At 43.5% G+C, this 144179-nt stretch overlaps 1 protein-coding gene across 1 annotated transcript; it reads left to right on the plus strand.

The window, feature by feature from the left end:
- Nucleotides 1-5842: 5842 nt before the first annotated feature.
- Pax3 (paired box 3) lies at nt 5843-101226 on the plus strand. The gene is made up of 9 exons (XM_006972127.4): nt 5843-6679; nt 7890-8125; nt 9326-9455; nt 10564-10698; nt 70407-70612; nt 80046-80211; nt 81414-81628; nt 98793-99039; nt 99530-101226. Exons 1-9 carry the CDS (start codon nt 6595-6597, stop codon nt 99562-99564), a joined length of 1455 nt encoding a protein of 484 aa, XP_006972189.1. The 5' UTR covers nt 5843-6594; the 3' UTR covers nt 99565-101226.
- Nucleotides 101227-144179: the final 42953 nt, after the last annotated feature.

Consider the following 144179-nt stretch of genomic DNA (forward strand, 5'->3'; position numbering starts at 1 on the left):
CAGCTCCGCTGAAGGTGGGGGGAAGGTGGGGGTGACAGAGTGGCCCCTAGAAGGGCGGCAGAGCCAGGAAGCAGCTTCAAAGGTTTCGGTAACGACTCTTCGGCCTTTATTTATGTCCCTATTAATACAATATCCATCATATGCAGATATCGATCTTTATCCTTTAAACTGATACGCTGAGAATCAATTAGCCATGCAGATTACATTTCCTACGTATCCGAATGTTAATCTTTCAGACTCAGGGCCGGTGATATATATTTTTGCAGCCAGATAGTATTAGATTTCGTTTGGAAAAGAAAAGAAGAAAGAAGAAAGGCTCTCTGGCGCGCATTCCTCTTGGGGCTACTTGTCTTGACTCTTGGCTCTATGCTGGGAATTGGAATACTCCTCGTGAAGGGTTTTTTTTTTTTTTCTTTTTCTTCCCTCTTCTCAAGAAGGGGCAAACCTTCCACAGTGACTTTAGTGAGTTGCCACCACGCGGACCCAGCTATCTGCAAGATGACTTTGAGAAGGCCTTGCCCAAGGTGGCGTCTGCACAACAGAATTTAGCACGCGCTAAATTCTGGCGTCTCTCTGGCTGCTTCTTCGTTTCATTGTCCGAGATGGTCAGTTTTCATCTGTTCAGAGTTACCCTCGTGATTCTCCTGTTCCCAAGCAGCTTGGGATTCAAAATAATTCTGCTCTCACTCTCGCCTAGAGAAAAAGAAATTGTATTTTTAAAGGGGATGAGCATTTTCCTTTGACGGGGGCGGGGGGGGGGGAGGGGGGCTGGGGTGAGGGTATGGAGAAAAAGAGAAGGAGAAACTGGTTTAGAGTCTAGGAAGGAACTTAGCACTTAAGTCATGTCCGGCGGTTCCACCACGACAGGGTGATTCTCGGTCAGAGCAGGTTTTTTTGTTTTGTTTTTTCGTTTGTTTTTCTCGATGCGTCTTGCCTTTCCTCCACTTTTTCTTCCTTCTTTCTCGTTATCTCCCCATCCCACTTTTCTTCTCTCCCCCTCCCTTATCCTCTTCTATCCACCCTCTTCACCATAAGAAAGTCTTAGGATCCTGAAAACAGCAGTCTCTCCCTGACTCGCTAAGTTGCCTAGTCCACCTCCTCCGAGCGCACTCTCCAGCTGTGAGTCTGTTCCAGGCAGGTGCACGTGGCAGCTTCCGGTTGTCCCCCCTCCTAGCTCCAGGCCTGCTCCCCTCAGGGCTTTAGCCAGATCGAATCCAGCTTAGAGGCTGGAAACCCTGCTTCTTCCACCTGTTGAGATTCCTCGGCTCAGGTGGCTGCAGCGGCGAGACCCGTCTTTAAAACCCAGAGTCTCCCGGAGCTGGGCAAGATCGCGGCCAGCGGCCTCCAGCCGCTGTGACTCCCTTGTGACTGGCGTCCGGGCTCGGCAGGGACACCCTGCACGTGAAAGTTGGTTTTTGAGTTTTCTCCCTTCTTGCTCCTCTTAATTAACTGAACTTCATCCCTCCGACTGAAATCATCAGGCACAAAAATGTCCTTGAAGGGATCGGATCCAGAGGAGCTGTGTGTCACCCCTCTGCCCTGATGCCAGCACCGAGATGACTCAGAAACAAGTCTGCACTCATTCCAGCGCAAAGGCCTGTTACCTCGCCCGCCACATCACCACCGCTTTCCTACTCCACCGCCCTGTCCGCCCCTAGAGCAGGAGTCACAGTGCCGGCACTTATGTCCAGTCTCCCTGGGACAGCAGTTCCCGGGAGGGTTATTTGTCTGCCTTACCGTTCCAGTCAGCAGTCCTTAGAAAGTTTGCAGACCTCGCTTGCTTCTCCGACTCACTCCTCCGAACTACTCCCGCCAGAACTCAACCTCTCTGCCTGCCTCCACACAAAGGCGACCCGGGCTGCTCCCGGTACTCGTCAGGCAGTCCTCAGGCTAAGGGAAGCCCTTTCTCCTTACCCCCTTACCACAGACACACCAGAGCCAGACCTCCGCTCACAGGCAGTCACGGAATTGGCTCTTTTAGAGATCAAGTCCTCCTCCTCAGTTGACTCCCATCAACGCGTGCAGCGAGGATTAATGTATTATTATTACTATAATTATCACTGTTATCATTATTATTACTTTGCAAGACTCCTCCGGCTGCGGCAGATGACCATCGTGTTTATATAAAGATGAATCTTGCAAATGAACTTCTGTAAGACTAGAGAGTCGCAGGTTCTGCTGTTCAGTTGGCTTTCAATTTTGTTTAAAAAGTTTTCTCTTCCTCTCCTCTTTTCCTTTTTCCTTTACTCCTTCTTTCCAACAAACCATATGTTCTTCATTGCGAACCCGCTCTAAGTTCCCCCAAGGACCCCTCTGCTGCAGGGGCATGGCAGGGACAAACCCGCGGTGGCTCACCCAGACATTTCAATGCGGCGCCCAGATCCGCATCTTGTTTCTAAATCCAAGCTCACCCTGCCTGATTTTTTCTTTTTCTTTTTGATGGAGAGAAGAGCGGCACCAACGCTTTTGACAAGCGACCGTGGAATTGGGGCGCAAAATGACCGACCTTGATGCTGTGGTGGCCGCGCTGCTGCGCGGATTTAAACCCACGCATTCGCCAGTAGGTCACACTGTTGGTCAGGAAGCCCGTGACCCAGAATCTAGAGTTTTATTTTACTCCTTGTTGTAGGACTGTGAGTTGTCCCACTGTATCCTGCCGCCCAGCGGTGCAGTAAAGCAACCTCTACCTCCCCACCCTCGTGGGCCGGTCCCCGCCTCGGCGACTCTCCCACCAGACCCAGCAGAGAGATCCCTGGAGACCTTCACCACCACATTACTCCTCTCTCTGTCTCTCTGTCTCTCTCTCTCAACATTGTTTTACATAGATTATAATTCTGGCTTAAGACTTTCTTCCTCCTAGAATCCTAGATCATCTCTGGGAGGCCCGGGGAAGCTCCTGCATGGACAAACACTCCCTCCAGGCCATGGCCCCCAAGTGAGGAGGCTGTGTAGAGAAAAGTGTTGCCAAGCCGGGGCAGAAGCCACTCCAGACCTTTGGGATGAAATTCCCAGATCCATACCCGCTGGCCAACTAAGAACTACGCATAATCCACGGAAACACCTCTAAAGTGTGTGTGTGTGTGTGTGTGTGTGTGTGTGTGTGTGTGTGTGTGTGTGTGTAGAGGGAGGGGATACAGGAGTCAACCACAACGTTCCGTTCCCTTCTTCATCCCCACATGTTGCAAGGGTTAAATTATACTATGTTTGTCCTCAAGACTCAAATGTCATTTTACAAAGATGTGAATGGCAGGACTGGATGCCAGGATCATTCCCAGGATTGTTGCAGGCACTTCCCTGGACACATTGGAGGTTGGCCATGCCCCCGAGGAATAGCACTGCTGTCCAAACCTGGCTTCTCCCTCCTAGAGCTACCGCTGGCATTCATTTGTCTAATTAGTGGCTGTACTGTGGCCATATTGAGCACCTGGACTTGGTAGCCCAGCGGCTTCTAGCTGAGGCGAGTGCTGTGGGTGGAGACTCGGAGACTCCTGACACAGGCTGTTAGGGTCAGGGTGGTTTCAGCTTCCAGCCACACTGGGGAAAAAGGGAGAGAGAGAGAGAGAGAGAGAGAGAGAGAGAGAGAGAGAGAGAGAGAGAGAGAGAGAGAGAGAGACTGCCAAGTCAAGCCTCCTAAACGTCTGGGGGCCAGGAATTGTCAGACCCGGAGGTGATAACTTGTGTGCTTCTTCCAAGTCTGGCTTGCCTGGTTTGGTTTGGCGGGGTAGGTGCCATGGTCAGAAGATCCTCAGCCAATGTCACCCACCACCTTGGCCTTCACCATGGAGTTTTAGAAATGGTCCAGCTGCTGCATCCACTCAGTGCCCCCAGGACTTCTGGGGCCTTCTGGGCAGAGATGAGTTGGCCTTATCCTTTAGTTAGCATGTGAAATGGAGAGTGCTGGGCACGGGAGGAAAGGAACTCAGTCATTGCCTCTACCCTTACCTCATCTCTGCCTCTGAGTATACATTTTCCTAGCAGGTGGTAAGTACTATTGAAGTACTATGAAGGTACTGTTGAACTGGCACCCATGAGCTGTTCAACTGGTGATACTTCGGTGGAAGTGTCCCAGAGGACTCTCGGAACCCAGAAAGGAATCTGCAGCGACTTATTATGAACAAGTTACCATTCCTGGCTCCCCAGCGGGATCAGCCCCTCTGGAGAACTGAGGCATAGCACTAAAGCCTTGAACTAAAACCCAGAGGAGACTCGGCCCCAGAGGGCTCTAACCCTCAAGGAGGGATCCCTTTTCACAGAGTGTGCAGCCTGAATTTATACCCTCTTGAAGTTCACCTTGGGTCCCTCACCCTCCCGCGGATTAAAGCCGACCTTACAAAGAGCAAAACCCGGCCTCTGCTCAGCTATGGAGATGGGGGGAAAAAAAACTTGGGAAAGTCTGGCTCCTCAGTTGCTATGGGTGTGCTGAGCTTTAGAAAACGCGTACTCAGAACCTGAAGGACCCCAGTCCTGAAAAGCGGAGTGAGAAAGTTGTGTGCCCTGACAAACAGAATCATTTAATATAAAACTTGGTTAAGCAGGACTCCGGGCAAACAGCTTCTGGGCTTTCCACTGTGAACTCAAATGCTCCTCCCCCCCAAGTGTGGGTGGGTGGGGGTGGGGTGTCCAGACATTTTTCCTGGAGTCCCCAGAGGCCTGTCTCGCCTGCTCCCAGGGTCAAGGAAGCCTTTTGACTTGAAGGGGAGCACAGAGCTACCCAGCTTTTCCCACTGGGAGTGAACTCTTAAAGGGCCAGCTCATAGACTTTGAACAGTTACCCGTACCCCCCACCCCACCCCCCACCCCTGCAACCACCAATCTTGCCTCTTGAGTTTGCCTTAATTAGGGGGTGGGCAAGTAGGGATTGGGGGCCTGAGTTCACGTCAAAACTGTCAAAGGAGATGGGCGTAGAGGGCCATAGAGAGAGGGGTGGAGGACTCAGGGGCAGGAAAAATTCAAATATCATAAAAGGAAAAAGGGGGAACTTGAAGCCCAGAAGTCATTGTTTCCTTTATTTCAAAGGGAAAAAAAACCTGCCTGATTCTCATCCTTTTGATTGATTAAGGCCCTGAATACCTCTCGGCCCCAGAGTGACAGTCCCTGAATAGACTCGAGGGAATAAAGAGCGGTGCAGAACGCGGGCCTGGCACTCGGGGGTGTAAAGGAGCCGAGTTCGCTGGCACTTACCAAGTTATAAATAAAAGGCCATGCACAATGGTACCTTCTCTAAGGACAGACAGTCTTTACAACACTCCTGGCGTCATATCCTGCTGGGGACACTTCAGCTCCTAGCCAAGACTTTGCCCCTTTTATTTTTTTTTTCCAGCAGTTTAGTCTGAATGCCATAATAAATTCCTGAGAACAAACGCCGCAGCAGCCGGGCAAGAAAACCTCAACATATAGATGCATGTGCATCGGGGATCGATCTGTATGTGAGATTTAGAGTCCCGGCTTCCCAGAAGGGCTTTTAACCCAAGGAAAGGAGCCGAATCCCCCATCCCAGCTTGCAACTTCTAGTCCAGGGGGGCCTTGCCACGTCTGTCTATGTCTAAGGCTACCCCACCTATCCTTCAGTCCCTTTCTTTCAGACTAAGAAAGACAAAAGGACCTTCTGGGAGCATCCTGGACTCTCCCCTAGAGGAGCCGCTCGGAGAGGCTCCCACTGCGAGCCCAGGCCCAGCGCAGACCAGGGAAAGGAAAACTAAACACATCCGGGACTCCTTATGCCTTTTTTCCCCCGAGTTTCCCCGCCCCCATCCCCGGGTTAGCAGCCTTGAAGAGAGGTCCGCTGGTGAAAAGCAGAGACAGACAGAGAGAATAAAGAGACAGATAGAGCGAGCCTCTCAGGGAGAGACACAGATTGGGACAGCCAGACAGGAGTGGAAAACCAGAGATCAGAGGGACGCACACGTAGAGTGACAGACACAGCGAGCCCCTTCTCCATCCTCAGCCGCTCCCATCGCCCAGGCTGCCTCTTCCAGTTTCAACCTGTCTACGCTTCTCTCTTTTGAGGGGAAGGGGCACAGAGCTGGTCCCCCTCCGGGTCGGTGGAGGCCTGGGCACCGTCAGGGATGGGAAGAGAAAGTAGCCTCTGTCGCCCAATCAGCGCGTGTCTTCGCCACCCGGGACGGTCTCCTCGTCGGCCAATCGCAGCTCAGGGCTCCTGACCAAGCTTTGGGTGAAAGAACTAATAAATGCTCCCTAGTCCGGATCCCTGCACTCGGTGTCACTACGGGAGGAGACTCGGGCCGTGCTCCCGCCTCGGCGTTACCACCCGCCCGCCCCCATCTTCCTGGCGCCTTGAGCACCCTCGCCCGTGGCCCCAGCTGAGGGGCCTGTCTGCCAGACTCGCACCAAAACTTGTCCGCCTTGGGCTTAGGATCCTTCATTCTAGGAACTTCTCTGGAGCGGGTGGACCAGGAGCTAGCAGCCCCCCTCCCTCCCCCGCGCCCCGCCTCCCTCTCCTGCCTTCTTTTTTTTTGGGGGGGAGGAGCTCTCCGCGATCTGGAGAGTTCCCGAGGGTCACCCGCCGCCGCATTGCGCTCGCTTTTCCGTCTCGCCTTCACCTGGATATAATTTGCGAGCGAAGCTGCCCCCAGGATGACCACGCTGGCCGGCGCTGTGCCCAGGATGATGCGGCCCGGCCCGGGGCAGAATTACCCACGCAGCGGCTTCCCGCTGGAAGGTATGTTAGGGCCTCAGCCCATCCGGATCCCGGGGCTCGGGATTGGCTGCCGCACCCCATTCCAGGTCTCCAGGGCCTGGAGTCGCGCCTTCCCCGGAGCCTCTTCCTCCATACTTCCCATCCCAAGAAGCAATGGTGGGGAGGGGGTCTCGTGGAGGGGAGAGAAGCCCCATTTCGCTTTCAGACTGCAAACGCCGCACCGTGCTCTCTACAAACCCTCAGAGCTGGCCCGGCCTGCTCGGGCCGGTTCCACTTTGCCCTGTTTTGGAGTTGCTGTCGTGAGGAGGAAGGTGGATAAGCTTCGCAGCCACGGAAGCAAAATTATGTTCACCCCAAGTTGCTACGAAACTGTCCCGGCTGCGCCCACTTTTGAAAAAAAAAAAAAAAATCCCCAAACTCCTGTTAGTTCGGCAAGAATTTTCCGGCTGCGGAAAACTGAGGTGGTCCGTCCTAACTGGAAGTTTTAGTATGGATTAATTAAATTCCAATCGACTCAAGAGGCATCTCGAAGTTTCTAATGTGTTTGGGGATGCCTTTTGGTTTGCTTGAAGGTTCTGGGAAATTTCGGGGAGGTAGCAGCTACTACTGCAAACCCGAACCCTACCAAACAATTTGGGAAGTAAGGGTGTCACAGTCCTTCGACCTTGGTCCAGAGGAGAACGAACTGCGGCTGTGGTAATCGTAGCCAGGCTCGCCGCCGCCGCCGCCGTTTTTATTTCTGAGATGTAACAGGTGATACACGCTGTCACCTGTGTCTCCTTTCCGGATGCTCCCCGACCCTTGCCTACTACGCTCTGATCCGGAAACAGTAAAGGCAGTCGGCTTGCTCCAGACTCAGCCGGGATTTTGTGGCAGTTACCGCAAGACATTTCAGGCACCAGGCTAGTTCCCCCTCCAACTTGCAGCACCCCCTTTCCCTCCCCCCAAAAGAGAAAATACAGCTTTCTCTACAGCAAGTTATCTTTTTGCAATTACTCAATTTCCAAAAGATTATATGCCCCTGCAGTGGGTAATTATTTAAACAATCATAACAGTCAGGGTCGGGGCTCGGAGTCGAAAGCCTGGTAGTTGGTATTGGACTGTCACGGGCCGGGAGGGGGGGGAGCGGGGGTGTTGGCCGGAAGGATGCAGAATTAGGTTCTTTCTGATGCTTTTTATTCTTCCTAAATGACTTTTTCCCTGGGCTCTGTCCTTTGCATTCTCTTCCCAGTGTCTACCCCCCTCGGCCAGGGCCGGGTCAACCAGCTTGGAGGAGTATTTATCAACGGCAGGCCTCTGCCCAACCATATTCGCCACAAGATCGTGGAGATGGCCCACCATGGTATTCGGCCTTGCGTCATCTCTCGCCAGCTGCGCGTGTCCCACGGTTGCGTCTCTAAGATCCTGTGCAGGTACCAGGAGACAGGCTCCATCCGCCCTGGTGCCATTGGAGGCAGCAAGCCCAAGGTGAGCCTGGGGCCTGGTTTCATGGACTTGGGGCCTGTGCTCAGCTGGTGGGGAGTGGGCACCGTCTAGCCAGGAGCTAGGGACTTTCCAAGGGAAGTATTTTCCATATCTAGGAAGGAGTGTTTTTGTGTGTGTAGAACTCAGTTGTTATGGTTGCTAGTGGTCCTTGAACACTGGAAAAAGTCTGGGCATTTTTTTTTAAATGCCTGGGAACCTTGGAACCCTCATCAAATTCTTTTGATAAACACCTAAAGCAATCCCACCCGTGGCCGATTTTCCCTGAGAGTCTTCCCACTGCCCCATCCTAGAATGAAGCTAAGGTCCTTGAAGAGATTCTTTCCCAGCTTTGACACCGCCCCCCCCCCTTTCCAGTGCAAATTGTTTTTGAGAAGTCAAAAGTCAGGGCTATTAGTTTTCTTTATAATAAGCCTCTTGACTCCATTTTATAAAGCAGGTAGGTGAGATCCTTAAATGATGTTAGTTTTCTTTAATAAGCAAGAAAGCCCTGCTGGTTAGGGAGTGGGAGGAGATTATACAGGGGCCTGCCTTCTCTTTGGGCTATGCAGAGAAGTCAGTATGATTTTCTAGTTGCCAGGTTGGGGTGGGGGGGCAAAACCAGACACTGAAGACTCCCAAACACAGTCCCTCTCCTTCCCCATTTTCTCTCTTAACCTGAGAATCTTAGGAGACAGTTTTATTCCAGTGGGTGAAAGAGTCATTCTTATGTTTGTCTAATTAAACAACAAAAATAACAACAACAGTAACAGCACAACCTAGATACAAGGCCTTTGAAATCTCAACCTAATCCTTCTGTAGCTCAGATCTGACCTCTTTGGAACTGACCTAATTTGATTTTTTCTGTGGTTCTTTCAAGCATTCTCTTTTTAGTTTCGTTTTTGTGTGGATTCGGTGGGGTTTCTAGTGATCAGAAAGCACAGCCCTCGTCTCCAAACTTATAATTTTTTTCTTAATTTCATCTGGTCCCCCGAGCATCTTCAGGCAGGTGGAGGGTCTCCAGGCTGCCCCGAATGGGATAATTTCCTGTCTGCTCCTTTCTAAACTCAATTAAAGTCATTTGGCTACGCAGAGGGACATTCCCAGAGAATACAGGAAGGAGCATCCAACAGACCATGAGGTGGGGGCACCCTATCTGGCTCACAATACCGGGTACCAACGCACCACCCGCCTATTCTCTTAAAGCAGGTGACGACGCCTGACGTGGAGAAGAAAATTGAGGAATACAAAAGAGAGAATCCGGGCATGTTCAGCTGGGAAATTCGAGACAAATTACTCAAGGACGCTGTCTGTGATCGGAACACCGTGCCCTCAGGTACTGGGTCCATTAACTTTTCCCGGAGGCACGACCGTCAGTCTCGTACTCCAGTGGTCCAGCCCAGTCATAAAATCGCCCCAATGATCCATCGTGACTATTGGGAGGCTGCCCTGAAATATTTACAAGCCAGACATTCTTCATGTTTTATGGAGCACTGGGTGAACTGCTGGTCCCCAGGGTGGCGGCTTGGAGGACGACCGAAGTTTCCCCCGCAAACGCATTTCTACTAAGGAGGCTGGGACTGGGGCGGAAACGCAGGGCACAGGCCAAATGAGTATTAGTATTGATGTTTCCTTCTAAAAGAGAAACAAATGTCTTGGTAACTTCCACTGAAGGGGAGATCCAAGCAGCACCGGTGGAGAGTTGACTCGGGCAGTGAAGGGGTGAAAATTCGGCAGGACGCGATTTTCCCGGGAGTTTCAGGATCCATCCAGTATCCTGGCAGCTTGGGAAAGGTCCAGGGGAAAAAGGGCCAGTGCTGGGCCTCCGCGCGGGAAGAGTTTGTTTTTAATTAAAAGGAAACTCCTTTTTTCCCTCTGTAAGAACGATATATTTCAGAGCATGGATTTGTTTACCAGACTGGAATCTGGAAAAAATAAATCGGAGAGAGCGCGTTTTCTTTTGATTTTTTACAATAGGGAATGATTCTGCAGTTGAAATTTAAACCCTTTCTATCCTCAAAACAAGTTGATTTGCAGGCGACAGGCCCTCTGTGGTTCTTCTCCCCAGGATTTTGGGGTCCAATGTCTTCGGGTGGGGAGGGAACACTGTGAAGGGTGAGCTGGTGGCAGACGTCTCTTAGGGTGTTCAGAGACTACTAGCCAACAGCTTCTCGGAGAGGGACAGAGGTAACATTTCTCGTTTATGAATTGGAGGTGCTGCGAGATTTCTAGTTTCCAGTTCCAGTCTAAGTAATTAAAACTCCATGAAAGTGTGAGGGATTTTTTAAGACCCGAGAGAATGCACAAGGACCCGGATAGAGAAATGAGCCTCTCCCAGGAGCAGGAAGGGGGTTGAGTGTCTCGGCTGGGCCCTTGAGGTCTCCTTTGGGATCACCCCCGACGCCTCTCAGTCATGTGCGCTCCCTTCCTCCTCTTATCCCCAGTGAGTTCCATCAGCCGAATCCTGAGGAGTAAATTTGGAAAAGGAGAAGAGGAGGAGGCGGATCTAGAGAGGAAGGAAGCCGAGGAAAGCGAGAAAAAGGCAAAACACAGCATTGACGGCATCCTGAGCGAGCGAGGTAAGCGGCCCCATGGAACCGTGCGCTCCACGGAGAGGGCGCTGGTTCTAAGACTTGTGGGTCTGCGCAACCGCAGACCGGCTCTGGCTTGTCTCAAAGCTTACCTCTGGCCGGAGGACATTCAAGTGAAAGACCAGAGAGGTACTTGATATTAAAAAAAAAAAAAAAAACAAAACCTTCTCTATTCTAATTTTTATTTATTTTTTTCCTGGCTTTCCAATCCGGGACCTCATACACGCCCAGCAAGGGCTGGACCCTTGAGCCACACTCTAATAATACTAACTCTTAAGTTATCGTGAGTTTTATTCTCCATCCTGTCTAGTTTCTTGGAGTAGAGAAATCTGAAACGCGTTGCAGGTGGACACTTTCCAGATGGAAACTAAACTTCTCTGAAAAAAAAATTATATGGTCTGAGAATAGGGAAGTAGTTAATGAAGTCTGAGGATCTTGAAGTAGTTTTTACACTCTGGGAACTACTGTGCGTGTGGGCGAGAATTAATGAGACTGATTCTTCTGGACACTGGGAGCCTAAAACTGTCCCACCTCTGCTGCCTTATACATGCGTGTGTTCGCGCACGTGTGTACATAAGCTGGCTACTTTTCATTTGTTTTCAAGTGGGATGAAGTATATAACCTGTATGTGTCTGGCAACCGATGGTGCCCAAGTGGTGGGTTCTAGGGATCTGGGTCAAAGGGATCAGTGTTCTTGAGTCCCCCCCCCCCAGTGCTCGCCATCACCCGCTGTCCCCCCAGGGGTACAGACCACCCACTCCTTGTTGGCTGCGACCTGTCAGCACCAAAAAGAAAAATCTCCCTCCAGGGGATGGAGAATTACAGGCTGCTTCCCTATTACCTGCTTGGAGTTATCTTCAAAAATAAAGGTTTACAGAAAGAAAGAAACCCTTTCTACCAGGGCTTTCTGAGATGATCTAGAAGAAAGATGGCTTTAGCATACAGATTGGTGTATCTCTCTCTCTCTCTTTTTAAACCTTCATTGTGTATCCTTGAGACAACTGCCTTCCTTCCAGGAAAGCTGCTTTGCAAACCAATACAAAAGCCGTACCCTCGATATTTAGAGTTGGGTGTTAGCAACCAAGTGCCTGACTTCTAATGAACCGGAAGGAAGCCCAGATGCTTTAGGGCACACATATAATCAAGAGAAGGCACCCCGAATAGAAGTGATCAGGGAGATGGCACATGCTATTACTTCTGTGTTTACAGCAGGGGCTCTTGTGAAGTCTGTGTAAGCCTGGACAAATGCTTTTCTGGTCACCTCTGGTTTATATTCCAGCCCTAGCTGCAGGCTAGAGGTGCTAGGGTGAAAGAAGGCAGAGAGAGGACTGAGGACCCAGACTTCTCCCAGGCCCAATGGGATCCTAAAGCGGAGGCTAGTAGGTCCTCTGGTTATGGGAGAGGCCTTACTGGGGATCCACGGTGTTGCTACTTGTTGCTAGAAGTGGCAGCCAGGCAGACCAGCCGCTCCCTCGCTCCCTCGCAGCCCAGCCGCAACAACCAAGGCCCTGGAGACAAAACGTCCCAAATGAGCTGGTCAAACATTTGTACAACTTTTCCAGCGTTTACAAAGAAGGCCTTCTCTACACAATCTACACTTGGAGATGAACTTGGGAGACAAAGCCTGGAGAGTCCATTGAAACTCACACTTTAGCTTGGCCCAGACAAAGCTCCAGCTCCGAGCAGCTTGATGTGAACAAAGGAAGGCAGCCTTTTTATAATTCAAGGAGAAAAGAAGAGAAAACAGCCCCACAAAGGGGCCCAGAATAGACATTATGGGCTTGCAATGAGGGATGAATTATTCAATGAGCCGCAGTAGCTGCTCAGCCAGGAAGTTTTATGGACTCTCCAGCGTGGAAAAAGTGGCCATTTCACCTACAAAATGTTTCTAGTCTTTTGGGTCGCCTCGCTGGGCCGGCTGCCATTCAAGGGCAATTGCTACCATTTTTAAAAATCAGAGTGTTTCCCCCAGTGGGGGCTGTGTCCTTGAAACACACACACACACACACACACACACACACACACACACACACACACACACACACGCCCCTCCCTCAGAGGCTGAAGTCTAATTTAATTTGGGGTTGTCAAGGAAGATGCAGCCTGGGTCCCTTCAGTGCCTCCAGCTTCCTTTCCGGATGAACCCTGGAGGGCAAGAGGGGCCCAGAGAAAGGATAGAGTGAGAGATGCAGTTTGAAGTCTAGAAACCTCAAATATTCCCCTCTGTTGTTTGGGCATCAAAAGTCTCCGGCGGTCCCACTTGTAAAATAGAATGGATCTTGAGAAAGGGCTCCCTGAGTCCTGGCAAAGGGGAGGGAAAAACTGGCGGAGGAGTGTCCCCACCACTGCTGTGTGTGCCCTTGCCAGATGGGCCTGGTACCTGCTGCTGAGACTGGCTTTCCTGGACACAAATTTGGCCTGGGATCTGCTTGGCAGACGCTTGGATGCGGGGAGAAAGGCATCCAGACAGAGGTCAGAGCCACGCTCTTTTGTTCAAGCTCTTGTCCCTTTTTCCTAAACGGTTCCTTTGCCCTTCCCCAAGTTTCCTTCTCTCTCGTCCAATCCAAGAGCTGCTCAGCCCGTGCAGCAGTGCATCCAGCCCTGCGCTCCCAGGGAACCCTAGGTTTTTTGTACCCCTGCTGAGTCCATCCTTCCTGCTCCAGGATATTGGTGAAAGAAGAGGGGTGAGCGGCCGGGGACCTTCACCCTCGGTCCCTGGCCAGAAGTGCGGACACGGAGCAGGCGCAGCCGGACTTGCGGAGTCCGAGCTCAGGCACCCCGGGCTGCGGCAGCTCAATGGGCGCCTCTGTTCCTCCCCCGGCTCAGCAGAGCGGGCCCGCGGGCGCCGCCACAATAGCCCGGGCCCCCGCTGCTGCGCCCTGCGCCAAAGCGCCGCGCCGCCCCTCCCCGCTCCGGCCGGCCCGCAGCTTAGCTCGCCGGGCTGCAGCCGACTCAATTGCCTCCTTTATGTCCTCTCACTTTCATCTAGACACAGCCCGCCTCCCCCTTCTTCTCCTCTTTTTTTTCCCTCCCTCCCTAGCCTGAGGCTCACATTAGTGAAATTTCTGCAACCTCCCCCCATTTTTTTTTCTTATTTTAAAGAAAGCCCTTAACACAAAAGCGGTGACTAATCGATGAAACTGCTCCTTCATCATCCTCCCCTTCTCCTCCTCCCCTCTTTCTCCCCCCCCCCACCCTCTGCCTCTTCCTCCTCTTCCTCCTCCTCCCAACCCCCCTCCCTTTCTCTCAGCAGGGTGACGCTTTTCCTGTTTGTGAGTTTTGGGCAACATTTTTGCTTTGTGCCGTAATGGAATTACCGGACAGACGGGGACTGTAGATGGGACACGCGACGGCAAGACTTTCCGCTTAAATATTTAGATGTAACGTTACAATTACCGACTTGTTGCTGTGGCTTTGAAGTGGCCGTGGGGGAGCGAGCGCAGGGGGAAAGAGGCCAGATTGCCAAACTGATGTTTTGATTGGGACTGGAGACACACTTTCACCGGACTTCTCCCCCCATTTAAAAATAAAATCTTAAATAAGCACGGGAGGTTTGCAACAATCACAGAGAAGAAACAGAGAAATCCGGCACAGGATGGCTGGAAGCCTATATTCCCTTCACATGTCTTCAGTGTGTGAAAAAAAAAATCAGCTTTTTTTTTTTTTTAATTTTCAGAAAATGCAAGTATCAGAAGTTTTTCTTGAGCCCGTTTTGTGGATAAGCTCATGCTCTTTTCTAAAATTAATGACAAATGACGTCAGATTAAAAATGTATGTCTATAAAGACCAAAGCGCGGGGATGGGGTGGGGTGGTGGGGGTTGGGGGGGCGGGGGCAGGTAAAGTTCTTGGAATATTTCGTTCCCAGTAGATTGTTTGGGAGGCACTTTCGAATGAAGGGAGTCATGCTGTGAAAAGCATAGCCATTTGCTTCTTCCGTGTTGGTGGAGAAGGGAATTGTTGGTGTCCGGTTAGTTGGTGTTGGTTGGTGTGCAGGCACAGGCTGAGCCTTCCCACAGATTTAAATAACGGGAGCGCAGGATCACAGATTTTTGGACCCAGATCATCTATTACTGGTCACTTCCCGACTATTCTCAAGTCCATTTGGCAGGACAGGAGTCTACTCTCAACATCGTATTTAAAGTTTTGAAGGCTTTGCAATTCTGCTCAAGGGAAGTGTCTCTCTCATTAAAAAAAAAAATTGTCGACGACAGTGGGCCACCACACTGCAGTAGCATTCCCTAGCCAGAGTAAGGGAGACTCTGTGCCTTAGCGCTTTCTTTTCCCCCTTGCTTGACTGGGGTAACTAACTGCTGTATGCTTGCTTCCTAGCTTTATTGAAAACATGCAGATTTTCTAATTAATGCTTGAAATCATATGTTTATTTTGGGGTTTGATGTGATTGTTGATAGCACCGGAACAGGAGGTAGGGGCTTCCAGTGTGTAATAATTACTGAAGGGTCATTTAAGAGTCCCCAGGGCTGAGTCATAAAACCCACCCGGGGCGGTGATGCGGAACCAGAAAGTGTGCCTCGGTGCAGGCAAGTGGTACACAGAAATCAATCAAGTGAACAGGAGCGTTGCCCTAGCGGTTTCAACATCCATGGATAGTCTCAGGACAGGACAAAAATCCTTCCTAATCACGAGATTAAACGTTCAAGTTATACAGAAATAAATGGCCAGCAGAATGAAAAGCTCAGTGACGAGTTGCCTGGCCCGGGACCCAGAAAGTTTCAGTTCAGTGGAACCCTATGACAGGTAACTTATTTATTCACTCCAGTAAATGAAGATTAAGGAACTATTAAGACCAAGAACCCACCATGTAACTTACCAGCCACTAAATGGCAATTAAGCAGTCAGCTTCTAGTCTTATCTCACTGGCTGCTCTGGGGTTGTTTTACAACTAGGAATTAAAATCTGAAAGGGGAGTTTTCTGCAGCTCTGGCCAAATATTGATTAAGTAGCTGTTTGTTGGTGCCATTACCATCCATTGAGAGGCCGGGAGCTCAGTCCCTCAGTGGCCACCTTCTTTTGTGAGGGCTTCTTAACCACACAGATCAAAGCAGGATCGTTTCAATTTATCTGTCTTGGAAAATCCTCCCTTTCCTCTGAAATCTCTAAGGAGGAACTGACCAAATTCCCTTCCAAGAAATAGGAACTGAAATCGGTTTCGTATTGTTGTCTCACAGAGGAGGCTCATGGGGTGTTTTTTCAATTATCCTGTGGCGATTTCATGTTCAGAACTGAGGCTGGGATAGTGATTTTATCAAGTTGGTTCTCCTTTGGGATAAGGGTGGGTGGGTGGGGGAAGGGGTGCAACTATCTGTTCGGGCAAATTTTCTAAATATGAATTTGTCACTATAATTGCCTCCCAGGCTGGAATGTTATGCAGAAAAGATATCAGATTTTTTTTTATGTCAAATTAGATGGAGAATAAATAACACAGAAGACTGTGAGATGTAGTGGCCACATCTATGTGCTGCATTTCCATAATTTTGCATTTATTTTTTAAATCCCTGTCATATAGGAGTAGATATGTGTTTGTGTGTACAATGTATGTCAACAGGGTTTATTTGCAAACTGGTCACTGAGAATTAAGCTGGTCCTGGACTTTATAAAGGTGAACTTGTCCTGCAAAGTGTCCTTTAGAGGCATCAGAGCGGGAAGTAACAGCACAGATCTCAGTAACATTCCCAGATGTTGACTGCTAGGGAAAACACCTGAATCCCATCATGACCTCTGTAGTTGCTGATTTTTAGATCAACTATTAGGTTTTTGTTTGTTTAAGAATTTAGTATATTTGTATTGGTTTTTCCTTTCTTTTAAGACGGCAAAACGTTCTTTCCAGGGCTCTTTTGGAAATATACCAGTTCTGTGCTTAATTTGCAAATTCCAACAAATTACTCTGAGGTTCTCTTATTTATGCCGGAGTCAGGCTTGGGATATTTCCCTGTATATCATGTATGCGCCACTGTATGAGGCTTTGTGAACTCCCTTGCCGTGTGCATTTTGATTCTAAATTATGATTTTATAAGGGTTTACTTTTTTATTATTTACCTTTTCTTGTTCATTCTTAAGGTGTACCTTGACATGCAGGCACTACGTTAATGCTGGTTATATTTATCTTTTAAATATTTTTAAAATTTTTGTGTCAGAATTCCCTATGTTAACTCATAATTAATGAATTCATTAATAATCTACCTACGTTCCAATACCCACTAGTATAACAGAGCAGTAATCTATCGTTATAATATATAGTATGACTGTCTGAAATAAATTAGGTGGCAAACTAGAGTCAGTTAAGTATGTGATGATGATTTGCCTTTCCTGGGTCAGGTACTTAATTATTCAATTCATAGTTCACATGTACATACATTTATTTTTTATGCACATACAGAGTTAAGTGAACTTTTCCCTCTTGATTGTTAGGCTGTGTGCTCAAACATTACCAGGGAGACAGTAGATCCCAGATCCCAGTTGGGCCAGATCTTATTACCAAGGCAAGCTTGCTGATCTAAGAATGATTGCCTCTGTCTGGGGAGCTATGGCCTCAGTACTCTCTTATATTCTGTTTTATTTAAAATTCTGCAGCAACATTTACAATGTCGTAAACTTTGCAACATGTCCTATGCAGAGAGAGAAAGCGAAAGGGAGCTTGCACTTTGCCGTTCTCTCTGCAGATGAACACCAGGTGGAAGCAGTATTGCCCTGTAGTTCTCCTATGTCCTACAGAAGTGGTTCTCAGCCTTCCTAATGCTGCGCCCCTTTATATCGCCATGACCCCCAACCATCAAATTATTTTCATCACTACTTCATAACTACAATTTTTGCTGCTGTTATGAATCATAATGTAAATATCTGATATGCAGGATCTCTGATATGGGACCCCTGTGAAAAGGTTGGTTCCACCCCGAAAGGTTCACAACCCACAGACTGAGAACCACTGCATTAGAAAATTGCCCTTGTTGAAGCGAGACGAGAAAACGGAGCTGAAGACAATCATACAGGTTTTATGAATTCTTACCTTTGGTTTCCTGCTTTCCTTTGTTCCTGGTAAAAAGGAACAGATCATTTCTGCTGTGTAAATGGCCACTTCTCTCTCTTTTTTTTTTTTAAAGAAGAAATTACACTGCAATAAGGAGCATCTGTGTAACATTTAGAATTTGATTTGATACACTTTTCTCCTAAAAGGGAAAATATTGAGAAGGCAAATTAGTTTACATGGCAAATAGCAAAAAAAGTTGACAGCATTTAAAATTCTGCTGCAGGATTTTAAGTAAAGCAAAAGAACGGAATACACATCCCCTTTGGGCCAAAGCAACTTGATCTAAGTCATCTGAGTTTTTATGTCCTCCATCTACTGCAGTGGCAAATAAATGCTCTTCTCGGAAGAGGCTAGAATTCACGACAGGCAAAAGCCATCTACTGTGTGGCTATGTCCTTAGACCCATTTAATAGTTTACTGGCTAACCTTTCTTATTGACTTTTAGCTGTTTAGTTTTATTGTGTCTATAATAGCATATTAATAGCAATTCTCAATTCTAGGGGCCAACTCTCCTTGTTCTGGATCCAACCCAACACATTCCATTCAGAAATAGCCGATTAAAATGCTTCTCAATGAGCAAGGGAACCTCTCCCGCACTGACCAACAAGGTTGAGGGAGGAGGGTTGCCACCGTATCTTCAGCGTGCACCATTCGTAAGATCACAGTAAAAATTCAAAAAGTATAGCTTTGTGGAAACTCCAGTGTAGACCCTTAAAAAATAAACTCAGTAAGTATGGCTATAGGAAGAGCTGCAGCATTAAATCTGCTTGGTCTTATACCATTGACTAGACACCACAAGTCAATTAGGGTAGACTAGCTAAGAACAGAAAGTTAATTACTTTGCAGTTTGTATCACGACATGGAAATGGTTCCATTTATTCTTGTTTTTATAGTGAACTTTGATACAGTCACACATTTGCACTTCAGCAGAAAGTCAGCATTTTTATTTTGTGATTTTTTTTATGAGTGACATAGATATATTAAAATACAGCAGTCACATATCTCTCTTATTTCTTAGCCTAAAGTTCTAGAATAAACATGGAGTTTGTTTGTTTATTTAATTGTTCTGATGCTAGGAACTAAACCTGGGGACCTACAATGGCAGGCATGCGTTCTATTACTCAGCCTATCTCCCTCGAGTCTCAAACAGATATCCTAAAATTGAGTATTCAAATGTGTCATTATCATTAAGAAAATTGTATCCAAAGAGTAAGTGTGTTGGTCTCTCTCAATTTTCACAGCTGAGCTTAATTTGAACTAAAGAAAATTAATTGGTGTGATTTATTTTATTGCAAAGAAAGTGGAAGCCTGGACTGGACAGCTTCCTGGATGAAGGTCGTTGGAGCATTGAGTGTTTTTGTCCTGCCTGGTTCAGTATTTTCTTGTTCGTTTTTGTGCTACAAAAGAATAGAATACCCAAGTAAAAGTGGCCAGTGCTTGCCTTACCGATGAGTCTCTGAGATTGAGACCAACCACTATTCATTCAGGTGTGACCTCTTGGGCTTCATTTTTGATACTTTTAAAATGAAGTGGGTCATACCAGTTTCCAAGAGTTCTGTGTAGCTAAGATGAGAAAATACTTGTATGCAAATTATATCCATCCTAGCAAAACCCAAAGTCCTGGTGGAGTAGGGGGCCCAAACTCTGAACACTCTGAGAAAGTGACCAGCCCACAGACTAGCAGATGGGCTCTGCCCAAGGGCAGATAAAAGCTTAATTCAAGGCTTAGCAGCAACAATGAAGACCAAACACACACCCTTCACACACAGCATACACATACGTACTCCACACTCTCCACTTTCCGCATGTCAGAAACTCGACTCCATAAGCAGCTACTTAATATAACAACTTCACTGATTTCATCGGTACGGAAACATGATAAAATTCTAAAACTTTCACCAAATGTCAAAGGACATTTCTTAACTCCCCTTTCTTCCCAGGCTATTGATTTTTCTCCGTTAGATGAACTGGTTGTTTGCAAACTTTTATTTGTTTGTTTATTTTGCTGGGTTAAAGATGGGCAAACTGCTCCATGAAAATTGATCTCAGCGTGTGTTCGCTCCTGCAACTCTGAAAACTTGTTCATTTGGTGGAGTTCCCCACCATTTCTCCCATTCTTAAATGTCCTTGCAGTTTTGCATGTGGGATTGCACGCATTCTCAGTTCTTTGTGAATGATTCTTCTTAAAACTGGAGCTTGGAAGTGTTGAGGAAACTTCCTAAAGTGGCCATCTTAAGCTGGAGGATAAATTACAATGACCTTTTAATTTAATTTCCTTCCACTCAGCCCCACCCCCACCCCCAAAATGGTGGTGAGTCTGTGTGTGTGTGCACGCACACGCGTGTGTGCAAGTCCTTGTGTGTCCTGCATTACTGGCATGCCCTGTGAGGGAAGCGAAAGTAGCTTGCTCATGAGGCTCTGGGGACCCAGAACTCCTGCTCCTCTCGCTGGCTTGAGCTGGTGGACAGTGCAGGCCCTGGCTGCGTGGAAGGTTGTTTTTTTATCCCTGCATGCACTGCTCTGACCTGTCTCAGAGATAGGTCAAGCCGGGGCGCGGCCGGTTTATGCAGCTGTTGTGGCTTAGGCGTCACAGCAGGCAGTCTCTGCTCCTTGGCTGGCCAGGCCCCAGTAAACTGACAAAAACTTACTGGAGAGCAGGCCACCTTCCTTCTGGACGCCTCCTAGCGTCCCCCCCCCCCCGAGTGTGCCCCTCCAAAGGCTTTCAGATGCGAGGGGACTTCTGGGTTCTGCGGGCCAACTCTCAGGGCCTTGGATAGGCTGAGGATCACAACCTCGACAAGTCAACACTTCAAATGACAGAGCGTCCCAGCCAATTTTAGTTTTCGAGCCCCCATATCTATTTTTGGGTGTAGAAAACACTTGGTACAAAACTCAAAAGCTGTGAATGGAAGCCGGGTAACATGTTTCCTTTCCCTGTAGACTAGATATCCATCAGTACCTTGTTTTTTTTTGGGAAACTGCACAAACATTCAATTAACTCCCAACCCCTGGTCTCTAGCTCTCATGTGTGTATCCATGTATACAGTCTTTCCACCTCTTGTGGACATGGCACTATTGTGTCTGCTATTCTGTACTTCATTTTTTTTTTTTAATTTTACACTGTATGTTACATCTCAGCAATCACTCTTCACCAGGGCTTCCTCAGTCCTGTTTGTATAACTGTGTAGTATTCCGTTATATTGACAGAGGGTGATTTATTTTACATTTAAAGTGTTTCTCATCTAACAGCACCATTTGGCACAGATGTGAGTTTATTTATAAAATAAAGGGGATGGCATTTGCAATTTTGAAAGCTTTGCTGGAATTTGGGTTCTACATGGTGAGCAAATGGTGGAGGAGCTGGACAGTTGTAAGGCAGGAGAGTGTTTGCCTTGTGGAGGGACCCTGAGGTAGGCAGACAAGACACTTGCCTCTATCCCAGTCTGTGAGTGGGAGCTTTGAAATGACTGCTAAGAGTTGTTCCACTAACAATGAATGCCTTCTAGAATCTTCTCCGATATTCTATTGTTTTTCCAAATGGAACATCTTCTAACTCTAAGCCAATTTTTTCCCTTCTACTTACTGATTCCTTTTAAAATTCCTTTTTTTTTTGTTTAACATTTATTTAATTTCACTCCTATCTAAAACAGTCTTCTAGTATTAAGCTTTTTTTGCTTACTTTTATTTTGTACTGGAGATATTATGAGAAGTTTATATAATTTAGAAGCAACTTATTCTCACCATTAAGCTATAAGAGAGAAATTGTCTTCCAAAGACCCCCAAGCTGGGTTCGAACTTGTAAGTCATAGAACATACTGTTGTGTTCTGACCTTAAGATGTGCTGACTTGGGGTTTCTGCACTTGGTAATGGCTGACTTGTAATGTTGCACATTTTAAGGGAGTATGTATCCATTCCCTTCTACCGCACAAAAGACTTGTTATATTTTTCCACATACCTTACCTCTCTCAACTCATTTTGGCCTATTTCCCCTTAAATCTGATGCTTGGGAACGCAGTTCCCGAGACCCAGCTTACCAAAATTGAGAGACAGAGTCTGAACCAAGCCAGAAAGAACCGTGTTCCAACTATCCAAGGAAGCCAAGTCACCCCTAACCCCAGGGACTGGGAGAGATGATAGCAGTACATATTACCCCTCCTAGGAGCAGCCCATTCAGTGGCGGGGAGAAAGAAAGGGCTAGGGATTGACTTCTTAACCTGAAAGCCTTAACCCGTGAAAACAAACACCGAAAAAGAAAAACAAGACCTCTCTTGACTCTTCTTGTTGCTATCCCAAGATACTCAGCACAGGGTCTGTCAGCACGGGGCTGGTGCACGTTCTGTAAGCCTAGAGAGAGACGCTGCTTGCTTCCTGGATCGCCTTTCTGCTTTCCCTTTGCCTGGCCTGTGAGATCTGAAGTGGCCAGTGAGGCAATGTAAACAGGCACGGTGTTAAGAACAGCTGTGGAGAGCTGGGAAGAATCAATCAAAAGCAGCCTTTCCCCCCGTCCCAGCCCCGTGCATAATTTGGATTGACTCAGGCCGGCAAAGTGTGGCTTCTCATTCCTACCTGTAAGAGTATCCGGGTCCTTACACAGGAGGGAAGGTCTAGGAGTGCTTAATCCTGAAAGGAAGATGCCGATGTGTTTTCAGGTTGCTGCGATGCTGTTCTCAGTAGAAATTTATACCATGTATCGTGAATTGTTTCAGGGCCACCATGTGCAGAGGGACAGAACTCTGGATATATATGACACAGCCTCACAATGCTTTTATTTGTAGGTAAAGAGATGGCAAATAGAGTCAGTCTCTAGGGGACTAGCTTCATAGCCTCGAGCAGATGTCTTTTGCAAGAGTTACTTTTTTTTTAAAGTTTCTATTATTATTTTATGAATATGAGTGTTTTGCCTGCGTGCATGTATGTGCACTGCATATGTGCCTGGTACCTATAGAGGCCAGTAAAGGGCTCCTAGTGGTCTGGGACTGGAGTTGAGGATAGTGGTGAACCAACATGTGGACGCTGGGAAGCCATGTCCTATCAAGAACAAGTGCTATTAAGCACTGAGCCATCTCTCCAGCTTTGGGAGAGATACTCTTTCACTGATGTGTGTGTGTGTGTGTGTGTGTGTGTGTGTGTGTGTGTGTGTGTTGTACATGTCGCATGTATGCGAGTATTCAGGTGCCTGCTCCCATGTATGTACACATGGAAGCCAGAGCAGGACATAGGTGTCTTCTATTACACTCTACCCATTTCCTTGGGACAGATTCTCTCATCCAACCAGAAGCTTACCATTTAGACTGGCCAACAAACTCTTAGGGTTCACCTGTTGTCTCTGTCCCTCAGTGTTGGGGCTATAGGCATACATAGCCATGTCTGACTTTTTAAAAATATATAGGTACTGGGGATTCGAACTCAGGTCCTCATGCTCACAAAGCAAGAGCTAAGCCATTACTAAGCCATCTCTGTACCCCTATTCTTCAAGTTCTTGAAAATAGGAAGTGACTCCTAAATCCATTTGGGAGGGGGTATTTTCCATTTTTCATTTCCCAATTCCTAAGTAGGTGCGATCTCAGTGCCTGGAGCTGTCGACTCTTTTGGAATGTTTAGGGCCTTCTGATATCCTCTCAGACCGTTTCTAAAAGGCCTGGCGATCCATTCCGGGAAGGAGAGCAGATGAAACAGTGGGATCCTCACAATGCCTGGGGTAGACTAGTCATTTGCCAAGGCACGTAGGGCTTGGGAGCTGATCCAGCACAGATGCCTTCCAGGTAGTGGATTGCTTGTTTTGGTGCAGACAGGACACATCCATGGCATTTGTGCACAACACACATTTATTACAAAGCAGTAGAAAGGCAACTTCTATAGTTTCTTACTTGAAGCCAATGTCTGCTTGTGGACACTGGTCCTGCCAAGCTCTGAAGACTTGCTGAGTGTTTGTCCGGGAGAAGAGGGCAAATGGACAACTTGGGGTAGAGTGTCAGGTCGGAAATCCCAAAGAACCGGACTTCAGTGTGCCCAGATGAACTAGAGGGATACCCCAGTGTTGGGAAATTTGCTGGTAGTTGGCGGATGTTGCTCCAGTAGAAGATCAGCATGGCTGATCGAACTCTTCCGCTGATGGGGATGAGTTCTGAGGCTTTTCTCAGCTTACTCAGTGAAGGTTGCTTCTCTGTGTCTTCCTCTTGCCTGTGCTGATCTTTTTTGGGCATCCTCGAAGACAAAATCAGTAGATACTTGGGAGGTAGGAGTTACCAGGAGCAGTCAGGAGAGTAGGGGGATATAGTTCTTGCACGTGTCAGAGAAGGTTCTTATTCCTTAACCAGCATATCTCCTGTTTTCTATCCCTCTCCAAACTAGACCAGGCTTAGTTTGGAATGGAGAGTCAGCCTATACCTTGGTCAGACAGGAGAGAAATTATTTCGTTGTTAACAAATAGTACACAGAACTGAACTTTTTCTGTATCTTCCTTGGATCACTTTCATTATTTTAGTCAATGACTATCATTTAATGTCATCTAGTTTAATGATTTTTTCCCCCTGAAATGAATCCTTTCTATTTTCTAAAAGGGAAAACCCACATGAAAACCATGAGGAAAGATAATGCCTATCTTTCACACTGACATTTCTGTACATGGAACATCCTTTTGGAAAAAACCTTAGGAAAAAGAAAACAAACTGTCACTCAGACCGTCCTTGATAGGAAATTACGTCCCCACAACAAGCTTAGCTTTTTCACTGGCATGTTTGAGAATCCCCCGGCCCTCCCATCTTCTTACCTAAGACATTTGAAAATTCTTTCCTTTCCTCCACTTGCTTGTGGGTTGGGTAGGGGGAATGGTCAGTTTCTGGTCTGGTCCCTTCTCCCTTCTCTCCCTTCCTTTACTCCCATGTGCCTTTTCCTGGGAAGCCCTACCACACACATACACCACCACTTAGCTTGCCCTTGTTCATACAGAAACTCAAGAACTTCATCTCTCAGAGCTGCTGTTCCTTTGCAAAAGATCTTGGGACTGGCCAATTTATTATGGAGGAAAGGTGAGATGAAGGGTGTCCATGGAGGCAAGCCCCTGGGAGGAGGCAAGGAACAGGTTTCTGATGCCCCTCCCAGCAGATCCCGTCTTGAATATGTGCAGACCAGATCAGTTCAGCCAGGAGAGCACTCCTTGATGATGAAGAGGACCAGAAGGCAGGGTGTCCCACTGAGCTATCCAAGAGGAGGTGAAACCAAGTTGGCCTCCAAGAATTCTCCACTCCAGGTGCTCTATCTCCCACTTCTGTTGCAAGGAAGGGCCTTGGTTTTGGTGTTTGGGGCTCCTTGGCAAATAATGAACCAGAGAAGAGCAAGCAGGTTCTTTTTGGCTCAGAGCCGTAGATCAGGAATGCATGTGTGGGGCTCATCTTATCTCCGAGCTGAAAGCTTTTTCTAGGCAACCAAAGGGATCTGAGCTCTCATACTTTCAATGGCTTCAGGACACTTGTCAGGAGTCTGAGGAAATGCATCTGCCCTCCTCCAGAGGACTCTAAGATGTAAGGGATATTCTTCTTGACTGCACCAGCCAAGAGGGCTCAAATCCCTAAAACCTCTAGAATCTAGAGCCTAGATGTTGGGTCGCGCAGTGCTGGGGGCTTTATGCCTCCTAGGCAGACATCCTACCGACTGAACCACACCCCCAGGTTCCGGAGAGCCTTGAGAACCTCAGGAGCTCATCGCTTTGAAGGGCACAAGCGCAAAGGCTCTGAATTGAACAGCTGGGCTTTATTTTGTCTATTTTTAGTTTATGTAGTATTAAATTTAATGTAGGCTCCTATTGGATCTTAGAGTTGGTGCTCAGATTTTATTGGTATTACATGAATATTGGGTTTTGTCAGTGGATATAAGACTCTTAAGAGCAGTCTACCTCCGTTAGGAGAGACTTGCATTAGAAGTGGGTTCTTTCTATGTTTTTCAGTGTTGTTGTTGTTGTTGTTGGTTTGAGACATGGCTTTATGTAGCCTTGCTGTGTAGCTGAGAATGACCATGAAAAATGGATTCTCCTGCCTGGACCTCCAGAGTGCTAGGATTATAGGTGTGGGTGACTTGGTTTATGTGATGCTGTGGCTTCATGCATGCCAGGCAAGCATCCTACCAACCGAGCCACCTCCTCAGCCCCCAGAGAAAGATTCTCCAGAGAGCTAAAGAACTTGTGTAGTTGCACCTGTGCAAGCCCCTTTGTGTCTCTGAAAGGGACCCCAGCAATGTCCTAATTTCCTTAGATTTTTTGCAAATGATGCAAAAACTAAGACATGATGGGTCTCCATCTCAAGATGGGCCTCTGAGCCTCACATGCTGCATCTGCTGCCATCTGTCTTCAGCAGGGGTGGGGTGAGATGGCAAGCATCTGTGTGTGACATGGGAACATGGCCCAGTGACACAGGAGAACAGATTAATCTCAGTGCTGATGCTCTGGTCCCCTCCATGTGTGCTCGGGACCTCTGAGCTTTCATTATGGCTCTATCGCGTGCCTTGTGTTGTTAACTCAGGGGGCTGAAGTGTGAATCAGACAACTTATCCATATGCCTTCCCACTACGTAGCATCTTTGGCACTCACAGAGAACCCCTCAAAAATGTCTGGGGCTGACGCCTTAACAAGTAGATGAAGCGTCTTCCCTCACTGGAGAAGACCAGGCAGGCAGAACTCTGCTTTGGCAGGGCCTTAGTTCCCTCGGTTGTCAAGGTGGCATGAAGCACTATGTAGATGCTTCTGGTAAGTTCCAGGAAATAGTTCTGCGGCCAGCTTGCTGCTGTGACTCTCTGGCCCCTAGTCTCTTGTCCTTTTGGAGCATGCAAATACAAAGCAAAGTGAAAAGCAAAGGCTTCGACTCTGGTAGGGAGTGGTGGCTGCGGCCATGTCCCTCCAGCAGCAATTCTAGTAGCTCCAGGCATCTGCTCGAGGAAACAGTGGGGCCACAAGCGGTCTGTCCCAGCCTTCAGGACAAGGGTGGATAGACCATGACTCACTGTCTTAGGCAAGTGACTGTCCTGCCTTGTTTTGTCTTTGGGATGGGGTCAGGATGGCTTTAGGTACCAGAGGGTGGTGGGTAGGATCAAAGCCTAGAAAGCACATCTGTGTATGCTCCTACAGGTAGTCAGACAACCCTGCCCTTTCCCTACAAGGGATGTATGTTTTCTTGTTCTTACTGACAAAGCTTTGGCGTATAGAAGAGGCTGGGAAAGTATGGGGTGTTCTTTTGAGGCTGTATACAGTTCTGTATTTATATAAAAAGGTTACTGCCTTCTGCAGAATGCTGGTAATTTCTTCCTGTTTCCAGAGAGGGACACAGAGATCATAGACCAAATCAGTATTTGAAATGATCTTGAAATAGAGAAAGGGAGGAGGGAGGGAGGGAGAGAGGGAGGGAGGGAGGGAGGGAGGGAGAGAGAATATATTAGACAAGGGAGCACTTCACTTTCTCTGACTGATTCCACACACTATTTTCAGTGTAGGTTAAGTAAGTGACTAATAGCCTCATGTCTGGCACTGAACAGTTGTCAGAAATAGAATTGGGTAAGGAAATTTCTTTTTTTTTTCCTATTTTTTTCTTATTTTATTTTGCCTTGAGTTGACACATAAATATACATCCAAAAATTCCTTGAAAATCTTATTTGAGTCAATGAACATTTTCTATACAAAACAATTTGAGAAAAAATTTTTTGTAAAGTTTAAACAAGAAGTCGATTAAAATCTGGAAATTTTATTTTCTTTCCCTTTCTTTCTTTCTTTCTTTCTTTCTTTCTTTCTTTCTTTCTTTCTTTCTTTCTTTCTCTCTTTCTTTTCTCTCTCTTTCTTAAGACTTGCTGTGAGCATTTTAGAAACCTGGAAAGAATGGAAGACCTTTTCCTTTTCCACTGAAAACAACACAAGGCACACAATGTCATGGTCTATCAAGAGGAGATTTTATTAAGTTTTTTTCCCCCTTCACCTTTTTACTGTTTTGTTTTTATGGAAATTGATTTCAACAGCTGACATTTAGCATATGGACTTTTAAGCTGTATGTTTTGAAAATGGGCAGAAATTCATTCATGTATTTCAATCCTGCACCGCGAAGGCTGAAATGATAAAATTAACAACACACGGGGCATTCTGAAATTTTAATATTTACACGTAAAACTTTTTAATGTATCAAATATCTCTGGTTCAAATTTTGTCATAGCTTTCTTTATCTTAAGTAGGTTTGTGGAAACACATGTAAGCGAATGTTGCCGTGTTTACTAATCTTTTGAAACCAAATGCTATAGAAGGAGACTACTAGGAGGAGAAAATATACCCCTTGTACAACCAAGATAATAAGCACTACCGTTTACCATATGAAAGAGTTTATTTCTATTTTTCTTACTGATTATCCCATACTAGGATCAAATATATTGCAATTTTGAGCTCTGAATTGCAAATTAAAAAAATTTTATTTGATAAGAGTGAAAAGCAGCGCTCAACCTTTAGATTAAAGAAGAAATCTGATCTTAGCCACTTCTAGCCAATGCTTGACTCTTTTTTTTTTTTAAAGTAACTCCATACAAATCAAAACAATCACATGTATTGAACTCCCTTTTCTGATCCACAAGCATGCCTCTGCCTTACACTGACACAGGGACCAGCTTCCAACAGGTTGTTGAGAGTTAGATTTGTGAGAGTTAGGCATAAATTTGTTTAATATAGTTTGAATAGCAAGATAACCAGATAACTTTTAAAACGGCAGCATTCATCACTCTGTGCCAAGTCTGGGGTGGTGCACAGTACTTGATCTGAGTATTTGATTTCCTTGACTTTTTTTTTGCCCATGTTTTCTTAGGGAAGTGCTAGTTGAGAGTCGAAGAAGAGTTGTTATTCTGTTTAACTATATAAAAACATTAAAACATTTTAGGGAATGCAAAAATACATATGTTTCAAATTAAAATATTGAGACATCTTGGATATTTTAATAACATTTCCACTCTAAAGTAGCAAAAGCAGACCATTTCTTTCTTTTCTTCTTTTTACCCCTTCCTTTAGACAGGAGTTACATTCTGATTTAAGCAATGTCCACACGTGGGGGGAAGACTTGGACTCCACAGTGGTGAAGCGTTCGGTACCTTCTTTGCTGTTAAAGGAATTTTTTTTTTTTTTACTTTATAGGGAGGATGTACTTTGAAAGTTATTTTTGCAACAAATTATAAATGCAAATATAATTTTTTACTCACTAAAGAAGTCAGCAAATGTTAAAGTAAAACTGTTGGATGACATACTCTGGAAAAATATATATATATACACACACACACATATTTCACCAAGGTGATTCATATTAATCATTTGTAAAGATTTTTGTTCAACAGTTCATTTTGAATATTAGGGACCTGGAGAAAATGGACCAGCAGAGCAGAACCCAGGGTGGCCAACACTTATTCTAAATGTTCTCCAAACACCGAGGGACTCTGTATATTTTTGTCTCCGGAGCCTTTTTGTGAAATAGATTTCTCACACCAGATTTAAAAGTCCTTCTCCACAGGAACTAAATAAACACCAGACTCTGAATTCACTTGCAGGGCAAGCAACAGTTTAGATTGACTTCTGGTAGAATGATGGGAACTGCTTAGCGAGAGAAATAAGTCAGGCAGCAAATTTCTAAGACATCCCAGCACCTGCTTTGACTTATTGAAGTCACATTTTTCTTCTGCTGTAGTCCCAAGACATGTTAAACTACCTAAGAGGATAATAGGTTTCTCACGAGACACCCAAACAAACAAACAAATAAGAAAAGAAAAAGAAATGATCCAGAAATGCTTCAACTATACACCAGGCATCTTTGCTAGGCTTTGCATGCCTTTAACTACAAAGGAATATTAATTTTATGAGAATGAGTTGACTTAAAGGCTAGGGTGGATCAGGAGCTGATTTTTGGCATTCCTTCATTTTTCCCTTCACATTCTTTTGTTCACTTGACATTCAGCTTTTCATACATCAGCTTTGCAGGCACCTCTGATGTGATCACTGGACAGTCTGTTCAAGGAAGCTTGAAGAGTTTCTCTAACCAGCAGCCAGAGGTTTAATTACTTAGTATCCATCCTGCTTACCTCAGGCAGCTGAAGAAATAGCTGTTGGCATCAAGGTACTGATGAACTTATGTTCTCTGGTTGTTAAGGGGGCAAGGGAAAGTTCTTGGTGATTAAAGAGAAAGACACACACACACACAAAAAAAAAAAAGAAAAAAGAAAAAGAAAAAGAAAGAAGGAAAAGAAAAGAAAAAAGAAAGCCCTCCCCACAACACATCAGTCATGTGGTTATTGTTACTGTTTGAAATTAAAAAGAATCATAACCTAATAGTTGTGTGCCGTGCGTGTGTCTCCTGTAGAGGATGCCCAGGTTGAAGAAGTTATTTTGTTTATTAATTCTGCTTCCATGTCCTGCCTGGCTGGCTTGAGAGAGAGGAAAGAGAGGTGTAATTTTAAGCACACCCTGATTTGTTCTTATTACATAACAAAGGTCCATTTCTTTATCATGTTATCATTCCGTTAATAAAAATTAGCTACAATAACAGCATCAACTTTAAAACCCCTCCAAAGTCCAGGGGATTTTCTTTCACAATGAACATGAATACTGTTCAGAAATACAAACAGTCGGAGGATAACTTTAGGTCTGAAAGAGAAACCTGGCGAGGGTAATTGAATAAGCCTGGGTCCCCTGACCGTGTCATGGTGAGGGCAGTCAACATGTCATAATTAGGTTTATTGAGGGCCATTCCAACAATCTGCTTCTATTCTTCCTTCCTTATTGTCCACAGCTAGGCAAATAGCCAAGGGACAAAGGAACCAAGTGCTGACAAAACATGAAAGAGGGAAAAGATTTAGCTGCTTTTATCAAAGAAACTGAGAAGGACTTTGTGTAAATAAAATAAGTGGCCGGCCATCCTGCATTTAGGCAATGCCGTTTTCATTAGAATTAATTCTTGACATATTGGAATAGTTCCAAGGAAGGATTTCTACTTCTGACAAGTTTAATTTGTAAATTAAAAACAGTTGGTTAAACATGAGCCTCCATCAACAAAACTTAACCAAAGCCATACACGGTAGAGGCCTAAGCAGGTGAAAGAGAGAATGGCTTTGAAAACAGTCTTTCTCCCAAATTATGCAAATTCTTACTATTTCATAACAAATGTTGTCCATTGAAGCCTACAGCGGGATACCTGCTCCCGGAGCTCTGCAGAGACTCACCGTTTTCTTCCCCTTTAAACCTTCTTAAGTTGACGTAACAGCTACTCCAGGCCTGGACAACCCTCCAGTGCTTGGAGGAAGTGGTGGTAAGGTTAGAGGAGGAAGGCTTACATTCTAAAAGGAGCAGGTCAGTACAACTTCAGCTAGTGTATAGACTCCTGGTCATTCTGTCGTTGTTTACAATGGAAGCCGAGGGATTGTTCTGAATGTGCCTCTGCATCCTAACGGGAACGAACCCTGGGGGAATCACTGTGCAGTAGTAGTTTGAATATTCATCAGATCCCAGGTCAGTGCTGTCTGTTCGGGCATGGGCAAGGACTGAGACCCAGGAATGTGGAGAGAGCAAAGTCCATATTACGAGAGGTCCAGCGAGTGCCTGGACAAGGCTTGCATTGAAGTCTCAGAAAGTCTCATACTCCAGCATCAGCTCCTTGTAAAGTCCAAACCATTTCTGCTGCATGATCATGGCTTGCAGGTTGAGCCAGGAATGGGGGTGAGGGTGCGGGGCGGGGTGTGTGTGGTAATTTCCCATGGCACTTCAGAAATGCCTTTTCCAAGCTGCAAATTGGAAGCCAGCTGGAGAAGACACAGCCATCACCAGGAATGATTTGTCCTTTGGAAGAATAAAGTTTACTTGAGTATCAAATGCCCCTCAATTTTATTGATAGTTACATCAGAAATAAATGGATGATTTGGGTAGCTTCCTGGTGTGGGCTACTCAGGTTTACAAACTTTAAATTGTTATCTCATTTGACATTAAATCCTATTGCCCCATCCCTCCGCACTTGAAATTAAAGTGAAAAAAGTTATTTTCTCAAAGAATCAAAATGATGTCAGATACTGGATATGACACTTTTAAGAAATACAGAGCCCCAGGACTGATGTAGCTCAACTGGTAGAGTGCCTGCCTAACCTGTGTGCCTGGGTTTGGTCCCCAGCACCAAATACATGGGTTTGGTGGTACATGGCCGAAATCCCAGCACTTAGGAGGTAGATGCAAGATGACCAGGGCTTTAAAGTTATCCTTACTTACATTTTGGGCCAACCTGGGCTACATGAGGCCATCTAAAAAAAGAAAAAGATGACAGTGACGAGGAGGAGGAGGAGGAGGAAGGAGAAGAAGCAGCATCAAGTAGCTAGACAGATGTAAGTTCTAATCAACAGCAACTCGGAATCACCATTATCAATGGCCATATCATGTGTACATAACATGGGCAAGCATTAAATATGTGGTCCAAATACTTTTCTTGTGTCTCATTAAGTTGGATTTGCAGTGCTTTTGAGTCCGTGCCACTTGTGGATTTTGGTAGAGAAACCACAGAACATCGAGCTGCCAGCATTTGCTTTTGTGTTAGTGGAACTCTGTGAGCGTCTGGGCTTGAGACTGGTTTCTGTCCTGCTTCATTCTCTGACTCACTGTGTGATCAGGAGAAAGTCACTGCCCCTTCTGAGCTGGACTCTCGGAGGAGGAGGGAAATGGCAGTGTTCACCCCCCTGTCCCCAGACATTATTGTGATGTGTTGGTGACCATAGACACGTGACAAACTCCAAACAAATACAGAGTTACTATTTACTTGAGATCTGCTGTTCCTTTCGGCCTTTATTGCGAGAAGATTTGCTCCCTGACTGATTGATTTACCGTCATACTTTCTCAGAGTCCAGTTTAACAGAGGTTAAGTAGCTCTTCCCCTGGTTAGTTCAAAATACACTGGACTAATTCTGTATCCTGCAAGGATGGGAGCTTGTAGCAGGGGCTGGCAGTCCTCTGTTTTAAAGCAGTGCACTGGTGCACAGCCTGCAGAATACTGGGAGGAATGGCCTTTGAGAGGCTGGAGTTGGGCAAAATAAGTCTTTTGATTTGTACAATGTTTTGATGCTTGTTGGCTCATATCAAAAGATTGGAAGGCCCAGCAGGGCAGGAAGGAGTTTCTTGGGATGAAGTTGGAAACTTGGACAGATTGGCTGACTCCCTGACATTTATTTGCTGTCCTTTCTCACTCTGTTTTGGCAACTCTGAACCAGATAGACAAGCTCATGGAAAATAGAGCCACTGAGGAAGAGATGCCTTTGATTTCTCCTAAGATAAGTGAGCTCTCTTTCTCTCTCTCCTCTCCTTTTGCATAACGCTGGCAAGCTGGTGTGCCGGAATTTAAAATTGGCAAGGTGCTTTTGGGGATGGATGGAAGCATCAGAACAAGGTCCTTCCTTGTGCATCATTGAGAGTCCCATAAACTCTTTTTCCAAGGCAGCCAGGGAAGGGACAAAGGTCTAGGCCTTGGCCAGTCTCAGTGCTATGTCTACAAGAGGCCAACTGGAGTGTAGCTGGGTCCCCAGGATGCTGGTCCAAGCTGTGGCTAAGATGGTAATTCCCCAGGACTGAATTCCTTCCTTAATCACCAATGTCTTTAGACAGAGAATGAGGGAGGGGAAGGCTGGCTTACTATTTCACTCTGTAATCATGATGATTTGAGCTGAATTTTACCTTACATTGACCTCTGGGGCTGTGGGTTCGCTCATGCCTTGTATAGTTGCAGTCACAGTGTAACAGGGGATAAGGATGACAGTGGCCACTGCCGCTGATTTCTTGGGAAGAAATGTAAAGCATGGCCCAGGTAGACAGACAGACAGACAGACAGACAGAATAAGTTTTAGTATTTTAGGCTTCAATTAAATTCCCTATCTAAAAGAATCAAACGTGAATAATTTAAGCACAATTGCTTATATCAAAAGTCACTCTATTTTGGACCTTGGGATATTTGTTATTAAAAAGTAATATTTTCTCAAGATTTTAAGGACATAAATTTATTTTCCCTCTGTGTTACTCATGGCCCAGCATTTCAGAGTGACAATACTTTCAGGCCTGTTTCTTGGAATTTCAGTGTTGATATATAGGATTAAAAATGGTGGATGGATTTGCTAATGAATTGTAGCTTTTTCTTTCTTTCTTTTGAATGGATCCGTGAGAGGGGATTGCAGTTTGGGATTTCAGCTTATTATTTATTTTGTGTTGTCTCTGTTTGCAGACTTCTTTTTTTTTTAATTTGTTTACTCTTGTTTGTTTGAACTAATCACTACTTAAGGAAAAAAAAATCCTCTCAGCCTCCCCTTCACCAAGCCTTTAGCCATGGTGACCATTCAGGCATAAAAACGTGCTTATCTGCAAGTGAATGGCAGTTCTTTGCTTCATTAAAGCTCCTTTCTCTTTTGGCACTCGCATTGTGACCCTTTGATAGTAATTCAAAGGCCAATTAAAGAATGCGGCCCATCTTTGAAGTAAGGCATTCAGGGCAAGGGTAGGGACGAACCTGGGCCTCTGATGGACTGCACATTCAACAGGCCCTTTTCAAGGCAGTGTGAAGGGAGTCAAAGAAAATGGGCAGGAGAAGGTCAAAGAGAAAAAAGGGGCTAAAGAAACAGTCTGTATTTGTTCGGAGTATTAGCCAAGCAAACTGCAAATAGCAACAAAATGAAACAGTTAATAGAGCAGCTAGACAGAGCCGTGTCAATCACTTAACTTGAACAGCCTTAGGCTTACGAGGCTCCTTCCACTGCGTTACCTAATTATCTTGGGAAAGGCAGTAGCTGGAAGTAATGGTATTGTGTGTCTTTCTGCTTACTGCCCAGAAGAGGTGATAAATACCCACTACTCTATAATTATGCAACATATATACATAAAGGAGTGGGTGGGGTGGGAGGGCGCCGAGGCCGAGGAGGCATTGAAGTCCCTAGTCATAGGTCCGAGGATGGCACATTCAAATGTTAGCAGGCTGGAGGGGAGCTTAACTCATCGCATCTGGAGCTGGATGAAATATACACCATCTCTGCTGCAACAATCCTTAAAGGCAAACACCTTTATCCATCTAGAAAAGTCCTTTCTAAAAGAAAAAAAAATAGCCAGGTTCCAATCATAGAACGGGCTTGGTGAATCCATCCTTTCTGCCATCGTGGCAAAGAGCTGTGGAGGGAAGTTGAAGACGCAGTTCTGAGCATCCCTCACTGTGCCTGGCTTTGGGGACAGGCAGCTGGAGAGCCCTTCCAGCATGGGAACAAGGTTGCATGTGTGATCTAGAGATGGGGGTGGGGAAAAGGAGGGCTGAGGCCCCGATTGAGATCTGGTTGGTTAGGATGGATATTTTTGCATTCCACTTTTATTGGTCATTATGACGAACAAAAGAACAGCACCAACCCAGCATTGCCTTGGAAGTGTGAGCAAACGAACAGAGTTCCAAAAATGATTTCCAGACTTCCCCAGGGGTGTATGGGTAAGACAGGGGCAAAAGCTGGAGTGCCCCTACAAATGTCTGCAGATAAGTCGAGGGTCTTTCTGTAATTGCAAACCGCTGTGTCTTTTAAAGAGGCCCCTGCAGACTCTGCTCAGATGTCGAGCCGCCTGGCTGTTGAGGACTTGCTGTTTGATGTCACATTTGTGCAAATGGGTTTTGTTTGGAGGGACAGTAACAGAACAGAGGGATCTGTTATGCAGCTTTTGATGGGCTGTACCAAAATGTAGCTATTAATATGAAAGCCCCTGTCTTTGCAAATATGTCTGTTACCAAAGTATATATAACCCGATGGTCTGTGTGTTCACCCACCCACTGTATGCAAGAGTTTGAAATGTTACTTTTTTTTAAAAAACAAAACAAACTATTCCCGATTTTAGGGCCGTTCGGTGCACATTAACTATTGAATAATGAAAACAAGTTATATAATTTTTATACCTCAGCTGCTTTTGTAGGAATTGGTCGATAAATGATCCCTCCCTCCCAGTTCAGCCCAACCAAGGAACAGGGCTAGAAGGTGTGGCTGTTGGGGTAACAGTTCACAGACCTGTAGCTGCTGAATCAGTCTTGGGGGAAAGAGTACACCAAGTAGCCTAAGCAATTACACATGCTGAACAAGAAGGTATAAAATAAGGGGAAATAAAACTGGAAGGCATAGGATAAGCTAGGCTAGTTTCATCCCTAGTGAGCATGGAAACCTCCTTATTTAGAAGAACACATCTATTTATTTATTTGTTATGTATGTATGTATGTATGTATGAATGTATGTATTTAGCGAGTCAGGGTCTCACTATGTAGCCCTGACTGTCCTGGAACTCACTATCGTAGACCAGACTGGCCTCACAGAGATCTATCTACCTCTGCCTACTGAGTGCTGGGACTAAAGGCGTGTGCCACCATGCCTGGCTTACTTTTTTTTTAAAATAGTAATTAAATTTTTTTTTTAAAAAAATGTGTATTTTGGAAACATAGAGCTCATTTTGGTGGTTTTTTTTTTTCCTTCACGTCTCCCACCCGACCTCCAGCAGTTCTGGGCATGAGACTCAGGATTGTGAGCATGCCAAGCAAGTACTCTGAGCTATATTTCCAGCCCCCTGCCCCATGTCTTCCCGCAACCCCCCCCCCCCCCACGTTTTAAAGGGTGACTGAGGATCACCACATCTGGAAAGATGAGACATGCCCATCACCTCAGGACCCTGAAAGTGCTCATGCACCACGGGTGTCACCATGAGCAATATGGGAGGCAGGGCGTAGCTCCCCAGAGTTACCCTCTGTTCCTCCGAGTGAACCGCCAACGGCCACCACCTTCTACGCCTCTGTCTCATTTCCCCCGAACAAACCAACATTGTTTCTTGTGAGGAGGGGAATCTAGGAAGAACCCTTTCTCTTCCCTGTTGTATTTACCCTCCTCCCTCAACTGTTGTCTGGAAGGGAGAGACCGAGGTCAGACGGCCTTGCGATTTGTTCTGCCTGGGCTTAGGTGGGTTTGGGGAGGAAGGGGCTGCATCTGGCTCACAGAGGACACTTCTGGCAGCTGTGCGCGCATTTCCCGCCATCCCCAGCTCCAGCGTCACGTGTTCTCATAGGTTTTAAACAAGGCAAGCCAATTCTCCCATTCCCTCAATGGCTCACCGGAAGTGCATGAGAAAGTTCTGGAATCGGTATGCCCTCGGGGGTTTTATGATTTTAGTAGGTCTCGCAAATCGGAGTGGGAGAGGGTCTTCTCTATCTTCTGCCTCCTTTAGATATAAGTTTATTGTTAGATCTGTCTGGCGGCCCTTCTGGGGCCAAGGGACAGCAGTAACAATGCAGACAGGTTCTTGTTTACAGTCGAGGAAACGGAAGACAGACAGGCTGACGTCCGTACCTGGTGAACGGCAGAGTGAGGTGGGATGCAGAAGGCCGAGTTGCCTGATTATAGAATGTGCACCACTCATGGTCACATGACACAATTGCCTGGTGGCTTCTGGGAGGACAGTTGGAATTAAGAACGCCCTTTGGAAGGGCTGTTGGAGGAAGTATACCTGAAGCCTTTGTAGCTGGTCTACAAAGTAGAGAAATTGCTAGTATTTGCCTGAAAAGTTAAGCAAAAGACCCTGAGACAAGTGCCCAGGGTCATGGAGCGCCACTCAGCAATACCAGGTTAACTTTTTAGGGAAAGGCCTCAGGGGTGGGTTGATTTCTGGAGATGCTAATAAAGCTTCAACCTAGAGCCTCTTAAACATGGGAGTCTCCCAGAATGCTAAGAGTTTGCTTGGTGCTGTGGAATGTTCTAGATGGGAAGGGGGAACCAGGATGTGGACAGGATGTGTTTCAGAGGGAACATTCCTAATAGCTTGTCTCAAGAGATGCACAAAAGCAGCTAGAAAACTTTGCTGTGCCTTTTCTCCCATTTTAAAGAAATACTCACGTTTCTTTCTTTTTTAAAAACACGAGAGAGAGAGAGAGAGAGAGAGAGAGAGAGAGAGAGAGAGAGAGAGAGAGAGAGAGAGGAGAGAGAGAGAGCATATGAATGTGTATTTGTGCTGCACATATGCCTGGGAGTACATCTGGAGGCCGGAGGACAACTTGTGGGAATCAGTTCTCCCTTTCCAACATGTCAGTTAGTTCTTGGGATGGAACTCTGGGAGTCAGGTTTGACTGCAAGCACCTTTTCCTGCCAAACCATCTTGCAGGCCCCCAAATACTCACTTTTTGAACCTGACTTATATTATTGAATCTGTGTTAATTTTAGAGTCCTCCCCCCCCCCCCCCGAATTTTACAAGCTTCTAGCCAAATAACTCTTGGCTCTCTCAGGAGCTGTCCCTAGCACTTGGAGATCTGCCCTGCCTGGATTATTGAGGCAGCTTCTGATGGGTGACTGGGCTGGTTGGTTGACTGTGGTTTTCTCAAAGGCGTTAATGGAGAGTTCTGTGTATGTGTGAGTGACTCAGATCTACCGCACTGTTTGGGAGTTATTTGAAACTCCATTTGCTGAGTGTTGTAATACTCAGTATCTTGAAAGAAGGCAAAAACCTTACTGTGAGCATTAGCCAGTGATGCACAGCAGGAAAGCACAGAACCTGGAGAATCAGGGTTTAGCTTAAAACAAGGGTAGTGGAAGCTGTGATTCAAGGAGAGACCGGGCCCAGATGCCAGCCCTGCTGTGTTATCGAAGGTGAAGGACAGCCCAACAACCCACTGGACGGCCTGAAAACCTGCTCCATGCCAGAGAGAATAAGGATGAATGAGCTTTGTTTCCTTCCCAGGGCCTGGAGCCCAGAGGGAAAGGCAATCACATGAGCATCTCATGGTAGCTTCCATGGTTCAGTACTTTCAGAGCCCCAGGCACCATGGGAGTCCAGGGCAACCCCCCACTCCCACCCCAGCGAGATCCGGAGAATGGAGAAGAGATCTCAGACCTCAGTGTGTGAAAAGGACGGTCAGGATTAAACCAGTCCAAGAAAGGCTAATGAGGAAAGTCCTTACAGACTGAGGGAACGGCATGGGCAAAGGTACAGAGCAGTGGTCTCCTGGGCTATGTGGGAAATGTGGGAAACTAGACAGCAAGGAGGCTGGTCCTCAGCTTTCTTAATTTTCACAGGCAAAACAAGTTCCTCCTTTTGGACTGTGTTCTGTTCTGTGGCGCACTCTAAAACTCGCTTGCACTTCCACAAAAACTGGACCTGCAACTTTAAACATTTGTGATTTGAAAAGAAAAAGAAAACTCACAAGCACACATATGGACAATTTAATTTATGTTTGCAGTGCTAAGTCTCGAACCTAGGAAAGTGTCAGGCTAGTGCTCTACCACCAGCCGCATTCCAACTCTCCTTCTACTCCTCTTACTGTGGGCAGGGTTTTTCTAAGTTGCCCAGGTTAGCCTTGAACTGGAGATTCTCCCATCTCAGCTCCCATCTAGGGTAGCTTAGATTACAGGTCTGCACCACCAGACTTGGTTCTTTTCATTTTTAAAAACTGGGACAAGAGCATCTCCCACTGCAGGGAGATTGCAAATGTTGTTGGGTGGGAGACCCTCTGGAATTTGACAACTTAACTCTTTGCCTTGCCATGTGCTGTGTTCAAGATGTTAATCTGACCACTGGGGTCACCACAAATTATTATTAATTTTTGTTAATTACTGTCTTCTCATGGCTTTGAATTGATCTTTGGAAATGATCATGGTGAAATTGACTTTTTGGATTATGTCGTATTATAGTGAAATTCGTATAGCATTAGGCATTTGAAAATGAACAATGGGCTGCAGATGTAGCTCAGGTGGTAGAGAGTTTGCCTGGCGTTAACAGAGCCCTGGTTCAGTCTCCAGCACTGTATAAACTGTGCATGGGGCCATATGCCTGCAATCTCACATCGAGGAGGTAGAGGCAGAAGAATTATGAGTTTGAGGCCAGCCTGGGTTGCAAGACTGTGTCTCAAAAAACAAAACAAAACAAAACAAAACAACAACAACAACAAAAACCCCAAACCAAAACCCTCAACAGTTTCCAGTCATTTTGTATATTCACGGTGCTGTACACCGTGAGTTCTATCAAGTCCAAGATATTTTTATTACTTTGTTTGTTTGTTTTAAGACAGGGTTTCTCTGTGTAGTTTTGGTGCCTGTCCTGGATCTCGCTCTGTAGAGCAGGCTGGCCTCGAACTCACAGAGATCTGCCTGGCTGTGCCTTCTGAGTCTGGGATTAAAGGTGTGCACCACCACTGCCTGGCTTTATTACTCTTAAACAAAGCCTTGTATCATTTAATCAGTTGTTTCCCAATCCCCTACTGGTCCCAGACAAGTATCAGTCTGTGTTTGTTCTTAGGAACTTAACTACCCTGATGATCTCACAGAAATAGAACCAGACAGCATGGGATCCTTCGTGATCAGTGTGATGTTTCAGGCATTCACTCCTGTTGGGGCCTGTATCAGTCCTTCATTACTTTTTATGGCTGAGTGCTATTCCACTGGATAGTATTTATAGATTCTAAATTGATCATCCATTTATTGTGGGTGGACATTTAAGGTATTTCTACTTTTGGGTTAGTATGAATGTTGTTGCTTTGAACACATGTATACATGAATGCTTTAAAAAAAATCTTAATCTATATGAGTTCCAGGAGTCCCTGTCAACAGTTCCATCTCATTGCACACATCTTCCATCTTGATCCCTGAGAAATGGCTTATTTTGTTATTTTGTTCTAAAGTGTGGTATGAAGTAAGTCATAGTATATACGACGTTCCAAGACTCACTTCCAATCCTCAGTACAACTGCCTTGGGATTTGTCCAAGTTGTTCCTGTATTAACATTCCACCCTTTTGATTGCTGGCTCACATTCTGTGCACTGGGGATGTGCCCCAGACTGTCTCTCTTCTGACCAGCTGAAGAGCATGTGAGGTATCTCCAGTTTGGGGTCATTGCGAGCAAACTGAATATACGTCTTAGGAGAAAAAGCCTCCAGTTACGTGTTAACTGTTAAAAACTTCTGAATGTTTTTAACTAGCTGGGCTGTTTGCCTTTTACCAGTAACACACGGGAGCCGGGAGTTCACAGTGTCAGTACCAACCCCGGCTCTCAGCAGTTTTAACCATGACCAGTCCAACACGCATGTGGTGGTGTCTGGTTGTGGTTGTGGTTCATGGTTCCTAATGGGTCCCAGGGCAACATATCTCCTGTGCTGTCCTCCTGTCTCCTGAGTCTTCTTTGGTGAAACCATATTCTATGTTTTGGATCTTTTTATTGTGTTTCTATTTTTATTTTTTTGAGACAGTCTCATGGTTCCCATGATGGCATCCAACTCACTATATGCCCAAGGCTGACCTTGAACTCATGATCCTCTGGTCTCTGCCTCCTAAGTGTTGGGGTTACAGCTGGGCACCCTTGTGCCCAGCTCTTTTGCTCATGTAAAAACTGTCTGTGTTGCTGAGTCCTGAGAGTTCTTGTGTTCTCACTACAAGCACGCTTTGCAAGTGTTTTCTCTTAGTTTCTACCTTGTTTTTACATCCTTTCAACAAAAAGATCAATTCAAAGGCCGGCAAGATGCCTCAGTGGGTAAAGATGCTTGTGGCACAAGCAAGCTGACCTGGGGTTGATCCTTGAAGCCCATGTAAAGGTAGAAGGAGAGAACTAACTCTGCAAAGTTGTTCCCTGACCACCACATGTTTGGTGGCATATGTCTCCCCTACATTATGTACATAATAATAATAACAATAATAATAATAATAAAAATTTAGAAAGCACATGCAACTTTCATTTTGATAAAGTCTAACTTGTTGACTTTTAACTTATGGGCTGTGGTTTTATCTGTCTAAGCATTTTTTTCCCCTAGCCCTGGCTCAGACGGATTTTTGTGTACAACACAAATTTCAGGTCCGTAATGCACTGCAGTTGACTGCTGCTGCATGCAGTTAGGCCGAGGGCAGAGTCTGTCTATGCATTTTTGTGTGTGGCTGTTTACTTGTTCCAACACCGTGTGTAGAAAGTGCTTTCCTTGCCTCACGGATTCATTCTCGCACTTTCATCCTAATCAACCGGCTTGGCTTTGCTGGTGTGAATTTGCGTCTGAGCTCTGTGTTCTGTTCCGTGGGCTCACTTCTGTCTGTCTCTGGAAATATGACTCTTCTCACTTTTTTCTTGTTTGAAAATGTGTGTGTGTGCATGTGTATGTGTGCAAGTGTGTGTGTACACATTGCTCATGTGTGTGACTGCCTGTGGAAGCCAGAGAAACTTGCCAAGTAGGCTAGGATGGGCAGCCACTAAACCTTAGAAATCTCACTATCTCCGGCTCCCCAGCACTGGGGTTACAAGAAACAGCCGCCACATCCAGCTATTTTTGCATGAGTTCCGCCAATGGGACTAAGGTCCTCTTGTTTGCATGGCCAGCATTTTCCTAACTGAGCCACCCTTCCAGCCCCCATATTCATCTTTATCAAAATTGCTTCTTAGCTATTTGGAGTGTTTCTGCTTTTCTGCATATGTCTTAGAGTTAGTTTGTTTATGTTTACAAAAAGGTCTTCTGTGCACAGTTCTTTTAATTCATTAATTTTGCCGTGCTGGGGAATCAAACCCAGGGCCTTGCACTTGCTAGGCAAATGCTGCACTACTGAGCCCCAGCCCACAGTGTATGCATTCATTTTTAATTGTTGTGTGTGTATGGGGGGGGGGGAGCTAGTTGTGCTATGGTACATGTGTGGAAGTCAGAGGGCAACTCTCCAGAGTTGGTTCTCTCCTTCTACTATGTGGGGTTCCAGGGATCAAACTCCGGTCATCAAGCTTGGCAGCAAGTGTCTTTACCTGCTGAGCAATCTCGCTGGCCCCACAGTTTACTTTTTAGAAAGGGGTGCTAATTTGCTTTTAAAGAGTTTGGAAATCTTTGAACTTGTGTGCTGATAAAATGAATGTATTTCTATCATCTACAAAATTAATGAAATTATCTACCAAATTGGGGGTGTCATTCTATTACAAATAGCCCCCCCCCCCCCACGTAACTGCTCTCTTTTAGCAAAATGTTGGGCTGTAAGTCCCAGAGGCGGGGCAAAGCCATGCTGTCTACACCGGAGAGAAACCTCGGATTACCACGCGTGTTTAACCCGCTCTACTCATTCGTCATGCAGCGCTCAAAGTCACCCTCTGAGAACAAGGAAGGCATACACCCAACCTTTAATGTGCATTCATAAAGAACAGGCCAGCTTGCTCGTGGCTTTTATACCTTTTATTTAATTTATAAAGTTTTAAGCACTTGGACCCTCAAAAGCATTTGCAAACGGGCAGTGTGCTAGGGTTTCAGGGCCCCGTTCTGACTCCGGATGGAAAAGCTCGCATATCGGGAACTCACGGAGGGAACCGGGAGGTAGGATGTTTCGGTTTCTCCCTGCTTAAGTCAAGGAAGAAACCCAGCTGCTGTTCTGCCTCAGAGGAGGCCAGCTAGAGAGATGGCCCAGGCATCCTTTTCCTCTGCCTTGAGTATCGTGCCCAACATCCTGCAAAAACGACGCATGCGCTGGATAAGATTCCTTTTTTCAAACCCTCTGCCCAAGGAATTTGGTAAAACTTGACCAGTCATTAAAGCGTAACAAGACAAAGTCAATGTGAGAGTTAAGAAAAGTGAAGCTTAAGTTATTATCAAGAAGTCAACAAGTTACTCTCAAATTTGAGAAATGCCCCCCCCCCCCCCCGAAACTCTTGGCCTATGGAAGCAGAGTGTCAGTTGCTATGGACACATCTGTTGCTGAGGACAGACTGGTCTGTCAGGGTTATTTTGTTTGTTGTTGTCATTTTGGGTACTTAAAACTGTACATAGAAATGAGCATCTAAGGCTAAAATTGATTTGTTATAAATTTAAGAATTCTGGCCTGAAACTGCTCTACATTAGAAAGGATGCAATGCTGAGTATAGCTGGCTAAAACCTAAGCCCTTTTAAGTTATTTATACAAAGTATAGATGATTTTTTTTGTGGGTTTTTTTTTTTTTGTGTGTGTGTGTGTGTGTGTGTGTGTGTGTGTGTGTGTGTGTGTGTGTGATTTGAGTATTGCTTTGCTAGAAATAAATTTTTCATCCTTCAACTGTGACCTTAGGGTGTTGAAATTAAGGTATGTGCAAAGGAGAAGTGATTGTTTGGTTTCCTCTCCCCTCCCCTCCCCTCCCCTCCCCTCCCCTCCCCTCCCCTCCCCTCCCCTCCCCTCCCCTTTCTCCCTTTAATTTTTTTTTTTTTTTTTTTTGAGATAGGGTTTCTCTGTGTAGCCCTGGCTGTCCTGGAACTCGCTCTGTAGACCAGGCTGGCCTCGAACTCACAGAGATCTGCCTGCCTCTGCCTCCTGAGTGCTGGGATTAAAGCTGTGCACCACTACCCTCACCTTGTTTGATTTCTTTATTGAAGGGCGTGTAGAAAAAGAATTTATATTCTGCTGCGAGCTGCCATGTTTTTCTCTCTTAAGGCTCAGTGTAGTCCTTATTTCCTGTGTAGAGCTGCTGATGGAATGCAGAAGGATGTTGTTGGTTTCCCTACTTTAAGCTCAAGGAAGTGAGGATGAGAGAGGATGGTGATTAGCCCGAGGTTAGGTAGGGGGCTGGCAGGGACAGAGTGCTGGAGACAGTCTCACACTCCACTCTGAAACAGAGAGTGACTCTCCACAAGGAAAGAGAATGGACAGATGGCTTCCAACCTCTCCCTTTTCACACTAGAGCAAAACTCAGTGGAAAATTTTAATCCCCCCCACCTGTAAAATAAAAGGAAAAAAAAAAAAAAGAGAAAATTGCTGACATCTATAGACTTAGTGCTGGGTTTGAAATGCTCCAAAAAGTATAACCACTTGCAAGTTTTCTTCTTTCTCAACTTAATTTCTCTGTTTGGACCAGCAGTTCGTAGTGTTTTATTTTGATGTTTTTAGCGGCTCTTGATTGCTATAACACTGTGTTTGGTATTTATGCTTGCTAGATCACATATTACCTGCAATGTGCTTATTTGTTTTGCACAAACTCTTGGCTTTTACCTTTTGATCTGGATATAAGCCAGGCAGAAACAATGTGATCCCTGCCACTAATGAAACATGAGTCCAGGAATTAGGACTTTCCACCTCCAAATGTATCAGGAAGTGGGGAATGGGCTTATTCAAACAATGATGTTCTGTTGGACAAGTTAGGTTCATTGCTTCCGGGTACTGTGTGTGCTTGCCGTGTGTGTGTGTGTGTGTGTGTGTGTGTGTGTGTGTGTGTGTGTGTGTGTGTATTTGTTTCTAACTAGTCAGAATATGCTTTTCCTGTTACAAGAAGACATTCTTGGAAATTAGATCTGAACGGTTGTAAATGAAGTAAAATATAGAACGCATTTTGTATAGAAAACTTAACATGTTAAGACTGATTAAAAACCCAAACAGGAGCCACAGATCTCAATCCTCGGGAATCCTCAGTTTAAGACTTTCATAGCTGTTGTTAAATCTGGGCCATGTATTCAATCTCAGATGTGATTTAAGTCTAGAGAATGTGAGTGTGTGTGTGTGTGTGTGTGTGTGTGTGTGTGTGTGTGTGTGGCGAGGGGGATCTCAGTGTTACTAGAAAGGTGATATTTTTAAAAGAACCGAGTTTCGGATCCACAGATTTAGAAAGACGTGCTCAGTGCCCGGTAAAACCCATATTAAAGAAATTCTTCATCGGCCCCAAGTACTGTCTCACCGCAGACAATATGCAAGGTTGAAGAACCAAGTCCAGAGGGTGAAGGCTTGCTGGTTCGCCGAGGAAGGAGAGGGGAGGGACACTGAAGCTTGTCAGTTTCCTGATTCCGGGGTCAAGCTGTTCTTCAAAGGAACAAGGCTCTGTCAGAAAAAGTACGATTATCAAACACCCAGGTCAAAGTTTATCGCTAGGTCAATGAAAACGAGTGTGTACATATGGAAGGGGGTGGGGTGGGATCGTTCCAGCTCTGAATGTAAGCTCTGTATTGAAATAAATTTGCAGCCAAGTATTCAGGTTAGAAAAAACCCAAATTTCCCTATCAGGCTTATTAAATATTATTTAATAATATTCAGATAGAAAACACAAATTACCTTACGAGGTTTGTTAAATATTATTTAATAATAAAAACAAAAATGTTCTCATGTATAATAATCTAATAAGAGGCAATAAAAATAAAATTTCACATGCATTATATAATTTAACCCTCACCACAAGGCTGAAGTAAATAGTATTCCTATTTTACAGATGAAATTATTCAGACTTGGAAGCATGACTACCTCTTCTAAGGTTGCAGTAAAAAGGAAAAAAAATATACTGGTATATTGTTCTTTCCAACATGATAGTTCCCTCCTAAAAAAAAAAAAAATCCCCCCAAACCAAAAGCTGAGTGGTGTGTTATGAATTAATCCTAACGCCGATTTTGTTTCGACTAGAGCTGTACTTGACAGCACTCCTGAAAATCAAGTCAGGTTGAGGACGGAAGGGGGATTTCTAGAATGTTCTTCTCCCTTCCAGCAGTTCTTTCTTCTCTCTCGGCGCTGCCCCCTCATCTGGAGGTTCCCACAGTGGTGGGCAGGGGCACTGTGAGCGGCCACGAGTGATGAAGGGGTTGCCAGGAACCAGAGGCGACGCCCCTCCTGCCCATCACAAAACGGCCTACCCTGGACGTCTGATATCTGTGCTGTTTGCAGAATCAGAGGGCCTTCCCATCCTCCTTCTTCTTGTTTTCCTTAGCTTCCGCGTCTATTACTGGACTGTCATGAGAGGTTGCTTCAGCTTGCTCTTCTCTTCACGAAATGAAAGGCAGTTTTGAAGCACTGTCTGGAAAATGGGCGTTTCCTTAGTGGGTGCCGCGGAGAATAAAGTCTCTGTAATGAAGATGATAAAAACAAAAAGTTATTTTCAAAACACGTTGCGAACTGTTGGGTTCTACATTTTCCAGTCACTGTTGAGGAAGCAAAATAATAATAATAATAAATAATAATAATAATAATAATAATAAATAGTTTTTCAGGTTTTTTTTTTTTTTTTTTTTTTTTTTTGAGACAGGATCTCTCTGTGTAGTCCTGGCTGTCCTGGAACTCACTCTGTAGACCAGCCTGGCTTCAAACTCACAGAGATCCACCTGTCTCTGCTTCTCGAGTACTGGGATTAAATGTGTGGGCCACCACACCTGGCTAAGGAAAATGATTATTTTAGCACAGAGCCATGTATAAGACATTAAAACGTATTGCCTATTCCTGTCCAGCTCTAGGAACTGAAAGCAAAGGACAGACTACTTGGTGAGTTGCCATGGTGATTTCAGCCCCAAGTTTCAAGAGTTTCTTGTGTGCCCAGAGTGAGCTGGTCACTTAGAGACATTTAAGCAAAGTGTAGGCAGTTTAAAAGTATACTAAAGAAAAAGACATACTCCACCTTACCATGTTTTCTTACCATAAAAGAACCTGTGGTATGGATGCCTGGGGGAATATTTTCCATTGTACTCTTTGTATTTACTATCTCAAGTTAGTTTTAGTAAACAAAGTTATTTTGCAACTGCAGGGTGCATTTGAGTGATGCAGACTGAGCCAGTTTAGAGTCATGTGGGGTGGCCATGTGTGTCCTTTGAGGAGTGGAATAGGTTTGGGGATAGCCTGTGAAATTTCAAAGCAGGAAACCATTTCTTCAGTGACTGCTTTTTGCCTCAAAGTCAGGTTAGTTTTCTTAAAAACAGGCTGTGTAGGGAAGCGTAGCATTCGTTATACCACAGTCATTTCCATTTGAAGATTTTTTTTTTCCTTTTAGAAAGAGGAAATTTAAAAAACATTGTTAGTTTAAAAATCGCTGTTAAACAGTATTTAATTTTATATTCATGAGAAAATGAGACTTTCAAGCTACTAGTAAAGAGAAGTTAATTCCTTGCAGTAGAAAAATCAAAGAGTCTCGGGTTGAAGGAATTGGAGGGGGTTGGGGGGGTCTTTGTGCCTGAGGGATTGTCTCTGTGGGAGTGGAGAGGGAGAGGGAAGGATCAGGAAGAGCCAGGCCTTCTCAGTGTGAGCCTGGGGGATGAAGGAAGGACTACAGGGTCTCTGGCTAGAGGTTGGAGGCAATCCTCCTCAGCATCAAGAAATGATGGAGCGGCCAGGGAGTGAGTCACTGGGGGGGGGGGGGATAATGCTTTTCTGTGAACACAAAAAGTCCTCTTAGCAAACCCTGAAAAGCCTTTGGAGGATCTGATGGCCAGTGTGTGTACCTCCTTGGAATGTGACAAGGACTGGGTCTGGTACAAGCCAAAGAGAATCAACTGCACCTACTAGAAGGGGGGCACTAACAACTACAGGTAAAGAACATGCTTGGCATGCTACTGTTAGTCTAGTACAAGTTTTCTGAGTGCATGCTGGTGCCCGCTGTAAGACAGCTTAAGCTGGTCGTGGCTGGACAGCTACAGTCTGTCTAATGAATCCAGCCTGGGACTAAACTCAATCCTGCTTGGCCAGCCTGTGACCTGTGACCCCTAGCCTGATACCTTCTAGCCCTGATTCAGAGTTTGGTCCTACTTACAGTTTGATACAAAGTCTAGGTAGGCCAGTGCCTCAAGAACTGCAGGGACCTATGAGTTGTACAAGAGACCATGAGTGTGTGTATATGTCTGTATAAGATGCTCAGAACATCATCATGGTAGATGCTAGGTAAGCCCTAGCAGGAACATATATTCTTCTCTGAGGTCCTTGTTTAAAAATACTGTTTCTAGGGGTCAGGGAGGGAGGGCAATCACTCAATTGATTAAGGTACTTTCCTCCAAACCCAATGACCTGAGTTCAATCTCCAGGATCCACATGGTGGAAGGGAAGAAGAGAACCAACTCCCACAAGTTGCCTTGTAATCTCTACATATGTGACGTATCACATGTGCCCCCACTTACTCCAACACACAAAATAAGTGACCAGTAAATAGATATTATGTAAAGGTAGCAAATCACTAATGCTCTCAAATTCACCTGCTAGCAGCGCCAGGAAACCACATACCTTGTTCTCTTGTATCATGAGTAAAATTGGTGGAGATGTCAGTTTCAGGAAAGATCCAAGAGGAGTCAGAGCAGATGACTGTAGAAAAGTTAGGTTTCCAAAGGCCTTCCAGGTCACCCAAGAGATGCTGAGTTCCAGCCCCTAGGGTGACATTATATGTCTGAAACGTTGGATGATGCTGATTGCAGGAAAAGCATGTCCAAACTCACACCACAAAACTAATGTAATTGTCAGATTAGAAATGAGTGCAACAGCAGGCCCTCACTCCCTCTGAGGCAAATAATATCTACATATGCAAGATGGAATCAGAAAGTTGAGTACTCTCTGGTTCTCTATCCACCAGGTCTGGCTGAAAACTTAAAACTCCCCATTAGGGGGAAAAACCATTTGCAATTGGTGTTTCCTGGAAATTGGCTGCTGGAATTAAAAAAAAAAAAAAAGATATTGATGATACTATGGGCTGTCTCCTGCTCAGATTTTTATGTCACTGCTCTGCACAGAACAGGATATGAAAGAGGAATGAAGTAAGGAAATTGATGAACAGATGAAGTTGAATTCAGAGAAAAATTTCACAATGGAGTCAATGAACAGTTCAACCCTTCCCTGCTCCAGTCTTTTGGGGATGAAAAAATATGTGCTTTAAGTGGTGTCTCATGTATGTTGCTGTGTCCTGCTCCCTGGACTCTGGGTATAGCTTGGAGAGCTTGTTTTCTTGACATTTTGGATTGTGTCCCATCTAGGTCACTCATGTATGTAGAATCTTGGTTAGCATAAAGTTGCAGATTCCAAATCATACCCTAAAATGTCGATAGGGTTCAACAAAGTTAAATTACTAATGTCAACCCAGAACATATACTTGGTACTTCAATTCTATAATTTACTTTTATTTTGTATCTGTGGTGCTCGGCATTTTTCAAAGGCTATTCCTAACCCAGGAAAGCAATTTCTCACGATTGCCAGTGGGTTGTTATTACTCTTCAGAGCTGGGGAATCTGGGAGCCATATAGTTTAGGCAACTTGCCCAGCTGACTGTCTGGGTTGAGAATAGACTCCTGGGAAGAGAGTCACTATTCTTTCTTGCTTACTTCCTCTAGCTTTCTTGTTTACTGGAGAGGTAAATTTGCTGGCCTTATGGTGGTTGTTTGGTTAGACATGATGGAAGTACTGGATGGAGTACTCTGAAGTATGGGGTGTAGGGTTAAGGAGGGAGGTGACAGCTCTAGTCTGGTATTTTTTGGGGTGTAGTTCATGGTCTCTGTCAAAGGTCAGTGAATTTATGGCCTTGAGCTCCAGGATGATCCAAGGTTTAGATGCAAAGAAGCTGGCACGAAGCTGAAGGAATCACAGCACTGCAGACCCCACATCACCAAGAGATCTATCCATTGTTGAGCCGAAAGGCTCCTGATCTTCATCCTCCTTGTGAACTGAACGACAGTACCAATCTTGGCTATAATCTCTTCAAGAATTAAGTTTTGTACGTGCTTAATGAAACTGAGTAACACCACAGGACTTAACCCTTTATGGGAGAAAAGTCCAAGCTGGCTCTAGTTTCTTTTCTACTAGGATACAAGCAGCAGCAGGACCAGGGATGTTTACCCTCTATGCTTACTGGAGGAAGTATGGGGCTTGCGTTATGCCGGTGATGAGGGAGTGTGAGCCCATGTCTTGCCTGCTGTGGGATGATGGCATCAGGGATGGGTTACTGCAGTGACAGGGAGTGCGAATGACTCTGGAATTCACAGATATCTATGGAAGAGAGATTCATTATCACTTTTTACTCCCATTATCCAATAATTGTATAACTATATGACTCTCACTGTTTACATCTCTAAAATGAGGGATGATCATAATGTTGGCTCAAAGATTATGTGAAGGCACGTAGTGAAGGTGTCTGGCATGATTCATGGAGCTTAGTAAGCACCTAAAATATTGCCACTCTATAGACTAAGCAAGTGTTTTCCATCAAGGCCTACAGAGTGAATATTTTGGACACTCTGGTCTCTGGTCTCTTAGAGCTACATAGCTCTACTGCTGTAGCACGTGGCCATGAAAAACTCACATATGAACAGGTGTGGCTGTCTGTCAGGGAACTTTAGTTTTAACGGGCACTAAGGTCTGATAGATTAGTGTTATTCTTTCTTGACAGTTTAAATACGTAAGAACCATCCTTGGGTGACATGTCATAACAGGAAGTGGGTCATGTTTGTCTGACCTGTGGCATACACTTTAACCTGTTTAATTCGAAAGTATTATTTGGTTTTCTGGTGGCATATTCACGTTCACGGTGATGGCTATCAGAGTTCTGTTGGTCCCCTCTGGCTTCGTACTACAGCGAGCTCAGAAAGCTCTGGGGAGCTCATATGGGCACCCGTGGCCTTCCTCCTTCCTGCCATTCTCCATAAGGGACACTTCCGAGGACGGTGAAAGGTTGGAGTAGATGCCTGGAACGTAGCATTCTCAGGGTGGCCAGGCACCTCAAGATTTCTATGGTAAATGTATTTTATTCAGAAAGCAACATTGTAGAGCTGCTAAGGTATGTGAAAATGGATTCTCTACCAGCTTAGATGTGTGAGGTGTGGGGACACAGCTCCTGTCAGTCATCTGGGGTCAATCTGTGTGCGGTGCCTGACACTTAATCTAAGGAATGAGAAGAAAGCCGCACTTTCAGATACAAGTCAAGGATACATAGAAGGTCACATTTAACAAGTGTAATTCTAAAGCCCCTGTCTTAGAATTAGCCAACCATTGAAACAAGAGTAATGTTTTCTCTTGTAACTTCCTAATCGCCCCACTTCCTCCTCGTCAGTTTCTAGGGTATTCTGTCTGGACTATGTCTGATGGTGTTTTTTCATAATAACTTCCCAAGTTCATGTGGTGTGAATATTTCTCAGTCAGGATGGTTGTGAAGGGGTTGATCACAGGCACTTTCGCACCAGGGCATCATGAATGCTGAGTACCTGCTTTACCAATGAAGCAAATCCCCAGTCTTAATTTATTTTCAAGTTTAGGGGGATGATAACATTTCGTGTTTAGATACAAAAGAATTATATGTACTGGCTAACGTGTTGAATCCACTCTGTTATTACAAAAGTAACATATATTCATTACAGGAAAAAAATACAACCACAAATGGGGCATTTCAACTCCCCCCCCTCCTTCTTCCCTCCCTCCCTCCTTCTCCTTTCCTTTCCTTCAGAGATATTATATTGCTATGTTACCCATGATAGCTCTGAGCCTCTGCAGTCAAACAACCCTCTTGCCTCAGCCTGGTTAGTCTCTGTGGCTGTGGGTATATGCCAGATTGCGCGGCTGAGCTACATTCCCAGGAAGGCCCAAGGAACACTGAGAAAGTTTGCTAGGAGGAACCAGGCCCGTGGGGGTTATTCTAGGAAAGTGCTATTGTACCTCTGAGTTCCTTATGCTGTTCCTAATTCCTCCACCTTTTTGTAAGGCTGCATAAGGCAATGTGGCCTCCCAGATGTCATTAGTTCTAGGAGTTATCCACGGCTTATGTAGTTTCATTATTCATGGGCTAAGGCCGTGGCTGCCTCCGAGATTTGATTTTAGTAGATCAGCAGAAGAAACATGCCCTCTGAAAGGCTCTAGGACACTTATGATCATGACTACTGGGTAACTTACCTGTGTCTGTCCTTTGATGGTGGAGTTCAGGAGAGCATGGCTGGCATTCTTGTTGTTTAGGACCATTTTACACTATGTTCATGGCACAGGGAATTGATTTACTTGGGGACTGTATGGTTTACCAGAGATTCAAGGACAGAGGTGGAATTACTATGAAGAGAATGTCAAGCTGGAGAGATCTCTCAGGGGGTAAGAGCACTGGCTGTTCTTCAAGAGGACCTGGGTTAGAGTCCCAGCACCCACCCGGTAACTGCCTGTAACTGCAGTCTGGGGAATCCAGTGCCCTCTTCTGGTCTCTTTGGGCACCAGTTACACACGTGGTGGTGGTGGTACACAGACATACAAGCAGGCAACACATCCATGCACATAAGTAAATGCATTTAAAAGAAAAAATAAAAAAGGATTTTCCTGGGCCAAGGTTCCTTCTGGACTCATGCAAAGGCCTTTCACAATGTGCTACATTGTCTTGGACCTCTGGACAGTATGCCAAAGGAATCTAGTTTTGTTTTCTTTGAATTGTTTTGCTATTTTTTTAGTGACAGGGTTCTGCTAGCTCAGCCAGGTGAGACTGAGCCAGATGCTAATTTTTGCCTCCTTGAAAAGGGATCCATAAATCATGAAAGCTTCAGGCCCCCACAAAATATGGATCCCTTTCTGATACCAGATTGGAACTTTCTCAACCTCTTTTGAAATAGGAGAAGAAATATATCTTTGTTGACAGATAGGTAGTATACTGGAGGTTGAAGCAAAAACCATCCTTAAGACCCCAAACTGAAGATGAGAATAAGACAAGAAACAATTTCCTCAGGGGAGAGTTGCTAGGTTGGGGGGAGAAGTGTTCCTATTGATGTCTTCCTGTATTAAAAGAAAAAAAAAAAACAAAAAACAAACCTTAAGTTAATTAGAAGAGCTCATTCACTCAGGTGATTTTTTTTTTTTTTTAACAAGGTCTCATAACTCAGGCCGGCCTCAAACTTGCTAGGTAGCCTAGTACAACCTTGAACTCCTGATCCTTCTGTTTCTGCCTCCCAGATGCTGAGATGACAGGCATGCACCACCACATTTGGCTCCTTGTGTTTGTATTTTCTATCCTGTACGAACGTTCATGCAACTCCACTCTCATTTAGAACTAAATGATCTTTGTTGACTTGTTCCCCCAGTGCCTACTATTATCACTAACAGCCGTCTGGTTGTGGTGGTGACGGGGAAGCATCTTTTGTGAATGTTATAGTTTAGGAGGAAACACCCTCATATTTCCCCCTCATTGGTAACTACTGAAACTGAGAAGAAGTGTCTTTATCTGTAACCTGGGCTGCCTCTAAAATTACCTGGAACCCTATGAAAGATTGGAGTAGAAAGCACTTGAATGACTTATCTTCTTTTCTGATGACATATGATACCATCAGCCGGTCTCTCTTCTGGGAATTCACTGGCACTGTCCAGTCAAAACAACCAGGGAACTCTGATCTGCACAGTCATTTCTCTCAGAATGACCTTGGATTTCTCTTTCTTGTTTGCAAAACTATTCAATGGTAAGCAAGGACCCCAACTCCCTTCAAACCTGCTCTTGGGGAAGCGGTGCTCTTTGCTTTCTTTTGATTTGTCTCTAAAGCTCCGAGTTGCTTTGCCAGCCCCTGACTGTTTGACTCTTGAAAATGAAACTGGTACCCCTGGGATGCATAGCCAGCCCTGTACAAATTCAAGGAAGTGGCCAATCAGAGAAATGAACCTGGTCGCGTCAAGAGTTGACATGTAAGTTTTAGTCACAGTTCAATAAGGAAGGAAAGTTGGCAGACACGTGGGAAGTACTAATGTTCTTGGCAGCGCAGGGAAGGGAGACAGGGAGAACATGGATAGAGGGAGGAAGGGAGGGAAAGAGGGGAGGAGAGTGGGGGAGGGGAGGATGGGGCGGACCTTTAATGGCTGGTTGGTTCAGATAAGACTGTGGATCTAGGCTTTCAGGGCTACATATGGCATTGTGTAAAGGTAGGCAGAAAAAAATTCTGGGCGAGGGAGACAGTGAAGCAGGTTAGGAGCCAAGATGTAACCAAGCCTTGATCTTTTGGACATCACATGTGGGCTCCTGGTAGTCAGTTTGTTCTGTTCCGCTGATAAATTAAAACCATACTGAGGTTTTTTTTTTCTACATGTGCAATTTTATTGTAATTACAAGTCCTCTATATTTTAAAGCTTATATACTCATATATTAATTTTTAGTCCTTATACAATTGGTTATTAATGATTATTATTTGACCATAGGTAGGATTTTAATAAAAACAAAAAGAAAAACAAAAACCTGTGGCTGATGCAAAGTAATAAATGGATCCCAAATCATTTCTGCCTGTGTTTGGATGAAGATAGTTTATTTTTGTAGCTCTAACATCTAGCTGACTTGATGAGACTTTGGGCAAGTCTTTTTTAAGTACATCAAGGATCAACTTCATTTTAAAAACCAAGGTGAGAATTTCTGGCCCGCTAAGCTATATGAAGATCTAACGGGGAATGATGCTTTAGATATCAGAAATAAAAAATAGCCTTACCCATAAAGGTTAGTTCTTAAAATGACTGAAATGTTAGTGATTCGGGGCCCAATGGAGTGCAATGTACTTTATTTCCTAAAGTTTTGTAGTGTGTGTGTGTGTGTGTGTGTGTGTGTGTGTGTGCACGCGCGTGTGCACGCGGTAGGGATTCTTTGGTGGGAGGATTTCGTTCCTACTGCTGATTGGGAAATAGAAGTTAATTTCCCAAAAGGTCCAAGGAGAATAGTGATTTGACCTCGAGAGAAAGTGGAAACAACTAGAGATTAGAATCAGAAGGTCAAGGCAGGAGACTTAACTCTACTACTGATGAGCCAGGAAAGAGGGATCTCTCTCAACCCAGCAATCCTCCATGTTGTGCTTTTATTTATCCTTTCTGAAGAGTTCTTGACAAGCCTTGAAGTGATTCTGCAAGTTCCAAGACAAGTGGCCTTCAGGATGAAACAGGAGTGTCTTGAGAAAGCAGTTTTAGACAGTGGCCAGTCCCTGGCTTTCGGCTTGCCATTTAATTATGTTGCTAATTATCAGGGGCCCTGCTGTCTCCTTCACCTCAGTTGGCTTTCTTCACCAGCCAGTGGGCACGGGCTCACACACAGGCATTCACACACTCTTCCTGTTCTGGCTCCTTCTATTCTGAAGAAGAAAACATCTGAAGAGCGTTCCTCCCACTTAATTGCAGCCTGCTAGAAATGGGGGGTGGGGGTGGGGAAGGATGGCCATTATTAACAGCCACCTCTGATGACTCAGGTCTTTTGGCAAGTGTTCTTAAAGCTGTGGCCAATGTGTGGGGAGGGTGAAGGAGAGCTGAGTAAGACCGGAGTCAGTGTTTGCTTGGATGGACTCCATACCTGCATTATATAAACGTATTTATCGTGGCCCTCATATGGGAATGCGAACATAGCTCACTGGTACACTGGCTGCAGCTGTAGGTGACGGGGGCATTTGAGAACAGTGCCTCAGACCCTCAAAACTCAGGTTAAAACTTCAATATTAACAGCCACCGGACACTTCTTGGGTTATTACTAAAATAACAAAGACACATTCTTTGGTTGGTTGCTGGAGGATTTGTGTTTGTTTCGTAACGTGCCCCCTGTCCAGAACGTTTTAGAAACTTATGTTATTAATAATATACCCAAAACAGAAGAGTAGGATGAAGTACAGTAGTTTAGTCTGGCCCTATTTAAACGTGGCTCTGTTATCCCTCCACCTACTCATCCATCTATATAATTTAATCGTCTAGTTCAAAATCAATACTGGTTGTTTTCAGTGCTGCTACTGCTGTTTCTAATTTTCAGACACTACCTGGATTGTCTTCTGTAACATTTTTCGTTAATAGCGTGGAAAGAGAAACAGTGAAACAATGTAATTTATAATTTTGCTTGAGATGCTCTTTGGTTTTTGTTGTTGTGATTGTTCCCCCCACGCTGTCCCCCCCTTTTCTGTGTAGCCCTTGCTATCCTGTAACTTGCTCTGTAGATCAGGCTGGCCTCAGAATCACAGAGATGAGTCTGTCTCTATCTCCCGAGTGCTGGGATTGAAGGCGTGCGCCAACTGCTCGGGAGACTCTCTTACTAGAAGTGAAGTGGGAGATAGTTGGGAGGTGAATAATAAGACTAGACTATAAAGGGCACCACTCAGCAGTGCCTTTGAATGCTGGCTTCTTTCCTGACACACCCCTGGGTGACTATAGTCAAGTCACTGGAGGCTGTGTGTGGGAAGGATGGGTAGGACCATTTTAGGACCACGATAGTCAGACTCTCAAAGAAACCCTAGTTCTTTGGAACATGCTAACCCAAAAAGAGCTGTTCTTGGAATCCGATGGAGAAGAATTGGCTGTGGTCAATCTACTGACTCCGAAATAATTTACTGCCTTTATTATTATTATTTACCAGAAAGAAAAATTGACTCTTCTTTCCCCACCTATCTGTTCCTCTTCCAACTTTTACTCCCCTTCTTTTCATCCTCTTTCTCTCTCCCTCCCTCCCTCCCTCCCTCCCTCCCTCCCTCCCTCCCTCTCTTTTTCCTTTCCTCTCTCCCCTTCTTACTTCTTGCTTCCATGCTCCCCCCCCCCCCATTTCCTTCTGGTTCTACAGGATGTTTTTCCAAAAAGGCAACAGAGATGGAAATGAACTTGCCAGTGTTCCTCATAAAAAGTCTTGACACCGCCCCACCTTCTAGAGCTGGGGACCCGACCTCTTCACAGTGGCTGTGGTCGCTAGTCAGGGTGATCAGATAGAAATGGTTCAAAACTGTGCTTCCTTTGGCCCCTGTTGCTGTTTTAATAGACTTAAGGTGAACGCTTGTCTCAAACAAAATATAACAAAGCACACTCAAAACCCAAAATAACAGCAAGCTGCCTGAGATAAAAATAATAACACAGCCACCACCAAAACCTAAAACTCCTCCCTGTAAAGACCAAAACAAATATCAGCATAAAAGGAACTGGAGCTAGTTTGTTTTAGGTGGCCTGCTTGCTTTTCATTGAGTTTAGGCTTTCTTGTATCTGGGCAATGGGACTTACTCCTTTGTCTAGCTTCATTAATATTGGACCCTGAAGTGCAGATGTCTGGCCCAGGCCAGGTGGAGTTGAGAAAGCTTGGCTTCCATTTTGGACTTGTGAATGGATTAGGTCTGAGATGGGCTGGGCTTTGGTGGACAGGCAGATGGGTTGATGATGGCCAGGTGTTCAGAAGGGAAATGGCACTGGATTGGACGATGAACTTATTTCACAAACTTGGGGGCTTCTAACATGCTATCAAAGTTCTGTTCTCATTTTTCTCTGTCTTGGGATTTAGGGAAGGCCTTTCTTCATGCTGTTTTTCCACTCCTCAAGGGAGAAAGGGAAGGCATCAGAAATGGGGTGAGAATGTCGAGAAGGGCATGAGGGGCTGGGGATTCACGCCCTGCGCAACTTGTTTATGTGTATTTTTTTTGTTTGTGTTTTCACAAACTCTCCATACTTGAAAGCCGGACTTTGAAACTGGGGCTCTGAACCCTATCTTACTGTCAAGAACCCTAGTTCAGAGGGCTAAGAAGCTGGTCTCATGTCAGACCAGAGGAGGCTCAGTGAATATTTGAACTACCCTGGCTGTGTCCCCGAGTGGTAACTTTGCCACCACAACATGGAGCCTCCCTCACTGGGAGCTTTGGCGTCCTCACCTCGCCTGTTGCCTGGAGACAAAGGGAGGACAATGTGTCAACGCAGCCATTCCTCCTTTGAACTGGTTACAAGTCCTCCACTTTATCCATTTAGTAGTCTAACTGGTTTGCCTGGTCTTCTAAAGAGCCCTTGGGTGAGCTATGGCACCCGCCTGAAAAGCCACCTCTTAACGCTCACTGGAACAGGACACTTTCCGGAGATGCAGGAGGGGGACCACTGCATCTCATTTGGATTGTGTTATCCCTCCCTCTCTGCCCCTTGGGAAGTGCTTCCCTTCCAGAGCCCAGGCAGGATTTCAGATGATGACCTGGATGCTATATATTAATTCCTCCGCCATCGAGGATTAATCTGAGCCCTTCCCTGCTTCCTCCAGGAAAAAGAAAAAGTTTCCTTTTTCACTTATGCTCGGTTATTACCTCTTGCTGTCTCCCAACAAGCAATAATTGACCCAGATAAGATTCGGATTTTCAAAACAAGCTTCCTGTGCCTACTGCCCTTTCTTCTTTCCAGAACCCAAGAGAAAACGAAAAGCAGAGAGCCAATCTTAAAATGCCATATGGGACGTGTCAGTTACAGCAAGGGCACATTATTTTGATCTCTATATTAAAGATCTTAGGCTCACAAAATCTAAAGCGCTGTTATTTAATAAACAATGTATCTAAGTTTTTCAGCCTTGAGAGGACTGTTTCATCTCCGTTGCCCCAGGGCATGACTCTGCTTTCTCTTTGGCCCTGGGGAAGGGTGCTGGGAAAGGTATTCCACTTTTTGAGTTTAGATGCCATAAATTATTCATATTCGCATCCCTGGTACTAAGGCTATCAGCCACATCGTAAACATCCGATAAATGTTTGTTGAGTGATGTGTGATTTTGGGGGGCTGTTTGCTTGTCAGAAGGGGATGGCCTCGGGACTTCTTAGAAGGATTCCCCAGTTGTGTCAAAGCTAAACTTTGCAGTTTAGTTCGCTTACTTATTATCTTCTTACTTTGCACAGCTCTCTGGTACACAAAGCTCGAGAGTAGTATTTAACTCTCCTCTTAAGTCTGCCTTTCTTCTAGTTTCCAAACATCTTGTGTCATGCTAATCCTGGCCAAGCTTACGTGTGGATCAGGCTGTGTGGGGTTTTGTGTGCCTTTGGGTCGTCTTGTCTTAATAGGGGTTGGCAAAAAGCATTCTTTTGTTTTCTACCCCCTGAAAGGTTCTGCGTGTAACTTGTTACCTAGTCTATATATGGAGCCTCTGTTTGTTTGTTGGCTTTACGGCGATCCGTGCACACAATGGCGAAAGCATTTGATAGTGGAAAATCCGAATGAAGGCCAGGCTCTTCGTCTTTGTTGGTCTGCCCTTGGCCTTTCTGAACACACTGTGTCTTATTTAAAGTTCTGTAAACATAACTCAGGTTTAATGTTCATAGTCAGAGGTCTTTCTTAGTAACTATACTCAACACACACACACACACACACACACACACACACCAAAATCTGCTGAACTTACCCCTCACCTTTCCTGTTCACGTTTTCACAACTGATTTTCCAGGGGTCACTAAGTTCTGAGTCAAGATCTATGGACCAGGAAGGGAGAAAAATGATGACTTTGGCCCCAGGTATTTGTATTTGTGTGTGTGTGTGTGTGTGTGTGTGTGTGTGTGTGTGTGTGTTTGTGTGTGTGTGTGTGTGGTGTGTGTGTGTGTGTGTGTGTGTGTGTGTGTGTGTGTGTGTGTAACTCCTTCCTGTCTCAAATGACAAAGCTAAGCAGGTCGTACATTAGGATGGCCCAGGTTCTCACCCTGGACCTCATTTTTTTCTCATCTGTGGCTTGCGGGTAACAAAGATGAAGGAAGGTGGGCACAGAGGATCTGGCTGTGAGCATGGCAAGGTAGGACCGGATATTAAGAAGCCAGTTTGCCCATCTCTGTGAAGAAACAGTCACACAAAAAAAGGTTTTGAGATCCATGATCTGCCTCTGGTTAACCAGTTTACAGTGATCTATGGCTTCAGAGGTAAATTGTCCTACATGGCAAGGAATGAACCACACTTGGACTGAAAAAATGTGGTTTCAATTTGGCCGCAGTAACAAAAACAAAAGCTAAATCCCCCCTTGAAACTGGTCCTTTGCAACACGGCTTTTCTTTTCCTATGGCGGGGAAATTATATATATATAAAGGAAGAAGGTACATTTGGGAAATGGATGCATCTAAAAGCGACTGTTTCCTCTTCTATCGTCAGTGAAGTTAATGGCTATCAATCCAAAATGAGGACATTTCTAATATCCAGCCGTTTTGAAAAAAGAAGGTGTAAGTGGATTCCAGGTACACGGCAGCTGCACGGAGCATGGCTTTATGTTTAACGTCAGGGAGTTTAGTGTTTCATTGGTGACACCTTAGACATTTATTCGTGAGAGACTTAAAATGTCTGCCGTTCCAATGATTTGCAGCGTGTGTTTCTCCGATTCCCAAATAAATTCTGTTGGCTATCTAGGGGTTGTCACATTTTTAGTCAGCAATCACCGCATCAAGCTGTGCTGACAAAATGTCCCGACATAATTGTTAATAAGCATTATCATTTTAAGCATGAAACAGTTTAGCTAATGATTTATCTCTTACAACGCAGCACTCGGGGCAGCTGTACGAGTCGCCTCTTTAGCAAATCAAGTAATTTCTTTAACAAAATGTTAAGCACAGATGGGCCATAAGCTGTCAGTTAACTATTCTTGGGTCTGCATCTGCTGGCTTTCAATGCACTGTTTTAAGCATCCAGCCAGTCACTTAGCTGCGGCTCAGTGAAAAGCTGAACCTACTCTGATTGGCAAATAAAATGTTCATTTGTCTCTTCTTCCTATTGTTTTGTTTTGGTAACACATGTCAGCAGCTCAATTACCCAGTTCATTAACAGCTCCCAAAGGACACGATGGCCAGCCTGTGATAAGAGGGCAATTGTGGCCCATATGGCCAATAATGGCCCCTTTCTTGGCAATTGTAAACAGAAGTCACTTGGCCCTTTGCCTTTCAGAAGTACTGTTTTCCTGTTCTCCCGTCAGCGTGTGCAAATTACCTTTCTTAGCTAGAGCGAGCTCGCTGTCCTTAAGGAGGCTGGATACCCGTCGCAGCCCCAGCTCTCAGTTTTAATTATGACTGACTTTTAAGCTCTTGAGGGGAAAGTTCTTATCGTGGGAGACTATTCTTAGAAAGCTGTTAGCCGATTAATTGGTTAACTAATCAGTTTTCCTAATTGAATAGCAACACATTTTCTTGGGGGATTTAGTCTCGTTTTTTCTCTTCGAAAGGCTCTCGTGGCAGCAGTTACCATGGAGTTTTAAAAGCTGTTTTTTTTTTTTTTTTAAGCATATAGAAGTCATTTGTGGGTGTGTGTGGAGGGAATATTCTGCTGTGAGATAGTTAGATCATGTTGCTAAAGGAATTCTTTACACACACACACACATACACACACACACACACACACACACACACACACACACACCATATCCCTCAAGACAAAGGATTTCAGAAGCCATTGGGTTAATTTGGGTCAGGGTCAGTGTCTCCTAAACCAGTAAAGAACTTCTCCTTGCTTTGAACCCTTGAAAGGAAGTGCTTACACAGGAACAGGTTGACCAGTTATCGCTCCCTTCAGCAAAATGTCAGCATAAGAGCATTTCCAGTGATTAAAAATGACTACTAGCAGAGACCCACAGATGTGTGAATGAATGGACAGGGGGCATAAATCTTTCTATCCAACAGTGCTGTGACGGAGGAAGCCGTTTGAGTGGCTGATGGGCAGGTGTGAGTTGGTGGTGGAGACTGCCACCTAGAGAAAGGTGTCTCAGGTGCCTCAGATGGTTGCAGGTGGGCGTGGAGTTGTGCAGCTCGGAGCCTCTAAGGCACGTGGCCATCCTGCTAGTCTATTTGCCGGCCCTTATCTTAAATAAACACCCAAGGGCTCATGTTGTGCGTTTGAAATCTCTCCCTGTGAGAGGAGCAGAGGCCCTCCTGGGCTCATGCGCATCCGGCCATATTCATAAGCAATCTGTACTCTCCTCCCAGGGCAGCGGGCACTGAGGGAGTTGTTCAGTGTCAGGGTCTATTTGTGTTATTTTGATTAGCCCCAACCTGGCAGGAGCTTATTTTCCTTCTAATGACCTCATGCTGTGAGGCGACAGCTTCCGAAGGGAAGTGCTTGGCTTTGAAGGGAAGGGAATCCAGGAACTTTTCTGCAAGCCAAAAGATCAGGGACCGGGCAGGACCTGGGTAGGTAAGGAAATACAGGGTCTTAATTAGATTTATTGTTCTGGAAAGCATCTGTATCTTTCCTCGAGAAAGCCCAGAAACGCCCCCGCCCCACATGGCAAATTTGCTAAGATTTTTTTTTTTGTTGTTGTTGTTATCACATTTGGGATGGAAGTAATAGATGAAATTAAAAACAAAACAAAACAACCATTACTCCCCACACCTAAACTGTTGATTAGATTTTTAAATCATCTCTCTTTGTCTATTGCCTAAGAAAATTGCAGTTACTCATGAAGGGGGCCTGTGTGTGTGGGGGGGTTGGGGGGGTCAAGAGGGTAATTGGGAGTGAAAATAATCAAAATACATTATATTAATGTGTGGAAATATATTCAAACCCATTATTATGTATAACTAATATAAACTAAGAAAAACTTTGGAAAATCAGTCATTTGAATCTCAGTCTGGGATAAGAATTCTGGAAAGGATGATTTATTGCTTTGTGGCTTGTTAAATCATATACTGGTTCTAGCTCTATCTCAAGGATTTGTGGCAAATCTTTGGTTTGTTCCTGACAGAGGTATGATTCTTTTTATTTTCTTGACATATGTACAGTTTAAAAACAACGTGCTGGTTTACTTTGTAGCTTGTGAATTAATGTGGAAGAGACGCCTGCAGGTGCCTGCCAAAGTCTCTTGAACTGGCTTGGATTAACCCCTACTGTGCATCCATTTCAAACTCCCCCTCCTCCCTTCTCTAGGAAAAAAAAAAAAAAAAGAAAAACACTCAACCTCCTCTTTCTCATCCACTCTGGCTTTCTTTGTGTCTCCAGCACCCTGCCAGGCAGGTGTCAGGACCCTGAATGAGGGTAAATGCCCCGTTGATGGATTCCACAGATGGAGCGTGGAAATCGCTAGAATAGGACTCAGCCACAGGCCATTTCTTGGGATCCAACAAAAGCCTCCAAATAAGTCAACAAAAATCTCAAAGATCACAAAGGGAAAATGTCATTTGTCATTTACTCTGGGTCCGTGAGGGAGTATCAGTCTTGCTTCGTTCCTGACTTTCACCCGAGTAAACACGGGAGAGGTCATTCACTCTTTCTCAGTGTAAAGGGGCTACTTCAGATCTGAAAACGGCTTGCTGGTCCACTGAACGGCAAAACTCACAGGCACAGGAGACCCTGCTATCAGCCAAGGGGGTTTTTAGCAAAGTTAGAGCCAGTCTGCTAAAGACTTTTCAGAATATACCTTAGTCACCTTCAGACACTGTGTGAAATGATTCAGGGAGGATTCTTGTTTTTATCTTGTTCTTTATCAGTGGAGTAAAAAGGGGACCAGTTTTGTCCTCAAAGGAAGATTGTTGGGGTCTATTTTGGGGCCATCTTAGGGAAATAGAGGATGACTAGGAAGTTGGGCCTCCAGAGATGCCCCCACCTTCTCCCTCGTCTGTAAATCCCATTGTATTATATCTAGGGCAAACCTAGAGTTTAAATGGCTGTCATGTTTTGAGTCTTTAATTATTCAAATAAAAGGGCTTGCTGAGAAGGATGACAGTGTGCCAAATACATGCCTGTGAATTACTTTGTTTCTTCATTTTTTTCCTCCCTGTCTCCCATCTCTGAATTATATTTGTCTGGAAACCAATAATTACAGAATTCCACGTGACTAAATCCCTATAAAATTGAGGCAAGATTTCATGTATAATAGTGTTAACTAGGGTGAAATATTTCCCGAGGCTACAGAAGAGGTCACAAGGGTCTAAGGGACAAAGACACACTCTCTAATTCTGTAATTCTGTCTTTAATTAAACTTCATGGTTAGGCCACTGGTGGTAATACTTTCTCCTTCTCTTCCCAGTTTGATTTGATTTGTTTCTGAAGGGAGAATTTGTCTTCCTGTGGGATGTGACAGTAGTCTTATTCCTTCATTCTTTTTAGGAAGGACGCCCATTTCCCCAAGTGCGATCTTAAAAGTTACCATGACATCAACAGGATAACAGAGAATTCGCCTCTGAAAACGTAGAATTGGCTGGCTGTAGACAAAGACACAGGGGATTGATAATAATACTAAGTTGAAATACCCAATTGCCTGGAGAGGTGTTAGGCTTCCCAAAAGCCCTGCTGTTTATTTGTTTGATTGTTTTGCTGACTGACTTATAGCTATCCCTATATATTCACAATTCCTTATTCTTTGACTTTTCTTTTGAAGGACGGTTCAGCTCTTGATAGCCTTTCACCAAGTGCATTGTAATAATAATAATAATGATAATAATAATGATGATGATAATAATAATAATAAACCCTCCCCGAAGACTGTAATAAAGATATAAAATGAATAATTCCTTCAACTGGTTGTAGCTAGTCCTGGGTTCCAAGCTGCCTCTGGAGTTAGGCCCAGGAAATGGTTTGTGATGTTCTTAAAGGAGACTGCAAGGTTAAACGATTTTAATCTTCTTACGTCTATTCAGTATCTTGGCAAAATGAGCTTGCGTCTTAAGAACTTTATTGTTTAAAAAAAAAAAAAAACTAGACCTTGACCGTGTACAGAACTCAACACCATTCTGCTGACCTGAACTCCGTCAGGAAGGAAGGTCTTTGGTGGAGGCTATCAGTGCAGCGGTCGGTCCCTTTTCTGTAAACTTTGGTTTGTTTCGGGCAGTGTTTGAAAATTTGAGCGAAATGGTAACAAAAGTGGCCATCAGCTAAATGATTGACATCTGAATTCCTATTTTGGTTCTTTTCTGCTGTGTCTCTTCAAAAGGACAGTGTGTGTGTGTGTGTGTGTGTGTGTGTGTGTGTGTGTGTGTGTGTGTGCATACTATTTAGAGCATACCAAGTAAAAAGAGACAGAGCAAAGCGTGTCTTCTGAAGTCACACAAGCCTGGGCCAGGTCTTCAGCTGTGTGAGCTGAATAACTCTGGGGTTTTGCTATGTCCAAGATGGGTAGGCCTTTGCTTTGAAATGAGAGAGGGAGGGAGGAGAGAGAGAGAGAGAGAGAGAGAGAGAGAGAGAGAGAGAGAGAGAGAGAGAGAGAGAGAGAATTTCATTATCTTTAAAAACTTTGATCCACGGCTCCTTGAGACATTGCACTTAAGTGATGCCAAAGTCAGAGAATGGATTGTGGAGAGAGATTGAAAACAGGTAAAAAAAAAAATTTCACAGATAACGTTCAGGGTTGGGATAAAAAAAAAATCTGTGAGTTGTGTTACAGTTCAAATCCATAGCATTTCCATTTCAGGCCATGCAATGAATACTGATGTGTATTTTTTAATGAGAGCTATTCTGAAATTTGAACTTTGAAAACAATCTCTTCATCTTCATGGAGCAAATTTTGCATATGAAGATACCAGTGAGATCATATAGAATCGAATTTCTACAGCCTAGCGAGTTTTTTGCTGAGACATCTACCTGTCTAGTCCCAAGTCACAGCATCAGGCATTCTATTCAGGAAAACAAACAAACAAATAAAAAAAAATCCTGTAATTTCTTTCTATCAAGCTGCAATAAAAGGCTTGTTTTCCTTTCCATATTGTATATAGGACATATTGTATCCAGTTTGTTCTACTGGCTTGAATAATACAGAATATGGATAATACATGAACTACAAGGAAATGGTGGTCTCTATGTGCTGAAAAACTGGAACTTAAAATTGAGATTTGCTCTTGGTGAAAGATGAGTGATCCAAATTACTCAATTATTGAGAATTAGGTTCTGTACAAATATTAAGTTTCACCTCTATTCAGTGATAGGAGAAATAGTAGTATTTTCATTTTAGAAAAAGCTAGATTTTCCTAGCTGGTCAATTAACCTTGGATTGCTGACTATACATATTTTAAAGCCCACATCCTTTTGGGGTTTACAGATGGGGAGAAGTTACAATTAGCTTGTAAAATTGTGGCTTTGTATTGCCAAAAATGATCAGTTGGTTCAAATAATTTTCCAGTAGAGAAATCAAGGAAATGATTTCCTCTCAGTTGCCTGAAACGCTGCTATCTAGAACTTTCCACTGTTTATGAGTGTTCAGTTTAGAAGCAAAAGCAGTGATTTGTTGGCTCATTAAAGAATTTTATTTGTGGTAGAAAAGGTTGTCCTATTGAATTACAAAAATTCTGAGCCGTTTTATTTGCTTACTTGAGGTGATTCCTCAACACACACACACACACACACACACACACACACACACACACACACAAATACACAGACACAGACACACACACCACAATTTTTTTTTGAGAAAAAATGATAATTATTCCCAAGATACCTACAAGTATACAAATGCTTAGAAGACTTTGAAAATAATTTTTAAGAACCCACAGACCCACTCACACACCTCTAAATAGATATTGGGAGGTTAAGAGAGAGCAGAGTCTCCATCTCAGAGAAGTAGATTAGCAGAAAAATCAGTGCTAGAAAAAAATTGAAAATTTGCCGTGTGCTTTTATTCATTCATCTTGCAATTATTAAGCACCTACTGTGTGCCAAGTCCCCAGTATAAGCAAGTCAGGGAGAAGGCCTTGACCACACAGAGTTTATTTTCTGGGGATATTGATCGTTAGGTAAAACATGGTGGTCTTGACCCTCAGAATTAATTCTTGCTGGTACTGATAAATCCAACCAGGCTTTTTCTTCAGAAACCAGAGATGACTTTGATTAATTGACCTGACAGTGCATGGCACATCATATTTACTTGGGAGAGTTTAATAACCTCAGAGAGTCCCCAAGGAAACATGAAAATTTCCACATACCTTTATCCTAATGGGATCATAGTAACAGAATGTGGCCACGAGGGTTTAGAAGTCTCACAGGCAAAGGGAGGCTCTGGAAAGACCTTTGTCTCTGTTGAACCTTTCACCTACATTCACTGTGGAAAGAGAAATCAGAGCAACAGAAATCTGGAATGGGACAGGAAAATGGTCTGTGGAAATGAACGGTTTCCTCTGGGGGATAGGCGATCTGTTTCTCCAGGAGTGTAGCATTTACAATTTAAACATACATAGAAAAAAGTGACAATTGTGGATAAAGTGTGGCAATTTTGAGAGGGAAAAGAGATAATATGGAATATTTGCTAGAAGTTGTTCTTTGATTGTCCAACATCTGTCACGTTATCACCTGAGATTTTTGTCAGAGAGGCAAATTTGAAGGTCCCAGAGCCAGCTACTGAATCCTAAAATGCCAACCCTTGTTTCTCGGAGGCCTCCGAGGGATTCTGCTGGTTCACGCGCCTAAGAATCACTGCTCTAAAACTGTGGACAAGTCATTGCTTTGCTATTTAGCTTACTTTTATCAAATATGTGTTCATATAGGTTGTATTGGGAGTTGCTGAACTTTATAATTTAACACATTTTATTTTGCATGTTCCCTTAAAATATTCTCATTGTTAAAGGAAGTCAGTTTTTAAAGTTAATACCTAAAATAGGATCTATCTCAAATGAGATAATTTTATATTGAATTAGGTGAGGGTAAGTTGAAAAAAAATATGTACATGACATAACACACACACACACACACACACACACACACACACACACACACACAATGTACTGTATATGTATGCTTTGCTTTTATGTGAAGTACATTTGTTTCCAGGTATCTTTTCTGTAATTTGTCATATTGGGTGGCTAATCTACTGCTTCCCCATTTCCAATCTTTAGGTGTGCATCAAATACAGAAGTATTAAAATAATAGAAAACTTATAATGACACCTAGGGATTCACTTCACCTTTTGGAAAGCTTATAATTTGTAGTAAAATACAGTGAAGTTTTAATTTTGTAGGACAGAAGTCGTTTTTGATCTTAAGAAATTAGAAGTGCTGGGGACAGGGAGAGGGCCCCCAGGCCTGAAAACCTGAGTGTGATCTCCAGGACACATGTGGTAGAAGGAGAAAAAACAGACTCCTGGAAGTTGTCCTCTGACTTCCTTATGTGTGTTGTTACCTCAGCATCCCATTCTCTACTCCCAAATATATAAATAATAAAAAAATAAAAGAGAGCTTAGATCAATAGCTTGGAATGATAGCATACACTTATGATCCCAACTGTCTGGAGGCTGAAGCAGGAAGACTATGAATTTGATGCCAGCTTGGACTGCACATTGAGTTTGAAGCTAGCCTTGGCTAAGTAGCTGAACTCTATGTCAAAACAACAACAACAACAACAACAACAACAATAACAATTAGAAGTATAGAACACATTGTGTTTTCTCACTGCTTGTCTGATCCTACCAGTCTGAGTTGCAAATAAAGTACTTGGATGTTTGCAAAAATTCTTTTTGTTGTTTGTATATATGGTGTGTGTGTGTGTGTGTGTGTGTGTGTGTGTGTGTGTGTGTGTGTGTGTATTTGCAGCCTTACACGTCAGGTGCGTATGTGGAGGTCAGAGAACAACTTTGTAGAGTCAATTCTCTCCTTTCATGTTTACGTGGGTCTTGGGGATCAACCTGAGGTTGTCAGGCTTATGTGGCAAGTGTCTTTAGCCACTGGGCCATCTTGACACCCCTCCCTTGATGGTGACATGAAGCATTTTCCGTTTTCTGGCTGGTGTGCCCATTCGCTACAGCACATCTCAGTCCCTTCTCGGAAGGACCCCCAGTTCTTTGGGGGAGGCTTTAGGGTGTGTTTGAACGTGCTCAGGAGCAAAGCTGCTGTGGCTCCTCCTCATGTCTCAGACTCTGTCCCCGATAGCCATGGACAACTCTCTCTCCATTGCCCCCGTGTCTGGTTAAGGGCACCCCTCCTGCCTAGTGCCCTGGCCTTGCATGTCTTCAAATGACAGAAAGCACTCTCTATAGATTAACAGATGCTCTGTTATGGAAATGACTAATCTGCTGTGGAGGCACTAATACTTTTAGCGGAAACAAGGAGAACCATGTACCATCTCTTTCTCCATCAAATGTCGGCCTAGAAATGGCACCATTGGTGTCCCGAGCTTCTCAAGCCCTTCTTACAGCTTCTTCTTCTTCCTCTTCTTCTCCTTCTCCTCCTCCTCCTCCTCCTCCTCCTCCTCCTCCTCCTCCTTCTTCTTCTTCTTCTTCTTTAAAGAATTCAGATCTTGCTTATATGGGAGAAGTGGATTGTTCATTCCATTTCTATCTCATTCTCTGGTCCTCATTTCTTTTTCTAGTCATCCACATACTAAATTATAAAGCTTACCCGCCCCCCACTCACATTAATATAAAAAAGATACAGGCTGCTTGGGGAGAAGTCACAGTCGGGTCAGCTTCAGGGTCTTTGGTCCTGTGCAGTCATGCAGGACCCTGAGAAGGGTCTGAGCACTGGGTAATGCTCTCTTGAAATTTGTGATAACTTTTGAACAAGGGGCCGACCCTTCTCTTCTTTTGCCCTGGGCTCCTGCAGGCAGGCGGCTAATCCAGACTGCTACTCCGCCTCAGCAGAGGCTCCGGCTTTGAACTTCACTCTAGGGATGGTTCACCAGACAGTGTCTCCCTTTTGGATTAGTTCTTGAGATTATCATTAATGAAACAGAAATTCTCCTTAAAGCAGTTCCCAGTTTCTGGTGGTGAGAGATACTGATTTATAGTACAAGCAGAGTCTACAGTATATGGGAATCCTGCAAGAGTTTACCATTACTCATTATTTTTAGATCCTACATCAAGTGTAAAATATCTTTAGTCACACCTTTTCCAGCATAAAGGTTGTTAGTATATTATTTTAAAATTAAAATGTAAAGTTAGAACACAAAATAATGGGTTTTGTTATGTTGTTACCTCTCATTTGTTCTCCCCCATCATTAGTAAGAATTTATCAGAAAACAAATCAAAAGCTGGGTATGGTGGCACACATCTGAAATCCCAGCGGTTGGGAGAATGAGGCAAGATTTTGAGTCCAAGGCCAGCTGGGGCTATGCAGAGAGACCATGTTTTACTTATTAAACAGACAAATAAGCACAGGGCTGTGGAAAGGGAGTAAGACTAATCTTTGTTTTCTAAGAGCTCGGAATAACAGATACCCAGGGCAAATATTTCTGGGGGCGGGGGTGGGATGGGGTTGCTGCAGGGAGACAGAGTAGGGAAGGTCCTAAGTATCATTTAATAGCCCTATGGCACTATATGGAGGGGCTTGGTGTCCATGAGAAGACATTCAGGCACTGTGGCTGGGGAGACTTGCTTTTTGATTTAATTTCACCATGTTTTTTCTTTTCCCTCCTGTGCTTCTAGCCTCAGCGCCGCAATCCGACGAAGGCTCCGACATTGACTCTGAACCTGACCTACCGCTGAAGAGGAAGCAGCGCAGGAGTAGGACCACCTTCACCGCGGAGCAGCTGGAGGAACTGGAGCGCGCTTTCGAGAGAACCCACTACCCAGACATCTACACCAGGGAGGAGCTGGCCCAGAGGGCAAAGCTTACCGAGGCCCGAGTGCAGGTACTGATGCCCAGACAGCGGACACTTTCTCAGATCCAGGGAGAACCTCCCCATCCTCTTGTGCGACGCTTTTGTAGTTTGCTTGGGGATGGAGTCTCACTAAGTAGCCCAGGCTGATGGGGACTCACAAGACTCCTGCCTCAGCCTCCTGAGCGCTGGGGTTTAGAGATGTACAGCACAGCACACAGCTGAAAAGCGCTTGAAACCAAGAAAACCGCATTAGCAATAGTGCTTATAGTGAATGCGTATCTGCAGGTTTGGTGATTGCTATGAGGTTATGTTTACGGCACACAGAATTCTAGGATCCTGCGTACTTATCATTCTCACATCCTCACCGTGTACCAGAGACTAAATGACTGTTGAGGTAGCTCCCTGTTAATAGCAAACATACTTTGAGTGGTTATTTTACAGGAGGCACTATTTTCAGTCTTATATTTTACATGGATTAACTCATGAATCATCACTAAAAACCCTCGGTTGATATAGTTACTATCCCCAATCGATGAACAAGGAAATAGAAACTTCAGCTAGTTGAATAACTACCTAAGCTAACATTGCTGTATGCTAGGACAGAAACCATTGGATCCCACATGCTTCATCTGTGGCCTTTTCCATTAGGAAAATGTGTAAAAATACGTACAGTAGTCTCTTCATTTACAGATTGTACAGTTTGGAAGCAATTATATTATTTTAAGATCATTATGATATCTGATTTGGTTGTCAACTTGACAACCAAATATTGTTTGGAAGATATTGGAAGAGGGATGTGTCTACTTGAAGAATTGCCTCCATCAGATTGGCCTATGGGTATGTCTGTGGGGCATTTTCTTGATTGCTAATTGATGTAGGGAGTCTAGGCACTGTGGGTAGTGCCATTGTGGAGGCCCACAAAGGTTTCCTAGTGAGAGCTGAGCTTGCTTTACCCAGCAGAGCTGCATTAGAGGACTGCTTGACCACGTGCATGGTTACTAGGTGATTGGAAGGGTCTATACTTGGCTGAGCTAGGAGGAGGTCTTTTGCTCCACCCCTTGGCATTCCTATAAATAGCCCTTTAGAAGAGACAAAAGGGGCTGGTGGATAAGGATCCAGGCCCTCCTGAGACTATTCTGTGTTTCTATCTGTTTCTCTCCCCTCTATCCTTCTATCTAATATCTCTTATCCCTCTCTCCTCAAGAGTACCTTGTCGTAAAATGTGAGAGCCGGTCTCCCAGCTAGTCTCCCACATGCCATCTGATGGCCCATGGTCCTAGGTAGTTCAAGAAAACAGGTTGAGCATAAGCCAGAGGGATCAAGCCAGTGAGCAGTGTTCCTCCATGGTCTCTGCTTTGGCTCCTGCCTCCAGGTTCATGCCTTGGCTTCCTTGGATGGATGATGGATTGTAAAGCATAAGATGAAACACATTCTTTCCTTCCCAAGTGGCTTTTGGCCATGTTTATTATGGCAACAGAAAGAAAACTAAGACATTCAGGTTCAATTTTTTACATGATTCTGTGTGTGTGTGTGTGTGTGTGTGTGTGTGTGTGTGTGTGTGTGTGTGTGTGTGTTACATATGTAGGTCAGAGGACAACTTGTGGGAGTCAGTTTATCCTTCCTCCATGTGGGTTCTAGGAATTGAACTTAGATCAAGCTTGATTTCAAGGACCTTTAACCAGCTGAGCCATTTCTCAAGCCCTGAATTACCTTTTGAACACTTAGGAGGGCTTCTAGAAAAGGCTATTTAAGTTAACATGTCTCTCTTGAGTGAACAATAATGCTTTCATAACTAGTGGTGAACTTTCACTTCAATTTTTGGGTACATTACACAAGACTAAGGGATTTCCAGAACTCCTTATCATCCCAGAAGCTGAGTTTCTCTATCTGGAAATGCCACATGACACAGCTAACATTTCATGGTCAAAGTCAGGCTGGTACTTTGGCAGTGAGCTACTCAGTTGTTGACATGGTCCCTTATCAACACTTTCACCTGTCTACTATATTACCTTGTCTATTGAAGAAACAGCTTCTTCCAGAGGCAGAGTCTAGAGAGAGGAATTACTTTGTTCAGCCTTCCATATGGTTTGTCATACTAGAGCAGTCAAGGGGTGAAGAGATGGACTAGTGCTTCTCTCTAGGACCTGCTTCAGTCTAATAAGGATAATGAAGTCACCGTACAAATAACCACAAACAAATAAACAAAGGAGATGTGTCAGGTGCCGATAGAAATGCATTGCACAGGTGGAGAAAAGAAAAGATGAGATCTCGGAAGAAAGAAGAAAAATGTAGGCCAAGTATTTACCGACCAGAGATGGGGGAGGGGAACATACTCATCCCAGAGCACAGCAAAGGGACAAAGTTTGAAGCGCCTGGGCTGCATGTGAGATGATCACTCAGTTTTCTATCCAGGCACTCCGGAGAGATCCAGGACTGGTCCCTTCTGGTTGGAGCATGAACCGAGGAAGGGCGGGGGAAGGAGGGGTGCAGAGCCAGGCCCAGGACATCCCGTGAAGGCTTAGCTCTCCTGCTACCTGGTTCACATTTGTAAAGAGCACTGGGGATTGTGGCAGGAAGCAGCAGATGATGGTGTTGGCAAGGACGGGATGACGGTGAAAGTATTCTGAGGTAGAAGGCAGGCAGCTGTGGTGTAAGCTGGAGGTGGGTTGGAAGGGTCAAGAGAAGAGCCACAGACATGCCAGGCTTCTTGAGACTGACAATGTAACATTGGAAGTACTAAATTGGGGAGATTGCTCAATGGTTAAGGCACTTACTGAGCAAGCATGAGGTCCAGAGCCAGGATCCCTGGAACTCATGTAGATGCTGTTGGGCATTACTGTATGTCTGTAATTCTAGCCTCAGCGGGAGGAGACAAGGCATCACCAGAGAAAGCTGGCTAACACTAGACTAGCCCTATTGACCAGCTTTGGGTTTCATTGATGGATAAGGTAGAGAAGATCAAAGATGATTCCTAACCTCAACCTTGGACTTTCACATGTACATGAACACAGGTACATGGGCTTCTTCTCCATGTAAACTACACAGACAGACAGACACACACACACACACACTGGGAAACCAAAGGGACAGTTGAATTCTTCTACCCATTTCACTGGGACAGAGTGCTTCTCTCTGCACAGGACAGGAACCATCTTCGTTAGCCATGGACCAGGATTCTTTTACTCTGTATCCTAGTGAAATGGGTCGAGGGCATCAGTAGTTCTCTTATGCTGTAATACTATAACCACCGCTATAACATACATAAAAGGCCACATCACATCTATTTTGCTTCTGTTAGAGTCCCGTGATTGCCCAGTTTAAATGCAAAGTGAGGTCCAGTGATTTCCCAGTGAATGTCCACCCTATTGCAAGACTCTTGTACTTCATGGCTGGCCAAGCCTGTGTACTGATGGGTTCCAAAGACCGATCCATAATCAGCTCTGAATGCAGTTTGAATAAGAACTAACCTTTAGAATGATGAGACAAAGGAGAATGAAAATCTGAAGCATGGTCGTCCTTGCTCTCTCTCATTCTTGCCTTTGTCAAAAACAAAGTGGGGGACAGAGGCAGCTTCAAACCCACGTAACTTGTACAGTACCCAACATTCTCATCTGGCCCAGTGAAGGCTAGAGCCCAATAATAACAGCCTATTAACTTTCAGAGGACATGGGATCAAACCAATAAAGAGTGGTTCATATTTTCTATATGGTCAGCACCCCTCCAAAGCAGGGCCCTCATTAATGTAACAGCTGTCTTAATGTGGCTTTAACCCGGTGACTCTTTACATTCCTTATGGCTTCTTTAGTTCCCTTGAGACACATCATGTCTTGCACCAGGCTATGATCTACAGCCTAACAAATTCCCTAGAACAACCAGCATATGGATCTTTTCCTTAACCCAGCAGGAAAAAAAAGGGAGTAGTTAATCACTGATTAAAATGCCAGCAGAAAATGCTGGCGTCCTCGGGAAGAGATGGGAAAGCGGTAGCTAAGTCAACTCACTTGGAATGATAGCCAGAAAGTGTGAGTTACTTTAATTTGGGGGCACCTGGGAAAAACCAAACCTCAAACCCTCAAAGCCCAAACCACGTCTACATTCCATGTTTCACCCCTTTGAGGAAAAATATTTCCAGTCTCTTCTGGATAGAGATGAAATTAAAGCTATAAAAACAAAGGCCTCTGTCAGGGTTGCATAGAGATTCATTTGGACACTTGTGTTTCTCGCTGCCAAATCTGAGCACACAGCAAGCTAAGGTTCTCTGTGGTGCAGCAAAGGCTCCATCTAGAAATACTGTCAGAAGAAGAGGAAGAACGAAAGAGAAATCAGGTAAAAAGACAAAGACAGACTAGTTGCTAAATCTTTGGGTGGTTGTTCAAAAACAAATAATGAGAGCATGAAGGTTTTATTGAGACAGAATTACTTGCAAATATTTACAGTGTGCAAACATTTTTGTAAGTGTTTCATCTCAGAATAAAGTAGGTGAGTTTCTTACTGTCAAGAGGAGAGAAGACACAGAGGACAGCGACCTGTGGAAAGAGCATTTGACCAGGAGATAGGAGGTGTAGCATTTGGTCCCAGTTTGCCAAGAGTGTTCTGTTGAGCTTGGACTTTAGTTTCATTTTTTTTTTTTTAAAGTATGGGGTCAATTATACCAGGTGATCTCAGCAGCCTGGATTCAAGGACCACCAAGGTAATCATGGATAGATTTCAGAAGATCTGGGCAACGTGAGATGTACTTGCATGTGTGTGTGTGTGTGTGTGTGTGTGTGTGTGTGTGTCTGTCTGTCTGTCTGTCGACACAAGTTTTAGCCAGGGACAGTGTCTCTGGATTTCAGATTCTCAAATATCATCTCTCCCTTATCCCTAAACTGAAAACTACTAGGAGGGGCTGGAGAGATGGTTCAGCGGTTATGAGTACTTGGTACCCTTGCAGAGGACCCTGGTTCAATTCTCAACACCTACATGGCAGCTCATAACCATCTGTAATTCCAGTCCCAGGTGATTCAATGCCCTCTTCTGGCTTCCTTGGGCACCAGGCATACATGTAATACACAAATACACAGGCAGGCAAAACACCCCCGCACATAAATAAAATAAATAAAATAAAATAAAATAAAATAAAAAGAAAAGGGAAACAAAAACTATTAGGTAGCACCATCTCTCAGGACCTTCTGCACTAGAAGTCTGGGATTCTCGGGAAAGCCCAAAGGCGTCCTAAAGTCACCTAACATCCCTCTACAGTTTAGAAAGTAGGCTAGGTACAGAAAACCCTGACTCCGGAATGAAATGAAATTATGGTCCCCTGCCACTCCACAGGTCCCTGCTCTTGATGTGGCTTTCCTGTGTCCACAGACCTGTGACACACGCATGAGAACCTGGCAGCCCTCCTCCGCCTGCTCTCCCTCCACACAAGGGCTAACGCTGGGCAGCAGCAATGCTGGGAGGGAGGGCTGGGGAAAGCAGGGCGTTGGAAGAGGAAGGAGATGGAGTGAATGAGCGGGTCCAGAGGAAGCAGCAGTGTGTCCTGACGTTACCTACTTGGCCTGTACTCTCCCTGGCCTGCTAGCAGCACACATCACCAAAGCGAATGTTCAGTGGGGCATTTTACAATCCTGTGGAATTCTCTTTCAGAGGATCGAGTGTTATGTTTTCCGTCCCATTTTTTTTTTTTTTCCAAATTGTATTTGAAATAACCCATCTGGAATAATGCAGGTTAGGCTGCCTGTGAGGGCCAACCAAAAATGTGAACAAGTAATTTATTGATGGGTAAAATTAGGCTCACACCACGGGACAATTAGCACTAATCCATGAAACTTGGAAGCAAATTTGACCTAAGCCACCATTCAAGTCAAGCTGGCTCTCAATTATTTGAGGTGTTCCGCGGGTCCTTCTCTATTTACTCACTGCCACAAAAGGCTCTGGCTGTTGATTGGAGAGTGAAGGACACCGAGCCAGGCTTTAATGAGGTTTTCTCAGTCATGTCCACGCGAGCTTTTCATTTAGTCCTTCGTATTTATTGAACACTTAATATCTCCTAAACATCCTTTTAAGTGCATTGCCACATTGTTTTCTTAAATGATCCCAGCAGCGTCGTGCAGTAGTTTTGCGTAGTTCTCATTTAGCAAACCAGAGAACAGAACTCCACAGACACTAAGAAAAGCAGTCAAGGTCAAAGCAGTGGCAGGTAGGGAGCTAGGGTTTGACTTCCGACTGCTCAACGTGGTTCCTAGCTGAATAGAAAGCATTTTCACCGTGGAAGTACTAATTCTCCCCACCCCAGGTTATACAGGGTTGAGTTTGAACAACTTCACTCATAGAGGGAAATTTTGTGAAAACTGTATTCTTATTTTGAAATCCATTATCCTTTTCTCATCATGGTTATCACGATGTTATAGAGAACTTTTGAATGGTTTGAATTTTACCCCACGTAACCGGCGGATATTATAATATTGTGGAAATCCACTTGGAGGTCATTTTTTTTTAAGAATGATAATTCAATGCTGAATTGTAAGAGGTATCTGAGCAGAGGGATTGGTTTTTTCTTCTGTTAAATATAGGGTGGTGACAGCATTCCAGTATCCCATGTTTGGTCGACAAAGGTATTTAAAATAAAGGTCATTTCAAGGGCCGCTTTTCTTTTTCCAACTGGAAATTGAAGATGCTTCCCGAGTTTCAAAATGCGAGGCAAAGGCTAAATCCCATTTTCAGCATTAGTAATGTGTCTGGCAGGCATGGGTGGGGCTAGAAGCACCGAGGTTGGCCTTCGCTAGATCGTTAAAACCCTCTGATGAAATGGACGGAGACGAGCAGCTTGTTCCTCACTGGGCCTGCTTTTCTCTAGAACAGCGCTCTGGATATTGGGAGCTTCAGCTGAAACATTAGGCTGATTTCCTTTGGGAACCCTGAACTTCCTGGTAAAAGTTTGTTTTTTTTTAGTAAAAGTTTGCATCTCAACTATTTTTACTGATTTTTTTTTTTATCGTAATGCTTGAGTTTGAACCTGAGACTTCTTACACGCTAGGGAAATTCTTTACCACTGAGGTAGGTATACACCTAGCTCCTTCCCGTCAGCTTTTTTTTTTTTTTAATTGTAGCTGTAGAAGGTTACCATGCAGTCAACATTTTCAAATAACCCCCTCATGGGTTTATGATACTTCTCAAATACTTAGTCGTATCAGTTTGGAAAAATAAAAGCTCAGGCATAGCCAACTCTGGTCAATCCAAGCTGGCTTGTTTATCTACAGGTTATAGAAGGCAGTGGGTAGAGAGCTGGGCAACATGCTTCAGCAACATCTAAGTACAGGTTTCTGAGTGCTTCGTGGAGGGGTCACTGGAATTCAGGATAGTGAATACGTGAATAAAGTCACCTTAAGACATCTAGTTCACTTTTCCCAGGGTAGCGCAGAAATCTGGAATTCTGTGGCATGTAGTTGATTTTATATCAACCTTTTCTGAACCAGAGGGTCTTTTGAACTTGTCCCTTTGTTGTGTAAAGTTTGACTGCAGTGGGTGGGTGGTAGGGTAAGTACCTTCAGGCATGAATTCTTACCCCTAGACTCTTCCAAGAACGTGGATGATGCCAAGCTTTTCCTTGGTTTCCTTCCCATGATGCCTTTGGGAGTCATAATAGTTTAGACTCCCAAGGAGAAACATAACCAAATGCAGGCTTGAAATAGAATGTTCATGGTTCCGCTACACCAGGCGGTGATTTATTAAGTCAAGTGAAGCTCAAACTCAATTATTTATCAACACAGGGAAAATACTGGATTGCCTTCTTTTCCTCTTGGAAACATAAGGAGTATTAAAAGGTAATATTTGGGACTAGTGAGATGGCTCAGTGTGTAAAGGTGCCACCAAGCCTGATGACGACCTGAGTTCAACCCCTGGAACTTATATAGTGGAGGGAATGGACTTTTGCAAATTATCTCCCATGTACATTCTAGGCAAGGAATTTCCCGGTCAGATTCTTTTTTCTTAGCCAAGCTGATCACATCTTTCTGCTCTCTACTGTGACCTCTATTTAGAGATATAATCCTTGTGACAATTACATCCAACTTTTAAAATGAGCAGAAACTTTGTCCCGACCTAAAGTTTTTCTGATTCCTTGATTTCCTAACATGGAGCTTCTGTGTCCCGTGAGGAATTCTTTTGGGCTCCGTAAAAGAGGTTGCCTGAAGGCCAAGCTCCCATCTCATCTCCTCCTAACCGTCAACCTTAAATGCTATGTGTTTCTCCGTGTTAAGTTTCAGTGAGCTTTCTATAAAGATGATTGATAGAATTTACCACACCACAAGAGAAGACTCCTATGTGTCCGTCCTGGAAAATGGACTCCAAGTTTTACATCTTAATGATGCAGATTTAAATCACAGTTGGGCAAGATCTTGAAGTGTATTAAAAACCTGTATAACACCATTCAACATGTTAGACCTTCAGTTATATTTCTGGTTGGTATCTTTTTCTCTTCTCCATTGACACACAAGAAGATGGAGATTTTGAATTACTGGAAGAAGAATTATTTTCCAACAGATTTTTCTGAATATAGGTGATTAGTATAGTGTTCAACACAGAGTATTACAGTGCATAACACAGGTACCAAAAGAAATGATTTTCATTGAAAAATGCTTTCCTTTTTTTTCTTTGGGGATCTTCATCAGCAGCTATTCTAATTGAAATCAGAGTGATGTTTCACACTTTGAAAAAGATAGTAAAATAGCTCTACTTGGATGAATTTATGTTTAGCTCATGTGGCTATCTAGAACAGTGGTTCTCAACATGTGGGTTGCGACCACTATAGGGGGTTCAAATGATCCTTTCGTAGGGTTTGCCATCAGAAAGCACAGATATTTACACTACGATTCACAACCATAGTAAAATTACAGTTATGGAGTCGCAATGAAATAATTTTATGGTTGGGGAGTCACCACAACATGAGGAACTGTATTAAAGGGTTGCAGTATTAAGAAGGTAAAGAACCACTGCTCTAGGGTCTATACTTACACTGATTATAGCCATACAGAAATAGACTGGTATGAATATAAAGCCTAAGTCTTCGAGTATGCAATTGGCAAGGTCAAATTTAGGACATGCACCCTATGTGTGAATGTTTGTGTGTGTAGGTGTCCAAGCGCCTCATGGACGTCCTGGAAGGCTGTGATATGAGGGTGCAATGGCATTGATGGCATCGGTAAAGAACGCTCACTGTTCTGAATCCTGCTTAGCGGTCCCTGCCCAGGGTCATTACCAGCTTTACTCATGCAAGTCCACATAGGGTCCCTGCAGCCCCTTTCCTGACCCCTGGCATTTAACTCTCCTTTCTCCCCAACATATGACAGAAGACAGGGGGCTCTTGCCTGCATTTGCCCTGTCAGGAAGGGTCCTTTAATCTGTTTTAGCATGAAAAATTCATTAAGAATGTACTATTATTTCATCAGTGAAATCCTCAAATTTTAAATTAAATCCATAGGTCTGGTTCAGCAACCGCCGTGCAAGATGGAGGAAGCAAGCTGGGGCCAATCAACTGATGGCTTTCAACCACCTCATTCCAGGGGGATTCCCTCCCACCGCCATGCCGACCCTGCCGACTTACCAGCTGTCGGAGACCTCTTACCAGCCCACGTCTATTCCGCAAGGTATCTAGGAAGAAAGACAGGGCGATAAGAATGCAGCTCCCGATTGCTTCCCATTGGCTGTTTTACACCTTGAATTCTGCCTGTCGTGCTGACATTGATGCTGTTGGTGTGCCAGTCATATGACGTCAGCTTTCCCTGTGCATGCCTCAGAAGTAGCTTGTGCTATATCTGAAGCTCTTTAGATAAAATGTGCTGTGTTGTGACACTATTTCATTGTTTAAAAACAATGCAACTTTCCCAAAGAAACATCATGGGATTTTTTCCCCCTACTTTTGTTAAAACCTGAGCACTGTATTTATACTCCTGGTTGAAATCAACTGAGGTTCTAGGATCATAACTTGTTGCAATAGTAATTCAGGGAATGTGAGCTTTGATAAAGTCGTAATTTGTTATGGCAAGAGGGAAATGGGATAATGTTAAATTGTAAGAATGTTATTTCGGGCCTGTGGAAGACAGTATTTACAATACTCTGAACTCTGATGTTCTGTTCATGCATTATTGCTTAAAAGTACATTTGATGGCCAGGCGGTGGTGGCGCACGCCTTTAATCCCAGCACTCGGGAGGCAGAGCCAGGCGGATATCTGTGAGTTTGAGGCCAACCTGGGCTACCAAGTGAGTTCCAGGAAAGGTGCAAAGCTGCACAGAGAAACCCTGTCTCAAAAAACAAAAAACAAAAAACAAACAAAAAAAAGTACATTTGATGGGCTAGAGAGATGGCTCAGTGGTTAAGAGCATTGGCTGCTCTTCCAGAGGACCTGGGTTCAATTCCCAGCACCCACATGGCAGCTTACAGCTGTCTGTTACTCCAAGATCTGACACAGTCACAAAACAATGCACATAAAATACAAATAAATAAACTATTTTTTAAAGGAGTATATTTGATGAGAGATTTGGTACCTGTAGTGATTCCATTGTGTTCACTACCCAAATTGGCTTGTTACTGTTGCCAGTGTGGTATCTGTGCTCATATTATAGGTGAGTGTGAACTGGGAGTTTATACAGTTATGTGCTTAGACACATGCCAAGGTAGATGTAACTGTATTTGTTGTGTGACTCATTCTTACAACTGATCAGTAAGAAGTGCACTTGGAGTTCTCATAGCATCTGACCAAATGGGTCACTGCTAATGGGAACTTCTGCATTGAACTCATTCTGCTGGTCTGCCAGAGAGCATCATGGTTGATCCTCTTTATCCTTTCAGCCGTGTCCGACCCCAGCAGCACCGTTCACAGACCTCAGCCGCTTCCACCGAGCACCGTACACCAAAGCACTATTCCTTCGAACCCGGACAGCAGCTCTGCCTACTGCCTCCCCAGCACCAGGCATGGATTTTCAAGCTATACAGACAGCTTTGTGCCTCCGTCGGGGCCCTCCAACCCCATGAACCCCGCCATTGGCAATGGCCTTTCACCTCAGGTCAGTCCTGTGTTTCTAGACAGATGATTCGCCGTTACCAGAACCAAATCGTCAATTCCCCGAGGCAGCGGTATAATGAATTGCCAAATGTAAACCATAATGTATTCTTTATACAAGCCACATGATTTCAGTTTTCGAGTTTCCTTTCTTTCTTCCCTTTCTACTGGAGGCATCAAAAGTGGTAGCTTAGACTTACAATTCAAGTGACTTCGAATGCAATCGTGGGCACTCTGTGTTTATAGTCAGCTGTCAAGGTACTTGTCATATGTCTTCCCTGTCCTTAGCTCTGAGCTTTGGTTGAAAGCCTTACAAACTTGCCAGGGTTTCTTTCCTTTCGGTTTTTGTTTGTTCATCTGTTTCAAATGGCCTTTGCTTGGCTGACAGAATTTTGAGGAAAAATCCTCATCAGAAAACACCAAATGCTCTGCCATAACCACTGAAGGGGAAGCAGAAAAGCTGTGGAGAGAGAGAAGGGGAAGTGAAGAGGGGGAGGGGGAGGGGAAGGAGGGGAAGGAGGGAAGCAGGAAAGTAGAAGAGGGAGGAGGAGGAGGAGGGGAAAGGAGAAGGAGAAGGAAGGGGGAGCAAGGGAGAGAGAGAGGGAGAGAGAGAGGGAGAGAGAGAGAGAGAGAGAGAGAGAGAGAGAGAGAGAGAGAGAGAGAGAGAGAGAGAGAGAGAGAGACCCAGCTGAGGACTGCAGAATCTGGAATGAATGAGGTATAGGAACACAAATGAGGAGAATTGCTAGTCTTTGGGACTATATAAATATTTGGACGTTGTAATTGTTTTTGTAATTTGCATTGGACTATGAGCTTTTCTTGGGGGATTGCACTAATAAATTGCCCTGATAATTGCATGTCAGAAGGATGGTTAAATTTCCTACATGTGGCATCTGTCTGAACTTGACGTTATTAGCAGTTGTTTAAATACAGATAGCTTGATTTTATTAGAGAGAGAGAGAGAGAGAGAGAGAGAGAGAGAGAGAGAGAGCAGTTGGCCCAGGTGGCGAGGAGAGCCACCCACTAAATTTGGAGAAATGTCACAAAGGGATGGCAATCTATAATTGCAATCGAGGATCTCTTTGGGGCTCAGAGTGAGAATTTTAACAGCTTTCTCTTTCCTCTACCTCTCTTTTCTTCTTGGTGGGTAGGAAAACAGAGAGAGGCTCAGAATGACACAAATAGAAAATGAAAAGACAATTATACCCAATTACACACTAATCATGGGCTATCACCGCTGCCTAAGCACCGAGAGGGTATTCTAATAGGCAGAAAATGAGATTTTAATGGCACAAAGGGTGGCCAAAATAACGACTCATATATCTTTGCCTTTCCTGGCTTCTTCAACTTGTGGTGTGCGTCTTCGGAGTGGAGCGCTCGGGCTCTGTGTAATGGTGATAACTCCTAGCAGCTGAGAAGTTCAAAGCCACAGGAGTTGAAAAGACTGGGATGGTAAAGGCAATGAAATAAACATTTCTGCCTCAAGGCAAGAGTTCATAAATCCTTTTTTGTAACAGTAAATGTAATTAAGTTTTATAGATTCCTATAGCACATCCTGGCCTTAAAAAAATAAAAGAAGAAGAAGAAGTGAGAGGTGGTTTTAAACCTCAGCAGGAAAATAACAACATGAAAACAATGGAGGACTTCCTACAGGACTTTTAGCCCCTTTGATTTCCAAGTCCTGGCATTTGGTGATGCGATTTTACATGACGTGACAGGCTCCTGCTGGAACAACCAGCTTTATAGCACTCAGATTCCTTGTGTAGAAACTTCTTCCAGACTTTAGAAGCAGCATGGAAAGGTTCTGCAAGTTTTATCATCAGTCACCTGGAGGCCAGAAAACAGCTTCTTAGTTTTCACTCATTTTATTTATTTTTTATGTGCACTGATGTTTTGCCTGCATGCATGTCTGCGTAGGGTGTCAGATCCCCTGGAACAGGAGTTGCAGGCAGGCGTGAGCTGCATGTGGGTGCTGGGAATTGAACCTGGGTCCTCTGGAAGCCAGTGCTCTTAACCTCTGAGCCATCTGTCTGGTCCCACAGAGAACAGTTTTTTTTAATGGATGGATTTGGTTGAAAGTTTCCACGGGAGCTGCTTCTGTGAGAGGCAGGATTCCATCAGAAGGCCTTACAACCTTACTCTCTTGAGTTGTAATGAAAATAACATGAATTCAAATTCTGTATGTGAAATGGTTAGTTTCTTGCATGCAGTGGTCTGGGAATAATGTTATCACAGTAGTACCTTAGTGGATGCATTAGAAATTGATCTTCCAGCCATTAAAGGTCACCTTCAAGAAAACTGTCAGTTTTCAATTGTCAGTGATTTCAGAGTTGGTGCCAGGGTGGGGTCATTTCACATCTAGCAATGGAAAACTCTCACAGGCAACTTCCCACCTGTATTTCTTTGTTTCATCTGATGTACTAGATCAGTTGCGTGCTTATGTTTGTGAATAAGGAGTGTCCTTTGTGTTTCTGCTGTAGACCACCAGTAGGGTTTTATGCTGTCCTAGTTCCTACAGCATCCCCAAAGAGTCAGAAAAGAGAGAGTACTGCCTCTCAGACAAAGTTGAGGATGAGACAGGGAGTGTGTGGATCTGCATGGTCCAAGCATATCGATAAAATAATGGAGGAGAAAACTGGGGCTAGAACTCAGATTTCCACAGCCCTTTGGATGGATTGCTTCTCAGCAACGCCCCTTGAGGGTTTGGTTGTCTGGCTTTAATAGAACTTAGTGTAAAGGAAGTTATGGCAAACCCAGTTCTAACAACTTGGTTCAGCTGTACCTGAGCGGAATAAGGAGACAGTGATGGTCCCGTAGTTTCTGCTTTACGGAGACCCCATTATTGACACATGGGCTGGATGATGGGATCCAAAGAACAGAACTGGTGTGACTGTCACTTCTCGGATTTGCCACTTGCCCTCCCACCTCCTCCCCTCTGTCTTGTCACCTCTGAGCAGGCAGTTCAGTGGCAGGACCAGAGGTTGGAACCCACCATTAGTGTAAGGGGTTCGCCTTTGAATCGGGGATTCCTGGCTGCTGGGCTTAGGATCTGGTCTATAATTGAGTGGAAAGGAAGCACACTTCAAAACAAAGTGGAGACAAGATTTTAGTCACATTTGAAAATATCAATAGAGACTAGTTTTCTAAGCTTTTGTTTTTCAGTGCATTTAGTTTTTGGTTTTAGATTTACTCATTTTATTTTATGTACATGAGTGTTTTGCCTGCATGGCTGTATGTGCACCGCGTGCATTCCTGGTGTCTGCAGAGGTCAGAAAAGGGTGTTGGATCCCCTGGAACTGGAGTAACAGACATTGGTGAGTCACCATGTGGATGCTGGAAGAGGAACCCAGGTCCTCTGCAAGAGCAGTCAGTGCTCATTACTGCTGAGCCTTCTCTCCAGCCCCTGAATTTATGTTTTACGTTTAGGTTAATTTAGACTTTTTTTGATAAGCCTGACTGATTTTCATTCATCTTTTAATTCCTGACAGTACTACAAACATTCCATGCTGACGGTAGGGAAGTTTTTTTCAGGACAACCACTCATGACATTTTTGTACATTGACTCTGGGTTCTTTTTACATCTTTAGTTTTTCTGAAAATTAAGATAGATTATAGTGTATAGATTTTCCATCTGATGGTATGTTCTTTTGAATGATGGTAGCCAATTCATTGTAGCTCTCTTCCGTAGAGTCTGTTTGGCATATTTAAAATATTTGTGTGTTTGATTTGACATTTTCTCCAGTATCACTGATGTCGGCACATTGTTGACTATTCAAACTGGCAGGGAATAAAATATATGAGAACCAATGTATAATGAGATTTTCTAGTCTCTTATTTGTTTTTCATTTCATTGCTTTCCCCCCCCTCTTGACACAAGGTCTCATTCTATACCAGATGGGCCTGGGATTTGTAACAATCTTTCTCTCTCAGTTTTCCATTGCTGGAAATATAGGTGTGAGCCACTGTGATTGGTCAATTTCTAGTTTTTTGATAAGGAACTGATGGACAGACATATCATTTGCCAAATGATACCCTCTCTCTCTCTCTCTATCCGCCCTCCCCTTGTTATTCTTCTTGGGACATGAGTCCCACATTTTTGTTACAAGTTTCTGCTGCTGCCCTTGACCTGCTTGTCCTGTGAGCCTGGTCAAATGGTCTCACAAATGGAGGGCTGGCCTCCCCTTTGCTAGCAAAGGTTGGATCTGTCAGGACACTGGAGGCAAGATACTCGGAGATGGACAGGGGCAGGGCAGGTTAAAACCTCAATATTTCCTACCTTCGGAATAGCTGTCTGACATATTTAACCTTTCCAGGAGATAGAGCTCAGAATGAGGCTCCAGTATGCCCCAAGAAGAGCACCCAATCCACCCTAGTGAAGAGTTTCCCTGCTAGCAGAAACCTTCAGACAATATAGACCTCATACACACAGAGATCATTGATATCCTTCCACTTCCAGTCTTCAGTATCTTATGCACATGTGGTCGAGACAGAGGACACTGACTTGGAAGTTGGATTGCAAGGAAATGTTACCACACGCTCAAGACATGAGGCTCATTAACATGTGGCCCATGTTCTTTTAATTAACTTTCCTTTGCATGAAATACTACCCTGAGTGCTTCCCCACCCCCAAAACACACATAGCCAACACCCCCAACATGGGCAATTAGATTAACAAACTTGCATAATTTCATGCCCCACCTCCACCTATTTCTATAAACTTTGCAGGATTTGTCGACAGCTTCCAACAAGCTCTTGAGTGAAATGCCCTATCACTGGGTTACAGGAGGTCTGGGGAAATTCTCGATGCTCTGTCATCTATGAAAATGGGCCAACTTGGCAGCGTTTAGGGTTCATCAACAATTGCAAATGATTCTTCAAATGTTTTGGGTTTGGTAAAACCTAAAACACATTTTTGCCAAGTACTTTTTCGCCTTAATTTTTCAAACAGTGTATTTTAGGGAACATTTGATCCATATGGTTTTGATTCATTTACTCTTGTATCATTGAGGGTTTTTTTTTTCTTTCCTATGGAGCCATTTGATGTGCAAGAGGCTTTCCTACACTCAGTTTAAAGCCCCTCCTTTTTAAAAGGAGGAAGTCCTGTTTGCAGCTCCAGAGGCCATACATTTTGAGACCCACTCAATTCAGCAACACTTAAAACTACATTTGGTATAAATCTGGGTCATTATGAGCACATTTTATGTTTAGAACAGACAGGCAGGGTTTCATTCTTGCTCATGAGTGAAACCAATGGCAAAATAAGAAAATAGGCTTAAATTACAAACAAAAAAAAAAGAAAGGAAAAAAAAGAAAAAGAAAAAGAAAAGATTTTGTTTTAGAGGACATTTAACTGTTAGTGACAAATCCTGAGGTCAAAGCTACACACAGAGACTGCCTTTCAAATTTTGTCCAGGTCTTGGGGAAGATGTAATCAAATAACCGTTACACCTGTCCTGTTTCACGGCTAATCTACCAAGAGGGAAAAATTCTCATGAAGAATTGCGAAGCAGCTTGACAATACTTGAACGTCCTCTTGGCACTCAGCGCTTCCGGAAGAGAGGGTCGGTCTGTGGAGCTCATCAGATCTGTTGATCATCCATCTCAGTCTGGTTGAATCATCACACGCTTGTAGTGTTGAGATCCCAGGCCTGAAACATAACCAGAAAGAGTGGCTGGGTCTCCACGCTAATGAGATGGCAACTGACAGTGTGAGATGCAAGCATCGACTTGCACTCTTATTCACAGTTCACAAAAGAAAGCCTTTACCTCGAATAGCCATCCAGTTGCTTTAAAGAAGAGTATTAAAATTGAGATTATTAGTGTGTAATGTATGTAAATTGCATATTTGGTGTCAGCTATGCATATTAGGCGGTTTCTCCATTTCATGCATATATGTATTAGACTACCCTGGTCCCATTTCAAATTAGATTTCAATCGCTCGATACAGTTTCTTTTGACAAACATTTGTTAATGCTGAAACTTACTAAGGTGAAGCAGCTAAGTGTTAATATATATACGCTAAAGTCGAGACTGCTTTTGATTGTGCTTGTATTTTTCTTTTGACCACCGAGCTAATCATGATCTCACAGTCTTTAGCAGCAGGGCAGGAGGGTGGTGGCTTGTTCATTAAGATCTAAGGAAGAACTTGCCACAGACGAGCTTAGTATACAGATGGACGATGATGGCCACTAAAACAAACTATTAGAGATAGTTACAATGTGTTGCTTTTCTGTTTCATCTGTGTTAATGAAAATCTTTATTATCATGCATGGATGATATTTCTTTGTGCCCCTCCACTTTTGTGCTGTTATTTCAGGTAAACACAGGAAGGTTTGATTTTTTTGGTATAATCAGCTCTCATTTCAAGAGAGCTGTCATCCCCCTCCCCACCCCGGGACATTTTGGGTACACACTCAGAAGCTATTTGAAGCTAGTATTACTGATAAGCCATTTGTCTCGCACATTTGACGCACAGATCCCGTACCCTCAGCTTACCTTGTATTGCCTTGAAGAACCAGACAAGCAGGTGGTCTGCCACACTAACTCAGTTCCCAAGGGAGCCACTTCCTTCCTCCACACTTTCCAGAAACTCATCCGGGGAAGAAAGAGGGGTGATTTTGATTAAAGAGATTTGTTGGGTGTCAAACAAAGCTGGGTTGGAGACACGTTCCGGATGAAAGGGGCTGTCTCCCCAAAGCCTCCACCTCTCTCTGGTTCTTTTCCAAAGCGGCCCATGAGCCCATTCCCAGGGCTTGAGGAGGCCCATGTGTTTACGAAGTACTCAAGGCTGTTTATGATCATAAATGAGCCTGTTCCAGCTACATCAGAAGAGCTCTGGGTCATTTGTATATTTCCAACAGGCCACATTCTGCTGAGGGGTGAGGGGCTTCTGCTTCCTAGTGAATACACTTCTGTTAATTCCTTTGTTGAATCCACACAGGCTGCCACTGACCTGGTGCCTTGAGTTTTGCTCTACAGGCTGAGGTCTCTACCCTTGAAAACATGAGGACACCCTGGCTTATGATGACTCTAGTTGTGACCCCTTGACTTATGTGCATTTGGAGAGTTGTGAGAGTAACGATGAGTTGCCCCAAATCTCCTTTTCATACACAGAGAGGGCACAGCAGTCAATGACAGCATCAGCATCCCAAAGAGAGCCACAGGCAAGCCTATTCTGCTGAGTTCATCTTTGTGTGTCTGCCGAGTTGATTTAAATAGCAATTCTGTCAGCTCTGTCTTTCTGTACATTAGACAACTTAGACGACGGCCTGTGGTCTTTTAGGCTCATTTGAATTCCTCTAGCCACTGAAGAGGAAAAGCAAAATTGAGTGTGATTGCTTCGTTTATAACTAAGCTACTAGAATAAAAAGTTTGTCCTTGTAGTCAGCAGTATACAGAAGAACCAGGCTAGGTTCTCACACAAGGCCTATGGTCTGAATCAACCCTTTATATGCGGTTGGAATGCGATGTAAAGCTTTTAATTTATTACTGCATTTGCAAAATGGCAATATCTAGAGAAATCTGAATACTTGCATATTTATTCAATTATGGGCTGAATGTATGCTCTGTGCTGCAAACACAGAAGACTTGATTCAGTCATTAGTTATGTACTGTTTTTTGTTTTTTGTTTTTTTTTTCTCTCTCACTCCCCCAAAGAATCTGTCTGGGTTTCATCAGAGGTGTATATTTTTCAGTGCAGAGTACAATATTTAAAAATTGCTCTTGGCATTCAGCTTGGGGTTGGCAAACTGTAATTTCTGAGACTGGTGGTTGCAGTGTCCCAATGACGAATGGAAGAGGTATCTAGCTAGGAGACCTTTTAAGATGGCACCATTGGAAAAGCATATTTATATTTCTATCTCTCTCTCTCTGTATATATTTATGAGCTACTGTGTGGCCCTTCAGTACACATAGAGAATGTGTAGTACTTAAATTAGGGTAATTGGTTTTCTGACACTCCAACATACCATTTCTTTGAATCGGGGACATCTAGCTTTGAAATATTCAGTTATTTGTTGACAACCATAATCACCCTACTGTGTTCTAGAACATTCTGTTACTTTTTATATCGAATTGGACCTGTGGACCCATAATCCATCCTGTCTGCACCCCTGTATCTCTCTGCCCTTTCTCCCATACCTTTCTGAAAATGCCATTCTTTCTGTTCTTTTTACTTTTTAGATGAACTTTTGAGCTTCCACATGTAATTGAGAATGTGGGGAGTCGGGCTTCTTTCCCTTAATGTAGGAGATTGTGCGCTCTGGAGATGGGCAGATGGCTCAGTTGGTAAAGTGCTTGCTGTACAAGTGTGTGGACCTGAGTTAAGAGCTAGGCACTGCAGCATATGTCTGTCATTCTAGTGCTGGGAAAGTGGAGACTAGAGGATCACGGGGGTTTGCAGTCCTTCCAGACAGCCTAGTTCAATCTGTGAGCTTCAGGTCCATGAGTGACCATGTCTCAAAAATAAGGTGGAGAGTGACCAAGGAAGACACTCTACATCAACCTCTGGTCTCTACGTGCGGGATAATACACGTGTCCACACACCTGTGTGCGTTCCTATATGGCGTGCTTTGTGGAGTCCCAAGTTAGTATTTCTAGACTGCAGGGATTTTTTTTTTTCCTTTTGTCATGTGTAGTGTAGGGGTAAGTTTCTTGGGTTCCACCTGGTTCCCTGGTCCTGCCCTGCCCCACAGTCCTGCAGCCACTTACAAAATAACCATTCAGAGGCTTAATATTATTTACAAACTGCATGGCCTATGGCACGCTTCTTGCTAGCTAGCTCTTTCATCTTAAATTAACCCATTTCTATTAATCTATGTTTTGCCACGTTGCCATGGCTTTACCGACCTGCTGGCATCTGGCTGCTCCTTGGGCTGAGACTAGGTGTCTCTCCCTCCTTTCCTTTCTTCTCTCCGTATCTCTGCTTCGATTTCCCACTTGCCTCTAAGCTGCCTTGCCATAGGCCAAAACAGCTTTATTTATTAGCCAATGGGAGCCACACATATTCACAGCATACAGAAAGACATCCCACAGCAGTCACGAGACACTGTGCAGCCAATCCTTAGTGCTAAACTAACAGAGGTGTCTTTTAAAGAAATAATGGTTCTTTTTTTTTTTCCCGTTCTTACAAAACACTCATGTGTCATTGAAACAGCTTGCACTTGCAAAGTTCTACTTAATCTATTATAATCTGAGATTCATACATGGCCCCTGTGGAGCTGTTCCCTTCCCTGGGTGCCTCTGTGGAAAACTTCCCACTCAGGGTCAACTCTTCTTTGATTCTCAGGCAGGATTTCTAATTTTAGCCTCTGTGAATGCCACATGACTTTATTTATAACTTGTTGAATACCAAACTAACAATGTTTAAGGGAACATTTCCTAGGAATTAATGAATGATTGATATCGCAGGTGGAGACCCAACTCATGGTCCATTTATCTTTAAAACGGTTCACTTTTGCACTGGCGGATAAGTGTTTTTAGTTAATGTTGGATGTGGCCTCCACCTCCATGTGTTCTCAGTTCTCTATATAAGAACCTGGGGGGTGGGTGGGAGGATGGCTACGTGTAAAGAAAAGGCTAAAAACTGCCTATTAATGTTTAGTTAGGGCAGATAAAGAGACAAAGGGAAGAGAGAGGTACTTGTTAGTCACTTGGTTGTGGTTTGGGTGTAATTCCCTGATTGAAACAGAACCCAAGATTAAAACCACTAGATTTCAAACCATCCTCCTTCTTGTCTGAATTCTGGGTGGAGGGAAGAGTTTTAGGGAAAAGGGAATGCACCTTATCTCACTTCTTTTCTCTGAGAAGCTGGGATTGGACTCATTGCAAGGAGGCAGTGTGGGTTTCTAGTGCATTGGAAGTTATTTGTGAGTCTCAGATTGAGCTGTGTATGCAGTTAGGGTTTGGTGAGCTGAAGTTTGCATGGGTAGATGCTTATCAGGGTGGGTCTGCCCTGAATTTCCTTAAATGCAGGTTTAGTTTATAGGAAATTAGAGAGACATTCCAAAATGCCATCTCATTAAAGCACTGAAGGATGCCCAAGCATAGAGCTTTTCCTTTCTAGAGTCAGAATTCTAAGTCCCAAAGGGTCAATTAGCATTTAGCAAACATATCCCAAAGCAGTCACGGACTAAAGCTGATGTATGTTTGATTTTCCACAGTTGTGTTCTCAGACAGGTTGCTGAAGTGGTCATGGGTTTGAGTACACACTCTTTAGAGGGCTACTGTGATTGTGAGAAAGTTCCTGAAAGGAGAGGAGTTAACAGCAGGTAATGCCATTCCTTGTGGAAAGGGTTGGAGACTCTGCTGTAAGTGATGAATGAGGGTGTCTGACCCACATCTGTTTTGCATTAGAATGGAACATTGCCCTGACATCCTCAGGAACATTTGTCAAGATTCCCTGGACAGAGCTTCTGTAAATTACATGCTGCGAATGTGTCAGGGTCAGATAAGAGGATATCATTAACTTCCCAAGTTTACTCAGGGCTCTGTCAGTCCACCGTAATACGCTATGGGCCAACAATTTTTCCTTGAGCTATTTTGTTATATTTTTCATTCATAGAAGGAAAAAAAGAGTGTGCCTTATCCCCCAATATTGAAGTGTTCCTTTCTCATAAATCATATTAATTATAGACATGGTCCCAAAGCATATTAAATGCAGGCATGCGTAAATGAATTAAAACATATGAGAATTTTATTATGTCCATGGTGGGTCCGACATAGTCGAGTATCTGTTGTGTTTGACAAGCCGACTTTTTCATCTAGGTAGACCGAATTTTTTCTTAATGGAATTTATTTACTTTTTTGATGATAGGTAGACATAGCATGACAGTTCATCATTGGCTAGAAGCAAGCTAGAATCATACATAGGCGTATATGTGTGTGTGTGTGTACCTCTTATAAGTCATTTCTAGGTGATTTGCCTCAAATTATATTTCATTCATTAGTCCTTAAAGAAATTTGCTTGGCTGAGGAGATAGCTCAGCATATATGAGGCTCTAGATTTGATCCCTAGCCTTTCAAAACAACAATAAAAAACAAAGATGATAATAATAATAATAATAATAATAATAATAACAGTAAAAAGTCCATGGCTGTCAACTTAATCACTTAGCTCTGCTGAGTAACAGGTACTGAAAAGAATTCAGAAACTGGATGTGATTTCTCTGTTTGGTCTCAGTGCGGAAGTTTGAGTTTAGTTGGGACGGTTCTTACCGTGCACTTTGCAAATGAAACTTGGAAGTCTGCGCAGCACGGAAGCCACACGTGTCTGGCGCTCATTCTCCTTTTCACCCAGCATTAAACATTGCTACTTGTAATATGTGAGCTGAAATTTAAAAAATAGGACTTCCTTGGCTAGGCAGGTTGCATGCTTCTCTCTCTGGTTGTGTGAAAGTCTTCCTGGCCCTTCGCCTAACTCTCCTGATGGGTGAGAAGGTCACCACACAGACCTCAAGAGAAACTCCTGCCTGTAGGCAACTTCCCTCTTTCTTACAGCTTTCAAACAGACAGGACCCCAAATCTAATTATTTAGATGCTAATCAATTGCAGAATAATTCCTAAGGCATTTGAATCTGAAGACGTTTTTCAGAGACCTGTGCATCGTTTAAAATTAAGGTTTTTTAGCCTCAGAGGTATACTTGCTAAGATTTAACCATTAATGGATTCCAGGGATACCTGCGTTGACAAAAGGTGATCAATAGACACTTGATTTTTTTTTTTTGTGTGTGTGTGTGTTTGTTTTTGGTTTGACTTTGGAAATAAATCACTTCGTAAAAATGTGTAGTCAGTAGACTTTTAGAGGGAAGAACAGGAGAATTAACAAACTCGGTAACTGAACAGCCCTGTGCATCATATCATATACAACTAATTCACTAAAGCTTTTTTTTTTTTTTTAAATTAACTTAATGTGTGTTGTTAGGTGCTAAGTCAGAAAAACATCTGATTACTTGAGAATAAGGAGGAGGATGAAGACATGAACATGGATTCTTCCTAAGGCGAAAAGAAACGCCTATGCATGCGTCCTAATTTGCTTAGTCATTTTAGATTTCTGATAAGCTCAGCACTTTTGAGGGAGGGACGGCAAAGCCATAATGTTTGTGCCAAGGCAAATATTTTCCAGACACATCGTTTTAAATGTAAATCTTAATTTGGCTCGCAAGTTTTTTTTTTTTTATCTTTTATATTTAATCTTACAATAGGGAAATTAATTCAAGAGAAATGTGGCATGAAGCCGTTGTAAAGAGCTGGTCTCTCCTGAACCATGTAATCTTCCAATCAAGATGTAAACAACCCATTCAGAATCCTGAAACTTGAGAATGAGCTGAAAGAGATCTTCAGAAAATGTCTCTAATAGAGCGGTGATGGGAGAGCGGGCGGAAGTCGTGGGAGCGCAGAACTGCGAGGTTTTGGATTTGTTTTTAAGGGTCACCTGTGAAACAGGTTGGAGGTAGAGAGCCCTGGCAATACTGGAGGGGCCATTCAGACATGTGCTTAACGGAGTGATGTGTTCAGATAACCCTGATTAGGCGTTTTATGTAACTGGACTTACAGGGTTGTGGGCCCGCGGGATGGCTCAAAGAGGAAAGATGCTTGCCACCAAGGCCCATGCCCTGAATTCCATCCCCAGGATGGACCTGGTGGAAGGAGGTAACTGACTCCTGCAGGCTGTCCTCTGACCTCCACAGCCATGCTGTGGCACACTCCCATCACCCCGCGTGCCATACATATGCATGTTCTTGTATGCACATTGCACACACATACAAATATAATGTGTCTTTGTATATCTAGGCCCCCAAACAGTCAAATAGACCCTCATGGTTTCCCAATAGGACAGAACCTTTATTTATTTAAGGAAACCCCTCTTCCTCCTTGTTAATCTCCCTCACTTACCTGTCATTTCCTAAAAATGTGGTCAGCATCTGGGAGGCAGAGTGGAAGCAGCTTTGAAATTGTTTTCTTTGAAATTATTTTTGAAAACAAAGCAATTGTCCTCCCCCTCCCCCATATATATTTTTTTTAAAAGCCAGCCTTGTAGTAGACATAGATTATTAATGATAAAAGGGAGGAGTATAGGAACTTTTTTACAACAAATGAAGATTTTATTTTTGGCTTTGAACAAGCAATTGCTGTAGGAAAAGCATGATGGGAGAAACAGTGGCGATGTTCTTAGACAGACTAGCACTGCATGGCATTCCATGACCGTGCTGGGGGAGGGCTAAGACGCTTATTTACTAACTTCTTGTGCATAAGAAGATGTTTCCGTAGTTTCCTTTGAATCACATGAAGCATAAAATAGCTTTTAAAGAAACATACTTAAAAGTGTAATAGGACCCTTCCACAGAGATTTGAGGTTTTTGAATTATGTCAAGGGAAAGTAATGCCGTTCCTAGTGATATGTTCACCTCCCCGACAGATTTCTTTTTTGATTTTAATTTAATTTAATTTATTTTTTTTTGAAACAGGGTTTCTCTGTGTAGCTTTTGGAGCCTGTCCTGGAACTTGCTCTGTAGACCAGGCTGGCCTCAAACTTGCAGAGATCCACCTGCCTCTGCCTCCCAAGTGCTGGGATTAAAGGTGTGCACTACCATCTCCTAGCCTTTTTAAATTTTTAAATGGCATGTTGTTAAAGTGGTGTATTTACATTTTTTTCATTATGAATTATTGAGACAGCCAGGTGGTGGCGCACACCTTTAATCCCAGCACTCGGGAGGCAGAGGCAGGCAGATCTCTCTGAGTTTGAGGCTAGCCTGGTCTACAGAGCAAGTTCCAGGACAGCCAAGGTTACACAGAGAAATTGTCTCAAAAAACCAAAACACACACACACACACACACACACACACACGCACGCACGCACGCACGCACGCACGCGCACACACACACATACAGAGACAGACAGACACAGACACACAGACACATACACAGACAGATACACACACACACACACACACACACACACACACACACACACAAATTATTGAGACAAATAACATGATAAAGATTTATTAGTCTTTCTCCCCTCCTTCTCCCGACTCGCCCTCCTCTTGGTTTCCCTTCTCTTCGGAGAATGGGTTCTCTAGGTAGCTCAGGCTGCCTTGAATCTCAGTCTTCCTGCCTCTGCCTTCCGAGAGCTGGGATTTTAGGCCTGTGTCACCATGCTCTGCTCTCCAGTCCTTAAGATGTGAGGAGCACAGGGTCACAACACACTCGTGGGGCTGCATCAGGAGATGAAAGGGAGCGCGGACAACTGGTTTTAAGTTCTCTTTCTTCCTTCACACCAGTAACGGGGCCGTCTGTTCTTGTCATCGGGTCAGCTCATCAAGATGTCCTTCCTGAGTTGAAAGGAGTGTGCTTGCTAAGTGCCGAGTCATCGCTACTCTTTCTTTCTTCCAGATGCTCTCAAACTCATGGTGTGGCTGAGATCAGCCTTAAACTCCTGATTCTTCTGCCTCCACCTCTCAAGTGCTGGGATTACAGGCTTGTATCTATGACACCCAGCTGTAAATTATATTTTAAAGACTTTAAAAAAACATACACTCCTAATTTGGATTGAAATAAGGTATTTTGTAAATTAGCATATCAATGAAAGTTGGTGAATTTTTCCAAAGACACACTGTAAAAATTATCTGTACTGACTCAACGGAAGGAGGGGGGAGGGAAGGAGGGGGAAGAGGAAGAGGGGGAAGAGGAGGAAGAGGAGGAGGAGGAAGAAGAGGAGGAGGATCCCTGGAGGTAGTAGGCATCCAGGAAATAATTTAAATATATTCTTGGTTACATACAAACCTTTCAAATGAAATTAACTTATCAACGGTGTTGCGCAGGATCCCACCAATGGCCACACTCTAGCAACGGTCTTCCTGTAGCTGTGATCTTATTGATTTGTACTTCATTTTGTTAAGGTCACTTGCTTGCCATCCCCAATAAAACTATGTTTGGCTACTGATGACTAAACTTTCTATTAGTTTTTTTTTTTTTTTGGCACACTTTGCTATATAACATTAACAAATTTAGATCCCTCAGATGGTTTTCAAAATTTGGATTGAAAGTAGGGCAGGGAGGGGAGTGACCTTTTGGGTGGAGAAAGGCATTAAGCACCTCTCTGGGATGGTGCCTTGTGGCTCACTGAAGATGGATCTGTTTAAAATTTTGTTAGGATTTTGTTTACTTTTAGGTTGTGCAAACTTTCCCCCAAGGAAGCTTTGGGATCTTGTTTTCCAATCGGAGTAAGAAAGCCTTATGGGGGTGTATGACTAGCTTCCTACACCACTGTGATGGAGCCCTTCCATCCAGGAGCCTGTTGCCTGCCTGTAAATGGAACTTAGCACTTAGCGCAGAGGACTGCGGTCTGGGTTTATTTCTGCAGGACCTCGATGGACTGCTTGCTGTGCAGCTGTGGGGTGACTCACTTAAATGCTTTTGTAGGAGGACTGTTTTTCTTTGTGTATGTGGGTTTCTCACCCACTAGTAGACTTCTTCTGCAGTTGCTTTTTGGGAAAAGTCACTTTCTGTCATGTGTGTGGACATTTTCTAGTTTTCAATTAATTACCCACTGACAGTCCATGTTGAAAGGGTTGGAACGACCAGTGCATGTGAGTTTGGGAAAAGCTTCCTGGGTCTGATCTGAGAGTTTTTTGTCCTGTGATGACTGTTTGTTAAGGTGTCCTATTCCCTGGGGTCATTTATAGCCCTAAAACACCCCACGTATGTCTTTTCTAACACTTCTTATGTGGAAACTGAGTCTGAGAAGGAAGACGTGGATAGGATTTGCTTTGGCTTTTTGAGACAGGCTCTTGCATTATAGCAAAGGTCAGCCTCCAACTCGGGCCAAAATCCTTTTGCCTCAGCCTAGACCCTAGGCGCCATGCCTGCCTGCCTGAAGAATGTTTGGCCATTTGTTTGGTACCACTTGCTTAAGCAGCGCGGGGCAGGAGGGAGCAGGTGTCTCAGCTCTCATGTCTCACAAATCAAAGTGGAAAAGTGAGATTGTGTAGTAGGCGTAATGAGGGAAACACAGGGGAGCACAGGGAACACTCGGCAAGGGGAATGATCTCTCCTTGCTGACTGATGGACCAAAGAGAAGCTGCTTTGAAAGGGAACAGGATGGAAAAAAAAATGGAGGTTTCAGGATACGTATACAAAAATTTAACTTAGATTTATTTGATTTTTATTTTTTCCAGTGCTGGGGAAAATGGGGTATGGGTCAGACTCAGGGATTTCTCCATGTCAGACAAATGCTTTACCACAGAGTTACACCTCCATCCCTATCTTCTAATTCATACACACACACACACACACACACACACACACACACACACACACACACACACATTATATACATGTACACAATGCATATATATGCATGAACACATACATATATGCATGCACATGTACACACATTTATATACATATATACATGTGAACAGATACATACAAATGTACACATGCACATATGTGCACACATGTATATATACTTACACACATATATGCATACACACATATACACATGTACATGCATGCATATGTGCATGTGCACACTCAAATATGTGCAAATGACTTTTTAATTGCATGGCTGGGGATATAGCTGTGTGGTAGAGTACTTGCTTAGCATGTGTAAGTCCCTTAATCCAATCCCCAGAAACACACATGCACACATATGTACAGGCACACACATGCACACATGTGCAAGCACTCTCTCTCTCTCTCTCTCTCTCTCTCTCTCTCTCTCTCTCTCACACACACACACACACACACACACACACACACACACACACACACAATCACTTGGGTATCCAGATGTATTATATTAGGAGCTTTTCTGTATAGACTGATATAATGTCTCCGTCTCTCTGTCGCTTCTTTTCTTTGAAATTACAGTCTGATGCTATCACAGCGGACGTGGGGTAATCTCTCCTTCTCTGTCTTCCTCTCCTTCCTTCTCTTCCTTCTCCCTCCCCTTCCTTTTTTTTTTCTGAAACTGCAGTCAGATGTTATCGTTGGGTGAGGTCATGTGGCTGCCACTTTGAATCGAGGTCAAAGTCCTCAGAACGAGCGGCTCCTCAGCGGATTCCTAAAGACATAAAAGTTGGCCTTTCCAGGTCTCGCGATGGTTCTGGGCTCGCCGTCTGTTTGTGCCCGCACTTTAACTTCTTCCAATCTGCCTGTTGCTGCAGGTCATGGGACTTCTGACCAACCACGGTGGGGTACCGCACCAGCCTCAGACCGACTACGCTCTCTCCCCTCTCACTGGGGGACTGGAGCCCACGACCACGGTGTCAGCCAGCTGCAGTCAGAGACTGGAACATATGAAGAATGTGGACAGCCTGCCCACTTCTCAGCCCTACTGCCCTCCCACCTATAGCTCCACAGGCTACAGCATGGACCCTGTCACAGGCTACCAGTACGGGCAGTATGGACAAAGTAAGCCTTGGACGTTCTAGGGGGTAGTTCCTCCTGGAAGCGAGAGAGATCACCTCTTGTCTGAGAAAGGGGAACTGGAAGGCTGATTAAGCCTTTCATCCCAGTATCAGCTCTGTGGCAAAGCCAGCTGATTGCCACAGCACAGGCTCCCTGGTGTAATTATTTTCTTAACTGATGTCAATAACATCTTGCAGTTATTAATTGCTGGGACGTAAAGCCGGATGGTCGGTAGGTAAAACACAGAGGTTGGCCAAAATGAAATAACCTCTGGCATTAGAAACACGTGTTCTTAATGAGGTCAGCGCCAGGATCATATGGGGATAAGCCCGGGACACAGAGTTGTGTCAAACTTGTCTCAGGAATAAAAATATTAGTCTCGATCCTTTGATACCGTGGTATTAAATATGACATTGTCAGCCTGTAGCTGATCTTGCCCCTAACTGTGAATTGTCCCAGCGTGACCTAAAAAGCTGCGTGTGTTTCCTTACAGGTGCCTTTCATTATCTCAAGCCAGATATTGCGTAAGTGAACTGTCCACTTGGAGCTAAGCTGGCCCTGTTTCCGGCCTCCACAGACTAGACATGAAGAATCTTCTCAGAAAAACAAAAAACAAAAAACAAAAAACCAAACAAAAATAAATAAATAAAATAAAATAAAAAAAAGTCAGCCTTTGGGGGAGGTGGAGACAAAAGAGATTGATTTTCTTTCTCCAGTAGTTGGTTTCAGATTCTTTGAACATAGTGGACAAAAAGCAGTGGAGTTGAGGAAGACCCACAGCTACAAAATGCACCAGTTAAAGGCAGCGACATAAGCTGGCTGCACGTCAAAATGTTCCCAACTCTCAGTTTTGATCAAGACACTAAAACATTCCATTTGTGTGTGTGTGTGTGTGTGTGTGTGTGTGTGTGTGTGTGTGTGAGAGAGAGAGAGAGAGAGAGAGAGACAGAGACAGAGACAGAGAGAGACAGGGACAGAGAGAGACAGAGAGAGAGAGAGAGAGAGAGAGAGAGAGAGAGAGAGAGAGAGAGAGAGAGAGAGAGAGAGAGAGAGAGAGATAGACTGGTCTGAGCAAGCAGAATGTTTCCATATATCACAGTTGAATTCTTGAAATTGAACAGGTTTGATGTCCAAGGCTGACCAAGTTTATCACATTCACAACTGCTTACATCACGAATCAGGAATGGAGGAATCTTTGACTTTGGCACACTGGAAACTGATAGGAAAACCAACACCACCTTTTTATAGGGAGCTAGACTAGATGTGAAGGATCTCCCCAATAAATTATTACCACACCCTCATTTGTAATCTAGTTGTCAATCAATGTCCCAGACATGTCTTGTAAAAGGATGTGGGATAATGAGGAAAATCGTGTTTTCTGCTGTGGGGATAGATGGATGGCGTTTCATTCATACCCAAGACACATTCGTTTGGAAGCCAGTCTGAGTGGGGAGAAGGGCATGATGGAGAAGAGGTGACACCAGTCACATACCTGCTTCTCAGCGTGCAATACTGTGTACCTCACAGCTGCTCTGGCACTGGCCAAGGTGAGAGAAATGAAATCAGAACTATATTTTTGCAGGTGTTCTTATTTTTGCAGCCCGTAACTCATCATGGTAGAATGCAGCGATGTTGGCTCTTTGCCAAACCACCAATGCCCCGACCTGCTTGCTCCTTTTGCCCAGAGATCATGTCCGAGAATTATGCTTTCTACAGTGACGCCGTTTACACTCGTCCCTTATCTACGAAAGGCAGGGCAAGAACAGAAATGTCCATGTGGCTCTCGTGTACTTTTAAATTATACAATGATACCCAATATTAAAGGATGATCGGGAACAGAGGTTTACATACATTTTTGTGGTGACATTTAGGATGTCAATAAATCTGTGTTTTGAAATGTTAAGAGGAAGAAGGTGGGAGGTGCTGTTATTTATTTCTTTCTGTTCCTGGAACCATGAATGAGGTAGGCACCAATACATTCCCTTTAGACTTAAGAACAATGAGGTAGTTCATTAGTGGGACTAGACATAGAACTGAGTTATTTTATATGTTGGGCAAGTGTGATGGAACAGGAGACATAGTATCTTTGTGTTGCAGCCTCAGCCAACAATGATGTGTTGTAAAAATGTCTTTCATGTAAAAAGTGCAGTAAATATTTACTATTTATAATGAATAAACAGTTAATGAAAATGTGCCAACATCGCTTTTTTGGGGGGGGAAACTGGTGATTGTAGAATGAACGAGAAAGGGCCAAGGGGGATACAATGAAGCAATCATCCTGCTGTTCCCTTGGACATGGGACTGTGACATGGACAGAAGAGTTACATATAAACACAAGATGCTGGCTTAAACATACTCTGCAGGACTAAATCATTGATTTTACAATGTCAGGGATATGGAATCTAGAAGCCCCCCCACCCCCCGCCCCACCTGTCCACCATTTTTGGTTCTCTCCAAGGTGTCAGATCCCTTTGGTATCATTTGGAAGTGTGTCCCCCAGTGCACCAGGCTCTCTCTTCATCCCCTAATTCCTCTGCATTGTACATTCCATTGGAAAGATGTTTGGCAGCTCCTTTCAGCCTTGGAAGGAAATGGCACCACCTACTTCCTTCCTTGTTTTCCTTTCCTTCCCCTTCCTCAGCATTTCCCTCCTCTCCTCCCGTCCTCACTCCATCCCACACTTATTTCATGACAGTCTAGGTTTGTCAGCCATAACAACACTAGACACTGGTGTTGTGACGGCACAGAGTGATGAGGCAGAGGTGTGAGTGTGTTGTCTCAATACATCCTGACAATTGTTACTATGAGGGGATGAATTTACAATGTCCATGGATGCTCTTGTATTAAATTAGTCCCCCTAATGTCTCATGTGATGTCATTTCATGTGTGCAACAGGCATATATGGCCAGAAATTGCTGTATTGGGTACCACTGCTGTAGAACATTCTGGAAATTCATTGCAGAGAGAGAGAGTTCTGTGGGTCAGTTGACCTAAAGCATATAGAATTTTAAGCATCCCAAAGATTTGATATACAGTGGGTAAAAATGTTCAAATTAAAAAAAAATTCCTATTCTCTTTTTAGCTTCCACTTGTCCTTCTGATCCACCATGTTGCTCTTTTTCTGACAATTATCTTTTTAAAAAATAATGCAGTCATAGGAAAGGATGATAATTGTCATGGACTGCTTAACTTTTATCAGTTCCCATGGAGATTCTGTGAGGTGGATGGCATTAGCTCTACTTTACAGGCGAGTGGACCCATGCCCACAGTTGTTAAGTAGTTGGGCCAGTACCACATGTAAGAACAGCAGACACAGAGTGTCTACCAAACATCGTGGTAGAAGCTACCTAAATTTACTTCTCCAAATGCTGACTCACATACCTACTTCATTATGTCAACCTACTCTTGTGCCAAACCTAAGTTGAAAACAGGCATAAAAAAAAAAAAAAAAAAAAGTAATTCATTCTCCAATGCATAAGTGATGTGCCACCAGGACCTCGATTTCACAACAGAAGCTGCTCTTCCCAGAGGCCTCTCTTGTCTGTCTCCAGACCTCAGGACCTGCCATGTGTGGCCCAGCCCTCTTTGGGATATATGTCTTTATGCCCCTCTCTTATTTCTGTATGTCTTCGAAGCTATTGCTCTGTTGGCAGTTCTCATGTTCAAAGTCGCTATAGATCTTTCTTCCCCTGATTTTTTGCTTTCATCTAATCAGTCTCGAGGAAAAGGAACACCTGACTTCTCCCCTGGCCTGGGGTCCCTAATCTCATCTTCTGGGACAAGCCACCGAGAGGGCTTTGAACCTTTGACATTTAACCAAGCTTGACTTGCTTATTTGTGACGTGCCCTCTTGATCATATCACCATCCGCATGTATTTGAAGGGTTATAAGTGAAAAGTATAAATCAGAATTAAAGATTGTCAGATTGTCATTCTGTGGTCAGCTCAATGAGTCATTCATAAGCAGCTTCACTAGGAATAGGCATCATATTTCACAAATATATCATTCCTCTAATGAACTCATTCTGGAGGTGTATTTAAACACACACACACACACACACACACACACACACACCAATATTTAAGCACAATTGAAAGGGATGCTTATTTATTCTGGCACACAGAAACACTATTATGGACAAGGCCACTGGTTCACAGCTGTGAGTATAGAAGTGGAGGGGAGGATGGGTGAGTGAGTGATCTGTGTGGATAAGGCATGGAAGAATCTGTTCTCACATTGCCTCAGTTAGAGTCAAAATTAGTACATAGAACCAGAAACAGGGTTTCTACAGGAGGAGACTGACTCTGGGGATAAAGAATTGGGCCTCAGTTATTCTGAGTGAGTTCTTTTGGTGTTTAGCCATTCACACACAATTAAGCAGAGCTAGTTCCAAACAAGAAAAAGCACTAGTACCAGGGGGCAGAGTTTACCACGGACTCTAGTCACAGACAAACATTGATGGACATGAAAGTTAGCATTGGATGAGAAGTATGAGGAAGAGACAGGGTTTGTCTGGGATTTCCCACTGAACAGTGATGATCTAAGCCACACTTACCTTTTCCATAAAGCCCTCTCAGTATTATTGATCACTGCATTCCAGAAGCTCAGCGCCAAGTCTCACCTACAACAGGTACCCCAAACCCACTTGTTGAATGAATGAGTCAATAATGAAGAGTGACTCTCTTCTTCAGTCTCCACGTGATCTCTAGACAAGGGGGCATTTGCCTCCTGCAGCACCAAAGGCTCAAGGATGGATTGGTACAAGGACCAAGGGAAGAAGTGGGAGACAGGGTGCTTAATGAGCCAGTAAATACCCTATTACAGTATTTCTGATGGACATTGAGGGTCCTAGGAGGGAATTTGTTGCATTTACCATCGGGAAGTTTAGAACTTAAGTGGTTCTATTCAGACCTGGTGGTATAGTAATCTGTGGAATTGAAAGATAGATTGACAGACAGACAGATAAACACACACACAAAGAGAGAGAGAGAGAGAGAGAGAGAGAGAGAGAGAGAGAGAGAGAGAGAGAGAGAGAGAGATTGACAGACAGACACACAGAGAGGGGGGGGGGTCCTTAGGCCCATCTTGGACCACAGTGAAGCCTCGAAGCCTCTCCCATATCTGATCAGGCACATTCACCCTGGCACACCTGATCCAGGAAAGTCACTTTGGAATATGGAGACACGTGAGTCTTCCCTTCCCCACTGGACCCTCATCCCCGTTTCTCCTCTTAAGCCAGAGAGCAGGATCTGGAGATTCAAATGGTCCAGCGATGATGCCTGAGAAGAGCGGTAGAGTTGGATGACTGACAGAGCCAATCTCTTTGGTGCTGTGCTCTCACGCCTCAGCCTTTTTGGCAAGAGGCTTGCAAAGTTTGTTCATGAGACCTGAGTCCTGCTTAGCTTCTTCCCCATGAGGTGGGGGGGCATCTTGTTCACCACGTTCTTGTGACCCCATGGTATTCTGGAGAGCTCTGAGCACACAGTTATCCTGTTCATCTGGCTCCCCAACCCCATGTAGCCCAGGCAGGACTCATGGAGTACCTGAGCCTCAGAAAGGGTCCTGCCCGTGCTGGATCATTTTACTATTTGAGTGCTATGAGAGACAAACAGTGATTTCTATTTCCCAATTATTGATCAATACATCGTATATTTATTGAGCTCCTAGGTGATGTTGGGAGGTCGGGCTTCAATATAAACAAGGCAGTTCCTGTTGTCAGAAGACTCCAGGATAGAATGAGCCAGGTCGGTAAAAACACTTGGGACACAAAGTAATACATAAGCAATAGCTTATTTGGGGACCCAACGAGACGCTAAAACTCCACCAGACACTGGAATGCCTTTCAGAGGAACTGTTCTTGAGGCTGGATCTCTAAGAGTAAATCAGAAATGACTTGGGCAGGTACAGTGGCAAAGGGCAGGCTCTGTTTTTAGATCAGGCCAGCTTCTGCATCTCTAGACAAAAAGAAGCCAGGGAAATCAAAGGCTGAGCCTTCCACACTCGCTAGGAAGGGGAGTCTCCAGGCAGAGTGCTGTGAAAATTCACAGTGGCTCGGACTCTGAGGGTCTCAGATGAGGTAAAGTGGGTTGCCTCTTTCCTAATGAATCTACTGAACACTTTGACCTCAAGGGCAGACAGTGGAACAGGAGGAAGGAACGCATATATATGTATGTGTTGTCCTTATTACCATTCTAAGCTGAGATGTAGCACTGGCTCACCATGGGCCAGTGGCACTTTCATTGATGAAGGGCTCTGCTGGAGGTCTTCAAGCTGCATCATGCTACCCCTGGCATTTACTTGCATCAATGCAATGTACTTCCTCACCGCTTGCTCCAGACTGACCAGCACAAGTCCATAAGCTATTCTTCCCAATTATCTAGTTGTGGAACTTGCCTGTCAACCTTTATACTCAATCTTGCTGAGTTAAGGGAAAGTCGGTCTGTTTTCCTTCCTTCCTTCCTTCCTTCCTTCCTTCCTTCCTTCCTTCCTTCCTTCCTTCCTTCCTTCCTTCCTTCTTCCTTTCTTTCCTTCCTTCCTTCTCTCTTTCTTTCTCTTCCTTCCTTTCTCTCTCTTTCTTTCTTTTTCTCTTTCTTTCTTCCTTCCTTTCATTCATTCTCTCTCTCTCTCTCTCTCTCTCTCTCTCTCTCTCTCTCTCTCTCATTTATTTTTTGAGGTCTAACTTTACACTCTTCTTTGGAACAAATTGTACATGTCCTCACTGCATACACATGATAGCAGTCTCTAGCTTGTATAATACAAGAGGAAAGTCAAGGGCAGGTAGTTGTATGTAGAGATAACAAGAAGTAGCTTTGGATAGTAAAAGCTTGCTTTCTTCCTTAGGTGTTTTATATTTCAGATTATATTAACTTTGGAGATGTCAATCCCTTCCTTATGGGCTTGGAAGCATAGACTTCCATGGAAGAGTAGATATCTGCTTGAGGGGGCTAATCCATTTCTAGAAACACAGGTGCAATCTGAGAGCCTCTGTGGATGTATTTGAGCCTGGGAACTATGGCTATTAGTGAGGGTCCTATTAAAAAAATTCAGATTTGGGCAAAAACAAACAAACAAACAAACAAATAAACCTTGGGTATCTCAATAAATAAATAAAGAGATTATTCACAAATTTGAAGGGGTGCATGGGAACCATAAAGGGTTGTATAGCAACCTGGTCACAATAGGACAGTGACTGTAACTAGGGAGGGTGAGCAAGGGAGGGATGAAGAGATGGGGGAGTCATCTCTAAAGGAGGGATGCAGGCATCTTAAGGAGGCCTCAAGAAAAGGGATCCAGGTGCTGAAGAGAGAGCTCAGCAGATAAGAGTACTAGCTACTCTTCTAGAGGTCCTGGGTTCAATTCCTAGCACTATCAACTGCCTATAACAGTAATCCCATGGGATCTGATGCCCTCTTCTGGTGTGCAGGCCTACTTGCAGACAAAACATCCACAAAAATAAAATAAACACATCTTTAAAAAATGTTCACGACATTAAAAAGAAGAAGAGGAGGAGGAGGAAGAAGATCAAGAGGAAGAAGAGGATGATGATGAGGAAGGATCCAGGGGAAAGTAATTCCCACCCGAAGTTCTTGTTCTCTTTATTGGCTGGATCTGGTTAGAACGAGAAGGCACAGGAATCAAACATGCTATCCCAAAGCAGTATCCTACAGAGAGAGTGGGGGGTGCTGGTGAAGGGGAAAGGCCTGGTCTCGGATTGAAGTCTTCTACTTCGCAATCTGAATGTGTTTGTTCCTCTCTCTCTAAATCCTTTCATTTCCAATTTTATTATGGTAATTGTCAAAAACGCTGGAGTTCTTTCTTCAATGGAATAAGATTGTTGCCGTTTACACTTGGCTATTGTGCAGCCCATGTGTAATTCTTTAAAACTTATTATTTATTTGTTCTTTTGATTAGTATAGGAAACACTTAGGTTTAGGTTCCACCATGGGATTTTCAAACATACTCTGCTTTCGGGTGGCCTTCCTCCCCTCTTCTCCCCATCTCCCTGCTTCCCATGCCCTTCAACCAGGTAGTCTCTCTTCCACTTTCGTATTTGTATTACATGTTTTCTGTTACCCCCTCCCCCACTCACGGTCGGTCCCATTTCTATTTTTATGACCTATATAGCCACAGTCACACCCACAAACATATATAAACATTAAGAGACAGGATATGCCTATGAGAGAACTCCAGATACGGCACAGTATGCTTTCAGTGTAGTAGATGTGTTTTCTGTTGCAATCCATCTAAACACTAAGTCCTGTTCTATGTGCTTTAGTTTTTAAGGCTTTCTGATATTGTGATATAAATGGTCTCTTGAAATTGAAAAAAGCACCAAAGGCATTTATTTAGGACTTTGGTTAATTCAATACATCTGTTTTAGGTTCCAGATGTTGGAGAGGGAAAAAAATACATCATAATTCCTATATTCAAACAGCTCTGATCTATGGATGAATTTATAATATAATTTGTAAGACTATTTGATGAAAGCTAAATTTTAGTCTACTTTTGTACTAAGAGTGAAGAAAGGACTCTCTCTCTCTCTCTCTCTCTCTCTCTCTCTCTCTCACACACACACACACACACACACACACAGTGAAACATGATTATATAGAAAATACTGAGCCTGTTTAATAAAATCAGGTTTGCGAAAATCACAAAAGCAAACACTAATAAATGAAGTTATGTAATAATTATATTTCAGAGGAGTCTGTATCTGTCCATAAGGGCATATAGACATTTCTACTTACCAATACATCCCTAATTGGTAGCTTAAATTACTTTATATTTGATAATTATAAGGCTTCTTTCTTCACAAAAAGCTCCATCGATTTGATTTTATTTCAATTATAAGAAATCAATGACCACAAGTCTGCATTGCAGCTCACGTGTAGAATCTAGCATGAGGAAGAGGCTTGCGTACGTATGAGACCAGCCTGACCCACCAGAGTTCCAAGCCAAGTCTACACAGTGAGACCCTGTCTCAGGAATGCCAAAACTAAAACTAAACCTAAAAAATAAGCAAAGATGAGAGTCCTACTTTGGAGAAAGCTTAACAAATGTTATTCTATTCATGTTAGGGACACAGAGAGGGTTGTTTTTTTTTTTTTTTACTCTTTGGCAAAGTATACTCATGAGTTTTGAGGAGTGTGTGTGTGTGTGTGTGTGTGTGTGTGTGTGTGTGTGTGTGATGTTCATGGATGTGCATCCTTGTGTGTATGCATATGTACATGCACATGTGTGCAGAATCCAGAGGGCAATGTCTTCTTCAGTAAGTTTCCACTTTATTCTTTGAGACAGGGTCTCTCACTGAATCTGGAGCTCACCGCTTGGCTAGGCTGGTTGGCCAGTGAGTCCCAGGGATCTTACTTGTGTCTGCCTCCCCTGTACTAGCATTAGGGACATGCGCCATCTCACTTCACTTTTTAGTGGGTTCTGGGAAGTTGGACTTGGGCCTTCATGTGCACGCAGCGAGTACTTTACCTACTGCTCCGTCGCCCCAGAGCTCACACGTCAGATGTTTTTTTTTTTTTTATGAAAACACTTGGGAAGAAGCAAAATTGCTACTCTCGGCTGATCTTGCATCACAGTCTCATTTCTCTATGTACCCACCATAATTTTTAATAGTTTGGGTGATTTTCCATGATTTACTCTAAATGAGCAGGCTTTTATGTGTTTTGTTTCTTCTATTTGCTCAAAACTGTGTTCTGCTCACAATGTCCAAAGCAGGAAACAGTAATTTCTTAAACCCCAAACCCAGCATGTGCACAAGAGTGCGCACGCACGCACGCACGCACGCACGCACGCACGCACGCGCACCCTGCTATATGTGTATAAATGTGTATTTTGCTTAGGTTCCCATCTCAGCCATTTCTTTTTTTCCTTCTTTGTCATTACTCTCACATTGAATGCTAGAAGTGAATGGTATCCTGAAGTTCACCTATAGCACAATTGTTTCCCAGGTATTTTCGTATTGGTAGACTCTCTATAAAACCACAGATCAGTTAGACTGCATTTCCAGTCAGCTCTAAATAAGTGCTTACTGATGTTGACTTTTACTCACCTTGCTTATGCTTATAAAAGAAACTGACTTTCTGAGTTTCATGAGGGATTGTGTACCATTACTTACTGCTTTACTAGAACACAGCATCAGTTTTTAGGGTAGTTTCTGCTAGCTGTAATTATTCAGTCTTAACATTACCCATAGCCCCACTTCAGCTGCAGAAGAGGGAATGGGGAAGGGGGTGGGGATGGAGGTAAGCCACGATGATGGTAGAAAGTGATGTCCAAACTGCACTGGAATCACGGATGTTTTAGCATCAGTTGTCCATTTGACATGGCGGCGGAGGTGTTCTGATGGAGATGTTTGGCGGATGTCACTACTTATAGCAAGAGATTCCTTAGTACGGTCAACTGCCTTATGGGTTCACATGTCAGTTCTGCATATGTAGTTAGGATGGCATCTTCTTGGAGTTTCAATATCATTTGATTTCTAACTAAATGTGAACCTTAAGAGTCTACGATACAGTGGCTCAGGAGTGGGCCTTTCCTTTACTCCAATAAGCGGATGACAGAATAATGAACATACGAGTGAGTTAATATTTAAAGACCACCTGGAGAGATCCTGAGTGTGACCCGGAGAACATGATCCAAAAAGGTACAGAGAGGCAAGTTGGATGGTGACAGGTGAGATGCCGCAGCAAGCTTCCTGGGCTTTGAGAACCACCTTCCTTTGGTAGGACCAGGCTAACACAGAGTGCTGGACCAGGCTGCTAGAGCTCAATTCCAATTGTAAACATGGAAGCTTTGCCACTGAAGCATTTTGAGGAGACTGATGATAGATTCAGGTTTAGGAAATGACTCCCATGTTACGCTTCAGCTGTGCAATGCTCCCGATGGGCTCATGTGTTTGAACCCTCAGTCCCCAGTTGATGGATCTGTTTTGGGGGATCAGAGAGCCTTTAGGAGGTGTGTGCCAGCTGGAGGAAGGAGGCGTAGGGGAGGAGAGGAGATCCATGGATTACAGCCCAGTCCCTCCACTTCTTAGTCTGTGGAGATACAGCCGATGGCTGCACACTCCTGCCCCTAGGGAGAAGAGTTACTCCCACCACCATGCTTCCTCACTGTGACGGACTGGGCCCTCATGCCACAGCTTTGTCAATGGGACACAACCCTGAGCATGCCTGGGGAGAGGGAATTGCACATGAGGAATGGTCCCTATCACACTGGCCTGTGGGCAGAGCTGGAAGGCATTTCCTTGATTGTCGGTTGATGCGGGAGGCCCCAGGGTTGGTTGCAAAGCCATCTCTGGGCAAGTGGGCCTGGGATCTCTGAGCAAGGTAGTGATGCAAGCCAGGAGAAGCAAGCCAGTCAGCAGCTCTCCTTGGTGGTCACTGCTACAAGCTCCTGCCCTTGGTTTCTCTTGACGACCCACTGTAACATGAAGTCAAGTGAACCCTTTCCTCCCCACAGATGCTCAAATGTCACAGCAATGGAAAAGCAAACTAGGATGCCATAGAAACTGTGTTCCCAGAGGAACACTTCCTCTCCTGGTTACTGGTTGTCAGGTATTTGGTCGTAAGGATGTGAAACCAGTATACTCCAACTACATTATTTTATTTTTATTTATTATTATTATCATTATTACTATTTTATGTGCATTGGTGTTTTGCTATTGGTGTTGGGTCCCCTGGAGCTGGAGTTACAGATTGTTGGGAGCTGCCATGTGGGTGCTGGAGTTGAACCCAGGTCCTCTGGAAAAGCGGTGCTTTTAACTTCTGAGCCATCTCTCCAGCCGCCCAATATAGCACATTATAGCATCCTTCTATAAATAATAACTTCTTCATGCTGCTGAAGGGACTGTATATACGATCTCCACACCTTGGCAGCAACTCAGACATGTACTAATACTGAATGATCCTAAAGGGCGTTTCAACAGACTCCCTAAAGCCGCCTGACAAGCTTTGTTGGTTGAGGAGATGGCATCTCCTGAGCCCCTTTCCTTCTCCGCTGTCTTAAAGACATGTCTTCCTAACCCCCATGTCTGTTCCCCTTTCCTAATCCTTCATACATTATAGTTAAGAAAAATAAACAGAGTAAAACTCAGAGCACCCGAGTGAGTGCACTCTGATTTATCTGTTGTTAATTGACATATTCTGTTAGCCAGTAGCTTCTATGAGCTGCCACTTTTCAAATCGAGTAGAAATTGAGAGGGTAATCTCGTCTCCTAGGTTGGTAAGATTAGTTGGGATAGTTTGGTGTATTTCAAAACAGTTCTAGAACATCTAGTAAGATTTAAAAAAATGTTGATTTTCTTTTTTTTTTCTCATTGGGTAAAGATAAAGGCATGATACCATACTTATTTTCTTAAAATTATTTATTTATTTTACATCCCAACCACAGTTTCCCCTTCCTCTTCTCCTTTCATCTCCTCCCCTCCACCTCTTCTCTGCCCCTACCCCCAATCCACTCCTCTTCTGTTTCTGTTCAGAAAGGGGCAGGCCTCCCATGGGTATCAACAAAGCCAATACCATGCTTCTTAATGAGGAAGAGTGTGGGGCATAGAGGCCCATGTGCTGGTGACATCAAGATAGAAAAGATCTCTTGGCATTCACTCAAAAATGGCAAAACTTACTTCTTCATAATAATAAAATATTAAAATTGGAAAATGTGCAAATCTAGAAATATGAAAAAACTCTTAAGAAAAAACTATGACCCATACAGAACTACTGAGATTCTGGTTGTCTTCCCTTCATTACACAGGGGGCAGTGATGTCTGACATTACCTACTTGTTAGGCATGCTGAAAGAAAAAACGAGGCCCTGTTTGTGAAATGTTTTGTAATAGGAACTTAAATACTGGGATTCTCCTTTGGACTGGTCAGTCATCCAGAGTCTCAAACCCTTGGCCCTATTAGGGTAGCGGAACAAAGCCACATTTACCAACATAACTTATACAGCTGAAGAAATACTGCCTTGGAGTAAAATGCATGCTATGCTAAACTATCACTTGGGGAGAATGTGGACTATGGCACTCTGTTAACATCAGGCCCTGTCATTATCCATTTGAATAGTTACTGGCTTCTTCTTGTGTAAGCAGTTCAGAGTGGGTTTCTGAAGATGTTCAGGCACTGAAGGCGTTAGCTTGGAGTTGGCACAGCATCGTGTAAAACTGCATTGCCCAAAGGACTGATATCATCCCACAGGAAGTCAACATCTGGACATCAATGTGTTTCAGTCTTTGGAAATACAGTGTATATTATCCAGTTTCTCAGTCTGTGTCACAAAATAGGAAAGAAGTTCAGAGAAGACACATCCCACTTGACCTTTGCAGAATGATTTAATGAAGTTAGTTTCATACAGAGCTGTGTGACAAGCAATTGCTGATAAAAACAGGCTTGTGCCTGGTCCCTTTCAGATCTTCTGTTCTTTGCAAGTGCTTCTCGGACTTATTAACTCTTTAATGTTTTCATAATTGGTGGCATTTGGCCCTGGGGCCATATTGACAGCTCTGGAGTTGGGTTCTGTTGCAATGAAGATTCTAAATTTCCTAGGTTTTCATCCCCTTTCAGCGCTCCTCTTGATATCTTGGTCTGTATAATTAGGCAAATATGTTTTCAATTGCTTTTTTGTGTGTACACATTTCACCCCTTTTACTGTTATCTTGATGGATGTTTTATGGGATAACTTTCCAATTGGGGGGCCTCCTCTGCTTACAGAGGTGCCAACTTTTGCTTCTGTATCCACTTAGGCCTCTATCATTTCCATCTGCAGGTGTAACTGAATATGACCCTCCGCTTTCTGGAGGAAGCCCGGGCCTCCTGGGTTTTCTGAGAACTCTATTATCCCACCATTTCACCCACAGTTACTTATTCTTTTATGGTGTTATTCTGATTTAAAATGAAACATAGACCTACTTGCAAAAACTGAGACTACGGGGAAGTTTAAAGAAACCTTTTTGTGGTTTAGAGCCAACGGGAGAGTTGCAATACTCTGCTGCAAAGATTTTTTTTTTCCCAGAGGCCACTCTGGCCTTCCAGGCCCATCATGCATCTGGCTCCTCCCAGCGATATCATGAGACTTGGATTGTGTGGGAGCACTGCATCCTTACCTGCTACATTTATTCTTACTAATTTATTTGCTTATGTGAGAGTAAGATCTCATCTGACACATTTTTAAAGAGTATTTATTTTTAATGTGTGTGTGTATGAGTGTGTCTGAATTTCTATGTATATATGTGCACCGCACGCATTTAAGAGCCCACCGATGTTGGAAGAGAGCACCAGATCCCCTGGAACTGGAGTTACAGGAGGTTGTGAGCTGCCTTGTGGGTGCTGGGACATGAACTGGGATCTTCTACAAGAACAGTAAGTGCCCTTAGCCACTGGGACATTCTCCCCAGCTCCTTGTCTATCATATTTAATGGTACTTCCTCTGCATTTATAACAGCAAAGAACATGTTAGGTGCTCGGTCAGTACTTGTTTAATGAATAAATGAATTCATCATTTTAAAGCACATTAAGTGTTTAGAAATGTGAAAAAGTTTTAATATAATTTCTGTGTTGTATTTCTCTGCATTACCAGAATTAATTCCATCATCCAAGATGTCTGGGCTTTGCTACCACAATAAACAACCCAGCATCATAGTGGTGCTAGACAACAAAAGATCTTCTGCCACCATCTCTACATGTGCGATGCTTCCAGGACAGCTGTGCTCATCATAGCGACGGGGTCTCCTGGCTGGTGAAGCTTTATGTTAACATCTGTATTTCAGGGTGACTGGGGTAGGAGGAGGGAATGTAGTAGGTTGGGTACGGGTTCTTAAAACTTCTGCCCAGACATGCCACAGAGCAAGCACATCTGCTTGCCTTTTATAGACCAAAGCAAATCCCACAGGCTGAAAGGGGGAGATGCATCCCCAGCAGGCAGCGGGAAGAATCTGGGTTTACATGAGCAGTAGCACTGTGGACTGCCCTACGGCTTAAGAGCACATTTGGGAAACTATGAAAAGTAACTTCATTTTATAGTGTTGACCTGTTTTATCTGCCCACAAGGAGCCCTAGACCGGGCTCTGCTCAACATGGTCTCTTCATATGCAAGCAGAGGTGGCATGTATGTTAGCTATACCTGTATGTACCCCCCCCCCCCCCGCTCTTTTTTCTGCTACTCCAATAGAATACTAAGTAAATGCTAATCCTTTTGGTTTTAGTTGTTGGGTTGTTTGATTTCTGCACAGTACATGTGGGAGAACTTTCTGTATTACAGCTATAGTTCTTCTATGTTAGTGTTTATCTACAAAATGTACTACACTTCACATGGCCATTTTCTTCCTGAGAGAGCAGCAGGGTGCTGGTGATCTCTTCCTTGGATGCACAAGGCAGACAGCACAGTACACTTAGATGGAGCTGTTGTGGTTATAATGTAACGAGAACTGGCTTGGCTTGGCTTCAGAAAGATCCTCTTTGTAATCCAAAATCCCTCTGATTAGCCGAATAAGCGACTCATTAAGCCTCGGGAGCCTTGGTTTTTCTCAGTGATAAAATGGAGCCATTAATTCATCCCTCCTTGGGTTGCCAGGAGAACTGAATGAGAACATTTTTTTTTAACAACCTAATGGCTGTTTGATAAATGTGCTATGTGAATGTTTCAAGGGATTTAATTTGAACATAGGGCTTGTCACATGAAGCTTGTTATGGTAGGAAACAGTAGTTAGCAAGTACTCAAATGTATGGAAGCATAGAGTTCCTTTCATGTCTCCCTGTACTTCCATCTTTCTTAAGATTTAGTTGTAAGTTTTAATGATGTCTATTTGTGTGTATCTGTGTGTGTTCATGAGTGCAGTGTGTTCAGAGTTCAAAAGGAGGCATCTGATCCCCTGGAGCTGAAGTTACAGGTGGCTGAGGCTGTCTGATGTGGATTCTGAGAGAAGAACTCAGGTCCTGTGCAAGAGTGTGTGCCCTTAACCACTGAGCGATCTTTCCAGCTTCCTTCATTACTTTTTCTATGTTTGCTGAACCCGAGTTTTAAAGAAGAAAATGGTGCTTTATTAATTTCATGATCTTAAAGTACTAAGGTATAAAATATGAGTAGAGAGGTCTGGGCATAAAAGTACAAAATTATCCTATCACGAGGGCCCTTGGGTACACACACACACACACACACACACACACACACACACACACACTATGGAAGAAGTGGTGTAAAATATCTGAGCCTAGAATTAGCTTATGATTTAAGGTTTAACACGATCATTTCCACTTCCTAATCCATGACTGAAAATTACTGGCTGGAAATTCAAATGGGAGGCAGATAAGCAAGTATCGAGTATTCTTTAGCAATACTTGTATTCATCATATATTTTGCTGTTATTTTCATATACACTATGGTAATTGGCTATAGGTTTTCGTTTCTGCAGTTTTTGCTAACTGTATGTACGGCATCCTTTTCAATGTCTTTTTTTTTCCTACCCTATTCTATATTTTTCAATCTATTCTGTTCCATTCTGTGGTGATATTTTATTTGTGCTTAAATGTGGTGATATTTTATTTGTATGTTAATAAATAAAGTTTGCCTGGAGACCAGAGGAAATAGCAAGCCATTTTAAGTAAACACAAAAGTTAGGCACTGGTAGCCCACGTCCTTAATCCGATCCTTTGGCAGGCAGGGTCTCTGTGTGTTCAAGGACACACTAGGGAACAGAGCCAAGCATGGTGACACATGCCTTTAATCCCAGGACCAACCATAGATACCTGGAGGTCTGTATAGACAGGCAGTGACAAGGAAGTGAGGTAGCTGGTCTAACAGCCAATGAGAGGGCAGAACAGCAAGGCACTAAAAGCCTGGGTAGATAGGAAGTCGTGGCATTTGGCAGCTGCAGAGCTGGAAAGGCAAGGTGGCTGGTGGCTATTCCTATTCCCCTGATCGCTAAGGCTTTCACCCTCTATGTTTGGCTCCGCGTTTTTTATTTAATGACACCGCTTAGAAATTTGTCTACAACATTCCACTAATTTTTCTTTAAAAGAACTCTGGTCATGATCCTTGTATTAATTTTATGACCCATTAAATGGGCCGAGATACATGGTTTGAAAAATATTGCCCTCAAATTTTTCTTTCTGTTCTGACCTCTGTTAGGTAGCTATGAAGATGATGGCATTGCTCACATTTGGATATCTACCAGGATGACATGCTTTGCTTTTGGTTATACCTCACTGACCAGAGCAAGCTGCACAGTCACTGTGACATGGGCCCTAGACTCGCCAGGCAGGAGCCAATAAAGCATTGTAAACTTACTGTGGGGCAAACGGAAGTCTTTTTTTCCCTATCTTTGTGACAAATTGTTTCTAAGTGGATTTTTCCCATCACTTGTCCAGCTGAGCTGGTCCCTGACTCTTCTGTCACATTCCACACACACATTAGCATTATGTTCTACAGACTCGGCATTAAAATGTGTAGCTCCAGTCTAATAAGCGCTTATCACTTCCGTGCTTGCGTTCCATTGGAGCCAGAACCCTGTCTTTCTCAGATTTCCCCTTAGTGTTTCCTGGAAGGAATTGGCTTCCACTCTTGCCCCTGCATCCTCCCCGTCTGTTTCTGATACAGCAACCAGAGTGATCCTTTTAAATGTAGGTTGCATCTCGTAAGTCGGCGTTTTAGTAGATGTGTGTGACTTTTTCACCCAGACTGTGCTTTTTGTGATCTGTATGTTGAATGGTGGATGCATGCACACCAAGGTACACGCCGAGTCTGTAGTGCAACAGGAGTTTTCTTACTCTAAATTACGGTATCAGCAAATGCTCTTTCATCTCAACAGGCCCCGGCCTCTCTGTCTTCTGTTCTAGCCTCTCTAGCCGCGCTGGCTTCTTCACTGTTTCTTAAGACTCTAAGCACCTTCATCTACCTCAAGGCCTTTGCATGCTTTCTCTTGTGTTATGGGGCATTGAACCTAGGGCCTCCCTCATGATAGGTGTGTGCTCGGCCACTGAGCGGTCTTCCCAGCCATGCACCGTTTACATTCTTTCCATGTTTGTCCTTCCTAAAACATTCGTTCCCCAGATAGTCTGCAACTTTATTTTTCCTGGTTGGCATGAAAGCCTTCACTCATTCCTTTCTTTTTGATTATCCTCAAAGACCCTATGGGTTTGTTGAAAATATCAAATTCTAGAACAAAGGATTGTTAAATATATGGATGGGGAAAGTGTATACATTGTATCCTTTTGGTTCTTTATTATACATAGAATATTCAATCTATTCTGCTATCACCAAACCCAAAAGAGGCGTTAAGAAAAAAAGATGTGAGCCTGCACATTGCTGTCTACCCCCCCCCCGAAATTAAGGGTATCCATCCATTCACTTACATACATATAAGCACACCCAACATGTCACTCTTTAGTATTTTATTTACTAATGCATTGTGTACATCTTGATACACAATGTTGCAAAGATTGGCTCATCATTTTCCCTTGAGCTGTTTCTCATTGGACGTGAACCGATTGTGGTCATCTCTTTGTCCTTGCATGTTGGTGCCTCCGTTTCCACAGGGCAGGTTCCCCTGGAAGTGGAATTGCTGTGGACAGCAACTTTAGTTTCATCAGACTTGCCTTCTTGAGGTGTCTTCTTCCTCTCTTGAGCATGTGGCCATACTGACAGGACTCCCCCAGCTATTCCATGGAGGGCGCACAAGGTGGGCACGGCGGGAGGTAAAGTAACTGTTTGTTTACGGAGACAGTTGCAGAAGCAGACAGCCTGCCCCTTTGGACTGCTGACAAAAGGGAGCAATTAGTACAAAATTCATGTGCTTTTTCTGGATGGTACTCTATTTTCTTTTCAGAGAAATCTGAATACAAATAAAAACACCTGTGAGTCTGTACAAAGTTTTGGATCTTTTATAAGCTGAAGGAGCAAATGAGACGCTGTTCAGTTCTACTCAAAGTCCCATGAAATGGAATGGTGGGTTCACACACACCTGAAAGCTCCACAGAGATCATTTTAAGTATATATCGTAGCATCTAAATGGTAGAGTCAGGGGGGTCTTTTGAAAAAATAATTCCAGAAGACATTTTAGCACCAAATCTAGCCTTTTATTGAACTTCTTTTAGCTTCCTGCAGTGCAGTAGTTTCTAATTTTTTCCTATTATTTTTTTCTCTTCCATGAGTTGCTATTTTACTGTTTTTTTTCTTTTTAGTGCCTCTAAGTTATGTGATTTTTTAAAATTGGTTTTCGAGCAGTAAATACTTGGTAATCAAAAAGATTGACTGCTAAAAAAGTAAATAAAAAATTTACTTTCAGATGGACTGGAGTGAAAAACAGAACAAAGTCAGACCCCAAAGAAAATATGTGGATGAGGGAAAAAACATAAAGAAAAAAAAACATAAGAATTGGGACTCTCATTTAGTAGTGTGGCATTTGACTAGCTTGCATGCAGCCCTGCATTATAGCCCCAGCACCTTCAGAATCCCATACTCACAAATTAAAAAAAAAAATGGAGAAAGTTGTTTCTGTTAATTCACCACAAATGACCTAAACACCATACACAACATTTAAGAGAGGCTATCTCCCACTCAAAGATGTGCCACATTAATTTTACCAGGTTGGTTAATAAATATAAGCCACACCACGTTGTGTATCCTGAAGAGCATTTTACTCTATTGCCTCCCATCAAAAGAATATGGTAAGAAAAGCCCAAAGGTTGTGATATCTAAAAGCCACGATTAAATGACTAAGGCTCGGCTATCTGGTTTTATCTTATTATCAGAGATCTAACCTCAGGACCCAGGGCACTGATCCCATGAATTCAAGAGGAAGGGGGCGTCTCAGGACGTTATTATTCCTCACTATAGTCTCCCAGACTGGCTGTGTTGTGCTTTGTTTTCCCTCCACAAGCAAGCGAATGACTGGGTTCTAGAAGGCAGAGGGGGTGCCGCACACAACAGGGGACTGACTCCCAGTAACTATTGTCTCTATCTGATTTTGCTCAAATTCATCAGGGAAAATTAACCTTGGCAGCTTATTCAGTGACTAAATCTTGATATTTTTCTGGCTTAATTCATAACATAACTGTAAGCTATTGCCCTGTGTTTATATTTCCCATCCATTTCTCACATTTCCAAAGCATGCCGATATGTGATCCGGGCAGTTTAGCTACCATAATTGGCATTTTTCTTGGGCCGAAAGGAAACAAACTCCTTTTCCACCATACTTTTTTAATTTCTGAAAAACAACAAGTAACATGGTTAATCCCCCTTTTTGATCTTTTTTCCTTTTGAATTTTCCTTATATTCGTTCCCTCTTTTAATCTTTTACTCTCTTTTTAATCTGACTATTCTGCCCCACCCTATTTATTTGGCTTCTCATTATGTATTGCTTTAAAAGAATTGGTCCAGTCTATGGAAGTCGGTCTTTAGAGTCTGTTCAAAGACCCATTATCCACATTTAGGGGCCTTGCTTTTTCTTTAAAGAATTTCATTGTGGCATTTGCAAACTGCCTTTCACAGTATTAATAGAATGTAAATCTTGCTGACAAAAATAATGTAATTAGATTGTTTCTTGCAATAAGAAGTTTTTAAAAAAGAGTTTTCATCTTCTGCAGACATGAGTAAGACAGAAGGTTATCTTAAACTCTGTAAAGTTGACAATGTATTTAACAGTTCACATAGCTTTTCATTCAGAAGTGTCTATATACGCATCTTTCTTTAGGGGTTGTTGCCAGACTTTGTGATGATAAGGGTGAGGGCAGACCAGCCTAGTTTCAGATGCCAGCATTTTTTAAGAGCTGATCTTTACATCCTTCTCATACGATTTTGAGGTTCTCATCATGGGATGGTCATACAGTTTGGTAGACTTTTAGTTAATGGTTAATGGTCTGGGAAGAATGAAGAACCAGAGAAGTTATACATGAAAACGTGTATTCAGGCTCCTCACATAACTTGAAAGTCTTCTTATTTTACAGTGAGTTGCCCATTTCTTTTATAAGGCACATTTTCAAAACATATCCTACAATATGTTGGCTGCTGGTCTAATATTACCCATTTCTCTTTCATCTCTCTTTTTACTACAAACCCTTAATGACAAATGCAGGCGGGTCAGTGATACCGGTTTACCTTGCTGTAGCATGTGAATTAGTCATCAGACAATCAGTTCAAGGGTCAGGCTTAAAGAAACAGTACCAAGTGAACGACACGCAGGTCACAGAAGTGCGCTCCACTTCAAAGGGGGCATGCTTGGCCACGAGGACCAGGGTCACAGGCAGGAACAGCTGGGATTGTCGTTCTCTCAAAGATGGAGGGTGTGTGCGCTTTGAGTGTGTTTGTCGCTGTGATAGGGTTTCACTGCTGTGGAGAACAACAATTAACTTTGGAATGGCTTTGCTGGTAAAACACAATAATAAGTTAGGATCTATGGGAGACCAGGCATCTAATAGCAAGTCAGGGGGTCATGATTTAGAACAAACTACTGGGCACCCCCGAACCAAAACCAAACGGAATCAACCAACTGGACAAAAAATCCCAGAAGTAAAAACCAAAATCTAAGAGAAAGGAAGCAAACACCAAACCCTGACATTTCTCCATGCTGCCAACTTGCACAGGACTGTGGGGGGATTTTAGCATCTAAACTACTAACGACAGGCTTGCCTTCCCTTGTGAGTAAAGTTAGACTATGAGCTTGCCTGTTCAGGAGCTAAAATGAAAACAGGAAATTTTGAGTCTCTTCTGAAGATTTTAGAACATGATTTTTGTACTTCTTATTTTTTCCCCCCACAGAAAAAGCATACAAGATGAGAGTTTTCTTTGAAAATTATCTACATGTACCACTAATCGGTCATTTTAAAACTTGATCACTTTTCTGGTAAAACATTTGGAGTTAAGCCTGCTTGTTACTCTATTATTAAAACATGCTTCAAGTAAGGTCGCAAAGAACATTTGAATGTGTTTTTAGTCTGCAGGGCATTTTCAGTTTCAGTTTGAAAATTGAAACTTCGCCTTAGGGTTCTTGTGGTGTAGGAGTATACCCTTATCCCCAGTCAAGTAAGTAGGATTCAGTGAGTAAGAAGCAAACGTCTCACAAGGAAAGACGCTCAGATAAAGCGATGCTTAGTCCTGAGGGAGGCTACACCATGCATAAGAAAACTAGACCCTGGAATCTCTCAGTGCTTCTACTAAACTACTGGGAAGAAAAATGGGAGAGCCAAGTTAAAAAAAAATGTAGCAGAAGAGAGAAAACCCCAAATCCAAACCATATGATGATGTCTTATTTCTCTGCTCACATTGTCATGTTGCTTTTACTCTTCCCAGCACCAAGTGTCGCGTTGGGTTAGGGTTGCTCCGAGAAAGCCATTTCAAAGAAAGCTATGTTTTAAACCGGGAGTCGAATAAGAATAAGCACTGAGACGAGCCTGTGACCCGTTCATGGCAAAGAACGACTGCTTTGAGGAGGAAGGGATTCTTTGAACTCTGAAACAAAAAATATGGGTGCTAAGGACGCGCTGAAGTCCTGTGCCTATTTTCAGGGGATGCAAACACCTTATTTAGCCAAGTCCAGCCTGATACGGCAAAATTATTGTCTACATGCAGGTGGTATCTAAAGCCAAAGAAACAAAGATGAACTTAAAAAGCCAAACAAAAATGGGTTTGATGTACTTTCGCTGGCCCATTAGCAGTGCCTGGCCTATGTGGTTTCCCCCTTGATTTTGTTAAGTTGGAGAAGACTGGATTGGAACTAACATACCACTAATTTATTATGGGGCACTGGTAATATTTCTTTTGGATTATGTTCTTTTAAATTACAGGCAGGAGATGAGGGAAAAACAACTTAAACCAGGAGTGTGAATCGTTCGAAGGAATTTGTCACTTCTGATATTATCTGGCCTCAAAGACCATGGATCCTTTTTGCTTTCAGTGGGAATTAACTCAGAGAAACTGTGCAGAACAGCAAGCCATGTTTTAACCTTCCTATGAGCGAATACCACTGAATATGGAAATGGATCAATTCCTTCCTTGTCTCTCTTCTCCCCCCAATTGAATTCCTATGCAATGGGAAAATTATTAGCTCAACATCTGCAGGACATAATTACAGTGCTGTGTTCTAGCCTTTCATGGAAAGTTAGGAGTTGAAGGCTGTTGAAGGCTGACATTTTTCCTTTCCGTGATTTGGAAATATTCATGAATCTTCTAACACAAGAGCTGCCCTGATTTTCATTGGTTGTCATTTAATGATACAAGTTATTCTTATGAATATACAAAAGTATATTTTCAATACAAATTAAGCCAATGCAAAGGCACAGTATATTTAATATGTATTTATTCAGACTGTCTTTAATTTTTTTTGGCTAAATTATTTCAGTGGAGTAAATGTTTATGTCCCTTCAAAATTCATATTGAAGTCCTAAGGTAACAGTATTAAAATGTGGGTAAAGTGTTTTGGCCAAAAGGACAGACCTTCATGGAAGGACTAATATCCTTACTAAAGAGACTCCAGAGAGAAGCCCCATCCCCCCACTGCGGGATGATGTCTGTCTATCAACTCAGGGTGGAACTTTACCAGAGATGCAGCATGTTGGTGTTCTTATCCTGGACTTCATACCCTTCAGGACATTAAGAAACACTCGTTATTTAAAACAAGTCAGCTAACTGCATTTTGTGATAATATCCCAAATGTACCAAGACAATAACTTCTTTGAGACTGGCGACCAGTCAAGAGATCCTCTATGGTTGTTTTGAACATAACTTGTTTGCATGTCAGTCTTGAAGGAATTGTGAAAATCACACTTGGTCTCAACAAACCTTACATTGTAACATTTATAAATATAGATGACTCCCCTTCCTGTCTGTGAAACTATCCCTGTCTCTTTTATTGTTTGGGTCCAGCTTTACCACAACTGGATCTATCTATCTATCTATCTATCTATCTATCTATCTATCTATCTATCTATCTATCTATCTATCTATCTATCTATCTATCTATCTATCTATCAACAGGCCACACACACATACACACAATGTTTGTTAGTTATTTACTGTGAGTCAGATACTCTTCTAGGATCCAGAGAGACAGAGATGTGAAACAGACATTATTGTTCTTGTGAAGTCTGCATTCTATTGCAGGAAACAGACAAGACATGGTTGCCAGGTTGAGTTACAAAGATGGGAAGAAAAACACAGGACAAGATTAGGCTGGCAGGGCTGTTGCAAAGTAGTGGTTAGACCTAGTGTGCCTGCGTAGGTGAGGTATGAGCTGCTTGAATGGAAAGGGTAGGTGATGGTATGGCTATGTGATGATCTGGTGGAGGAAGATGTTAGACAAAAGGGTCAGAAGCCATGGAAAGGGGAAGAACAGAATAAAGACAGGTAGAGGGTAAGGGGAGAGACAATAATAGGCTGTGAGTTTGGAAAAATCCAGATCATATGAGGCTTTGTGGACCAATCGGAACATTGGGTTGTATTCAAGGAAGGTGCTGGAGCATTCTGGCTTTGGAAGGCAGCTGTGCTCACCCCTGTATTGTCAACAAAGCACCCCTTTTGGTTTTCGTTTCTAAGAGGTTGTTCTGTGGAAAAGTGCCGGTGAATGAGAGAGAGAGAGAGAGAGAGAGAGAGAGAGAGAGAGAGAGAGAGAGAGAGAGAGAGAGAGAGAGAGAGAGAGAGACTGTCCAGCTTTGGCACAGGCAGAAGTTTTTCAGGCAGCTCTGTTCAGTCAGTCATCTCTGGATCAGTTATGCCCACAGCCCCAAATTCAGCTTAGTTAATTTTAGTGTGAGCTGGAGAACTGTACACAGCCATCCACATTATCGACCAGTCTTATTTTAGTACATAAATGATTACTCCTTTAACGCAATACCCTATAATGAGTTAGGTTTTTCAATATATCTTAGATACTCGTATTTCAGGTGTGGAGAATTCATCTGGAGAAGCAGGAGGCAAGACAGATGTATAAAACTAAGATAAGCTGTGATGGATGAATAGCCAATGACTAACTTATGCATCATTTGCATCAGTTTATCGTTATAGAAAAAGACACTGCAAACTTCGGCTAGTCCTATTATTTTTATTAGCGCAGGTAAAATTCCCAGGGAAAATAATAGTAAAAGCTGTTAGCAAAGGCTTCCTGCACTGTTCTGTTTGTCAGAAAGAGTGCAGGAGACAGGTCTTAGTATCATTACCAGTGTTAACGAGTCCAAGAGAGATTGAAAAGGCTGGCGGGATGGTTCAGTTAAAGTGTTTGCTGAGCAAGCTGATGACCTGAGTCCAATTTCCTGAACTCATGGTGTAAGGAAAGAACAGATTTCTGAAAGTTGTCCTGTGGCATGTGCACATGTATACACACACACACACACACACACACACACACACACACACACACACACTTACATAAAAATTATAGAAAGAGATGAAGACATTTACTTCTAACCAGATGTGGTGGCGCACACCTTTAATCCCAGCACTCGGGAGGTAGAGGCAGGCGGATCTCTGAGGCCAGCCTGGGCTACAAAGTGAGTTCCAGGGCTACACACATAAACCCTGTCTTGAAACCCAATAAAATAATGAAAGGAACTTACTTCTGACACTCACATATGTATTTATAAATATACAAAATAAATACACGTGTGCACATAACATGCACCATATACACACACATAACATACATATTTACACATATTAATAGTGTTGTGAATCCACAGTGAAAATTTCAAATCAAATTTTGAAATAAAGGCACCTGTTGTCATGGCTGAGGACCTGAGTTCTGTCCCAGAACCCGCAGTATAAAAGAGGAGTACCAACTCCCAAAAGTTGTTCTCTGACCATCACACGTTCTGTGGCTCCCACATGCCCCCAAATAGATAAATGTAAAAATGTATTAAAATACTGGCAATAGAGTCTTTACCAAGTCCCTTAGGAACTCTTTTCCCCATGGTGCCACACCCCCAAGCCCTGCATTCCCCATCCCCTTCTTCTTTACTCAGGACCTCATTTCTGGCGGATGTAGAAGATGACAGAATTAGAATCTCATAAATATTCATTTGCTTTTCCCCACATTACTCACACGAGAGTCTCGTAAGAACACTAACGAAGCTTTCGCCAATGCTAATTACCGAAAGCAGTTATTTTTATGATTTAGACGATCCAGCCTTTAGTCCCCCACACTTTCACTGTGAGAACACACGGACATTTACGTGAGCATCTTTCTCCTTGGATTTGGTCCTGTTAGCCTGTGTTCTCTAAGTGATAGCACCCCCAGGCCTCAGGCTGAGGTCTCTAGTTATTTGGCTTGTCTCAAGCTTGTTTCTAGTAGATTCTTTAGGAGGGGCTCATGGGATTTAGCTTCCCTCAGTTGTTGGTAACAGTTTTTCTGATTTTTTACACTTGAAACTCAGGCTTGCGGGATGTAGATACTTAGCCCATAGTCTTCCCTCCTTGGGAGCATTAAATATGTCAGTCTGCTTTCTTGTCCCCAAAATGTCCCTGCTAAAAACTCTGAAGATAATCTAATTTCCTCTCTCTTGAAAGTCACATGCCTTGTGGCTCATACACCGCTCAGGAGTCTTTTCCTTTAAACACTAGACGTTTTACTAGGATGGACACGGCACGGTTGTTCTTACTTTGACAGTCTCACGTTCCTGGGACTCTTACAGATGTTCTGGAACAGGAAAGTTCACAGAATTACAGTTTTAAAATATTCATGCTGTCCTCTTATTTCAGTTTTCTTCCCCAGGACCTGGTCTATCTAAATCTTCAATTTTTTTAAGTTTCTTTAGAAACCTTTAAACTTTTCACTTCATTTTCCTGATTCATGAAACACCTTTCCCCCATTCCCTTTTATTTCTCATAAAGCATTTTTGTTGGGTTTACTGAGTCTTGTGTTCATCTAGTTTAGTCATCATTTCTAAAATGACTCTTTTTACTGTTCATTTTCTCTTGAATTCTGTTGTGTTTCTTCTGAGACTCAACATTGATGTTTGCTGAGCTTTCATATTGTAGTTTTTTGTTTGTTTTTTTAATCTGTATTTTGATCTGCTGGGAATGACAGCCTTGTTTCTTCTTTTTTTCTTGGGGCAGTTTTACGTGGGGTCTTATCTTTGTGCTATGGCATTATTCGTTTTTGAGTGACTTTAGCTTTCCTGAAATCTTAAACAATACTAGTTCAGAGAGCACACCAGCATCCCAAACCCTTTAGTGTTCTACATGTTGGATACAACGGAGACTCTTTCTGTACTTTCTGGAATTTTCTCTCTGACCCCACTTGTACCTGAAGACTTTCTTTCTCTCATTTCTTTTGTCCCTATTCTGTCCAGTCTCATATGGCTTCCTAGCATTTTGCTCTTAGGCATGGGCTCTGTCCTCAAGGTAGCCCGGTGGCTTCGTTTTGCAGGTGTTCAGGGGCTATGTCAGCTGTCTGGACATGGCCTGTGCCAGCAGCTGGAGTATCCAGCTATTGATTCGAAGGTTCCTTTTTAAAAACTGCACTTACTTAATCAGATAATCAATTGTGTGTGTGTATGTGTGTGTGTGTGTGTGTGTATACGTGTGTACATTCCATGGTCTAGGTAAAATCAGAGGAGAACTTGTAGGTGTCGGTTCTTGCTTTCCACCAGGCACTGAAGGTGCTAGACACCTGGCCCTGAGCTGCTGATTTGCACAGACTCTCGATGAGGACCAGGGGATGCTTTTCTCTGTTCGGGCTTTTCGGTTGGGGTTTGGGAGATGTGTTCCTGCTCCCCTCGCTTTTTGTTCATGCAGGTATCAAGAAGATGCGGGGGTAGGGCACAGTGGCTACTTGGCCCTATTTATTTATATTTTGGGGCTTTATAAGACTACAAGTCTACTTTCATGTTTGGAAATTGAGATACAATTTATATACCATGCAGTTAAAAATTGAAAGTATCTGACTCAGGCCATTTAGTGTGTTTATGACGTCATGGCTACTACCGCTATCTGATACTGAGGTATTTCATCACTCAGAAAGAAAACTTTGTAACCCTTCACCAGCCTTTTCCTCTTCCCACGTGACCTCTACCTCTGGCCACCATCAACTGGTCTTCTATACCTATGGATTTACCCATTTTGGACATTTCCTATAAATGGATTTAGGCAATATGTAACCTTATGTGCCTGGCTTCTTTCATTTAATATTTCTAAAGGCCTTCCAATCTATAGCGCATATTCTTTTTATGGATGAGTAATATTCCATTTTTGGTGTATATACCATAGTTGGTTACGTATTGTTCAGTGGGCTTTGGCTTTTCTTTCTAGTCACTCTCTTTGTTTGTGTTTAGGGATTCAGGGGAGTCCTATGCTTGCTGCCACCACTTTAGTGATCTTCTGATGTCTGCCTAAGCACTTTTACTTGAGACTTCAAAAAACGAGTCACATATTGGAGGAGGAAGGAAGAGGATGGTTTAGCTTCTGGAGAGCAAAGCCCCCCACTTTCTTTGAAAGTCCTGGTGCAGTCTCCTTTAGTCTGGCTTCCAAACATTTCCTTGAACCCCTGTGGAGTTTCCATCACTACCCACCCTTTTTCCATTCACCGCAGCCAGTTGTGGTAAGTGTCAGGGCTCCAGAATCAAGCTAGCGACACCACCCTTTTCGTCTGTTTGATACTCAGATTTCCTTTGCATCCTGCCTCAGTCCAGCCTCCCCATGGGAGCAGCAGCAGGGGTGTGTTTGCGGTGATTCTGTCTTCCTCCTATTGGCAACGCTCTTGAGCAAACTCCCAGCATAACAACAATGTGGTGCTACGCAAGAGCTTCTCTGTACTTGCTTTTGTATTCCCCTTGACTGGTGCCTGGCTTGGCTGGGTTGCCTTTACACCAAGCCCAGATAGGTATGTTTGTGTTTTGGGTTGGTTTTTTTTTTTTGCATTTTGTTTTGAAATAGAGCCTCACACTGTACTTCTAGCTGGCCTGGATACTGACTGTGTAGCTCAGGCTGGTCTTGAACTCGTGATGATTGTCTTCCTGCCTTGGCCTTTCAAGTGCTGGGATTGCAAGTGGGGGCCATCACACCCAGCACCCCTCTGAAGACAGGCATTCTAGTGTGAGTGACGAACTGAAGAATTACTCTGAGGGGAAAAACGCAAGGGAATGGGAAGACAAGCAAAAGCCAGGTAGGAAGTGTTTGGACTCTAACGAGGCCCACATGGAAGCCTCAAGTGTGCATGCTACGAGTTGGCTTACCATAACAAAAGGGGGAGAGCCTTTTGTGCAAGGTGCTAATAACTAGACATTTCGGGGTAGTGCCTCTCCACTGACTCAACATACACTTCAAGAGAAGGCTTTGAGCCTTGGTCTGTTAGTACCCTTAGCAACAAAGGAGGCACAATCTGGACATGGCACCCACTGTGCCTAAGGCACGTCCAACCTGGGTTTGCACGCTGTGCATTTCCATGCCTTATGCATATGTAACTTTTAGATGTGCGTGTTCTATATGGATAACACCCATCGGTTCCCTGTGTAAACCACACACACAGAAGCATGTACACCTGCCCAGGTATGTATATGTGTGTAACTGCAATCTGTGTTGAGCATGCGTTTGTTTTCAGAAAGGCATGCCCCGTTTATGAGTAGTTCCTTTTTCTATTACACTTTGGTTCATTTTTACAAGGTAAGAGAAGGGGTAGTTAGTAGTTCACTTAGTTGGGGCCGGGGTGGAGCAGAGTTTGACCATTGGGAATAGTATATGTGATTCTTCTAGAAAAATGTCCCTGTGATATTTGCATGTCTATAGCTAGAGATGGGATAAGGGAGTTCAGTTCTTTCCCAAGAATGGTGGGTGGGTGTGGGGAGTGTGTTAGTTAGCTTTTGTCAAATTGCCACAAACCTAAACCTACTTGGGAAGAGGGAATCTCAGTTGAGGAATTGCTTCCACCAGATTGGCCCGAAGAGAGGGAATCTCAGTTGAGGAATTGCTTCCATCAGATTGGCCCGAAGAGATGCAGATGGGGAATGGGAGACATCCTAAGTCCCTCACATTACTTACTACTTACATGCAGTAATTGTTTGCTGATGATTTGCTATGTATGGAATCTGATGTCAACTATCCAAATGAATGAAAAAAAAAAGAGAGAGAGAGAGAAGATGGGGAGGAGGAAGGGGAAGAAAGAGGAAGATGTCAAAGGCATCGTTTCTTCCTTTCATTTCCTACTTTGAAAGGATTGTCACACCCCCTTTGTTTCCTTTCCCAGCCTGGACCCTGCAGGCAGAGAGTGGAGGGTAATTTTAGAAGAGAAGGCCAAGACCCAGGAGGTCACAACCTAGGGCTTCTATAAGTGAAGAGCTTCTATTTTGGGAGAGCATGCTTGCTATGTTCCCTAGTTATCTGTGATCTGACTGTGCGTGGGGCCATCGTTGGCATCTTCCGCATGGTCCTACTGGGTGTCGTGGGATAACCTGCCACTCTCTTTCTGCATCTCTGCTTTCCTTGTCCTCTCCTGATTTAGGATATTTGGTTTATAGACATGCCTTCTCACTGGAGACCGCTGACAGTGACTTGGTTTTGCGTTATTTTATTTCCATTCAGCACCAATCCTGATTTTTCAGTTCTGGAAAGAACCTGCTGGAAGCAGAAAGCTCTTGGTTTCGAGGCACCGTCTATGTAATCCTTCCCACTTCCTGCTTCCGGGATCCTGAGTTTTAAGTTCTGTGATCAGGCAGGAGTCATCTTCCATAATAGGGATCAGCTCACACACTTTCTTTAATTGACTCTTAAGGCCTGAGTTTAACTGAAATTAAAAGCTGTCATCGGTTAGGAAATGTCAAGGGTCAAAAATGCCTTAATTCAGCGTGAAACTGAGGTAGAATGTGTACTTTTATGGGCTCTTGGGAAAAGGTATTTTTTTTAAACAAATAAATGAGAAAGAAGCCTCCTTCAGAGTCCTCACAGTGGCTCCTGGGAAATGACTTTAACCATGTGATGTGAGATAATGTCTCAAAGAATAGGTCCATTTAGGCAACAAGAGGATCCTCTTTCCCACGACCAGAAAGATTGCACAGAACTTCTGATCACATGCCTTTGTAAATAATTTCATGGCTAAGTGTGTGTGTGCATGTGTGTGTGTGTAGGGGGGCAGGATCTGGGTGGACACAGTTTTCTTAGTTGCAAACTGCCAGGACACAGAACTTATTTTCTCCTGTGGTTTGAGAACTGTTCTAGGGTACCGCCTTCTTCCTTCTTTGAAGAGCAAAATGGCCTCATCAGTGGCACCCCTGGTTGGTAGTCAGTTCACACTAATGAGCTGTTGCAAATTAAAATCACAAGCCAGATACTCTGAGACAGAACATTCTGTAAAGGGCCAGAGTGAAGGCTTGGCTTCTCAGGCTGTGGGGCAATACTCTTATGTGGGCCTTTCTGTACGTAAGAGGAATAATTGTGTTCAGTGTAAGGCAGGTCTACTGAGGAGAATGGGATTTCTTTGGGGGTTGGATAAGGTTTCACTTAATTGGGGTTCAAAGTTAGCATTCCTGTTCATCAAACCAATTGTCAGTGTTCATCTGTAAAAGCCGTTCTTCGCTGGTATGCAAAAATAGGCAGCAGGCTGGACCTGACTTGCGAGCCATATGCTCCCCCTGGGTCCTGTGAGTTTATTTCTGCTGCCTGAGAAGATGGAACAAAAGATGGGAGTGTGTGTGTTCAAAATGTCTGTGCATAAAATAAAAGTTTACCTCCACTGTGTGTGTGTGTGAGTGTGTGTGTGTGTGTGTGTGTGTGTGTGTGTGTGTGTGTGTGTGTGTATGCGTGCTCTTAAGAAGCACCAGTCCATCTCCTCATGTTCACAGCCACGGAGCCTGGCTTTCTCCTTTTTAGCAGGCGTGTCATTCCTTCTGCTCCTTTCTCAGAGGCATTGGCCTTGGGTTAGGTATACCAAGAAGTGCCTGTCTCCACAGTCACATACCCACTCCATGCCTTGCAGAGGAAGGTCCTGATCTCACAGGGTCTTGCCTTTGAGTAAACAGCTAATCTCTACTGGACCAGAGCATCACACATTCAACAAGGCCTTTTGTGCTTACTATCATACTTCATTTCCCAAATGACATCACAACCTACTTCTTTTTAGTGTTCTTCTTAATTTTTATTAATATTTGTGTAATTTTACATGTATACGCCTTGCCTACTAACCAGTCTCACCCCCTCCATTTATGTTGCAGGTTTCCCCTCCCCACAAACCCTCCTTCATATATAATGCCCATTTCTTTAAAAAATGTTATTTTAAGTATTGTGTAGCTAGAGGCCAGAAAAAAAAAATGTCAGATCCCCTGGAGTCAGTGTTTCTCAACCTCCCTAATGCTGTGGCCCTTTATTATAGTTCCTCATGTTGTGGTGACCTCCAGCCACAAAATTATTTCCATTGTTACTTCATAACTGTAGTTTTGCCACTGTTATGAATTGTGGTATAAATATCTGATATGTAGGATATCTGATATCTAACTCCTGTGAAAGGGCTGTTTGACCCCCCCCCCCCAAGGGGCCACAATCAACAGGTTGAGAACTGCTATCCTGGAGATAGTTATAGGTGGATGTGAGTCACTTGGTATGGGTGCTGGGAACTGAACTCAGGCCCTTTGCAAGGACAATTCAGGCTCTTATACACTGAGCATAAGTGTATAGGCCCTCCAGCCCTCATGACCTGTTTCTACCCGCATTTTACAAGCAGGAAACAAGAAGTAGAGTAGTGGGTAATGAATGTTGGGCCCTTATTGCAAGACTGAGTTCCAGGCTCTTTTCACGAGCTGTTTTATTCAGCCCGCATCCGATTGTATTTGGTCCCTTTGCCCTCATCTGATAGGTGGGAAAGGTGAGGCACAAAGACACAGGAGCTGCCAGGGTTTCTCAGTAGGTACAAGGCTGAGCTGGGATTCAGTTCAGGGAGTGGGTGCTTGAACACCCGGCCCATCAATATTATGCTTTTGTTAATGTTAGAAAAACACATGCCCAAGAACCCACAGACTGTAAATGCTCAAACCTGGCACCCAGCTTCAGGAGTCTGACTCTACATCCTTTCTACTCCTGTCTGCTCCCTCGGTCCCTCAGTCTTCCGGTTTGTCTGGGCTCATCTGTCAGCGACACGTGAGTTGGATACAAGGCAAAGGAAGATGATGTGGGGCTTGCTTGCCAGACGGACACGGAGGAGGTGATGGAGAGGGAGATCATACTGGAGGTGTGCCCTGTTGTGGGAAGATGTCTCAGCTTTAGGCTTGGCCAACCCCCTTTCCTGGTTCACAGTGGACAAACAACCTCTTTAAATATAAAATTCCCTCTTGGGTAAACGGGACCAAGCCACATTCTTGGTGAGAAAGCACATGCAAGTTCTCATTTCCCCTGGTCCTTTCGTCTCTGTGTCCCTTTGGCTGGGTGACAGTACCTGGCCGTTTAATCACATACTCATTTGGATATCGGTGTCCAGCTTTTCTGCCTTGAAACCTACAGGGCTGACTGTAGATTATTAGGATTATACCAGAGGCCCTCCAAGTAGGGATACTGGGTGATTTTACCTAGCGATGTCCTAAGACCTGTGGAAAAAACTTGAAGTCTGGTGATACAAACAATGGAAACAACCTCTGTTTACTTTTGATTTGCTTCACACATTTCCAGGCTGCAGAATAAAATCCTCCGCCTTTCCATTCCTTTGCTGTTGTCCAATGTATTGGGAGCAGAGTTTTTTTTTTTTTTCTGAGCTGTGTGCTGCTGTGGTAAAACTGCAGATATGATTCCAACATCACTGGTGCAGCCCGGCTGATGTGCTGATTAAAGGGAAATGCCATGGTGAATTGAAAGATATTTTAACCACTATATCTAATTACAAAGAAGAACATGTTACTTACCCAAATCTGAATGTGTTCTATAGTAGAAAAACAAGGGCAATTAACAATCAAACAAGCAACTGCTTTCCTGACAGGCGGATGACACAACCCAGGACTTGGAAAATGGAGAGAGCTCTCGCGTGACGAGGAAAGCTGAGATGGTCCTTCTAGCTGTAAGGTAAGATCCAAGGGGCTGATGACTTGTGGTTAGAAGGCCAGGGTGGCATTCAGGAAGCCAAGGAATCTCTGTGCTTGCATCTGTGTGGATGAAGCAAGGTCCCGTCTATCTTTAAAATGGCTGAAGCAAGTATTGATGAATTCTCAGGCATTTGACTCAGAAGGTATCTTTCCCTGATGCGTATATTCCTCAGAAGGAGGCTGGCTGTTGTTTTGTCAAATGCACACTTAAGGAAGTTCATTTCTTTGCTGTATTATCTCATATTTAGAATTTCACAGTCTTGTCCCTGGGCTGTCCCACAGGGACTTGTGTGGCTCAAAAAGTTAATATCCATAAAATACCATAAACTCTAGGGATAAAATGTCCCAGAGAAGTTATATACATTTTTTTAAAATATACACAGTGCTTTCCTGGAATAGATACGAAGAAATGTTCTCTGTCTCCAAGCCATGCACTGCCATGTTCTCCAGGAATGATGCTTCCAAGTCCAAGAATGGGGAACGCACTTATCGGCACCCCAGGGAAGAGGTTCTTTGTATATCATAGTCTCTGGAGGTAGGGTGTGTGCACAATGACCTCGACACTGGCATGGTTCTCTTGACCTGAGACCCCAGCTTGTTAAGCATGGCATATAGATAAAATGCCTGAAGATGTGCTTAAAATGAGAAATCTTGGGCCACTTCTTAGACATTCTGAATCAGTAGTTCTGGGGTGAAATTCTAGAATTTTCATCTATAAGCGGGCACCACGGTGATCCAGACACAGGTTTCTCACATACTGCATTTTAGGACATACTTAACTGGAGGAGTATTAGCTGCCTCTCTCCCCCCACTTTACCTGAGAACCCCACTGTTAAATATTCACATTCCCCGATACTTGTTTCTATAGACAGGTATTTATAAATTATATAGTTGATCTAATCTCTCCTACACACACATTTTCTACATTGGACAACATACAGAAGAATGGAAATTAAACATTTTAGAGTGTTCTCAAGAAGAAACAAGTAACATTTTATAAATCTTAGGAGGCTGGAGCCAGGATGTAACTTAGTGGTAGAATTTGAGACTCTGCTTTAATCCACAGAACAAATAAACAAAAAGATTAAAACTCTATTCGTGGGTTATTGTAACTTTTTTTGTGCTCATTAATGTAGTAATGCAATTCACTCTTCTTTACTACGAGATACACTTGGGTAAGAGCGGTGGGAACACACACTTTCATTATTTTCAGAAGTCAACTGAAAGCCTGTCTGCAAGTTCAGCTTACTTGGTAGCTGCAATAATCCATTTCATAGTTGAAAGTAACACTTTTCAAAGAGTCATCAATTTGAATGGAAAAAAAAAAAAACCAAAAAACCTCTACCCACAGCTGTGCTTTCTAAACTCCAAGACTCCTTTAAAAATTCTACCTGTCAGTCATGCAACATTTTAACTAAAATTTGGCTGGTAGGTTTTTGTATTCTCTGAGTCATTTAGCTTTCTTTTCAGAAGAATTAGGCGAGGGGTTAGGGATGTAGCTAAGGAATCCCCAGCATAGCATGCACTGGGTATGGGATGCACGCCTATCACCAGCACTTGGGGAAAGGCAGAGGAAATGTCAGAAGTTCAGGGTCATCCTTACCTACTTACCTACTTTGAGGTCAGCCTGTATTACATGAAATCCTGTCTCAGAAAAACATCAGCAAAGGCCAAAACAACATCAGATTTTAAAGCTTTTAACACATGACTTAAAATGCTTCCATCTGGATGATTTCAAGAGGCTAGAAAGTTCTTTTCCAGATTCGATTGCCCAAAACTGAATTTTTGTAGTGATCTTGAGTTTTCCTTTCTGCTAGTCACACATCAAGGGAAATATTTCTGAACTTTTGTTTTCAAATACTTGAAATTTAAAGCTTGAGTTAATTTCTGAGGTCAATGTCACATATAAATTACTGATAAATTATAACCATTCCTTTGGAAGAATTAGATGAAATTTGAATGTGTAGCTAGGAAGAGAAATATAGACACCATGTAGGTAGCATCGAACCACCATTGAAACAGGGGCTGGGGGCGGGGGCAAATTGGGAACACTACTATCATTGTAAAAGACAAATGTATGTATATATATATATATTTAATTTTGGAAAATTTAAAAATTGAAATAGGTTCAAAGAAGTTCTTTGGTATCTGAACATTTTATTACTATTCCAAATCTCATGACAAAATTTGGTGAGCCTTCTTATAAAAAAAGTTTTATCATTATTAAATCTTTTTAATTTCTGAGATTATAATATATTTACATCATTTCCCTCTTCCCTTTCCTCCCTCCAAATCCTCTCAGATGCCCCCCATCTCATTTGACTGTATTATCAGTACACGCGATACTTGCAGGTATGTTTCTGGGCTGACCACGTGGTATTGGGTAGCCAATTGGTGTGCTCTTCCCTGGAGGAGACGATGTCTCCCACTCCCAGCGTTCCCAGTTTGCCTGTAGTTCTTTGTGTAGAGTTGAGACATCATGAGCTTCCCACCCCCACTCCACATTAGCTCGTGTATAGGTGTTTTCCAATTTAATTGTATTTCTTTTGTAAGTGTTATCTTTTGGAAAGGTTAGTTAGTTCTTTGGATGGTGACCTGAGAAACTTTGTGCATTCCCGGCCTTTAGTTCTTTGTTGCCGTAGCCAATAGCTCTGGAACAAGTTTCAAGTGCAGTTATATCTCTGTAATCTTAGCCTGGAATTGTTTGTGCCAGACAAAGATTCTTTATTTTTTTTTTTTTATAATTTTTTTTTGTGTGTATCTTTCACTATTACACAAGAGACCTCCAACGTGGCTTCAGAACCTTTTTCATTAAGTTCAGAGGAATCTTGGAGAGCCCTGACTACTAGACAAAACTTCTCAAAAACTGCTGAAGAAAAAAAAAATCAGTTTGGATTTTGTGTTCTTAAGGAACAGGTTTTGAATGTTATGCTAATCATGATGACCAATTTCTGCTATTAGATAATATCTGAGCTATTTCAGACAGTATGTTAGCACATGTCACTTACATTGGTGAGGTCACCAGGGGTGTAGATAAAGACAAAATAGTTGGAAGAGTTTTAATAATGACTAATTTGTTTGCTTGTCCCTTGGCCTGATTGTATGTTCATTGTGTTTACTGATATGATACGGATGAGCTCGCACTGGGGACAGGAAAAGTCTCTGTCCTGTCACTTGTGTTATTTTCAAGACATGCTTTCTCTGTCATACTTTTCTCAATTCGCATGTCCCCTTTGTTGCATGGTTCAGTTCAGACCAGGTAATTTACTATCTTAAGCTGTTTTATCTGGACTAGTAAACTGCCAAATTTCCCAGCAGGCTGTATGTGAATAATGGGCAGGGGTCACTGCCAAGCCAGATTGCCAGGGGCCTCTGCTCCCCCGTCAGGTACCTCAGGGTACCGAGCCACACTACCCATGGCACACAGGCTGAGAGCTCTAGATATCATCTCATGCATTAGTAAAGCACAACTTATCTCTTCTAATATTTCAAAACAGAATGTCCAAAGCTGCCTTGCTATACCCCAGGAATCACTTTGAGTGTCTCCTAAGAAGCTTCCCAACGTCCTAGAGATGACAGTGTAGAAGGTGGCTGGACACAGAACTCTCAGTGTCAGGACAGATGAGGCAAGATGTCCAACCCTGACCTGTGGAGGCTAACCTGGGCCCGGGACACCGTCCTGAGACACATCGGATGAAACTTATAAAATCTGCATGTGTATGCACACGCGTGCCTGTGTTCACCCAAGCACACACATTCTCCCCATTTTAACCATGGCTTCGAAGAATCGCTGATTCTATGTTTCTAGCAACATTGTACATGTGTTGTCAACGACTCAAGCAAGAAAATCCATCCTAAGAATTTCTGCTTGTGTGTCTGTCACTTGAGGATGACCCATTAAAAGGGGGGAGAAAATGCTTTACTCTTGATTGGTTTTCTACCCTTTATCTTTATTCAATTTACGTGACTGGTGAGTCCTACAAATGCAGGGCCACCTATCTTATCTATGGCTGTGATATACAGTCTTCAAGAGGGGTCTACAGTAGGCATTCATATTTGTGGAATGAATGCAAGGAAGAACAATCAAGACACGCTTGTGGATTGGTCTCTGACTGGCCAGTCACTCTTTCTCCTGCCCTGGTACTTCCTCTGCACTGGTTTACTGGTGTATTCAGTTGCCCATGTTGTATGGAAGGTGGATTTATAAACGATTGAATCAAATGGCAGCAAGAAGGCATATACTCTGATCATAGATGCCCCCCTTTGGGTGCCTACATACTACTAAGTACTCTGCACGTGTTTACTTATTTCATTCTCACACAACTCCACAAAGTAGATCCTTCGTGCTCTATTTCACGGCAAAAAAGAAGCCTAGAAAATTGAGTTAGCTTGCTGGTACTAATAGTGAAAATTTAATTCTGATCTGTATCCTAGCAGCCTAGTATTTACAACTGATTTTAAAGTGAGATGAACTAAAACTATTTGGAGGGGGGGATAAAATACTAGGAGTCCTCTATTGCTTTGCAGATTCACATTTTCCAACAGCATGTGTCTTCTTGGGTCCACTGTTCTAAAATACTCTTACATACTTTTCTAGCCTCAAACTATGTTGTCTATGTGCTGTCTTCTGGGGCTACCCAAAGTATATTCAATCTGCTTTCCCTCAGCTTGAATTGTTATATGTGTGTGAAAACAAACAAATTGTTTCTTTCTTAGGGAACATTGCAAAGTTAGGCCTGGTTTTATAGGCAATACCTTCCCTGTGTAGAAAACAAAAATTCATCCTTAATTTAATATATTTATCAAACTGTGACTCTATTAGCCCCAAGGAAGCAAACTTAAAGCTGTATGGAGGCTTTTGGAAGAACGTGAAGTTGTATTTTACTAAAGATTTCTGTCTTAAAACATGATTATTAGAGATCCTAAATCTGCATAAATATTTGTTTTAGTCTCTGAGCATGAATGTTTTCTAAAAAGATCATTTTGTGTTTTGTGTGCTATGAAACTCTCATGGAGAAAAAAATGCCATTTACTGCTTCCAAAGTCTTGCATTATACATTTTTCCCCTTAATATAGCGCCCCAGTTCTTTTTTTGGGGGGGAGGGGGAGAGGTATCTTAGGTGTTTTGCCCTTCACCTCCTCAAAATAGGAAATCATCTGTAAGCTTTAAGAGTGTCGCTGTGGAAATTACTCATCCTCAGAGAATTTCATGCTAATAACCACAGCCACATTCCAGGTCAATTAAGTGTACATGGATTGCTGCAGCCCGCTCACTCTGCTCCTTCCATTAGCACTGTGTGTCATTAGCATATCACATGTCACAGTCTCTTTAATCCAGTGTGAGAAGTCCCTCCACCCAGGCCCGAGCGATTTCAAGGCAAGCCCTTGTTTCTTGTTTTAGAAGGAACACTAAACCATAAAGCAATCCCATAATCATAATCTCTCTAGCAGGTTCCGTAGCTTTTAAAGTTCAAAATTTACTTTTTTTTTTCCCCCCGCATGCTTGTCTTTGAAAACATGAAGGAGACACCAGACTGTAATCACCTGGGTGTCTTGGAAACGGGAACCATCTAACTTTCCCCAGTATTCACACGGGGCTTGTAAAAGTATCTGTGATTAAAATACTTGTAAACCAAGGCACACTGTAAGCCCTTTTGAAGAAATAATGCTGCCTAACTATATAGTAGGAGACGCGAAGTGCGATAAATACTGAGTCTCACAGAGCAATTGTATCAAGAATAGATTTTCTGTGAAATGAATTTACTTGGGGCTCAAACCACTCACATATTTTAAAGAAGTAAGTACTTGTCTGAAACAGTACGGCCCTTCTGTTGAGGTTCATGTGACTGGTTCCCTGCAAACAAAAAGCACAGAGATGAGTTTGGGTGGGGAAATCTCCACCCCACCCCCACCCCCCACCCACCCCCACCCCCCGCCGCCACTAGTCTTTAAAAATCACGTTTTTCTAGTAGTGGCCAGAAGGATAAATCAGAAATAGTTAAATTCTGGCTTGGGAGCTCAAAAGAACTAACGATCTGTAGACCAAATTTTTACCCTAAAATATCATGCTTGGCCCTCAACTTCTGAGACTGCTCTTCAGGCAATTTCTTGTTTTTCTTTCTCCAGTGTGTACATGTGTCCTGAGGCTGTAGTGGAGAGTTTTATAAGATTCATAAATTTAAAACACCCCACACATCCAAAATTCTTTCTGAATGTGTCATTTTCAAGTTACTTTCCCCAAATCACATAAAATAAAGCAGCACTGTGGTCATCCCTTTTTAATATTGACTTTTTAACATTTAATATTGAATTTTATTGGTCTTTCCTCAAATACTAGACACCATCAAGAATAGAGCAAATGGAATTGGCCGCCTGGGTTTAAATGGCTAACTTCCACCTTTTGGTGTTATTTCTTTGAACTAAAATGTATCTCACATTTAATTTGGGAGCAAGCAAACATAACAAAGAAATAATGCAAACTTCAATGCCCTGGGGGGTGGGTAAGTTTTACATGTGTGCCTTAAAAGGTGTTTATATATAAGAGGAATTAACTTGCTTTGTGTATAAAAGAGCTATAGTTCTTCAAAGAGCAAGCATCTGATCCCAGAACTGAGTTCACTGAGGTTAAATCGTGCTCTGGGAGTTGAAGGTAAAAGAGAAAGAAAAAGATTATGTCTTTTCTCACGGCAGGAAGAAACTCATTTCCAGGGGAGCGACTCCCGAAACCCAGAAAATACGTTCCAGACCCTAGACATGATGAATTCATTCATCATATCTGGGCACTGTGGCTAGAGTGGGCAACTGGTAACTACTTTCCTTTCATTTATTGAAGAGACATAAAAACGCTCAAAGGGTGCTCAAGGGGCAAACCTTCTTTCCGAAGCTCTGCTCTGTTTAGCAGCACCAATCACTTTTTTCCTTTTGCAGGTGTCCCCAGACCCTGGAAATCCAAAACCCAAATGGAGGACCAGTCAGGAAGTATAAGCACTGACATGTATCTGCCAAGTAGAAGTAAATGAATGTTTTCTGAAATCTGGGCAGAAGGTGAAGGTCCCAAGCCAGGGAGCCTTAGACTTGTCCACAGTATGAAGCTTTGGGAATCTGCTAAATGGATCCTTTGGCAGTGTTACTATTTCTGCAGAAACAAAGTGAAACACATAAGATTATTATAAAAACAACTATAATGAGATACAATAGTGATTAAAACATGTTAAAAAATTTCCCCATTCGTTATTTCTTTAAAAGTGCAAGCCGGGCGGTGGTGGCGCACGCCTTTAATCCCAGCACTCGGGAGGCAGAGGCAGGCGGATCTCTGTGAGTTCGAGGCCAGCCTGGTCTACAGAGAGAGATCCAGGAAAGGCGCAAGGCTACACTGAGAAACCCTGTCTCAAAAAACAAAAAAAACAAAAAAAAAAAAAAAAAAAAGTGCAAGAAAAAGAATCATTGTTTTCAGACTCAGGCTTATTAAAGAGTATCCAATTTCCCCAGAAATTTTACTGGTAAGTAACTCCACTTGAATTGTCTTCTGTCTAGTTTTTGTGTGCATGGGTTCGATCAAGTCAGTTGTTGTTACGTCTTCAAGGAAAGTGGTATCCATTACATATTTATTTTTATAGAGAGACTGCTTGGCAAAGTGGTCGCACAGAACAAACTTGGAATTTTTCAGACTGAAAAAACAAAAAAACGAAAACAAAAACAACTCCTCAGAGACAAGGTATAAAATGCTAATTTGTATGTTGAATCATTTGAAAGTCTCTGCCCAGAGAAGTTGAAAGTTAGTTAGGTTTTGACCTCATCCATCCATCCCTTCACTCTACTGAGAGACAAAGACATCAGAGGGACAGATAATAGCTAGATTGGGCACAGAGAGTTGTTCCATAGAAAACCTGTGAGCTCAGGGTCTGGAGATGGCTCAGAGGTTAAGAGCATAGGCTGCTCTTCTAGAGGTCTTGAGTTCAATTCCTAGCACCCACGTGGTGGCTCACAATCATCTGTAATGAGATGTGGTGCCCTCTTCTGGCCTGCAGTCATACATGCAGGCAGAACACTATATATAATACGTAAATAATTCTTTAAAAAACAAACAAACCTGTGAACTGTAGGAAACCTTAACATCATTGATTAAGAATGGGTTGTTTTGCCAAGCTACCCTCTAGGTTATTGCTACATCTTCACAACTCAGACATCTTGTGTTTCCTTTAAAGCCCCCATGTCAGAGGACTGACTCTTCCTCATGGTTTTCTGTAATCATTTTGTTGTTAGAGAGCCTTTCCCCAGAATGGGAAAGATTAGCCCTCCCTTAGCTTTTAGGAAATCTAGATGGTTGGAATGGGCTGCAGAGTATCGGGGAGCAAGCATTTTGTCTAGAAGGGCTACGTCTGCAGGCTGGACAAAAAAAAAAAAAAAAAAAAAAAAAAAAGCCATTGATTCCCCAGTAGCCACAGCTGAACTGATGGCAGGAAAATGATGTTTAAGATCCCATGAGGTTGAGTCACTGCCTTGGGGAAAGAGTCTACAGCAGAGTTTTTCTCGTGACATCCTGGGCTCTGGAGTCAGACACTGTGGAGTTGAAGCCTCATTCGAGAACTTCTAACATCATGCACTTGGCAAAGGAACTGAATTTTGGAAGCTTTAAGGCCTCCTCTGCTGAAAAGAAATGGCAGCCATGTTGACTGGATATATGTTCCAATGAAAATTATATTAGATAATTCAAGAAATAACCAGTTTGGCACTAAGTACGAATGACCGCCCATGTGGCCACAGGAAAACAGGTCAAAATAGACAATAGAGGAATTGCTGTTGCACATAATGAGAAGTTTGGAGATAACGAGGATTTTAGGATTTGGTTGTAAAAGATTTGGAGGTAAGGAAAAATTTAGAGTTTGGTCATAATGTTCATCTCTGTCATTGAAGTCCAGCTTTTTCTCCCTTTTCTATATTTCTGCACAGCTTACTTCATCTTACTAATTTATTCTCATGTTTGTAAAAGTATTTGAGCTGTTTCAAACCTCACCCCCTCACACAGCCCCACAGCAAGCACCTCTCACATTTCATTGATCAAGATGTATCACATGTCCAATTTATAGTCCAATATATAAGTCACTGCAAAGGGGATGGAATAAGTATGATTGGCCTAAATTAATTAATCCTTGGGCTAGAAAGAGTCACCCCCTCCCCAGTTCTTTTCAGGAGATGGTTAAGAATTGAACAAAATCTGGTTTCTTTTAGCAAGGGGAAAGGTTAGGAATAATGTATGCATGGAAATAACTAATAGTACTTGCCACAGTATCTTTATTTCCTGTCTGAAAATAGGTCTCTCCCACAATAGGTAGAGTATGATTGTCTTAGTCAGGGTTTCTATTTCTGTGAAGAGTCACCATGACCACGGCAACCCTTTTTATTTATTTATTTTATTAAATTTTCATTCATTTTACATACCAACCACAGATCCCCCTCTCCTCCCTTCTCCCACCCCCCCAGGCTTCCCCCGCAACCCACCTCCCATTCCCACCTCCTCCAAGGCAAGACTAAGCAACTCTTACAAAGGAAAACATTTAATTGAGGTGGGAGCTCACAGTTTCAGAGTTTCGGTCCATTATCATCATGGCTGGGAGTATGGTGGCATGCAGGCAGGCATGAAGCTGGAGAAGGAGCTGCCACATGTTACTTGGAGGCAACAGGAAGTGGTCTGTCTGTCACACTGAGCAAGCAAAGCTTGAGCAAAGGAGACTTCAAAGTCTGCTTCCACATTGGCACACTTCTTCCAACAAAGCCACACCTACTTCAACAAAGTCACACCCCCTAACAGTGCCATTCCTTTTGGGATTACGGGGGCCAATTACATTCAAACTATCACAATGATTCTATTAATTCATTACTGTGTATGATTTTGGATAAGCCACTTGGCCTTTGATCATTAGTTTCCGCATCTACAAAATGAAGGCAAAATTTTGGTCTATTTCTTAGATTTATAAGAAGATAATGTAAATGAAAGCTGTTTATCAATTTTTATTTACACTTGTGAATAGGTATGATGTATTGAGGTGAGTCCTTACGTAGAGCATTGTCTTTCCACCTTTACATTTCAAAACTGACAACTAAACTAGACTTTGCAGTTTCTCATATGACCTTCCAGAGCTCAGAATTCTAGATTATTGTGAAGAGAGGCAAATCTGCCATAAAACTCACAACATGATATAGCTCTAAATTTCTATTTTGTGTAACAGAAAAATTTCTTAGTTGATGACTCTGGTGGTTGGAATGAGAATGTCCTTCCTAGGCTCATATGTTTGAATACTTGGACCCCAACTGGTGGAACTGTTTGAGAGGGATTAGGGGGTGTGGCCTTTTTGGAGAAGGTATCTGACATGGGTGAGCTCTGAGGTTTCAAAAGACTTGTGGCATTCCCAGTATATTCTCTTTCTGCCTCCAACCTGTGGATCAGAATATAAGCTCTCAGCTGTTCCTGCCACCATGCCTTTGCTTCTCTATCATGGAATCTAACCCTCGGAAATCAGATATGCAATTAAAATTTTTCTTTTATAAGTTGCATTGGTCATGGTGTTTTAATAACAATAGGAAAGTCATTAAAACAATGACTATTTTTTTGGATTTTTTTTAGTAGATTTCATTTCTTTTTTTCTTGTAAATTTCTTCTCCAATTTTTCATGATACCTTGATATATTTTACTTGATATATGTGTGTATATATTTATGTGTGCATGTTTGTGTTCATGGGTGTGTGTGTACCCACTATTTGTCTGTGGGCACGGAGGTTAGAGGACAACTTCTGGTATTCTTCAAGAAGCTTTTTACTCTGTTGAGACAGGATCTCTCAGTGGGCTAGGGCTTTGCCAAGTAGGCTAGGATAACTCCTGGAATCTGTCTCCACTTCCCATCTCTATTGGTGGGATTACAAGCGTGTGCTGCCATGCTTCACTTCATACATGGGTTCTAGGAATTGAACCCAAGTACTCATATTTGTGAGCCAAGCACTTTACTGACCGAATCAGTATTTGTTACTTTATATACATCAAGTAGCACTCCTAATGTACTAGAGTTGAAGAATTTTACCTCCAGCCAAGATGGAGTAACAGGAATAGGATTTTTCTTCACATTAAAATCAACTAGAACACCAGACAGCAAAAAACCCAAAACTCAAGATGCTATAG

This window comes from Peromyscus maniculatus, chromosome 13 (assembly GCF_049852395.1).
Source record: "Peromyscus maniculatus bairdii isolate BWxNUB_F1_BW_parent chromosome 13, HU_Pman_BW_mat_3.1, whole genome shotgun sequence".
NCBI lineage: Eukaryota > Metazoa > Chordata > Mammalia > Rodentia > Cricetidae > Peromyscus > Peromyscus maniculatus.

Bases quoted from the DNA above. Each gene is read 5' to 3' on its own strand.
- Pax3 (XM_006972127.4), top strand. From the start codon at position 6,595: ATGACCACGCTGGCCGGCGCTGTGCCCAGGATGATGCGGCCCGGCCCG. The intron at 8,126-9,325 runs GTGAGCCTGGGG...ATTCTCTTAAAG, and splicing joins TTGGAGGCAGCAAGCCCAAG to CAGGTGACGACGCCTGACGT. The intron at 9,456-10,563 runs GTACTGGGTCCA...TCTTATCCCCAG, and splicing joins TCGGAACACCGTGCCCTCAG to TGAGTTCCATCAGCCGAATC.